General features: G+C 39.1%; 1 protein-coding gene, 1 long non-coding RNA gene and 1 pseudogene across 2 annotated transcripts; 1 reads left to right on the forward strand and 2 right to left on the reverse strand.

The window, feature by feature from the left end:
• The first annotated feature begins 17,223 nt into the window (after window positions 1-17,223).
• Window positions 17,224-98,727, forward strand: LOC142532323 (uncharacterized; annotated as a pseudogene).
• A 4,235-nt stretch (window positions 98,728-102,962) lies between these two features.
• On the reverse strand, window positions 102,963-106,519 carry LOC142533472 (uncharacterized). The gene is made up of 2 exons (XR_012816762.1): window positions 106,158-106,519; window positions 102,963-103,405 (listed from the first exon to the last, which is right to left on the reverse strand). It is a non-coding gene; the product is annotated as an uncharacterized LOC142533472 (long non-coding RNA).
• A 3,797-nt stretch (window positions 106,520-110,316) lies between these two features.
• On the reverse strand, window positions 110,317-112,493 carry LOC142532162 (uncharacterized). Its single transcript, XM_075638423.1, has 5 exons — window positions 112,377-112,493; window positions 112,203-112,310; window positions 112,058-112,121; window positions 111,868-111,966; window positions 110,317-110,576 (listed from the first exon to the last, which is right to left on the reverse strand). The coding sequence occupies exons 2-5, from the start codon at window positions 112,268-112,270 to the stop codon at window positions 110,478-110,480; spliced, it is 330 nt and encodes a 109-aa protein (XP_075494538.1). The 5' UTR covers window positions 112,271-112,310; window positions 112,377-112,493; the 3' UTR covers window positions 110,317-110,477.
• Window positions 112,494-143,582: the final 31,089 nt, after the last annotated feature.

The following is a 143,582-nucleotide window of genomic DNA, read 5'->3' on the forward strand; positions in this document are numbered from 1 at the left end:
ATCAATCTCAGTCCCTTTCTGATCAGCTTACCTCTGATCAAGAATTGGTTCCGATTTATTTTCAAATCAAACACATTACCAAATCAACTCAGATATTCAGGTAACATGTATTTAGAAGCAGTAAAACATAATATCATGCTAGCATACACAATGTAAGTCAACATTATAATAAGTCACATGCTAGCAATCAAAAGCAAGAAAAGAAAACTCAATCTACCCCGCCCATTCTCCTCTATCTCAATCTAAGGAACTTACAGTTCTAGAATCTACTGTTCTGGAACCTAATGCTCTGATATCACCTGTTGTGGGGACCCGAACGCTAATTCAATTCTTAATCATCATTAGGATCAATTTATTAAGTCAAGTAATTTGGGTCATAAAAAAAAATTTCTTTAATTGCGGAACGTATTGGAATCTAACTAATATACAGATTTGTATAAATAAAGTACAAGTCCTGTACAATCTACATTCAATAAAAACTAAGGTTTAACAACTAATTATCAAGTGTTCAACCCTATCTTTAATCCAAGTCCGTAGTCTCCACTCTAATCATGATCTCTCTCTCTTCTTGTCTTGACCCTGATCCTGTCCCACCCGTTGTCATGCACACATACAAACAAGACAACAGCCGGATAACTCCGGTGAGAATTATATTCCCAGTATAAACCATGTATACATGCATTTCATATAAACAATATAAAAGCATGAAATAAACATTCATAACATGTATCAAATTCAGAAGCATGAACCAATATAAACTCGGAATATAACATGTATCCAATCCGACACATGGATCAACACAAACTCTAAATCACACTCCGTGACTCATGGACTCGTACTCGACTCGTCCTAATCTAGGGATCCCGATCGGAATAAGAACATACACCTACCTACAAAAATCTGTGCAGAGTTTTCTTGTTCTTGTTGCTGAAAATTTCGGTTTTTGCCTTCTCAATCATGCACATGAAATGTTTCAAAATAAATATAGGACTTGATTGAAGAGCAAGGAATAACATATACATGCCTTGGAAATTGTTTAGAAGAAAACAAGAATGATACGACGACACGGCGCGGCGGAGACGGAGTGTTCTTCTTTTATTTTCTCTCTTGTTTTCTTTCTTAATTCTCCTAGGAGACTCACGATTTTCTCTCTAGTATTTGCTCTGAATTTCAAAATAATGGAGAGGTAGAGAAGGTTAGAAGAAATGAAGGGAAGTCTACAAGATAAATGGAAATTTGAATTGTAAAAATGAATCTTGCTATCCTAGTTGTTTGAGAGATAAGGGAAAAGATTTGATTTGATTTCTTTAATGAGGTGACCGAAAATTTCATTCAAAAAAAAGGGGTAGGAAAATTGCTTAATTATTAATTATTGGAGATCAAGTGTAATGGAATTATCACCCAAGAAAATGGATAAGGAAAGGAATCAAGGAAATGGGTTGTCAAACTTTTTAAATCTTCCAAAGGTGATGGCCGATTTCTACAAAAAAAATGAAGGGGAAATATTACTTAAATCATTAATTATTGTTGATTAAAAATGAAGGGATTAAATACCAAGGATGGATAAGGAAAGAATCAAAGTTTGTGAGTTGTCAACTAAATTCAAATCTTCTACAAAAGGGGTGACCGAAGATCTTTTAAATAAATGAGGTGAAATATTACTTAAATCTTGTATTTTAAATCTTTAAAGTTTTATCTACCCATTAGGTATTTTAGCGAATTAATAAAATAGTTTAGGATGGTAATTATCTTGCATGCATGGCTAAATCTTTAAATTAAATTACCAACATGTTAAATTACAATTTCTTAAATAAAATAAGCCTAGATTGACTTATCTCAATTGGTCATATATTTTAATTTAGGCTTTTAATTAAATTATTAGACATAAAAGAACTTATTTACTACTTATCTCAAGTTAATTAAATAAATCCTTAAACATTTTTTTATTTTAAAATTACTTATTATTTATCTTAAATAAATTCTAGGAATGTTTTCTTAATATTAAATTTTATCTCAATACTCCAACTCCAGTCCGGCCTCGCTTATTTAACTGAAAAGATAAAACTAAACTTATGCGATAAATAATCATGACTAACAACTTTAAAAATGTTTTAAACAATAAAGAAATCATTTTTAATTTAAATACTAGAAATTATGCATGGCTTATACGTACTCTGATTTAACGGGTTCTACATGAAGGATTGATTTAGTCCATCAAGGTGATATTAACTTTTATGGAGCTGAAGGATGCAGACAGAGTCAGATCTGCTACATTTCTATTGACAGGGGACGCCATATTGTTATAGCAGATCGCGTCTCTGTCAGTAAATTTACAGACCCTGACTTGGACTGGTTTTAAGGAGATATTCTATTCCAAATACTTCACTGAGGAAGTACGCTCTCTCTTGACCAGGGAGTTTATGACTTTGCGATAGGGACACAACAACGTAGTAGAGTTTGTAAGGATGTTTGAGATGGTGTCTAACTTTGTGCCTCTAATGGCGAATGATGCCCGGGAGAAGCTGAGGCATTTCACTGATTGATTACGGCTAGTCTTGCTCTGTGATGTTAGAGTTGCTGGTCCTACCACTTATGCTATTCCTGTTGTGGGGACCCGGACGCTAATTATCTTCTTAATCGTTATTAGGATCAATTTACTAATCAAGTAATTAGGGCCATAAAATTTTTTCTTTAAACTGCGGAACGTAATGAGATTAATCTAATATACAAAAAGTATAAAACTACGAGTTTTGTACAATATGCATTCTAGTTCCAAATTAAGGTTCAACTACTACAATCAAGTAATGTAACCTATCTACATCAAAGTCCGGAATCACCACTCTAATCTCGATCTCTCATCATCTTCTCGACCCTGATCCTGTCCCACCTGTTGTCATGCACACATACAGACAAGACAACAGCCGGATAACTCCGGTGAGAATTTAATCCCAGTATAAATCATATATACATGCATTTCATATAACAACATATATAAAAGCATGAAATAGATATCAAGACATGTATCATAATCTGAAATCATAAATTGATATCAAACAGTAATTCATACTCTGAACATGTATCACATAAGAAATATGAATCAATATAGACTCTGAATCACACTCTGTGATTCTAAGACTCTGAGTCAATCTCTCATCTAGGGATCCCGGTCTGAATAAGAACGTAACAAGTCTCCCACCTATCTCTTACGTTCGCGGTGGTTGTAATTGATACGTCCCTATTCCTGGACTTTGGTCTGATATGTATCGAATAGTCTGCAATAAGGGCTGCTCTGTCTCTTAAGCACATCGATACACCAAACGTCCAATGTCTTGGGAGATCTGCCAAAGACTTGGCATGTCTGCCAATCCTATTCTGACAATGTGCAATGGGCCAGTGATCGCTCTGTCAAAACCTAGCCCCTCTGTCAGTGACTCTCCCTCAATAGCTATCTGCTATCCACTGCTTTTATACACATCAATAAAATCAGCATACATAAACAAAGCATACAAAGGTATGAAAACAATAACATACAAGTATGTGGTTTAGGGAAACTCGAGTTAAATCTAACTCAAGTCGATCTCCCAATTCACATCGATTTATACCTTTCTTTCCGTCGGTCTGTCGAAGTCAAAGTCTTGAATCTGAATCTGTCAATGTCAATCAATCTGAAATGACAATATCGAGGAGTATATATATCAATACACAACTCAATTCAAAACTGTTCTGATCAATACTCAAATCAAACATAATCTGATCCATATCAACGATATCATGATACAATCGAATTCATTACTGAATCTGATCAATCTAAATCAACTGATGTCACGACGGCATAACAATACAGTCTCGCTAACCCCGTCAATCTCAACATCACAAATATAATACCAGAGCTCATAATCAATATCAATACAACTCGTAATTTCAACGATAATACAACAACAACAACCAAATTTGCCAAAAGAAATAATCGTTTAAAAATTATAAACACTTCATAAAAAACATAGTATTTGAAACAACATGCATAAAAGTATTCATAAAAACATGGGCGGTCCTCGGGTTTAGCCTCCCGCTCAGTCCAAGCCAGCTCACTGGTCCTCACCCCTCGTCTCCTCAAATGCATCCTCACCTGCATCGATCAAGTCTAGTGAGTCTCATGACTCAACATGTATAAACTGGGAGTAACGAGTAATATATAATAAAATCACATGAAACCTTAAAATAGAGCGTACGTACTTGAAACTTTAACTTGCATACTTAAAAGCCTGAACGTAACATACTTGAAACTTGTGCATACATACATAAACATAGACGTGCCATCATCATAAGACTTTTCTTAAACATGCTTGCATACTTGTACATACTTGAACATTCATAACTTCATCATTTTGCGTAGAGGCATGTATCAAAGCAAGTGACCAATACATAAATATGCCTGATCAGACTAAACCACAATACTGGGCTAGCAGGGAAAGTCCACCACCACATACATGAGATCCCCGTTCATGCTTTAACGGGTGGATTGGTCTCTGGTCATGCTTTACCACTTTCCAATCCTGATCTAAACCGGTCATGCTTTACCGGGGTGGAGAGGTCCTCGGCCACGTTCACCGACTTCCAAACCCGTTCATAATTTGGTTACAAGACATTTAGCATACCTCAAAAACTAAAAATATTTTCTTTGCACGTCTAACATACTTACTTGGCGTTGAGGGATTCGTTGGATCTCGCTTGGGGCCACTGCTGCACATACTAACATGAGTTCAAACACTAATCTTTTATAGCTTAGACATAGGTATTCGTGCTCACCACGGAATTAAATAAATAGCTTATGACATTCTAGATCACTCGGAACTTGACCTAGTTTAATCATCATAGTAAATCATGACTTAGAATCCCTAAACAAATCCTCTGTTTTATATTCATAACCACAAAACAAAATCCTATATTTATATTAATATTTTAAATAAAAAAAAAATTTTAAAATTTTTTTTTTTATATAAGGGGGTACACGGACCCAGTGTAGGGGTCCGGGTAGGGGTCCGGGTCCATGCGGAAATTTCGCATTTTGAAAGAAAAATGGACACGGACTCCGTGTCGTGGTCTGGGAAAGGGTCCGTGTCGCCTCTGGACATGAAAATTCACGAAAATTCACTAACTTAATGATTCAATCTTCCAACCCAAGCCTAAGGAACATGAACCAAAACCTCAAGACTCATCCTAGGATATATTACATTGATTCAAACCCGTACAAACACCCCAAACGTCCCCAAACATCGCCAATCAACTTCAATACAACAATAACCCGTAATTCTATATCGTTTCGCTTCCTATGACTTCTATTACATCCCAAACCAATCCGGACCCAAACGAACCACCAAATAAAACCTAAAAACATCCCATAATATATCTAAATGTAGTAGCACAAGCCTGGCGATGCCCAACGAAACCTACAACTCAAAAACTTCAAAACATGATAAACATCATTTTCATAATATCGTAGGTTTGAGCAGTCACACAAAAACAACCATAACTCACTCGTTTCTTGTTCGAAAATTAAGAATTTTATATCAAATCGAAGGTATCAAAAAGATCTATGTTTTATCTGTTGAAAATATTTTCAGAAAACGAACTGAAATTGCACAGGAACCAAAATGACAGCAAAAACGTCTTTTGAAATCAAAAATGTTTCAGAAATCGATTCAATGCATAATCGCTCAAATTTTGCTCATAATAATCAAACTTTCACGCATAACTTACATCAAAATATCTAATATGACGAGATCGATGCATAAAACAAAAGAATATACATGTCTTTGATCTTTAAAACTCACGATACGGTGAATATCGAAGCGACACGGTGCGGGAAATAATCCGGACGACTTGAGGCACAATTTTTGCTACTAAAATCAACAAATAATTGCTGAAGGATATTTGGAGAGAAAAGTGGTGATATGGAGGCTGCTGAAGGAGAGTTTCAATAACTCTTTTCTTTCTCCTCTCACCATACTAAATAAAGGAATATGAAATGTGTATGTGTGTGCTGGACATGTGTGTGTTTTGTTGAATATGTGTGTGTGGTGTGAGTTTGACCACAAAATGAATAAAACATGTGTGTGTGTTTTAATTAATATTTTAAAAATACTAATAATAAATTAGTATACCAAATAAAATAATATTTCCCCACTAAAAATAATATCACTAAATTTAAATTAAAAATACACATGTTTTAAACCTCAAAAGTTTTAAAAAAAAATATCTTAAAATCATTTAATAAATTAAATTAGGCTTCTAAAAAAATAAATACTAAAAACTTAATAAATCATTTAAAATGTCCCAATCCTAACTTAAAATAAAATACCACATTTTAAAATCACAAAAATTGTAATGCCCGAGAATTAATTTTTGTTAATCTGAAATGATTTGGTACTAATGGATATGATTATATTGACATGATTATTGAAGGCATGAAAGAGACCGGGAAAATCATTGCATGAGATTTGGTTTGGGATTGCATGAACTTGAAATTGTTGGCGTGGTGTGAGATCAGAAGGTCTCGCGCATATGGGCGAGGAGTAGGCGCGCATATGCGCGAGCTATGTGAAAACCAAGATGCACGGACAGAACATGGCGCGCATATGCGCGACTTGACGGCGCGCATATGCGCGAGGTGGCCAGTAACCCAAGTGCGAAGATGGAGAGTTGGGCGCACATGCGCGACGATGCGCGGGCACATGCGCGAAGGGTCCAGTAGCTAAACTTCGGAAATGAACTTGCGCGCACATGCGCGAAGGAGGACGCGCACATGCGCGTAGAGGAGCAGGGGCCAAAGTTCAGAACAGAACTTTTGGTGCATATGCACCAAGTGGTGTCGCGCATATGCGCCAGCAGTTACAAAGCATAGCGCCGAGACCAGTAGGCCTCGCGCATATGCGCCGAAGGAAGTCGCGCATATGCGCGAGACGTGTATTACAAAGAACAAGCCACGTTTTTCAAGACATGCATGGATATATATATATATATATATGTATATGTACAACGTGCAATCAGTAGGAAATCGAGAGAATCTGAGGAAGGAAGCTTCAAACTTTCTGTGTCGTGGAAATTTGGATTTACGAGAAATTCGTCTATCTGATTTTGAATCCAACTTCAGTACTGTGTTCCTATTGACACAGGCTACAACTGGACGTAAGTTTTGTTACGTTTAAATACGATTTGAAATTATGATATTGTCAGAATTGAATATGAATCATATATGGTGTTTCTGATATAGTAGGCACCGTATATTTGAAGTCAGATTGAAGAACAGACTGTGTATATAATTGTTATGATTTTCAGAACCGATATAATCGAGATTATACAGATTTGAGATTAATGTCTGTTATTGTTGAGATTATGACTTGTACCGATGTTGATTATGAATTCTGGTATTATATCTGTGATGTTGAGACTGATGGGGTTATCGAGACTGCATTGTTATACCGTCGAAACATCAATAAATTGATATTGATCCGATTCAGTAGTGATTTCGATTATATCGTGATATCGTCGATATGGATTAGATTGTATCTTGATTCGATATTGATCAGATTATGTTTGATTTGAGTATTGATCAGAATAGATTTTGAATTGAGTTGCATATTGAGATTGTGCCTACACGATATTGTATTTCAGATTGATATGGACAGATTTGACTTCGAGACTTCGACTTCGTCAGACCGCAAAGACAAAGGTATAAATTTATGTTGATGTGCGATTTCTCAACTCGAGTCCGATTGACTTGAGTTTCCCAAAATCACATACTTTACTTTATTGCATCGATATTTGCAATTGTATGAGGTTGATACATTTGATTTATTGATTTATGTACTGAATCATTAAGCGGATACGCCTAATTGTGAATGAGTAATCTTGTGACAGTAGTGCCGGATAGTGATGGAATCGTCATCGGCACATTGCACATTGTCACAGGATAGGATATTGGTGAAAATGCCAAAGTCTGTGACGGTTAGGTCAAGACACCGGACGTTTGGCTATATGGGAGTGGATAGAATTGGAGTTTCTTCTATTACTGATGTTCGATATGGAAAGAGCCAAAGTCCGTGAATAAGAACATGCCACCACCCCGATCGGGAGTGTAGGTGGGTGTATGTTCTTATTCCGATTGGGATCCCTAGATTAGGACGAGTCGAGTACGAGTCCATGAGTCACGGAGTGTGATTCAGAGTTTGTGTTGATCCATGTGTCGGATTGGATACATGTTATATTCCGAGTTTATATTGATTCATGCTTCTGAATTTGATACATGCTAACAAGAACAAGAAAATTCTGCACAGATTTTTGTTTCCCTTCATGCTTCACGTTGGTATGCTTTCTTTTGATTTCAGGGGTGGTTCATTCCAGGCACTCAAGGCTGCTTTTAGAAATGAACTAGGATGTGTTAGGGAGGTGCTAGTCCATCGGTTTGAGTCCCTTCACCACAAGCAAGAGGAAATGGACAGCAACTCCCATAGTGCAGTTTTTGTGTTTCGATTTCTTGTTTTTCTTGTCTTAGGTGTGGGTTTCGATTTTGCCTGCCCTAGGGGCTGTAGCCATGGTTATAATCCCTCCTTGTTATGTCTAAGACGTGACCAAGATGCCCTTTCATGGCTTGGTTCATGGTCCCATCGGTTTTCAAAACAAAACAAGACAAGTGTCCCTTCGATCCTTTTATTTTCTGCATGAGTGGGTTTCAAATATATGGGGTTTTGGTGGATCTTCGTTGGCTTCTAGCCTTTAGCCATGGTTCACACAATACCTCATGGTGTCTAGATCATGCCATGGTCGATCATATGGCCACTGGAATGACACATGACAGCAAGAACGAACAAGACACCTCATGCGTGTGAGATGCGTTCTCGGGTGGAGCTTGTGAGTAGTGTCGGGCGTTGCTTGGATTGTGGTTGGCCTAGGGCCCTTAGCCATGGTTCAAGTCATACTTTAGGATGCTGGTAAGAGGAACTGGTCGGTGGTTCAAGCCCCAATGGCCATTAGCCTTGCAAACGACGCAAGGAAGCGCAACAGCTTCTGCTGTAATTTTCTTGACAGCAATTTTGCCTTTGGTTCAGAGGTGTGTTTCGAGTTCTTGGTTGGATTTTAGCCTATGGTCTTGGACTGGACAGTACCTTATTGAGTTAGGAAGGTCATGTTTTTGTCCGTTTGTGATTTGGTTAAGTTTAGAGGTCGTACGAGAATTTACGGTGCAATGTGCCAAAGTGACTCTCGAAAGTGCGTTTCATGATTTTGGCCTCCATGCACTATTTTCGTATATTTCAGCCCTATGGTCATGTTTTCCAGTATTTTAAGAGTATTTTAATCATGGCTAAATGATGGTTAAATGTTGGTTCGAGTTGGTACGAAGCCATGATTGAATACTAAGTTTGTTGGGCGTAACTGTCTCGTTTTTGGGTGCGGTTTTGAGGTGTTGGTCAAGATAAGTTTATTTGCATGTTCTCATGTTAGATTTAGGTCGCAGCGAGCTTGGGAACGATCCAACCCAATTGGTAAAATAACACAGGAATTTAATTATATTACGTGCATAAAAATATACAAGTTTATTTTTGAGATATTTGCGATATTGCTAGTGGCCGCCTCACGTTCATGGGATTGCAGCTTATCATGGGATTATTACTTCATCCGGTGGTCACTGACCGGTTCATGTTCATGTATTGGTAAGGATATCCAGTCCAAGGGCTGTGATGATCTCTACCGCCCAGTATACTGTGGTTTAGTCTGATCAGACGATTCATTTCACGTTATGGGCCACTTGCGTAGAACATATTCTCAACAGAAAATTATTATATGCTATTTCATGACAGGGCTCTATCGAGCAAACATTTCACTTACGATTTTCAATTCAGTTATGCATGTATTTATAATTACTCATGACAAGTCATTTTCACGTTACACTTTATGATATGATATCTTTACATGGCATGAAATTTTATGATATATTTACTTGTTATCAACGATATATGCATGCTGAGTCTTTAGACTAACTAGACTTGATTGTTGTAGGTACTGATGAGGTCGGGACCGAGGGCGGGGACCATTGAGCTAGCTTGGGTCGGCAGTAGTAGGAATCCGAGGACCTCATTTATCAGTTTATTTATTATTTTATGAAAACTCATTTTATCACGATGAATTATTTTAAGTTGTTGCTTTGAAATAAATATTTACTTCCGCTGCTATCTCGACATTTAAAACTTTTATTCCGCTGCTACTTTAAACATTGAACCTTTTATCAGTATATTTTATGAATGAGGCAAGTTATTTACCTTTAAAAATAAAATTTCAAATTTTTCCGCAAATTTTCAAGTACGAATTTCGGGCCGTTACAGTTGGTATCAGTGCCTATGTTCTTGTAAAGGGTTGTACTACTACTGACCTCGAGAAACTCACAAAGTCACGTCTTAGGTCTGTAAGTTTTACATTTACGCATTTCTTTTAAAGCATAAAATATTTTCACAGCATATTTTCATGAAATGTTTTGTGTCAAGACTTTAATTATGCAGTACTTACTTAAATTTAAAGAAATAATGGATTGTTTATATTGATTTTTTGGCTAGTAGTACTGATGTTCTACTTTTTGGATCATAAATTAATCTTGAAGATTATAAATGCTCTTGGGACTTGTAGATTTTCTAAGAAACTACTGATGGTTCGCGGTTGCTAGTTTAGTTAGTTTTTGAGAATTCCATGTAAGGATTAATGATTCGGGACTACGACTAAATTTGGAAGTATAAAAACGTAGAATTTATTTAGGTAGCATGCTCTACCCAATTGGATTTAAGGATTGAATTGCATGAATTGAGAATTTTAAGGACCTAATTGTAATAACTAATAATTGAGGATCTAAGTGCAAAAATAAAATTCTAAGAGACTATTTTCGAGTTTATCGAATTTTGGGATTTAATTCTGAGTTTTGAGAATTTTAAGATTTAATGAGGCTAAAATTGAAAATTTAATGGGAACCAGAAATGCAAATTTTGTAGGGTTGTAGGGCCAAAATGATAATTTTTGAGAACTTTAAGGGCCAAATTGCAAATTCTAAAATTTTTGGGGATTAAATTCGAACCTTGGAGGAACAATTGGGTTAAATCAGTAATTTTCGAGGTTATGAGAATTGAATTTTTGGTTTAATAAGCTTAAGATCATTGAACTTTATATTACGGGAAACCTATAGAATGGAATTAGGAACGCCAACAGCTTATGGGTAATTGTTGGATTCTCGAGATTAAGGACTAATCGGATAATATTCGAGGAAAGTAAGAACTAATTTTGAAATTTTTAAGAAACTTGGGGACTTGGTTAGCAGTAAGTGAGAAGCGAATGGTTTAAAAGATATGAAATTTGATGATTTAGGTTTGAAGGGATATCTAGAACCTTGAAACAATTGGGTTATAAGGTTATAATGAATGGTAACCAAGGGCATTGTAGGATGAACCAACATTTGGCTTGAAAGTTTAAGCTCTAGTGAATTAATACTGTGACAAATTAAGAATTTAGAGTGATAACAATTTAAGATAAAGTTGATCAGTTAATAAAGTTATAAGAATATATATAGATCTAAAAAAAAAATTTGGGAATTTAATTTTGATGGATCATAATTTTTAATCATGATCTTAAGAGTTAAAATTATACCTTTGTTGGAATTTAATTTTTCAAAAAAAAAAAATTTGGGTACGATCGATGGTTAGATTACTTGATAGACGCATATAAGATTTGAGGTAGATACCTGGTTTTAAGAAATTTTTTTAAAAGTCATTAAGAAACTTGAGAATAAAGGAATATGTGTGTTGGGATTATGTTATCTAATACTATTTGGGTCGCGTAAGCTTGAATTTTAAGTTTATGAGATAGGTGTTCGTACGAAAATTTTGGGTGAAATAAAAACCAAAAGAAACGAGTTGTGTTCATCATAGGTTATCAGTGAACGAATATTAAGATTTTTATCGAGTAAGAAATCTGAAATCTTGATATGGGGATTCTAGAATTTATGGGTTATAAGTGAAGTTGATTTATTAGAGTTAGCCCATCATAGGAGAACTTATTAAGCTTTATACGCTAATATTAATTAAGTATTAAGGATACGTAAGAATGTGACATTCGCTTCAATAAGGAAAGTCCAAGGGTCTTAGGTCTCAACTTTATGCTAATTGAAAAGGAAATAGTTTAAGCATGTAAGTGGTGCTAGAATAATTTTATTATTTAGGTGGAAGATCAGTATCGTATATTTTGTGTTTTATGGATTAAGACTACTCGAACTTAAGATTTGCAACAACGTTATATTGAGATGTACTTCTAAATAGTCAGGTTATGTAAGTTTGGTGCGGTAAGGTAAAGATTCAATTCAAGGATCTTAGTCTAATATTATTATGGGGTTGAGATAAGGTTTAACTTTTAAGTGCTTTACTAAGATCTCCTAAGTCGAACTGCATGAATGCCAATACGTGGACTTGAAGCTTTAACATATCTTGAGGTCAATAAAGTTAAGAAGGGATGCTGTTAAGATTTCAATATTGGAATATTATAGGTCAATGAACATCTTGGGTATATTATAAGGAAAGTAAGGTGCGTTAAATTTGGACATCCATCTCTAGTATGAGGAATTGCGGGATAAGTAAAAATTCGGGGCTATAGTTGAATAGAACTAAGTCACCATAAGTTGTTTTAAGTTGCGATTCACAAACGAGGATTTTGGTAGACAAATTTATTTAGGATTGAGGAGACGGAAGAACAGCTTAATATTTATCTTATCAGAGTAGCGCATCGGAAGCGTGGTTTATTAGGATTCTAGAATTAAGAATCAAAACTTTTCGTTTATCGAGGATAAGCGAATTTCGGGGACGAAATTTCTTTTAAAGGGGGAGAGTTGTAGAACCCGTTAAATCAGACTACGTATAAGCCATGCATAATTTCTAGTATTTAAATTAAAAATGATTTCTTTATTATTTAAAGCATTTTTAAAGTTGTTAGTCATGATTATTTATCGCATAAGTTTAGTTTTATCTTTTCAGTTAAATAAGCGAGGCCGGACTGGAGTTAGAGTATTAAGATAAAATTTAATATTAAGAAAACATTCCTAGAATTTATTTAAGATAAATAATAAGTCATTTTAAAATGAAAGAATGTTTAAGGACTTATTTAATTAACTTGAGATAAGTAGTAAATAAGTTCTTTTATGTCCAATAATTTAATTAAAAGCCTAAATTAAAATATATGACCAATTGAGATAAGTTAATCTAGGCTTATTTTTTTTTAAGAAATTGTAATTTAACATGTTGGTAATTTAATTTAAAGATTTAGCCATGCATGCAAGATAATAACCATCCTAAACTAATGTATTAATTCGCTAAATTAATACCTAATGGGTAGATAAAACTTTAAAGATTTAAAATACAAGATTTAAGTAATATTTCACTACATTTATTTAAAAGATCTTCGGTCACCCCTTTTGTAGAAGATTTGAATTTAGTTGACAACTCACAAACTTTGATTCTTTCCTTATCCATCCTTGGTATTTAATCCCTTCATTTTTAATCAACAATAATTAATGATTTAAGTAATATTTCCCCTTCATTTTTTTTTGTAGAAATCGGCCATCACCTTTGGAAGATTTAAAAAGTTTGACAACCCATTTCCTTGATTCCTTTCCTTATCCATTTTCTTGGGTGATAATTCCATTACACTTGATCTCCAATAATTAATAATTAAGCAATTTTCCTACCCCTTTTTTTTGAATGAAATTTTCGGTCACCTCATTAAAGAAATCAAATCAAATCTTTTCCCTTATCTCTCAAACAACTAGGATAGCAAGATTCATTTTTACCATTCAAATTTCCATTTATCTTGTAGACTTCCCTTCATTTCTTCTAACCTTCTCCCCCTCTCCATTATTTCGAAATTCAGAGCAAATACTAGAGAGAAAATCGTGAGTCTCCTAGGAGAATTAAGAAAGAAAACAAGAGAGAAAATAAAAGAAGAACACTCCGTCTCCGCCGCGCCGTGTCGTCGTATCATTCTTGTTTTCTTCAAAACAATTTCCAAGGCATGTATATGTTATTCCTTGCTCTTCAATCAAGTCCTATATTTATTTTGAAACATTTCATGTGCATGATTAAGAAGGCAAAAACCGAAATTTTCAACAACAAGAACAAGAAAATTCTGCACAGATTTTTGTTTCCCTTCATGCTTCATGTTGGTATGCTTTCTTTTGATTTAAGGGGTGGCTCGTTCCAGGCACTCAAGGCTGCGATTAGACATGAACTAGGATGTGTTAGGGAGGTGCTGGTCCATCGGTTTGAGTACCTTCGCGACAAGCAAGACGAAATGGACAGCAACTCCCATAGTGCAGTTTTTGTGTTCCGATTTCTTGTTTTTCATGCCTAAGGTGTGTGTTCTGATTTTGGCTGCCCCAGGGGCTGTAGCCATGGTTATAATCCCTCCTTGGTATGTCTAGGACATGACCAAGATTCCCTTTCATGGCTTGGTTCATGGTCCCATCGGTTTTCAAAACAAAACAAGACAAGTGTCCCTTCGATCCTTTTATTTTTTGCATGAGTGGGTTTCGAATATATGGGGTTTGGGTGGATCTTGATTGGCTTCTAGCCCTTAACCATGGCTCACACAATACCTCATGGTGTCTAGATCATGCCATGGTCGATCATATGGCCACTGGAATGACACATGATAGCAAGAACGAACAAGACACCCCATGCATGTGAGATGCATTCTCGGGTGGAGCTTGTGTGTAGTAACGGGTGTTGCTTGGATTGTGGTTGGCCTAAGGCCCTTAGCCATGGTTCAAGTCATACTTTAGGATGCTGGTAAGAGGCTCTGGTCGGTGGTTCAAACCCCAATGGCCATTAGCCTTGCAAACGACGCAAGGAAGCGCAGCAGTTGCTGCTGTAATTTTCTTGACAGCAACTTTACTTTCGGTTCAGAGGTGTGTTTCGAGTTCTTGGTTGGTTTTTAGCCTATGGCCATGGAATAGACAGTACCTTATTGAGTTAGGAAGGTCATGTTTTTGGCCGTTTGTGATTTGGTTAAGTTTAGAGGTCGTACGAGAATTTACGGTGCAATGTGCCAAAGTGACTCTCGAAAGAGCGTTTCATGATTTTGGCCTCCATGCACTATTTTCGTATATTTCAGCCCTATGGTCATGTTTTCCAGTATTTTAAGAGTATTTTAATCATGACTAAACGATGGTTAAATGTTGGTTCGAGTTGGTACGAAGCCATGATTGAATACAAAGTTTGTTGGGCGTAACTGTCTCGTTTTTGGGTGCGATTTTGAGGTGTTGGTCAAGATAAGTTTATTTGCATGTTCTCATGTTAGATTTAGGTCGCAGCGAGCCTGGAAACGATCCAACCCAATTGGTAAAATAACACAGGAATTTAATTATATTACGTGCATAAAGATATACAAGTTTATTTTTGAGATATATGCGATATTGCTAGTGGCCGCCTCACGTTCATGGGATTGCAGCTTATCATGGGATTATTTGATGCAAACATGGTTGGTCAAGCACCAAAGAAGGCATGGGAGTCGTTGGAGTTGCCCGAAGGACCTATAACGAGGGGCCGTAGCAAGAAGTTTAAAGAAGCACTTCAAGGATTCATGGTGAACTACCAAGGAAGTTCAATAAATGGGGTGTCTAAGTTAGAGTAACTTGAGGAACATGAACACAATGATGGAAGTGTTTGGAGTGTCATTCAAGTGCTAAAAGACCATGAGGACAGCAGCACGCGCGCCCCCGAACCAGAAGCGGCGCAGCCGCGCGCGCATGCGCACATGATTCGGCGCAGCCGCGCGCGCCACAGCGCGTGTTTTGGCGCTGCCGCGTGCACGGGCAGAACAAGGCGAGCCCCCGCGCGTGTTTCAGCGCTATCGCGTGCACCCGGCTGGAATGTGCAGAACATGGCAAGCCACTGCGCGCAGTTCCGTGTAAAACTTTGTTGCCAACTCTTTTGATGACTTTTTTACATTACTTTTTATTATTTTATTGTATTTATATGCATTGTATCAACCAAAAACGTAATAATTCAGATTGATATCAAATTATTGGAGATTTCTCTCAATATTCATGGCATTTTGCTTTGATCTTCAACACAAATTAAACTTATCAAAGATTGTAACTTTGTGGCGTTTTTCGATTGTTTTTCGCACGGATTGTCAAAAGAAGTTCTTTGAAGGTTCGTTTGAAATTCGATTGTTATTATCGTTGATATTTGTTGCTAAGTTTTAATCACTTAGAGGTGAATATCACAAATCTTTGCTTGTTTCAAAAGATCGGGATAACAAAATCGATCCTTGTTCGATATTGAATTGAGGGCGCGATTCCAATAATCGTGTTTGCTTTCATTCGTACGAGGATTCGTATCATTTGGTATCAGAGCTTTTGGTTCTGTTTGATTCGATTAAGTTATCGTTGTTATTTTCAGATCTGTCTAAAATTTCGTTCCGATCTCAGATCTGTGGTATCCTTTCGTTTCTATTGTCAAATCTTTCTATATAAAAAAAATATAAGAAAAGAAAAACATAAATTTCGTTCTGTTATCAGATCTGTGTTATTCCTTCGTTTCTGTTTTCAGATCTGTGTTATCCTTTGTTATGTTTTCAAATCTGTGTTATTCTAGTGTTCTTGGCTTTGTGCAATCCAAGTGAGAAAGTTGCAAGTGTTCACAAGTTAAATCTTGTTAGTTTGATAAAAAAAATATATATATAAAGATTGACCACATCTTTGAAAGAACTATCACATTCGAGTGAAAATATTTGAGTGCGAGTGTTATTTCTTTGGAGTGATTGTGAGAATTTGGGTGAGAAACATCTTTTATTTCTACTAACATTTTCTTGCAGGTACAAAATCTGAAAGTAAAATGGAGAGGGAGGTAGGAGAGAGTTCGAATCAGGGGTTTTCTATGGTTCAAATGGAGGCGTTATTTGGGCATTTTAGTAGAATGATGAGTGCCGAGTTGGATCCTTTATATGAGAGGTTGGATAGGCTTGAGGTTAGTACGAGTGAAAATAAATCTAAGCCTAAAGGTTTGGGTAGAGTGGAAGAAGAAGAGGTTGATTATGATTTGGAAGGAGAAGAGGAGAGTCAAAACGAGAATTAGGGTAGAAGCGGAAGAGGTAGAGGATTTGGTAGGGGAAGAAGAGAAGCTGTACGGGGTAGGTACAATGATGGGAATAAGGAAGATAGTAACATACGTAGTATTAAGATGAAATTCCGTCGTTCCATGGTAAGTCAGACCCAGAGGCTTATTTAGAATGGGAAAAGCGAGTTGAATTTGTTTTTGATTGTCACCAGTATTCTGAACTAAAAAAGGTTAGGTTAGCCGTGGTTGAATTTGTTGATTATGCACTTATTTGGTGGGATCAATTAGTGACCACTAAGAGAAGATGCAATGAGAGGCCTATAGAAACTTGGGCTGAGATGAAAAGCGTAATGAGGAAGAGGTTTGTACCAAATCACTACTATAGAGAAATGTTTAAAAAGTTACAAACTTTGAGACAGGGTGTGAAGAGTGTTGAGGACTACTATAAAGAGTTGAAAGTAGTCATGATTAGAGCAAACATAGAGGAGGATAGTGAGGCTACTATGGCTCGTTTTCTTTGTGGGTTGAACAGGGAAATTCAAGACCAAGTGGAGCTTAGACACTACTTGGATCTAGATGAAATGGTACAAATGGCGATAAAAGTGGAGCAACAACTCAAGAGGAGAGGAGTTGGCCGTACCATTCAAGCTGGGAATACATCAACACCTTGGCGTTCCAATGTTGTTAAACGTGAAGAAGGCAAGGTAGTGGTCAAACCCAAAGCTGACATTAAACAGGATGCGCATAAGCAAGGAGTGCAAGGTAAACCTGAAACTACTATTAATCGTTCTAGAGATATTAAATGTTTTATGTGTCAAGGAGTTGGCCATATTGCTAGCCAATGTCCCAATAAAAGAGTGATGGTGTTGAATACTTATGGAAAGTATGAATCTCATAGTGAGGGAGATGATGGAGAGGATGAAGATGAGATGCCTGCATTAGAAGATCCTGATGAGGGATATGAGGCAGTTGTGGGTGAGGCGTTAGTGACTAGGCGTATCATGAGTGCAAAGTCAAAGAAGAGGAGACTAATCAATGGGAAAACTTGTTCCATACTAGATGTTTTGTCAGTGGCAAAGTTTGCAACATTATTATAGATGGAGGGAGTTGTACCAATGTTGCTAGTCTTGAGATGGTGGAAAAATTGAGCTTTCCTACTTTGAAGCATCCTCAACCATATAGGCTACAGTGGTTGAATGACTGTGCTGAAGTGAAAGTGAACAAACAAGTTTTGGTTGCGTTTTCGATTGGGAAGTATATTGATGAGGTGTTGTGTGATGTGGTGCCAATGCATGCTTGTCATATTTTGTTAGAGAGACCCTGGCAATATGATAGGCAAGTGACACATGATGGGTTTAGAAATAAATATTCTTTTGTACTCAAGAAAAAACCCATTGTTTTACTTCCTTGGTCCCCAAAGCAAGTGTTGGAGGACCAATTGAAAAAAAAGAAGATAGATGAGGCCGGAAAAAAGAGTGAATTAAAATGTGAGATGGCCTTTGAAAACAAAAATGAAATGGCTAAAAGAAAAAGTGAGATATCCATACAAAAGAAAAATGAGGGAAAAGAAAATGAGAGGAAAGAGGTCAAAAAGAAAACATATATGACCCAAAAGAGTGAGTTGAAACAATTGTTGCACACACATGATCCACTTGTGTTGATTCTTTACAAAATGATTCTCTTTAACACAACCGATATAGCCGGATCTCTTCCGAGCATTGTTGTTTCACTTTTGCAGGAATTTGAAGATGTATTTCCGGAGGAGCTACCTCAAGGACTACCACCATTGAGGGGGATTGAGCACCAAATTGATTTGGTACCTGGAAGTGTATTGCCAAATCGTCCAGCTTACAGAAGCAATCCGGAGGAGACTAAGGAACTTCAGCGGCAGGTAAGTGAGTCGTTAGATAGGGGTTTTGTGCGTGCGTCCATGTCACCCTGTGCTGTACCTGTTTTACTTGTTCCTAAGAAAGATGGCTCATGGCGTATGTGTGTAGATTGTAGAGCAATCAATAACATAACCATTAAGTATAGGCATCCCATACCTAGACTAGATGATATGTTAGATGAATTGCATGGTGCTTTTATCTTTCGCAAAATTGATTTGAAGAGTAGGTATCATCAAATTAGAATGAGAGAAGGTGATGAGTGGAAAACTGCTTTTAAAACCAAATACGGGTTATATGAGGGGATGGTCATGCCTTTTGGCTTAACTAACGCTCCTAGCACTTTTATGAGATTAATGAATCATGTTTTGCGTGCACACATAGGAAAGTTTGTTGTGGTTTATTTTGACGATATCCTGGTGTATAGCAAAGATTTAGAAGAGCATGTTGAGCATTTGAGACTTGTACTGACAACACTTAGGGCTGAACATTTATATGCTAATCTTAAGAAATGTGATTTTTGTACAAACAAACTCGTCTTTCTTAGTTTTGTGGTAAGTTCACAAGGGATACAAGTGGATGAGGACAAGGTAAGTGCTATTCGAGATTGGCCAACGCCTGCTTCTGTTGGTCAAGTTCGAAGCTTTCATGGTCTTGCAAGCTTCTATAGGAGGTTTGTAAAAGATTTTAGCACACTGGCTGCACCAATGACGGCGGTGATTAAGAAGAACGTTCCATTTCATTGGGGCGAGGAGCAAGAGAAGTCTTTTAATATTATTAAACAAAAATTAATTAATGCGCCTTTACTTGTTTTGCCTGATTTTTCTAATGCTTTTGAAATTGAATGTGATGCTTCAGGTGTAGATATTGGTGGTGTTTTGATGCAAGGAGGACGACCAGTGGCGTACTTTAGTGAGAAACTCAATGGAGCAGCGCTGAACTATCCAACGTATGACAAGGAGTTGTACGCGCTTATGAGGACTTTGGAGATGTGGCAACACTACTTGAGGCCTAAGGAGTTTTTGATCGATACCGATCATGAGTCTCAAAAGTACCTTCGGTGACAACAGAAACTGAATAAGCGGCATGCTAAGTTGGTGGCATTCATAGGGACATTTCCCTACATAATCAAATACAAACAAGGTAAGGATAATGTAGTGGCCGACGCACTATCACGGAGGTACGTATTAATCTCTACCTTGGAGTCGAAAATCTTGGGATTTGAGCACGTGAAAGAGTTGAATTTGTTGGATGAGGATTTTAAGGAGATATTTGAAACATGTATGCATAATGGATTTTTATTTAGAGAAGATAGATTGTGCATTTCTAAGTCATCAATTTGTGAGTTACTTGTGAGGGAGGCACATGGTGGTGGTTTGATGGGGCACTTTGGTGTGGCTAAAACTTTGAGTTGTTTGCATGAGCATTTTTATTGGTCGCATATGAAACGTGATGTTGAGCGTGTTTGTGAAAAGTGAATTACTTGTAGACAAGCTAAATCAAGAACACAACCACATGGATTGTATACACCACTTCCTGTTCCTAGTGAACCTTGGATTGATATTTCTATGGATTTTGTTTTAGGTTTGCCGAGGACTAAGAAGGGGAGGGATTCAATATTTGTTGTTGTTGATAGATTCTCTAAGATGGCACATTTTATTGCTTGTCATAAAATCGATGATGCATCAAACATTGCGGATTTGTTTTTCAAGGAAGTCGTTAGGTTGCATGGTATGCCTAGGACTATTGTATCTGATCGTGATGTTAAATTTTTGAGTTACTTTTGGAAAACTTTGTGGGCTAAACTTGGCACAAAACTGTTGTTTTCTACTACACGTCATCCTCAAACGGATGGACAAACTGAAGTTGTTAATAGAACTCTTGGAACACTTTTCCGTGCTATACTTAAAAAGAACTTGAAAAATTGAGAAGAATGTTTATCATTTGTTGAGTTTGCGTATAATCGTAGCGTGCATTCTACTACAAATTATTCGCCATTTCAGATTGTTTATGGTTTTAACCCTTTAACTCCTTTGAATTTAATGTCTTTGCCTGTGAGTGAAAGGTTAAACATGGATGGAAAGAAGAAGGCTGAATTTGTTAGGAGTTTGCATGAGAAGGTTAAGGCTAATATCGAGAAGAAGAATTTACAATACACGAATCAAGCCAACAAGGGAAGGAAAAAGATGGTTTTTGAAAAGGGAGATTGGGTGTGGTTGCACTTAAGGAAGGAAAGATTTCCAGAAAAGCGACGTTCGAAGCTCTTACCTAGGGGTGATGGACCATTTCAAGTGCTTGAAAGGATCAACGACAATGCCTACAAACTAGACTTACCAGGTGAGTATAATGTCAGTTCTACATTAAATGTTAGTGATCTTTCGTTGATTGATGTAGGAGATGATCAAGATTTGAGGACAAATCCTTTTCAAGAAGGGGAGGATGATGAAAACGTGGTTGGTCAAGCACCAAAGAAGGCATGGGAGTCGTTGAAGTTGCCCGAAGGACCTATAACGAGGGGCCGTAGCAAGAAGTTTAAAGAAGCACTTCAAGGATTCATGGTGAACTACCAAGGAAGTTCAATAAATGGGGTGTCTAAATTAGAGGAACTTGAGGAACATAGACACAATGATGGAAGTGTTTGGAATGTTATTCAAGTGCTAAAAGACCATGAGGACAGCAGCACGCGCGCCCCCACGCCAGAAGCGGCGCAGCCGCGCGCGCGCATGCGCACATGATTCGGCGCAGCCGCGCGCGACACAGCGCGTGTTTTGGTGCTACCGCGCGCACGGGCAGAACAAGGCGCGCCCCCGCGCGTGTTTCGGCGCTACCGCATGCACCCGGTTGGAATGTGCAGAACATGGCGCGCCACCGCGCGAGATAACGCACTACCGCGCGCAGATTCGTGTAAAACTTTGTTGCCAACTCTTGTGATGACTTTTTTACACTACTTTTTATTATTTTATTGTATTTATATGCATTGTATCAACCAAAAACGTAATAATTCTGATTGATATCAAATTATTGGAGATTTCTCTCAATATTCAAGGCATTTTGCTTTGATCTTCAACACAAATCAAACTTATCAAAGATTGTATCTTTGTGGCGTTTGTCGATTGTTTTTCGCACGGATTGTCAAAATAAGTTCTTTATAGGTTCGTTTGAAATTCTATTGTTATTATCGTTGATATTTGTTGCTAAGTTTTAATCACTTAGAGGTGAATATCACAAATCTTTGCTTGTTTCAAAAGATCGGGATAACACAATCGATCCTTGTTCGATATTGAATTGAGGGCACGATTCTAATAATCGTGTTTGCTTTCATTCGTACGAGGATTCGTATCATTATTACTTCATCCGGTGGTCACTGACCGGTTCATGTTCATGTATTGGTACGGATATCCAGTTCAAGGGCTGTGATGATCTCTACCGCCCAGTATACTGTGGTTTAGTCTGATCAGATGATTCATTTCACGTTATGGGTCACTTGCGTAGAACATATTCTCAACAGAAAATTATTATATGCTATTACATGACAGGGCTCTATCGAGTAAACATTTCACTTATGATTTTCAGTTCAGTTATGCACGTATTTATAATTACTCATGACAATACATTTTCACGTTATACTTTACGATATGATATCTTTATATGGCATGAAATTTTATGTTATATTTACTTGTTACCTACGATATATGCATGCTGAGTCTTTAGACTCACTAGACTTGATTGTTGTAGGTACCGATGAGGTCGGGATCGAGGGCGGGGACTAGTGAGCTAGCTTGGGTCGGTAGTAGTAGGAACCCGAGGACCTCATTTATCAGTTTATTTATTATTTTATGCAAACTCTTTTTATCGCGATGAATTATTTTATGTTGTTGATTTGAAACAAATATCAACTTCCGCTGCTATCTCGACATTTAAAACTTTTATTCCGCTGCTACTTTAAACATTGAACCTTTTATCAGTATATTTTATGAATGAGGCAAGTTATTTACCTTTAAAAAGAAAATTTCAAATTTTTTCGCAAATTTTTAAGTACGAATTTCGGGCCGTTACACTTCAGCTATCATCGGGTCAATAGTCCCCGAGAACTCCTTTGGATCCATCTGTTAGAGTAGGTGCCCGGCAAGCCAACTTATGGCTTGGGCTTTATTGACTCTAATGTAAAACAATCTTTATTTTAATAATATTTTACGATTTTACTCGATTATGGCATTATACTTTATCTGTATACCCATGCAAGCTGCATAGATAAAGTCCTTGAATATACAATAGGTACCATGAGGTCTGCGTCACAACGTAAGATCATGAAACTCATTAGGAAGTGTACCAAAAATTCTAAACAGGTTTCTAGTCGAATCAGCCGCCTAAAACAAGGATAAAGGTCGCTCGAGCTTGAGACTAGCATTTGTGGTGTAAACGCCATGTTTCATTGGCAAAGGCATGGAGATGTCCATTCACACAGATGAATGATCATATGATGATGCACTGAACAACCCTCCCTCGGACTATCCAAGTGGTTCCCACTTATCGAGTTGAATAGTCCGCAGTTATGGTTGTACACCATTAGTCCTTTGACCCGGGACAATGTAGGGGCTATACGTACTAGCATGCACTTTGATCTGTTTACCGACTCCATCGAGGGTCATCAGGTGGCGAGGTTGGGTGTAGTTTCGAAATACGTAGGAGCAAATGCATTGTAGTCGGGGATTCACTGTTCGCCTACGGGTGAAGATATCATATGTGATCTGATGAGTTAATAGTGCAAGGAGTCTCTGGCCAGAGCAAGCAATGTGCTTTAGGGAAAGGTGTTTTCCTAGTTGCACATGCCATGCCACTATTAGTACTCAAAGATAAATCACATCGTTATCGAATTCATATGCAACTCTCGATATACCAATGGTTGCAGATTCGATCGGAATATATGTGTTGAAGGGACCGTACTGTGCGCTAACCATGACTAAAGGTTCTTGCAGGCACTATCAGTGATACCTAGGGGATCATGGGGCGATGCTACTAGACGCTCTTACCATGATTCGATGGGTGCAATCAGAAATAAGTTCTGACATTCTTGATCAAGGAGTTGATGAAAAGAATGATGTTAACTAGGATAAACCCGAATAAGAATAAATGTTATTCTGAATCACATGGAGATGTAAACCCACGACTAGCTGTATCCCTGAACCATTGAGGGTCACACAAGTATCGGATTCTATGTTTCCGTTGAGATAGTCAAATTTCAAAGAGTTGGAACTTGGCGACTATAGTTTGATGGAGATCAAACAAGAAGCTTATACAGGAGTTTATGAGCTGATTCCATAGGATGGAAGAAGTGGAAGTTAGCCTGATTGCTAAATAAGGAAGGCGAGTGGAACTGCCTGTTTTGTGAAGGAGTTCACTAAAACTGACAGCTGCCAAATATAGTAACTGACATATATGGTAAGTTCTAAATTTTGTAAATGAAAATTTTGATCTTCGAAATTTTCGATTTTCATTATATGAACAAGACTTATAACTTTGATACATCGGCGCTCTCGGATCGTCGATCGGGGTTATAATGAGTTCGGAATCATTTATTTAGTGAATTTGGAATTTGATAATTAAATGTTGGTGCTAGTAATAATGACTACTAATATGCACAAATTCCCATGAATATTATAGAGGAGTATAGAATTAAATTAACTAAGAAATTAGTTTATAAATTAAATAATAGTTATTTAATTTAATATACATATACATGTATATATTTTATATGGTGATATAAAATATGTGTATATGATATTATTATACCATGTATTATTAAAGGTTAATAAATACATTATATATTAATTATATGAGAGTTTAAATATATTGAAATTGGTAGATTCCTTGTGGGAGATGGACTCCTAATTAGATTAGGAGTCTCACTCTATAAATACACCATAAGGGTCTTAGTGAAAGGTTGATGTTTTCTTGTACAAAATAAAACGAAATTCCCTTCCCAAATCAAAAGAAAACCCACGGCCACCCCTTTCAAGTTTGGAAAAAATTTTTGTAATTAGAGCAGATTAGATTTGCTTAATTATGGATTAAGAATCTATAATTTTTCTTTATGATTGATTAAGAATAAATTAGCCAAAAACCCATGATTTTGAATCATGTAACTCTCGTCCAAGACAAAGAGAAATTGGTGAGAATTTCGGCCACATTCCTTCTTCCACCGCCGTGTCGCTTCGTCTCCGGATTTTGGAAATTCGGAGAATACAATCTCAACGCACAAATCGTTTGGATTTTCTAGTGCAAACCAAACGAGGAAAACAGTTTTCGATCGTGGACCTAATTAGACGATCAAAGGAGAAGAGCCGTTCGTAGGGATTTACAAGAAGAGCTATATCCGCTTAAACATCGGAATAGTTTGGAGTCCAGCGTTAATGAAACGTCCTGCTCTTTTTATCGCTTAAGAATACTAGAATTTTTTTTTTTTTTGAAACCTCACAAGCATTCGGCCGAACCATAAAACTTCATAAAATATTTTTGACATCATTTTAAAATAAACAATCCACTAACATTTTTCTAAATCTAAAAATAACATTTGAAAAGTATAGCTCATACTATAACCTCTCAAAAACCAATCATAATCATGATAAAAGTCATAAAATCTTTTAACATAAATCATAACATATATGCGGAAACTAGCGTCGGTCCTCGGGTTATGTGCACCTTCAGTCCAGTCGGATCGACCATCAAGACCTCCATTGGCATTATCATGATAACCTGCATCCATCACACCTAGTGAGTCTAAAGACTCAACACACCATAATCTTTATAACGAGTAATACGTAATACAGTCAACATATAACGGTGAAAAATATTTGTACTTAAAATATCGTTTTCATGAAGATGCATAAACATAAACATTTTCGTAAACATTTTCATGATGCATAAACTTTAAACATAAACATTTTCATGACATGCAAACATGAATTTCCTTTTCCTCAACATGACATGACATAAAACCTTAAACATAATCATGAACATTTCCCTTCTTTTTTTTCCGTTGTTGAATTTAGATCGTTAATTGTGACTTTCCTCAACATGACATGACATGACGATGGATCCATCTACATAAAACCACAGTACTGGGCGGCGGGGACATCAGCGACACTCTCACCGGTCAACTGAGCCTTGGCCTAACATGATCGAATAGAAATACGATCGTCGGGGCTCCCTCTGGGGCATTTTCCCATAAATGGGCTCCCTCTGGGGCCTTCTCCCCTCACGACATTCTCATTCTTACCTCAAACCTCATAACCTCATATTCGCAATAATGGAAACACGAACGTCGGGCTCCCACTGGGACCATAACCCTCACGACGTCGCCATTATCAACGAATTAATCACAATCACTTCACTTCCTTCAACATTTTTCATTCACATCACTTTATAAAAATCATGCATAACATAACATTTTGTTTTCGAAACCAAGCATGCAACATGTCTTTTAAATGTCTTCCTTAAATCATAAAAATCCCTTAGACATTTAAAAATCATAATTTAATCATGAACATTTCATAAACATTTAAAATGACATTTTAACCTCAAAACATGTAAAATAACATTTTTACATATTAAATCATAACCATCTAAAATTTCTTAAACATTTAAAATATCATTTTAACATTTAAAATCTCGTGAACATTTAAAATATCCTTTTAACATAAAAATTCCACTAACATCCATAACTATAGAAAATAATCATATTAGCACATAAAACAGCATTCAGGGCACTGCCATGACGGTTACTAATTTTCTAGGTGCAAAAAGATCGTTTTACCCCTAGACGTAAAATTCCTCGACTTTGACTTTCTTTTGAATTCATTGACCCTAACATGTCCCAAATAATTATTTAAGCCTACACGAATTTTTTCATATTTTTATTTAGCTTAAATCGAGGACTTTTAAATTAATCTTTAAATAAGACGTATTAACGCGTTTTAATCCCGAATTAAACCAAACCTTAATATAAAATTCCCAAATTAAAAATTTAGACTTCTAATAATTATTTAAGTTTAAACCTAATTTTTCATGATTTTACTAAACATAAAACTAGGCGTTCCAATTAACGTGTTAATTAGCGTTTCGTGCGGCGATTAAATTCCGAATAAATCCAAAACTCAATATTTTGATCCCAAATTTTAAACATAACCTTTTTACGATTTATTCTACCCTTCCAAGTCATGAGCCACACCCGTGGACCCATGGATCAATTTTTCCTTCTTAAATTCTCGTTTTTGACCCTTCGACGAACCCACCGAGCCATCTCCCAATTTACTCGAGCCACGCCCGATCCACCTTGAGCCAAAACCTAGCCAACCCATATAGGGACCCTAATGTGCAAGCCCAGCCCAAAAACCTGGCCCTGGCCTGCTCAAAACTGCCTGGAAAGTGAACACAAAATCTATGTACTTGTGCGTGAGTCTCCTAGTATGTGTAGGTCTCCTAACTAGTCTAGGACTCTTCCAAACAAGCCACCACCGAACCCACCTGTACCTAACCATCCCTGGACCATGTCCAGCCCTACCCAGACCAGCCCAACCCCTGACCCGCGCGCACGAAGTCTCTGAACCAAGACAGCAGCCTCGCGCTATTCTTGTTGCCATCCTCACGCTTCCAACTTTCGCTCGAGCCAGCAGCGAACCACCCCACTCCAGCGCCTAGACCGACCCCTTCCCATTACCCTAGGACCCTGATGAACTTTTCCTGAGCCACCTAACCCCAGCAGCGAGCCCCCTTGGCTGCTGTCAACTTTACCGATCGCGCGAGGAGCCCCTTTTCCATGGGACTCCTCCAAGCCTGTGTGCGATGGGTCCTAGCCATGCTAGGACCCTTCCTGACCCTAGATCGAGACCATCACTGCCCCTGGACGAGACCTGAACGAGCCCCAACAGCCCATGCAAAGGAACGAGCCATTTGACTCTAGTACCCAACACACAACCTCACGGCCCTCTCGAAAAATCTTTGCCCACGGTTCCAGCTTTATTCTTTTCATATTTGCAGCGTTTTAGGGTGATTAAGGACTCAATATAACATGTAAAAACATCCCTCAACCTATCCTAATCATGGCAGCCCCTAATCAACATAATATTCATGTTTTTGGAACAACAATTCACAAGTTTACCTCATGTACATGCAATATTTCGAAAATATTCATAAAAATCTCATGCTTATAATTTAAACAATAATATGATGTGATAGACGAGAAAAGGAGATGTATGGCGTGCCTTTGCATTTTAAACGCTAGAAAAACCGTTGACGACGAAGAACGGAGAGGAACCTTGGCTAGCTTTTCCTTTAACCCCTTCGAAAAATCCTTCCACCTTGCAGTGAGTTTGTGCCGTGTGTGTTGTGCTTTTGGGAGAGAGTTTACTGAATTTAAGAGTGTGTGGCCGTGTCTTGTTTGCAAGGTGTAGGGTTTTAACTTTTAAATAATGCTTAGAATCCTAATTAAATTCTAATTGCTAGTTTAGGCTCATTAACAACTTAATTAAGCCCACTTAGCCCATTATTATTTAATTAAAATATTTAAAATAATTTTGCTTAAATAAGTTTGTGAATTTATTACCCGGGTTGCCAAAAAAATTTGTATTTTTGTTGAAAAACCAACACCGATAAAATTTACGTCCCGGCGTATAAAATCATCTCAAAACCCCTTATTTTCAAAAATAATAAAAAGAATCTACCAAATTTTAAATAATTAAAACAACTATTAAATAAAAAATCATTTTCTATTTTTCAGCCATCGGTCTCCGTTCCTCGATCGCAACTCGAATAACCTTTTAAAAATACATTTTAATGCAACAATATAGAAAAGTATATTTTAAATCTGTCAATATGCACCACATAATTAATTTATGCAATTAAAACATTTAATTAAAATACACAAGAAATTTAATAATTGCATGCATGTGGTTCGCGTGGACTTCTAAATTTTCGGGGCGTTACAATCTCCCCCCCTTAAATTGAATTTCGTCCTCGAAATTCGCTTATCCTTAATAACCCAAAGTTTAGACTTAGTTCTAGTATCCCAAAACTTCACGCTACCGCTGCGCTTACTTTGATAAAACTTAAGTTCTAGAATGTCCTTACGTCTCTTTGATCCCAATTAATTTTGTCTTCTAAATCCTTATTTGCAATTTGCAATTAAAGAAAACCCATAATAACTTAGTGCTATACTATTATAACCCCAAATTTCAACTTTTCTTAAAATTCTCAATATTCGAAATGGATGACCATACTTATCGTATGTTACTTTCCCTATATTATACCCAAAAATGTTCGTCGACTTATCATATTTAAATTATAAAATCCCAAACGCATCTGCTAACGCTTAGATTTTTCAAGCCTAATATCGATTCATCCTTAAAAACCCCTGATTAAAATTCCTTATAACACTATATCCAAGATATCCCAAGGTTCAAAATATTCTTTCTAGCCCAAATCATCAAAAATTCCTATCAATTAAACCATCAAATTACCGCTTATTGCTAAATTAGTTCCCAAATTCCTTAACAATTGCAAAAATCAATTCTTAATTTCCTCAAAAATTATCTTAATTGGTCCTTAATTTCAAAAATCATATGATTAATCCATAAGCTCTTGGCATTCTTAATTTCCTTCTACAGATTTCCCATTACATAATTTGAAAAATTTAAACTTATTTACCTAAAAATCAATTCCTATAACCAATCTTACCTTTCATCAAAACTTAAAATCCCAATTTATACATTTTCTTACTCCCAAAGTCATTGCAATCCTCGAATCATTATTTCTTATGAGTAATTCCCAAAAATTAATTCAACTAATAACCACGAATAATAAATATTTTCTTAGAAAATCTACGTGTCCCAAAGCATTCATAATATTCACGATTAACCTATAGCCCAAAAAGTAAAACGTCAATACTAAAATCCAAAAATCAACATAGTCCAATTCCACCACAAAACCAACATGCGTTGAAATCAATTAATTTCTTATTTCATGTCGTATCACGTATAAAAACTTTCAAAGCATAAAAATCATATATTATCATAAAGCTATTAAACATGTGACGTAAACATATGATTCATATAATTATGCAGGTAACATCATAAAATCATATAAAACATGTAAAAACTTACAACTTTGAGGCTTGACGACTGATCTTCCCGGTGCTGATGGTGGCACAACCCTTTACAGGACCTTTGCTCTGATACCAACTGAAACGTCCTGCCCTTTTTATAGCTTAAGAGTACTAGAAATATTTTTTTTTTTGAAACCTCACATAGCATTCGGCCGAACCATAAAACTTCATAAAATATTTTTGACATCATTTTAAAATAAACAATCTACTAAAATTTTTCTAAATCTAAAAATAACATTTGAAAAGTATAGCTCATACTATAACCTCTCAAAAACCACTCATAATCATGATAAAAGTCATAAAATCTTTTAACATAAATCATAACATATATGCGGAAACTAGCGTCGGTCCTCAGGTTATATGCACCTTCAGTCCAGTCGGATCAACCATCAAGACCTCCATTAGCATTATCATGATAACCTGCATCCATCACACCTAGTGAGTCTAAAGACTCAACACACCATAATCTTTATAACGAGTAAAACGTAATACAGTCAACATATAACGGTGAAAAATATTTGTACTTAAAATATCGTTTTCATGAAGATGCATAAACATAAACATTTTCGTAAACATTTTCATGATGCATAAAACTTTAAACATAAACATTTTCATGACATGCAAACATGAATTTCCTTTTCCTCAACATCACATGACATAAAACCTTAAACATAATCATGAACATTTCCCTTCTTTTTTTTTCCTTTGTTGAATTCAGATCGTTAATTGTGACTTTCCTCAACATGACATGATATGACGATGGATCCATCTACATAAAACCACAGTACTGGGCGGCGGGGACATCAGCGACACTCTCACTGGTCAACTGAGCCTTGGCCTAACATGATCGAATAGAAATACGATCGTCGGGGCTCCCTCTGGGGCATTTTCCCATAAATGGGCTCCCTCTGGGGCCTTCTCCCCTCACGACATTCCCATTCTTACCTCAAACCTCATAACCTCATATTCGCAATAATGGAAACACGATCGTCGGGCTCCCACTGGGACCATAACCCTCACGACGTCGCCATTATCAACGAATTAATCACAATCACTTCACTTCCTTCAACATTTTTCATTCACATCACTTTATATAAATCATGCATAACATAACATTTTGTTTTCGAAACCAAGCATGCAACATGTCTTTTAAATGTCTTCCTTAAATCATAAAAATCCCTTAGACATTTAAAAATCATAATTTAATCATGAACATTTCATAAACATTTAAAATGACATTTTAACCTCAAAACATGTAAAATAACATTTTTACATATTAAATCATAACCATCTAAAATTTCTTAAACATTTAAAATATCATTTTAACATTTAAAATCTCATGAACATTTAAAATATTCTTTTAACATAAAAATTCCACAAACATCCATAACTATAGAAAATAATCATATTAGCACATAAAACAGCATTCAGGGCACTGCCATGACGGTTACTAATTTTCTAGGTGCAAAAAGACCGTTTTACCCCTAGACGTAAAATTCCTCGACTTTGACTTTCTCTTGAATTCATTGACCCTAACATGTCCCAAATAATTATTTAAGCCTACATGAATTTTTTCATATTTTTATTTAGCTTAAATCGAGTACTTTTAAATTAATCTTTAAATAAGACGTATTAACGCGTTTTAATCCCGAATTAAACCAAACCTTAATATAAAATTCCCAAATTAAAAACATAGACTTCTAATAATTATTTAAGCTTAAACCTAATTTTTCATGATTTTATTAAGCATAAAACTAGGCGTTCCAATTAACGCGTTAATTAGCGTTTCGTGCGGCGATTAAATTCCGAATAAATCCAAAACTCAATATTTTGATCCCAAATTTTAAACATAACCTTTTTATGATTTATTCTACCCTTCCAAGTCATGAGCCACACCCGTGGACCCATGGATCAATTTTTCCTTCTTAAATTCTCGTTTTTGACCCTTCGACGAACCCACCGAGCCATCTCCCAATTTACTCGAGCCACGCCCGATCCAGCTTGAGCCAAAACCTAGCCAACCCATATAGGGACCCTACTGTGCAAGCCCAGCCCAAAAACCCGGCCCTGGCCTGCTCAAAACTGCCTGGAAAGTGAACACAAAATCTGTGTACTTGTGCGTGAGTCTCCTAGTATGTGTAGGTCTCCTAACTAGTCTAGGACTCTTCCAAACAAGCCACCACCGAACCCACCTGTACCTAACCATCCCTAGACCATGGCCAGCCCTACCCAGACCAGCCCAACCCCTGACCCGCGCGCACGAAGTCTCTGAACCAAGACAGCAGCCTCGCGCTAATTCTTGTTGCCATCCTCACGCTTCCAACTTTCGCTCGAGCCAGCAGCGAACCACCCCACTCCAGCGCCTAGCCCGACCCCTTCCCATTACCCTAGGACCCTGATGAACTTTCCCTGAGCCACCTAACCCCAGCAGCGAGCCCCCTTGGCTGCTGTCAACTTTACCGATCGCGCAAGGAGCCCCTTTTCCATGGGACTCCTCCAAGCCTGTGTACGATGGGTCCTAGCCATGCTAGGACCCTTCCTGACCCTAGACCGAGACCCTCACTGCCCCTGGACAAGACCTGAACGAGCCCCAACAGCCCATGCAAAGGAACGAGCCACTTGACTCTAGTACCCAACACACAACCTCACGGCCCTCTCGAAAAATCTTTGCCCACGGTTCCAGCTTTATTCTTCTCATATTTGCAGCGTTTTAGGGTGATTAAGGACTCAATATAACATGTAAAAACATCCCTCAACCTATCCTAATCATGGCAGCCCCTAATCAACATAATATTCATGTTTTTGGAACAACAATTCACAAGTTTACCTCGTTTACATGCAATATTTCGAAAATATTCATAAAAATCTCATGCTTATAATTTAAACAATAATATGATGTGATAGACGAGAAAAGGAGATGTATGGCGTGCCTTTGCATTTTAAACGCTAGAAAAACCGTTGACGACGAAGAACGGAGAGGAACCTTGGCTAGCTTTTCCTTTAACCCCTTCGAAAAATCCTTCCACCTTGCAGTGAGTTTGTGCCGTGTGTGTTGTGCCTTTGGGAGAGAGTTTACTGAATTTAAGAGTGTGTGGCCGTGTCTTGTTTGCAAGGTGTAGGGTTTTAACTTTTAAATAATGCTTAGAATCCTAATTAAATTCTAATTGCTAGTTTAGGCTCATTAACAACTTAATTAAGCCCACTTAGCCCATTAGTATTTAATTAAAATATTTAAAATAATTTTGCTTAAATAAGTTTGTGAATTTATTAGCCGGGTTGCCAAAAAAGTTTGTATTTTTGTTGAAAACCAACACCGATAAAATTTACGTCCCGGCATATAAAATCATCTCAAAACCCCTTATTTTCAAAAATAATAAAAAGAATCTCCCAAATTTTAAATAATTAAAACAACTATTAAATAAAAAATCATTTTCTATTTTTCAGCCATCGGTCTCCCTTCCTCGATCGCAACTTGAATAACCTTTTAAAAATACATTTTAATGCAACAATATAGAAAAGTATATTTTAAACCTGTCAATATGCACCACATAATTAATTTATGCAATTAAAATATTTAATTAAAATACACAAGGAATTTAATAATTGCATGCATGTGGGTCGCGTGGACTTTTAAATTTTCGGGGCGTTACAGTTAAGAACGCAAAGGTATAATTATAAACACCCTATGGATGTTTTGAACACAAGACGCACAAGAACAAAATTTTTAAACTTCCGCTGCTTCTTGGGTGCGAGAATACGATGTCCCAACAGTGGTATCAGAGCCAGGTTATTCTCAATCCTGTGTTTTAATTTAATTGTGTTGAGTTTAGTATTTCTAACCGCGTAAGAATTTTATGAAAAACGCCCCAAAAAATTATTTTTGAAAAATCTGTTTTTGAAAAAAAAAAAAAAATTTGGGTCTGCCTGGAACTGTTCCAGGCAGACTGACGCGCAGGCGTCGCACGGCAGGCGCGCGCGCAGGCACCGCAATGGCCCGCGCGCAGGCGCCGCACGGCGGCGGATAGCGCGCCCGCCAGCGCCCGATCGGATCAGGTAGTGGGTGGGCGGCACGGGAACGTCTCGGGCACCGTGCTGGGTCGTGGGCTTGAATTGTTCGGGCCCCGGTGTAATGCCCGAGATTGTAGGTTGATAAAATGAAATTATGAAGTGTTGCATGGAAGAGGCACCGCACCCGCGCCTAGCATTCTACCGCACCCGCGGTTGTGGCTCATGAAATGTGGAAGATCTACAATAGCTTCACCGCACCCACGGTCCCCGATGTAGCGTACTTGCGGTGAAGAGGCAGTAGGTTATGATGTTGGTACAGTAAGGTCACCGCACCTGCGGTGTAAACAAGAGCGTACCCGCGGTCGCTGTTTTTGAATTTCTGAATGCGGTGCCGTGAGCTGACCGCACCTGCGGTCCAGAGGGAGTGCACCTGCGGTCTTGCGTGCAGAACAAAGAATATGCCATGTGTCCCTTGCCATGCAATTTAATGTGTTGAGTCTTCATTTCAGCTGGTCATCACCGAGAGAAAGGAGAGGAAAAGCTTCAGAATCTTCAAGTTTGCTTCAAGCTTAGAAAATAAATTGTGCAACCTCTAGCCATTCAAACTTCAATCCAAGCATAGATTCTTGCTCCTCTCATCAAGGGCTATCTAAGGATGTAAGTATCTTTAAGTTTCAGCATATTTTGAAAGTAAGAGATTGGGGAAAATCAGATTTTGATGGTTATTATGTGTTCTTATGATTATTGTGAATGTATAAAAAACCGGATCGAAGAAATGATATCATATGCGATCGTTATGATTTTCCAGCATATATTGAGTTGAGATGGTGCAGAATTCAGTCTTGTGGATTGATATTGATAAGAATTATGAGTATTGTTACTGAGTATTGATATTTGAGTTGATCGGTATCAAAAGATTACGTCGTTATGCCGTCGAAAGTTATTGAAATTGCATATTGATCTATTTGCATATTCTACTTGGAGTTGAAGATTGATATGGTGCATTTATACATGTTATTCAGATTATGATTGACAGATTTTATATCACGACTTCGAGACTTCGATTGATTCCAATGAAAACAAAGGTATAATGCATGTGAATTCGGGAAGATACAACTCGAATTAGATTTGATTTGAGTTTCCCAAAATCACATACTAGATTGTTGTTTATATCTTGTTATGTTTATGCTTTGTTTATAGATGTATATTCAAGCATTAAGATAGGAGAGTCATTGGCAGATTTGCCAAATTTCTAGATGTTCGGTGGTATCGACTCATAGGAGCAGATTGACTCCGATTGTAAACATTCGATACAGACAGGACCGAAGTCTAGGAATAAGACGTACTGTCACCCCGATTGGGAGGGTAGGTGGCAGACTGTGACGTCTTATTCACACCGGGATCCCTAGAGGTTAGATACGAGTCGAGTCCAAGATCTGAATTGATTTCAGTTGCATGCTTATATTGATTTGGTTTCATAGATTATGGAACCTATTACTATTGATTTTATTCATAATGGTATGTTTCATGATTTATATTGTGTATATGCACGTATACCATGTTTTATACTGGGATTTGTTCTCACCGGAGTTTCCGGTTGTTGTTGTTTCTGTATGTGTGCATAACGACAGGTGGGACAGGATCTGGGTCGCGACAGAGATGAGAGATCGAGATAGCGTGGAGATTACGGGCCAAGAAGAAGGACTAGTGATGTAATACTAGACATGTATTAGATCCTAAACACTAGTAGAATACTTGTAGTTGAATATGTGAATGTTATTTGGAATTCAATAATATGACAACATTGTGTATGGTGTATGATTTATATACATTAGTTTATAATGTTTAAAAGAAATTTTTTTATGACCCACATTTTATAGTAAAGATCCAATTAATCCCAAAAAGAATTGAGTTAGAGCCCGGGTCCCCACAACAGGTGATATCTGAGCGATAGATCCTTTAGACTGAGATAGATTAGAATGAGCGGGGTAGATTGAATTTTCTTCCTTTGTTTTGTGGTGCTAGCATGATTTATTGCTTTCCCTATTACATGTTGTCTCGTTATCTGAGTTGATTTACAACATGTATTCGCAAAGACTGAATCAGAACCAATTCTGGATCAGAGGTATATGATCAGAGGAGGGCTGAGACAGATTATATAGATTGTGTACTAATCTGTTTGATAGCCAGATATGCCGCCTCGACGAGTATCACAACCAGCAGCAGGTCGAGCACCAGAACAGGGCAGTACATCCAATGATCCGATGGATGTGACCGCTACACCGATGGAGACCTTGCTGAAAAGGTTTCAGACGTTTCGACCACCGACTCTGAAGGGCACAGAAAATTCAGTTGAGTGTGAAAGTTGGCTCGATGATATAGAGATGTTATTTGAATCTCTCGACTACCCCGACGAGCGACGAGTGAAATTGGTTGGACATCAACTGCAAGAAGTTGCAAAGAACTGGGGCTTACCACGAAGAGAGCATTGGAGCATCGTGGCACGCAGATTACTTGGAAGGTGTTTAAGACTGAGTTCTATCAGCGATTCTTTCCCGTCTCCTACCGAAAGGACAAAGGTGCTGAATTTGCCAATTTGAGACAGGGACAGCTGAACATTGAGGAGTATGTTTCCAAATTCTCGTCATTACTCAGATTTGCTCCTCACGTTGCCGAGAATGAAGAGGCCATTGCGGATCAGTTTATCAATGGCCTGAATCCAGAAATCTTTACCTTGGTAAATACCGGTAGGCCCAATAATTTTGCTGAAGCATTGAACCGTGCCAAGGGGGCAGAAGCTGGATTGCTTAGGCAACGAAGCACTTCCTATGTCACTTCGACTCCGAGACCGCCACAACCCTCATTTCAACCCCCTCTCAGATTCGAGAGTGGTGGTAGCAGTAGCGGAAGGAAAGACCAGTTGAAAGCAAAGGGCAAACAGTTTAAGAGATCAGGGAGCAGTTCGTCGAGCTCCAGTGGGTCTCGACAGAGAGGTCCTGGCCAGAGTACAGAGTATACAGGGGTATATTGCAGTTCCTGTGGAGGCCGACATGCCACTGAGCAGTTTCAGGGTGTTATGGGTCGCTGCAACATCTGCAAACAGCAGGGACACTTTGCCAGAGTTTGTCCCCAGAAAGGTGTACAGCAGGCTCAGAGTGTAGGAGCATCTGGTTCAGTAGCTCATCCTGAGAGGCAAGCTTCATCTGTTCATTCCTTTCAGCCCACTCCCACACAGATACAGCCCAGAGCCAGAGGTAGCCAGACTGTGAGCCAACCTCCCAAACAGCAGGCTCGAGTATTTGCATTGACTGAAGAACAGGCCCAAGATGCACCAGATGATGTGATTGCAGATAACTGTTTTCTTTGCGGTTATCCTGCCTATGTATTGATAGACACGGATGCATCTCATACTTTCATATCTGAGCATTTTGCATTGTTGCATTCATTGCCTGTCGATTCATTATCTGCTGTAGTGTCTATTTCTTCTCCGTTGGGAAGTGGTCTTATATCTATGACTTCAGTTAGACATTGTATACTACAGTTTGAGGGTCACGAGATTGATTTAGATTGTATTGTGCTTGGGTTAGCTGATTTTGATTGTATTGTTGGGATTAATATGTTAACCAAGTACCGAGCCACTGTAGACTGTTTCCAGAAGATTGTCAGATTCAGACCAGAGATGGCTGATGAGTGGAAGTTATACGGTATGGGTTCCAGATCTCGGATTCTTTTAGTATCTGTTTTGACGATGACTTGATTATTGCAGTAAGGAGCAGAGGGGTTCCTTATATATTCAGTAGATCTACTGAAATCGAGCCCCGCATTGGCAGATCTGTCAGTGGTTTGCTAGTTTGCGGATGTATTCCCAGACGAGATTCTAGGGTTACCTCTAGCCCGAGAGGTTGATTTCAGTATTGATCTTATACCAGGTACAGTCCCTATATCTCGAGCTCCTTATAGAATGGCGCCTATTGAATTGAAAGAATTGAAAGAACAGCTCGAAGATTTATTGGCCAAGGGTTACATCAGACCGAGTGTATCTCTTTGGGGTGCTCCGGTATTATTTGTTCGAAAGAAAGACGGTTCGATGAGATTGTGTATTGATTACCGACAACTGAACAAGGCACCATTGAAGAACAAATATCCATTGCCTCGTATCGACGACTTATTTGATCAGTTGCAGGGATCCTCTGTCTATTCCAAGATCGATCTGAGATCTGGATATCACCAGATGAGAGTCCGAGATGTTGATATACCGAAGACAGAATTCCGAACCAGGTATGGACATTACGAATTTATTGTCATGCCCTTTGGTTTAACGAATGCTCCAGCGGTGTTTATGAGTTTGATGAACCGTATCTTTCAGAAGTATCTAGATGAGTTTGTTATTGTTTTTATTGATGATATTTTGGTATTTTCCAAGAGTGAGACTGATTATGCCGAGCATTTAAGAATTGTGTTGCAGACATTGAGAACAGAGAAATTGTATGCTAAACTGTCAAAGTGTGAGTTTTTGTTGAGACAGGTTGTCTTTTTGGGTCATATCATATCTGGAGACGGTATTTCTGTGGATCCGAGTAAAGTTGAAGCTGTGATTAGTTGGCCTCGACCGACTTCTGTACCAGAGATACGCAGTTTCATGGGTCTAGCAGGATACTACCGACGATTTATCAGTATCGCGAAACCGATTACCCAGTTGACACAGAAGAATGCGCCATTTGTGTGGTCTGAAGCTTGTGAGTCTAGCTTCTTGGAATTGAAGAAACGACTGACTAGTGCTCCAGTGTTGACGATACCTTCAGGTACTGGTGATTTCGTCGTATATTGTGATGCATCTCACAGGGGGCTAGGATCTGTTCTTATGAAGCGAGGACATGTGATTGCATATTCCTCGAGACAGCTGAAGCCACACGAGATTAGTTATCCAATTCATGATCTTGAATTGGCGGCCATCGTATTTGCTCTGAAGATATGGCGACACTACCTCTATGGCGAGAAATTTAAAATCTACTCTGATCACAAAAGCCTGAAGTATCTGTTTTCTCAGTCAGAGTTAAACATGAGACAGCGTAGATGGCTCGATTTGTTAAAGGAATTTGATTGCGAGATCAAATACTATCCAGGAAAGTCGAATGCAGCAGCGGATGCCTTGAGTCGAAAGGTATGTTCCCTATCCTTATCGACGATAGGTGTTTCGAATATGATTGAAGATTGCTGTTTGTCTGGATTAGCGTTTGATATAGATAGTAGACCACTACGACTTGCTACGATTCAAGTTGAGCCAGATTTGATTTTGAAAATTAAAGCAGCACAAAAAATTGATCAGAATATTCAGAAGTCGATTCAGATGGTCAGATCAGGACATCAATCAGAATATCAGGTACATGATCATATTCTGTATGTGAATAACCGTCTTGTAGTTCTAGATGTTTCAGATTTGAAACAACAGATATTGTCAGAAGCGCACTGTAGTCGGTTCAGTATTCATCCTGGTGGCAAGAAGATGTATAACGATTTGAAGACACAATTTTGGTGGAAACAGATAAAGTCAAATATTGCAGAGTTAGTGTCTAAGTGCTTGAATTGCCAACAGGTGAAGGCCGAGAGGAAGAAGCCCGGAGGTTTACTTCAGAGTTTATCTATTCCTAAATGGAATTGGGATCACATTTCCATGGATTTCGTTACGAAGTTACCACGATCATCCCGGGGCTGTGATGCGATTTAGGTCATTATTGACAGATTGACCAAATATGCATGCTTTATTCCGTACAGAATGACGTATCGACATGATCAGATGGCCGAGATATATATCAGAGAGGTGGTCAGACTGCATGGTGTGCCGAAGTCGATCGTATCAGATCGTGATCCACGATTCACTTCTTATTTCTGGCACAGTCTGCAGCAGGCTTTAGGTACGACATTGCATCTAAACACTGCTTATCATCCCCAGACAGACGGACAGTTAGAGCGGACTATCCAAACATTAGAGGATATGCTGAGATCTGTAGTGCTAGATTTTGGCACTAGTTGGCAAGATTCACTACCACTTTGTGAATTCTCGTACAACAACAGCTATCAGATGAGCATCGAGATGGCACCATTTGAGGCGTTATATGGCAAAAAGTGCAGATCTCCTCTGTATTGGGATGATGTATCTGAGGTACTAGAACTTGGACCTGATATGATTCGTGAAATGACTGAGAAGGTGAAGATCATTCAGAAGAGAATGAAGACGGCGCAGGATAGACAAGCCAAGTATGCGAACATCAGACGTAGACCATTAGTATTTGAACAGGGAGACAGAGTATTCTTGAAGATTTCTCCGTTCAGAGGCGTTGTCAGATTTGACAAACGCGGGAAGTTATCTATGAGATTCTTGAGAAGATTGGCGATCGGGCATATCGACTTGCTCTTCCTCCTTCTTTATATGGGATACATGATGTCTTTCATGTATCGATGCTGCGTAGATACATGCCTGATGCTTCTCATGTCATTCAGCCTGATGAGGCCGAGTTTGATGATACACTGAGTTATTTTGAGCAACCATTACAGATTCTGGATCAAAAAGAAAAACAGCTCAGAACGAAGACTATTCCGCTAGTGAAAGTCCAGTGGAGTCGTCATGGCACTGAAGAAGCGACTTGGGAGACAGAATCAGAGATGAGACAGAGATATCCCGAGCTATTTTCATGATGTGAGTAATTATTCAGTTTTGATGATATTGTTTCTGTTATATACTTTGTATTGATTGCCTTCGAGTTCAAGGACGAATTCATATCTAAGAGGGGGAGAAATGTAATGCCCGAGATTTTAGGTTGATAAAATGAAATTATGAAGTGTTGCATGGAAGAGGCACCGCACCCGCGCCTAGCATTCTACCGCACCCGCGGTTGTGGCTCATGAAATGTGGAAGATCTACAGTAGCTTCACCGCACCCGCGGTCCCCGATGTAGCGCACCCGCGGTGAAGAGGTAGTAGGATATGATGTTTGTACAGTAAGGTCACCGCACCTGCGGTGTAAACAAGAGTGCACCCGCGGTCGCTGTTTTTGAATTTCTGAATGCGGTGCCGTGAGCTGACCGCACCCGCGGTCCAGAGGGAGTGCACCCGCGGTCTTGCGTGCAGAACAAAGAATATGCCATGTGTCCCTTTCCATGCAATTTAATGTGTTGAGTCTTTATTTCAGCTGGTCATCACCGAGAGAAAGGAGAGGAAAAGCTTCAGAATCTTCAAGTTTGCTTCAAGCTTAGAAAATAAATTGTGCAACCTCTAGCCATTCAAAATTCAATCCAAGCATAGATTCATGCTCCTCTCATCAAGGGCTATCTAAGGATATAAGTATCTTTAAGTTTCAGCATATTTTGAAAGTAAGAGATTGGGGAAAATCAGATTTTGATGGTTATTATGTGTTCTTATGATTATTGTGAATGTATAAAAAACCGGATCGAAGAAATGATATCATATGCAATCGTTATGATTTTCCAGCATATATTGAGTTGAGATGGTGCAGAATTCAGTCTTGTGGATTGATATTGATAAGAATTATGAGTATTGTTACTGAGTATTGATATTTGAGTTGATCGGTATCAAAAGATTACGTCGTTATGCCGTCGAAAGTTATTGAAATTGCATATTGATCTATTTGCATATTCTACTTGGAGTTGAAGATTGATATGGTGCATTTATACATGTTATTCAGATTATGATTGACAGATTTTATATCACGACTTCGAGACTTCGATTGATTCCAATGAAAAGAAAGGTATAATTCATGTGAATTCGGGAAGATACAACTCGAATTAGATTTGATTTGAGTTTCCCAAAATCACATACTAGATTGTTGTTTATATCTTGTTATGTTTATGCTTTGTTTATAGATGTATATTCAAGCATTAAGATAGGAGAGTCATTGGCAGATTTGCCAAATTTCTAGATGTTCGGTGGTATCGACTCATAGGAGCAGATTGACTCCGATTGTAAACATTCGATACAGACAGGACCGAAGTCTAGGAATAAGACGTACTGTCACCCCGATTGGGAGGGTAGGTGGCAGACTGTGACGTCTTATTCACACCGGGATCCCTAGAGGTTAGATACGAGTCGAGTCCAAGATCTGAATTGATTTCAGTTGCATGCTTATATTGATTTGGTTTCATAGATTATGGAACCTATTACTATTGATTTTATTCATAATGGTATGTGTCATGATTTATATTGTGTATATGCACGTATACCATGTTTTATACTGGGATTTGTTCTCACCGGAGTTTCCGGTTGTTGTTGTTTCTGTATGTGTGCATAACGACAGGTGGGACAGGATCTGGGTCGCGACAGAGATGAGAGATCGAGATAGCGTGGAGGTTACGGACCAAGTAGAAGGACTAGTGATGTAATACTAGACATGTATTAGATCCTAAACACTAGTAGAATACTTGTAGTTGAATATGTGAATGTTATTTGGAATTCAATAATATGACAACATTGTGTATGGTGTATGATTTATATACATTAGTTTATAATGTTTAAAAGAAATTTTTGTATGACCCACATTTTCTAGTAAAGATCCAATTAATCCCAAAAAGAATTGAGTTAGAGCCCGGGTCCCCACACCGGGGGCGATTTTCTGATTTCTTTTAAAATTTTGGGTTAAATTGATATTTTATGAAAATACGGACGTTTTACCCCAACAATAATTTTTATAAAATCAATTTCTTACAAAATAAATAATTGAAATATGATTTTAATTATTTATGGTAAAAGGTGTTTTACAAGAAATTTAATTATTTGAAATTAAATAAAAGTGTTTATTTAATTTGATAATTATAGCGGTTAGTGATAATTTACGAGATACACGATTTATTGATGATATGTGATATTATCGGATTTATATAATATATGATATTATATATTAAAAGGATGATCGAGAGTCATGACCAATTTGCTAGGTATATGTTAGGTTTTACATGTTGTAATTTTTCATTATTTGATAATTATAAAGTGGGCTTGGTTTATGGCCAGTTCCCAACCCTGAAATTTGTATCCCAATGTGCCATGGATATTTAGTGTAAATATTAGAATTAGTGGGAGATCAAGATTTGAAGACGGTGGGCTCGAGATCCTCGAAAGGAGTTTTGAAGATCGAAGACATGTAAATTTTGGAAGCTTATGTAATAGTTGCATTTGCATCCCTACATTTCCCTAGGCTATGGACATGGATCCGTATGTGGCTCGTACGGATCAATTAGCTCTCGGTTATCGATCATCCTTTATTATTATTTATGATGTATGTGATATATTCTAAATAATATGTATGTGCGTTATTATTAATATAATGACAAGAGTTGCATGAATACGGCAATCATACAAACAATCATGGCACGAGTTTTTAAAATTAATGATGAGACAAATTTTTAAAATTAAAATCCCTCATTTTGGATGAGATCCAAAATTTAAATCAAGCCCATTAAAAGGATAATTAAAAGAAAGTGTAATGCCCGAGATTTTGATTCTATTAATCTGAGATTATTGATTATGAACTAATGTGATTATAGCCGGGCCATTACGAGATCAAATTGGGCCAAGCATATGAATTACACAACTTGTGGACAGAGAGTCTGGCGCCCGAGCGGTAGTTTTTGACCGCCCGAGCACCAATGTTCAACAAAATATGCTGCGGACAGAAGATGTGGCGCCCGGGCGGTAGTTTTTGATCGTCCGAGCGCCAGTGATGATTGTGGAGGAAAGAACCTCCCGCGCCCGGGCGGTAAGTTTTAACCGCCCGAGCGCCGAGCAAGCGCCCGAGCGGTAATTCTCGACCGCCCGAGCGCCGCCTCAAAGTGGTGGAAAATTATGACACGTATCATTACATGCAATTGGATATATATATATATATATATATATATATATATATATATATATATATATATATATATATATATATATACAAATCCTTCAGAATTCATGATAAAGAAAGAAAGAAAGAAGCTCGAGAAAGTTCACAGAAAATCTCTACGCCTTTATATTTCGATCCGTCCGTTAGATTTTGAATCTGACTTCGATACAGTGTTCCTATCAACGCAGGCTACAACTGGACGTAAGTTTTACTACGTTTTGACATGTCTTGAAATTATGATATTGTCAGAATTGAATGAGATTCATATATAGTGCTCTTGACATAGCAGACATCATAGAATCGAAGTCAAATTAAGAAACGGACTGATGATGGAATTGTTATGATTTTCTGATTATATTAATTTGAAATCGGACAGATTTGGATTATGAATGAATTATAGATTATATCGGATATGAGTTATGATTTGTAATTGATGTCTGGTGATTTGGTATTGACGGGATTTGGTATTGACGGGGATACTGAGATTGTGTTGTTCTGTCGTGAATTGGATTAAATACAGATTAATCAAATTCAATGTTGAATTGAGAGTAGAATATTGATATTATGATTTTTGACATATCGTTTCAGATTTACAGAGATAGTCTTGAGTTCAGAACTGAGATTGCGTCAGACCGAGACAACAAACGAAAGGTATAATTCAATGTGGCATTGGGAGATCGACTTGAGTCGGTTTAGACTTGAGTTTCCCTAAAGCACATACTTTATTTTATTGCATTGATTTGATTGATATACTTGTTCTCTTGAATTATAGATAGTAGGTGTTAGACGAGTAATCTTGTGACAGAAGTGCCTGATAGTGGTGGGATCGCCACGGGCACATTGCACGATGTCACTAGATGGTGTAGAAATCTTGGGACAGATGTGCCCGATAGTGGCGGGATCGCCACGGGCACATTGCACGATGTCACAAGATAGGATATTGGCGATAGAGCCACAGTCCATGACGGTTAGGTCAGGACACTGGATGTTTGGTTATATCGACGTGGATAGAACTGGAGTTTTTTCTATTACTGTTGGTCGATATAGGAATACCACATCTGGAAATCGGGATCCCTAGACTAGGATTGAGTCTAGTCTGAGTCGTGGAGTCACGAGCATTGTCGACAGTTTGATATTGATTATGTTTCAGCTTTTGATATATATTGCTGTTATCTATCCATGCTTTTATGTTTATCATATGATTGCATGTTTCGTTGATTTATACTGGGATTTTATTCTCACCGGAGTTATCCGGTTGTTGTCTTGTTTGTATGTGTACATGACAACAGGTGGGACAGGATCAGGGTCCAGAAGATGAGGAGAGATCGTGATAGAGTGGAGACTTCGGACTTTGATGTATATAGGGTTGTGACACTTGATATTTAGATGTTGAACCTTAGTTTTTATTGCTCTGTAGATGGTACAGGACTTGTACTTTATTTTATACTGAGTTTTATATTAGTTTGATTTCACTACATTCCGCATTAAAAAGAAAAAAAAATTTATGACCCTAATTACTTGATTAGTAAATTGATCCTGATGACGATTAAGAATTGATTAGCGTCCGGGTCCCCACAACAGGTGGTATCAGAGCGATAGATCCTTTAGAATGAGATAGAAGCTAGTGAGCGGGGTAGATTGAGTTTTCTTTCTTGCTTTTGATTGCTAGCATGATTTACTGCTTTATAATACATGTTTACCTGAAATATCTGATTTTGATATGGTATGGTGTATTATCTGGGATGGATCAGCTGTAAGATGATCCGAAAAGGATTGAAACTGATCTGTTGTACTTGGGTTACTAATCCATTTAATTATCAGATATGCTTCCGAGAAGAGTACCTGAACAGGGTAGTACTTCAAATCCTCCAATGGATGTTACAGCCACTCCAATGGAGACGTTTCTGAAAAGGTTTCAGTCATTTCATCCACCGACTTTGAAGGGTACGGAGAATTCCGTGGAGTGTGAGAGTTGGCTGGATGATATTGAGATGATGTTCGAATCCTTGGAATATACGGATGAGAGGAGAGTGAAATTGATAGGACACCAGTTACACGATGTAACGCCCGAAATTTAGAAGTCCACGCGAACCACATGCATGCAATTATTAAATTCCTTGTGTATTTTAATTAAATGTTTTAATTGCATAAATTAATTATGTGGTGCATATTGACATGTTTAAAATATACTTTTCTATATTGTTGCATTAAAATGTATTTTTAAAAGGTTATTCGAGTTGCGATCGAGGAACGGAAACCGATGGCTGAAAAATAGGAAAATGTTTTTATTAAATAATTGTTTTTAATTATTTAAAATATGGGTGATGCTTTTTCTTTTTTTTTTAAATAAGTGGTTTTGAGGTGAATTTATACGTTGGGACGTAAATTTTATCGTGTTGGATTTTCAACAAAAATACGAACGTTTTAGCAACCCGGCTAATAAATTCACAAACTTATTTAAGCAAAATTATTTTAAATATTTTAATTTAATATTAATGGGCTAGATGGGCCTAATTAAATTGTTAATGGGCCAAGTCTTTAATTAGTGATTTAATTAACTATATAATATTATAACATACCCCATAATTCACACAATTCAAAACACCTCTCACCAAAAATCACACGCCACACACTTCACAAATTCTCTCAAGGACACGGCACCACACACATCACAATTTGAAGGAAAAATTCGAGAATTTGCTAAGGGTTACAAGCCAAGGTCCCGTCGTCCCCGTTCTTCGCAATCGCCAACGGTTTTTCGTGCGTTAAAAACGCAAAGGCGCGCCTATTCTTTCTTTCAAACATCATCACACCATATTATGATTTATTGCATGTTTTGAATGAAAAATCAAGGGCCATGATATTTATTTTTGAAATTTCATGCACATGGGTTCTAAACTTGAGTTTTTTTTTTTACCAAAATCATGTTTTTGTATGGTTCAAGGGCTGCCATGATTTAGGTTAAGATTAAGAGTGGTTTTACACAGGTTATAGGATCCTAGACACGCACCACACACGCTGTAAAATTAATAAAGAAAACCAAGCAGGAACCGTGAGTTTTTGAAGGGGTTTGTGTGCATGTGTGGTTCAAGGCACTCGTTTCTTTGTATGTGGGCAGGTGGCTCGACCAGGCTTGGTGGTTGGGTCCTAGGGGTTTTGGTCTAAGGTCAGTAAGGGTCCTAGCCATGCTAGGACCCCTCGAGCGCAGCCATGGAGGAGTCCCATGGAGAAGGGACTCCTCGCGCGAACTGTTGCTAGGGACAGCAGCCAAGGGGGCTTGCCGCTGGGGCTTGGTGGCTCAGGGTAGGTCCATCAGGGTCCAAGGATCATGGGTAGGAGTCGGTCCAAGCGCTCGAGCGGCTGGGCTAGTGGTTGGCTCGAGCGAAGTATGGGTTCGTGAAGCAAATTGCGCGCAGCATGTGCTTGATTCAGGCGGCTCGTGCGCGCGTTCAGGGGCTGGGCTAGGCTTGGGTTGGGTCTGGGCGTGGTCCAGGGATGGTGAGGGTCGTGTGGGCTCGGTGGTTAATGGCTGGAAGGATCCTAGGGTCACTAGGAGTTTTATGCGTGAGTTTCATCCAAAGCGCAGGTTCTGAAGCCAGTCCAGGAAGTTTTTGAGCGGGCCAGGGCTATTATTTCGGGCTGGGCTGGCACAGTATGGTCCCTAGGTGGGTTGGCTAGGTTTTGGCTCAAGGTGGCTTGGGCGTGGCTCGAGTAAATTAGGAGATGGCTCGGTGTGTTCGATAAGGTGTTAATTTCGAATTTAATTAGACTAAAATTGAATTCATGGGTCCACGACGGTGGCTCATGACTTGGAAGGGTAGAATAAATCATAAAAAGGTTATGTTAAAAATTTGGGATCAAAATAATGAGTTTTGGATTTATTCGGGATTTAATCGCCGCACGAAACGCTAATTAAAGAATTAATTAAAAAGCCTAGTTTAAAGCTTCATAAAATTATAGAAAATTGTATTTAAGCTTAAATAATTATTATAAGTCTAAGTTTTTAATTTGGAAATTTTATATTAAGGTTTGGTTTAATTCAGGATTAAAACGCATTAATAAGTCACATTTAAAAGATTAATTTAAAAGTTCTCGATTTATGCTATATAAAAATGTGAGAAAATTCACGTAGGTTTAAATAATTATTTGGGACATGTTAGAGTCAATGGAATTAAGAAAAAAAGTCAAAAACGATAAAAGTCACGTTTAGGGGTAAAACGGTTATTTTACACATATAAATTAGTAAACGTCATGGCAGTACCCTATTTGCTGTTTTATATGCTATTATGTTTATGTAACATTTTTATGAATTTTTACATGTTGAAATATGATTTTTAAATGTCATGGATTATCAAGGATTAAATTGGACAATTAAAAGATATGTTGCATGCTTGGTTTCAAAATAAAAATGATATTATGCATGTTTTTATTAAGTGATGATAACATGTTGAAGGACGTGAAGGGATTGTGACTACTACATGTTTGAAATATCGTGAGGGTTATGGTCCCAGCGGGAGCCCGACGATCGTGTTTCCTTGGATTCAGATACGAATACGGATATGAATACGTGATACGAATACGAATATGTTAATACGTTGGCCAAGGCCCAGTTGACCGGTGAGAGTGTTGCTGGTGTACCCGCCGCCCAGTACTGTGGTTTTCTCTAGATGGATCCATCGCCCAATACGTTTAAGAATACGAGTCACAATCAACGATCTGAATTCAACAAACACGAACATGAATATGAATACGAATATGGACATGAATATGAATATGTTTAAGTGATATGTTTATGTCTTTTGAAAATGTTTTATGCATCATGAAAATGTTTACGAAAATGTTTAAGTTTAAGTTTATGCATCTTCATGAAAATGATATTTTAAGTACAAGTATTTTTCACTGTTATATGTTAACTGTATTACGTATTACTTGATATCAAGGATATGATGTGTTGAGTCTTTAGACTCACTAGGTGTGTATGATGCATGTGATTATGATAATATGTTAATGGAGGTCTTGATGATTGATTTGACTGGACTGGAGGTGCAAATAACCCGAGGACCGACGCTAGCTTTCCGCACTAGTTATGATTTATGATTTTGAGTTATGTTAAATATATTTTTACGACGTTTTATTTATGAGTGGTTTTTGAGAGGTTATATTATGGGCTATACTTTTCAAATGTTAGTTGGTTGATCTATTTTAAAATGGTTCCAAAATATTTTATGATTCGGCCGAATCTGTGTGAGGTTTTAAAAAGAAAAAAAAATTTTTAGTGCTTTTCAAGTAAACGAATAAGCAGACGTTTCAGTTGGTATCAGAGCAAAGGTCCTGTAAAGGGTTGTGCCACCATCAGCGCCAGAAAGATCAGTCGTCAAGCCTCAAAGTTATAAGTTTTTACATGCTTTATATGATTTATATGTTGTCACCTGCATGACTACATGATTATATGTTCACGTCACATGTTTAATAGTTTCATGATAATATATGATTTATATGCTTTGGAATTTTTTTATATGTGATACGATATGAAATGAAAATTTATTTGATTTTAACGCATGTTGGTTTTGTGGTGGAATTGGACTATGTTGATTTTTGGGTTTTAGTATTGACGTTTTACTTTTTGGGCTATAGGTTAATCGTGAATATTATGAATGCTTTATGTGATACATAGATTTTTTAAGAAAATATTTATGATTCAAGGTCACTAGTTGAATTAATTCTTTGGAATTACTCATAAGAAATAATGATTCGAGGATTTGAAATGACTTGAGAGTAAGAAAATGTACAAATTGGGATTTTAAGTTTTGATGAAAATTAAAATTGGTTATAGCAATTGATTTTGGGTAAATAAGTTTAAATTATCGAAATTTATGTTATGGGAAACTCGTAGAGGAAAATTAAGAATGTTAAGAACTTATGGGTTAATCGTAGGATTTTTTCGAAATTTTGGACCAATTAGGATGATTTTTGAGGAAATTAAGATTGTATTTTGCGAATATTAAGGAATTTGGGGGACTGGTTTAGCAATAAGTGAGAATTGAATGGGTTAATTGATTAGGGTTTTCAAGAATTTAGACTTTTAAGGATATTTGGAACCTTGAGATATCTTGGGTTATAAAGTTATAAGAAATGTTAATCAAGGTATTGTAGGATGAATCGATATTAAGCTTGAAAATCTAAGCATTAGCGGAAGTGTTTGGGATTTTAAGATAGAAATTTGATAAGTTGAAGAACATTTTGGGTATAAAATAAGGAAAGTAATATACGATAAGCGTGGTCATCCATATTTTTATATTGGAAATTTTAAGAAAATTTGAAATTCGAGTTTTTAATATAACAACACTAAGTCGTTATGGATCTTTTTAAGTTGCGAATTGCAAAATAAGGATTTAGAAGAAAATATAATTGGGATCAAGGAGACGTAAGGACATTCTAGATATTAAGTTTTATCAGAGTAGCGCGACGAAAGCGTGGATATTTGGGATACTAGAATTAAATCTAAACTTTGGGTTATTAAGGATAAGCGAATTTCGAGGACTAAATTCAATTTAAGGGGGGAAGATTGTAACGCCCGAAAATTTAGAAGTCAACGCGAACCACATGCATGCAATTATTAAATTCCTTGTGTATTTTAATTAAATGTTTTAATTGCATAAATTAATTATGTGGTGCATATTGACATGTTTAAAATATACTTTTCTATATTGTTGCATTAAAATGTATTTTTAAAAGGTTATTCGAGTTGCGATCGAGGAACGGAGACCGATGACTGAAAAATAGGAAAATGTTTTTATTAAATAATTGTTTTTAATTATTTAAAATATGGGTGATGCTTTTTTTTTTTTTTTGAAAATAAGGGGTTTTGAGGTGAATTTATACTCCGGGACGTAAATTTTATCGGTGTTGGATTTTCAACAAAAATACGAACGTTTTAGCAACCCGGCTAATAAATTCACAAACTTATTTAAGCAAAATTATTTTAAATATTTTAATTTAACATTAATGGGCTAGATGGGCCTAATTAAATTATTAATGGGCCAAGTCTTTAATTAGTGATTTAATTAACTATATAATATTATAACCTACCCCATAATTCACACAATTCAAAACACCTCTCACCAAAAATCACACGCCACACACTTCACAAATTCCCTCAAGGACACGGCACCACACACATCACAATTTGAAGGAAAAATTCGAGAATTTGCTAAGGGTTACAAGCCAAGGTCCCGTCGTCCCCGTTCTTCGCAATCGTCAACGGTTTTTCGTGCGTTAAAAACGCAAAGGCACGCCTATTATTTCCTTCAAATATCATCACACCATATTATGATTTATTGCATGTTTTGAATGAAAAATCAAGGGCCATGATATTTATTTTCGAAATTTCATGCACATGGGTTCTAAACTTGAGTTTTTTTGTTTACCAAAATCATGTTTTTGTATGGTTTAAGGGCTGCCATGATTTAGGTTAACATAAAGAGTGGTTTTACATAGGTTATAGGATCCTAGACACGCACCACACACGCTGTAAAATTAATAAAGAAAACCAAGCAGGAACCGTGAGTTTTTGAAGGGGTTTGTGTGCATGTGTGGTTCAAGGCACTCGTTTCTTTGCATGTGGGCAGGTGGCTCGACCAGGCTTGGTGGTTGGGTCCTAGGGGTCTCGGTCTAGGGTCAGTAAGGGTCCTAGCCATGCTAGGACCCCTCGCGCGCAGCCATGGAGGAGTCTCATGGAGAAGGGACTCCTCGCGCGAACTGTTGCTAGGGACAGCAGCCAAGGGGGCTTGCTGCTGGGGCTGGGTGGCTCAGGGTAGGTCCATCAGGGTCCAAGGATCATAGGTAGGGGTCGGTCCAAGGGCTCGAGCGGCTGGGCTAGTGGTTGGCTCGAGCGAAGTATGGGTTCGTGAAGCAAATTGCGCGCAGCATGTGCATGCTTCAGGCGGCTCGTGCGCGCGTTCAGGGGCTGGGCTAGGCTTGGGTTGGGTCTGGACGTGGTCCAGGGATGGTGAGGGTCGTGTGGGCTCGGTGGTTAAGGGCTGGAAGGATCCTAGGGTCACTAGGAGTTTTATGCGTGAGTTTCATCCAAAGCGCAGGTTCTGAAGCCAGTTTCCAGGAAGTTTTTGAGCGGGCCAGGGCTATTATTTCGGGCTGGGCTGGCACAGTATGGTCCCTAGGTGGGTTGGCTAGGTTTTGGCTCAAGGTTGCTCGGGCGTGGCTCGAGTAAATTAGGAGATGGCTGGATGTGTTCGATAAGGTGTCAATTTCGAATTTAATTAGACTAAAATTGAATTCATGGGTCCACGGCGGTGGATCATGAATTGGAAGGGTATAATAAATCATAAAAAGGTTATGTTAAAAATTTGGGATCAAAATAATGAGTTTTGGATTTATTCGGGATTTAATCGCCGCACGAAACGCTAATTAACGAATTAATTAAAAAGCCTAGTTTTAGGCTTCATAAAATTATATAAAATTGTATTTAAGCTTAAATAATTATTATAAGTCTAATTTTTTAATTTGAAAAATTTATATTAAGGTTTGGTTTAATTCAGGATTAAAACGTATTAATAAGTCACATTTAAAAGATTAATTTAAAAGTCCTCGATTTATGCTAAATAAAAATGTGAGAAAATTCACGTAGGTTTAAATAATTATTTGGGACATGTTATAGTCAATGGAATTAAGAAAAAAAGTCAAAAACGATAAAAGTCACGTTTAGGGGTAAAACGGTCATTTTACACACAGAAATTAGTAAACGTCATGGCAGTACCCTATTTGCTGTTTTATATGCTAATATGTTTATGTAACATGTTAATGAATTTTTACATGTTGAAATATGATTTTTAAATGTCATGGATTATCAAGGATTAAATTGGACAATTAAAAGATATGTTGCATGCTTGGTTTCAAAATAAAAATGATATTATGCATGTTTTTATTAAGTGATGATAACATGTTGAAGGACGTGAAGGGATTGTGACTACTACATGTTGGAAATATCGTGAGGGTTATGGTCCCAGCGGGAGCCCGACGATCGTGTTTCCTTGGATTCAGATACGAATACGGATATGAATACGTGATACGAATACGAATATGTTAATACGTTGGCCAAGGCCCAGTTGACCGGTAAGAGTGTTGCTGGTGTCCCCGCCGCCCAGTACTGTGGTTTTCTCTAGATGGATCCATCGCCCAATACGTTTAAGAATACGAGTCACAATCAACGATCTGAATTCAACAAACACGAACATGAATATGAATACGAATATGGACATGAATATGAATATGTTTAAGTGATATGTTTATGTCTTTTGAAAATGTTTACGAAAATGTTTAAGTTTAAGTTTATGCATCTTCATGAAAATGATATTTTAAGTACAAGTATTTTTCACTGTTATATGTTAACTGTATTACGTATTACTTGATATCAAGGATATGATGTGTTGAGTCTTTAGACTCACTAGGTGTGTATGATGCATGTGATTATGATAATATGTTAATGGAGGTCTTGATGGTTGATTTGACTGGACTGGAGGTGCACATAACCCGATGACCGACGCTAGTTTTCCGCACTAGTTATGATTTATGATTTTGAGTTATGTTAAATATATTTTTACGACGTTTTATTTATGAGTGATTTTTGAGAGGTTATAGTATGAGCTATAATTTTCAAATGTTAGTTGGTTGATCTATTTTAAAATGGTTCCAAAATATTTTATGATTCAGCCGAATGTTGTGTGAGGTTTTAAAAAGAAAAAAAAATTTCTAGTGCTTTTCAATTAAACGAATAAGAAGACGTTTCACACGACGTTGCTAAGAACTGGTGGATCACAATGAAGAGGGCATTGGAACACCGAGGTACGACCATTACCTGCAATGTGTTTAGAACTGAATTTTATCAAAGGTTCTTTACAGTATCTTATAGGAAGGACAAGGGAGCCGAGTTCACAAACTTGAGACAGGGCCAGCTAAACATTGAGGAATATGTGGCCAAGTTCTCTTCACTGTTGTGGTTTGCTCCACACGTGGCTGAACATGATGAGGCCGTTGCTGACCAATTTATTAACGGCCTGAATCCGGAAATATTTACATTGGTAAACACTGGGAGACCGAATAACTTTACCGACGCTTTGAACAGAGCGAAAGGAGCCAAAGCCGGTCTGATGAGACAGAGAGGAGCTTCGTTTGTGATTCCAGCACCGGGATCACAACAACCACCTCCTCGATTTGAAGGTGGAAGAAGGATTTCTTGAAGGCTAGAGGGAAGCAGTTCAAGAAATCCGGAAGCAGTTCTTCTAGCTCTGGGAGTCCTCGACAGAGCCAGAGCTATACTGGACCTATTTGCAATACTTGTGGAGGGAAGCATCCCACTGAGCAGTGCCGAGGAGTGTTTGGCAGCTGCCATATCTGCAAACAACAGGGACACTTTGCTCGAGTGTGTCCACAGAGAAGTGCCCAGGGATCCCAGGCAGCAGAGTCATCTGGATCAGTGGCTCAGACAGGGAGACGACCATCTGCTGTTCATTCTTTTCAACCAGCACCACCTACTCAGTCACAGTAGAGGCCGGGAGGAAGCCAGACAGTGAGCCAGCCTCCGAGACAGCAGGACCGAGTGTTTGCATTGACTGAGGAGCAGGCACAGGATGCACCTGACGATGTAGTAGCAGGTAACTGTTTTATTTCTGGTTATCCTGCATATGTATTGATAGATACTGGTGCATCACATACATTTATATCTGAGAGGTTTGCATTGAGTCATGCATTACCTATTGAGTCATTGTTTGCGGTAGTGTCGTCTCTTCCCCGTTAGGGACATGTTTGATATCGGTGAAGACTGTGAAATCTTGTATACTGCAGTACGATGGGCATATGATTGAGTTAGACTGTATTGTGCTTGGTTTATCTGATTTTGATTGTATTATCGGTATCGATATGTTGACCAAGTACCGAGCTACAGTTGATTGTTTCCACAAGATAGTGAGATTCAGACCTGAGATGGCTGAGGAGTGGAAATTTTACGGTGAGGGTTCTCGAGCTAGAATTCCTTTGATATCTGCGATAAATATGACTCGATTATTGCAGAATGGAGCGGATGGATTCCTGGTATATTCAGTTGATTTACTGAAGTCGAGCCCATCATTGGCGGACTTGCCAGTGGTGTGTGAGTTTGCTGATGTCTTTCCAGATGAGATTCCTGGATTGCCTCCGATTCGAGAGATAGACTTCAGCATTGAGTTGATGCCGGGAACAGTTCCGATTTCGAGGGCTCCGTACCGGATGGCACCTATCGAGTTGAAAGAATTGAAAGAACAGCTGGAGGATTTACTGGCCAAGGGATATATCAGACCGAGTGTTTCTCCTTGGGGCGCTCCAGTACTGTTCGTGAGGAAGAAGGATGGGTCGATGAGACTTTGTATCGACTACCGGCAACTGAACAAGGCAACGGTAAAGAATAAATATCCATTGCCTCGTATTGATGATTTATTTGATCAGTTGCAAGGTTCTTCGGTGTATTCTAAGATCGATCTGAGATCTGGATACCATCAACTCAGAGTTAAGGATTCTGATGTCTCAAAGACAGCATTCAGAACCAGGTATGGACACTATGAATTTATTGTCATGCCATTTGGTTTGACGAATGCACCAGCGGTATTTATTGGATTAATGCCGTGTCTTTCAGAAATATCTCGATGATTTTGTGATTATTTTCATCGATGATATTTTGATCTATTCAAAGAATGTGATAGAGCATGCTGAGCATTTAAGAACTGTGTTAAGAACTTTGAGGGCGGAGAAACTGTATGCTAAACTGTCGAAATGCGAGTTCTGGTTGAAACAGGTGGTATTTCTGGGACATATTATATCCGGAGACGGGATATCACTTGATCCCAGTAAGTTTGAGGCAGTGATTTCTTGGCCGAGACCGACATCTGTACCAGAGATTCGTAGTTTTATGGGTTTGGCAGGATATTATCGTCGATTTATCAAAGATTTTTCGAGTATTGCCAAACCGATTACACAGTTGACTCAGAAGAATGCTCCATTTGTTTGGTCTGAGGAGTGTGAGTCCAGCTTTGTAGAGCTGAAGAAGAGGTTGACCAGTGCTCCGGTGTTGACTATCCCGTCAAGGTACTGGTGATTTTGTTGTTTATTGTGATGCATCTCACCGTGGATTGGGTTGTGTTTTGATGCAGCGGGGGCATGTGATTGCTTATGCCTCGAGACAGCTGAAACCCCATGAATCTCGTTATCCAATTCATGATCTTGAATTGGCAGCCATCGTCTTTGCATTAAAGATATGGCGACATTATCTGTACGGTGAGAAATTTGAGATATATTATGATCACAAGAGCTTGAAGTATTTGTTTTCACAATCAGAGTTGAATATGAGACAGCGAAGATGGCTGGATTTATTGAAGGACTTTGATTGTGAGATTAAATACTATCCAGGAAAGTCCAATGCAGCAGCTGATGCACTAAGTCGAAAGGTATGTTCTCTATCCTTATCAACTATGGGTGTTTCAAATTTGATTGAAGACTGCTGTTTGTCTCGATTAGCTTTTGAAAGATCCTCCCGAGGTTATGATGCGATTTGGGTCGTGATTGATCGACTGACCAAATCTGCATGTTTTATTCCATACAAAATGACCTACCGATATGACCAGATGGCCGATATTTATGTGCGTGAGGTGGTCATATTACACGGAGTGCCGAAGTCGATTGTCTCAGACCGTGATCCTCGGTTTACTTCGCACTTCTGGCATAGTTTGCAGCAGGCTCTAGGTACGAAGTTACATCTGAGTACCGCATATCATCCACAGACCGACGGACAGTCAGAGCGGACTATCCAGACACTGGAAGATATGCTGAGAGCTGTAGTGCTTGACTTTAGCACTAATTGGCAGGATGCCTTGCCTCTTTTTGAGTTTTCGTACAACAATAGCTATCAGACGAGTATTGAGATGGCTCCATTCGAAGCGTTGTATGGAAAGAAATGCAGATCCCCTCTTTATTGGGATGATATCTCTGAAGTTCTTGAGATTGGACCTGACATGATCAGAGATATGGCTGAAAAAGTAAAACTAATTCAGAAGAGAATGAAGGCAGCTCAGGACCGACAGGCCAAATATGCCAACATTAGACGACGACCGTTGGTATTTGAGACAGGAGACATAGTATTTTTGAAGATTTCTCCTTTCAGGGGTGTTGTCAGATTTGGCAAGAAAGGAAAATTGTCTCCACGATACGTTGGTCCATATGAGATTCTCGAGAAGGTAGGAGATCGTGCCTATCGACTCGCATTGCCGTCTTCATTATCAGGAATACATGATGTTTTTCATGTATCTATGCTGCGGAAGTTTCTCCCCGATGATTCTCATATTATGCAGCCAGACGAGACTGAGCTGGATGAGACCTTGAGTTATGTCGAAAAACCAATTCGGATTATCGATCGTAAAGAAAAACAGCTCAGAACAAAGACGTTTCCTCTTGTGAAAGTTCAATGAACTCGTCATGGCATTGAAGAAGCGACTTGGGAGACTGAATCAGATATGAGACAGAAATTCCCAGCACTATTTCACTGATGTAAATTTTTATTCGACTTTAATTACATTCCTTCTTAATGATATGATTTGACAATCTGTGATTTCGAGGACGAAATCATATCTTAGGAGGGGAGAAATGTAATGCCCGAGATTTTGGTTCTATTAATCTGAGATTATTGATTATGAACTAATGTGATTATAGCCGGGCCATTACAAGACCAAATTGGGCCAAGCATATGAATTACACAACTTGTGGACAGAGAGTCTGGCGCCCGAGCAGTAGTTTTTGACCGCCCGAACGCCAATGTTCAACAAAATATGCTGCGGACAGAAGATGTGGCGCCCGGGCGGTAGTTTTTGACCGCCCGAGCGCCAGTGATGATTGTGGAGGAAAGAACCTCCCGCGCCCGGGCGGTAAGTTTTAACCGCCCGAGCGCCGAGCAAGCGCCCGAGCGGTAATTCTCGACCGCCCGAGCGCCGCCTCAAAGTGGTGGAAAATTATGACACGTATCATTACATGCAATTGGATATATATATATATATATATATATATATATATATATACAAATCCTTCAGAATTCATGATAAAGAAAGAAAGAAAGAAGCTCGAGAAAGTTCACAGAAAATCTCTACGCCTTTATATTTCGATCTGTCCGTTAGATTTTGAATCTGACTTCGATACAGTGTTCCTATCAACGCAGGCTACAACTGGACGTAAGTTTTACTACGTTTTGACATGTCTTGAAATTATGATATTGTCAGAATTGAATGAGATTCATATATAGTGCTCTTGACATAGCAGACATCATAGAATCGAAGTCAAATTAAGAAACGACTGATGATGGAATTGTTATGATTTTCTGATTATATTAATTTGAAATCGGACAGATTTGGATTATGAATGAATTACAGATTATATCGGATATGAGTTATGATTTGTAATTGATGTCTGGTGATTTGGTATTGACGGGATTTGGTATTGACGGGGATACTGAGATTGTGTCGTTCTGTCGTGAATTGGATTAAATACAGATTAATCAGATTCAGTGTTGAATTGAGAGTAGAATATTGATATTATGATTCTTGACATATCGTTTCAGATTTACAGAGATAGTCTTGAGTTCAGAACTGAGATTGCGTCAGACCGAGACAACAAACGAAAGGTATAATTCAATGTGGCATTGGGAGATCGACTTGAGTCGGTTTAGACTTGAGTTTCCCTAAAGCACATACTTTATTTTATTGCATTGATATTTGCATTGATTTGATTGATATACTTGTTCTCTTGAATTATAGATAGCAGGTATTAGACGAGTAATCTTGTGACAGAAGTGCCTGATAGTGGTGGGATCGCCACGAGCACATTGCACGATGTCACTAGATGGTGTAGAAATCTTGGGAAAGATGTGCCTGATAGTGGCGGGATCGCCACGTGCACATTGCACGATGTCACAAGATAGGATATTGGCGATAGAGCCACAGTCCATGACGGTTAGGTCAGGACACTGGATGTTTGGTTATATCGACGTGGATAGAACTGGAGACTTTTCTATTACTGTTGGTCGATATAGGAATACCACATCTGGAAACCGGAATCCCTAGACTAGGATTGAGTCTAGTCTGAGTCGTGGAGTCACGAGCATTGTCGACAGTTTGATATTGATTATGTTTCAGCTTTTGATATATTGCTGTTATCTATCCATGCTTTTATGTTTATCATATGATTGCATGTTTCGCTGATTTATACTGGGATTTTATTCTCACCGGAGTTATCCGGCTGTTGTCTTGTTTGTATGTGTACATGACAACAGGTGGGACAGGATCAGGGTCCAGAAGATGAGGAGAGATCGTGATTGTGAAGGGCCTAAAACTCCTTTCTTGAAAATTTGCGGAAAATTAAAAATTTTCTTTTTAAAAGAACTTAAATGGCCTCATTCATAAAATCACTGGTGAATCAAGTTAAATATTTCAAAATATTGCAGCGGAAGAAAATTAAAGTTTTGCCAACAACAACGATTTAAAAATATCCAACGACTGATAAAATTGTTTGCGGAAAAAAATAACAACTGCTGCTCTGAGGTCCTCGGGTGCCACTACTGCCGACCCAAGCTGGCTCACTGGTCCCCACCCTCGGCCCTGGCCTCATCAGTACCTACAACAATCAAGTCTAGTGAGCCTAAAGACTCAGCATGCATATATCGCAGGTAACGAGTAAAAATCTGAATTTAAAATATGCATGAGTTAACATATCCTGTCCTGAGGCATACTGAAAATAATCTGTACTAAGCAATTATAATACGTGCATAACTGAACTGGAAATCACTGTAAAAATATTTGCTCCTTGGAGCCTGTACTGAAATATCTGGTAAAATTTTCTGTTGAGATTATGTTTTACGCCTGTGGCCACTGCACTAAGCTGAACTGATCGGTAACTGGCTACCGGGGAGGCTGAAACTGAACTGAGCTGGCCGGTCACTGGCGACCGGGTGGTACCATACTGAACTGATCGGTCACTGGCGACCGTATAAAATAACACTCCCACATAGTGAATGAACCACAAGCCATATCGCATAAATCTCAAAAATAATCATTTTCTATTTAATGCACGTAAAATAATTAACTGGCATAATGAAAATGTCCCGTAATTTTACCAACTGGATTGGATTGGATCGTTCCCAGGCTCGCTGCAACCTAACTGTGCCATGAAAAATATGCAATAGCTTAAACTTGACCAACTACGCAATTTACGTTCAAAAGATGCGACTATGACGCCTAGTGACTTCGCATTTAATCATGACTCCGAGCCAACTTGAACCGACACTGAACCGACGTATAGTCATGATTAAAATACGCTGAAAAATCATAAAATAATGCTCCTAAAATGATAGGGTCGAAATCTAGGTGGAATGGAGGCCAAAACACGAAACGCTCTTTCGAGAGTCAACTTGGCACATTGCACCGTAAATTCTCGTACGACCTCAAAAATGATCCAAATGACGAAACGGTTGAAAACATGACCTTCCTAACTCAATGAGGCACTGTCCAGTCCAAGGCCATGGGCTAAAAGCCAACCAAGAACTCGAACGAGCCTCTGAACCAACACAGCAACTTGCTGTAATTTCCAGCAGCTGCGCAACTACAAGACTTGAGTTGGTTTCGAGACTATCGGCCATTAGGGGAGTGAACCACCGACCAGAGACTCTTACCAACATCCCAAGGAATGATTTGAACCATGGCTAAGGGCCCTAGGCCAGCCACAATCCGCATCACACCATAACTCAACCGAAGGGTCCAACCGAGAGCAACGTGCATGCGTGTGTAGTGTTTATGCTATGATCGATGTCTCGTGTCGTTCCAATGGCCATTTGATTGACCATGGCACGATCTAGACATCTAGGAGCATGATATGAACCGTGGCTAAGGGCCATAGGCCAACCAAGATCCATACCAAGCAACCAAAAGAAACGAACCAAAAGCTGTCCAACCGAAGTAGCCGAAGGGGTATAGGGGCTGTTGTGATGTTTTTATTAAAAATCGATGAACCATGGACCAAGCCACCAAAAGGGCAACTTAGTCACGTCTTAGACTTGCTAGGGAAGTGATCCAACCATGGCTATAGGCCCTTGGGGCAGCCAAGATCAGATCCTTCCTCCATGACAAGAATCTGAATTTTCGAACAACATTTCTGCACCTATGGGGACTTGCTGTCATTCTGAATTTCCAGCAAGCATGGGGCTGGTTTGAATGGACCAACATGGTCCTAATGCATCCTACTACATGTATATAAGCCGCCTTGGGAGCCTGGAGTCGATCCAATACCTGAAACTCACAAAACAAAAGAAACCGTGAAGCTTGCCAAGGAAATCGAAAATTCTGCATGTGTGGTTTCAAAATGTTTTGACGTGGATCTCGATTTTTACTTGAATAAACATGATCATGTACTGAAAAATAAATGATAATATGACTTGATTGAGGTTTGAAAGAAATCTAGACATGCCTGGTTTCGTTTCGAAAGAAAACGAACGAAACAACGACGACGCGGCACGGAGGAGGTGGAGCGCTTCTCTTTTCTACCTTACCTTGCTCTCGATTTTTCTCTCTTCTTTTTGGCTAGGTACCTCACGATTTTTCTACTGAAAATGAGTGTGAATTCACTCTGAATTTTCGAAAAGGAGAGGGGGGGAAAAATGGTTAGGAGGGTGAGGGAAGTGGGTGCAAGATTTAAGGAAGATCCAAGACCAAGTCTTCCCAAATTTGAATTTTGAATTATGGTTTGATATCAAATGAGTTGGTGGATGCTTCTAGGAGGTAGTGGCCGAATTCTCTCTTGATTCTAGACTAGGATATGTCCATTTATTTAATTAAATTGTGCTCCCAAAAATCCTAAAATTATCCTACTAATTACATGCAAAGAATTGGTCAAAGTTGATGAGTTGGAAAATGAATCTTCTAGCAACTAAGGGTGGCCGAAAAATGCATGATAAAATAAAGGAAATGTTGATTATCTAGTCAACTAATAATCCTTGAAAGCCTTACTAATCCTTTAAATAATTTAGTGAGCTAACCCCTTAATTAAATAACTTAAATGAGTTCATTTCTTAATCACCTCAAATAATTAAATTAAATCCTCAAACCTCCCTTTCTAACTTAAATGAACTTGGTTGCTAGCTAAATTAACTTCTGGAAATATTTCTCGAATCTTAAATTCTATCTCAAAACTCCAACTCCGGTCCGGCCTCACTGAAATAACTGAAATGCTAAAAATCAAACTACTGAACTGAAATAATAAAATAATTAACTTCAAACAAATGCATTTAAAATAATCATGCAATGAAGTCAATTAAATTTAAAAATCTAGAATTATGCACGGCTTATACGTCTACTGACTTACGGGTTCTACAATCCTTCCCCCCTTAAATAATTTCGTCCTCGAAATTAGAACTCACCGAATAACTCAGGGTATCGACTTCTCATCTCCGGCTCAGACTCCCACGTAGCTTCCTCCTCTGAATGGTTGAGCCATTTGACTTTGACTCGCTTAACCAACTTGTTCCGAAGTTTCTTCTCCTGTCTGTCTAGGATCTGCACGGGTCTCTCCTCATAAGATAAGTTCGGAGTAAGCTGCAACGGCTCGAAATTCAGCACATGCGAAGGATTTGCCATATACTTCCTCAGCATGGAGACGTGGAAGACATTGTGTACTCCGGCCAGATTCGGCGGAAGAGCCACACGATACGCTAGCGTCCCAACTCTGTCGAGGATCTCAAACGGTCCAATGAATCTCGGACTGAGCTTCCCTTTCTTGCCAAATCTCATGACACCCTTCATAGGTGCCACTTTCACGAAGACATGATCGCCCACTGCAAACTCTAACTCTCTCCTCCGCTGATCGGCATAACTCTTCTGTCGGCTCTGAGCAGTCCTCATTCTATCACGGATCTTGACTACTACATCTGCTGCCTGCTGAACAATCTCTGGACCCAACTCTGCTCTCTCTTTTTAATGAACCGGAGATCTACACTTGCGGCCATACAGCGCCTCATACGGAGCCATACCTATGGACGACTGGAAACTGTTGTTATAGGTGAACTCTACCAATGGTAAGTTCGACTCCCAACTCCCTAGAGAAATCAATGACGCAAGCACGGAGAAGATCCTCTAAGATCTGAATAACTCGCTCCGACTGTCCATCTGTCTGCGGATGGAAAGCTGTGCTAAACAGCAACTTCGTACCCAAAGTCGAATGCAAACTCTTCCAAAACGAGGAAGTGAATCTGGGATCTCTGTCGGATACGATAGAAACTGGAATACCGTGGAGTCGGACTATCTCTCGGATATACAGCTCTGCATACTGAACCATGGTGAAAGTCGTCTTAATAGGCAAGAAGTGCGCTGATTTGGTAAGACGATCTACAATCACCCAGATAGCATTCGATCCTCTGGCTGACCTCGGCAATCCGGTCACAAAGTCCATGGTAATGTTCTCCCACTTCCACTCGGGAATAGGAAGAGGCTTGAGCAAACCTGCTGGTCTCTGATGCTCGGCCTTCACTAACTGGCAAGTCAGGCACTCGGATACAAAACGCCTGATGTCCTTCTTCATTCCTGGCCACCAATACAATAGCTGCAGATCTTTGTACATCTTCGTACTCCCAGGGTGAATGGAGTACGGGGACGTATGGGCCTCTGATAAGATGTCTGCTCGGATAGAATCACTGCTAGGAACCCATATCCTATCTCGGTATCTCACAATACCGTCGCTGACTGAATACAAAACACTGCCCTTGGCTTCATCTCTCTTCTTCCACTGTGCCAACTGCTCATCTGCTGCCTGACCGCTGCGAATACGGTCAATAAGAGAGGACTGGATAGTCAAGGTAGATAAACGAGGAACTCTACCTCAAGGATAAGTCTCAAGATCAAACCTCTGCATCTCAATCTGAAGAGGTTTCTGCATCGTCAAATGAGCCATCACTGCGACTTTCCTGCTCAAAGCATCCGCAACTACATTAGCTTTACCCGGGTGGTAGCTAATGTCACAATCGTAGTCTTTCACAAGCTCCAACCAACGCCTCTGACGCATGTTCAGCTCCTTCTGCGTAAAGAAATACTTGAGGCTCTTATGGTCGGTAAAGATCTGACACTTCTCTCCATACAGATAGTGCCTCCAAATCTTCAAAGCAAAAACTACGGCCCCTAACTCCAGATCATGGGTAGGGTAATTCTTCTCGTGGATTTTCAGCTGTCGAGAAGCATACGCTATCACTCTCCCATGCTGCATCAAAACTGCACCTAAACCAAGCTTCGAAGCATCGGTATAAAGGACAAACTCGCCGGGCCCTGATGGCATGGCCAAAACTGGTGCTGAAATAAGAGCTTGCTTCAAAGTATCGAAGCTCTTCTGACACTCCTCGCTCCACACAAACTTCACATTTTTCTTTGTCAGTGCTGTGAGTGGAACGGCGATAGAGGAAAATCCTTGGATGAATTTTCTGTAATATCCTGCTAGCCCAAGGAAACTGCGGATCTCAGATGCATTCTGAGGCACAACCCAATCTCTGACTGCTACAACTTTTGCGGGGTCTACCTCAATACCACTGCTAGAAACAATGTGGCCCAAGAACGCCACCTTCTCTAACCAGAATTCGCACTTACTGAACTTTGCGAATAATTTGTGCTTCTGCAATGTCTGCAACACTGTGGTCAGATGCCTGCTGTGCTCCTCCCGATTCTTGGAGTAGACGAGAATGTCATCTATGAACACTATCACAAACTGGTCGAGGTACGGCTGAAATACGCGATTCATGAGATCCATGAAGATCGCTGGCGCATTCGTCAGACCGAACGGCATCACAAGGAACTCGTAGTGACCATAACGAGTCCTGAAAGCTGTCTTCGAAACATCAGCACCTCTCACCCTCAACTGGTGATAACCAGAACGCAGATCTATCTTGGAGAAAATCGAAGCTCCCTGCAACTGGTCAAACAGATCCTCAATCCTCGGCAGTGGGTATTTATTCTTCACTGTAACCCTGTTCAACTCCCGGTAGTCAATGCAAAGCCTCATCGTGCCATCCTTCTTTTTCACGAATAAGACTGGCGCGCCCCATGGAGAAAAGCTCGGGCGAATGAACTCCTTGTCGAGAAGTTCCTGGATCTGCTTCTTAAGCTCTGCCATCTCTGTCGGTGCTAGTCGGTATGGCGCTTTGGATATCGGAGCCGTACCTGGCATAAGCTCAATGGAAAACTCCACCTCTCTCTCGGGTGGCATACCAGAGACGTCTTCGGGAAAAACGTCTAAGAAATCTCTGACAATCGGAACATCTGAAGCTGACTGGCTGGGTTCCTCGGGGACAGATAAAAAGGTTGCTAGAAATGCCCGACACCCTCTATGCATGAGCTTCCTAGCCTGAACATAAGGAATAATGCGCGGTAAAGAAAAGTACCTGTCCGGCTCAAATAAGAACTGCTCCATTCCAGGCGGTCGGACAAGAACGGATCTCCGCTGGAAGTCTATCAACACTCTGTTCCTCAATAGCCAGTCCATCCCTAGGATGATGTCAAATTCCGGCATCGGTAGCACAATCAGATCAGCATAAACAAGATTACCGTGCAGCTCAAGGTCTATATCTCGGATAACATTGGTAGCTGCCATCTCCTCGCCTGACGGCAACACTACTGAAAAGGCTGTATCTAGCCCAATGGTCTGGATCTTGAGAAAGTTTGCAAAGATCTCCGAAATAAACGAGTGAGTGGCCCCTGAATCTATCAAGGCCTTGGTAGCGGAACCAGATATAAAAATTCTCCCTGAAAGAGCGGAGCTCTAAGTTGAATCCCACTACAAGATCTAAACTTATAGACATGCAAAGGTCTAGGTTCCTCTAGCTTAATTTCCCCGAAATAAATCTGAGTAGAGCATGCAATCCTATAACAGTTCTAAGTTCAAAATCTAAATCCCGATTCCCAAAACGCGGAAATTCAAATAATAACTTAAAGTTTAAAGGTACCTGTCAACAACATAGTCTCCGGGTTGGTTTCCGCGGCATGGAGAGCAAAAACTCTGCCTTGGGTAGGCAGATTCCTCTGAGGACACTGCAGCAACATGTGGTCTGGACTGCCACACTTAAAACACTTTCCTGAGCCAGCCATACATGCTCCAGGATGGCGACGTGAGCACCTGGGACAGACTGGGTGCTCCTGAGTCCTCGGGGCTGGGCGTCCCCGCTGCTTCTGCTGCTGGCTTCGGTTCCTGGGCGGTCCATGAAAAGGCCTCTTATTCTGCTGCTGATGCTGATGAGGAGGAGGGCGGTGCGGTGCCTGGACTGGGCGCTTGCCCTGGCGATCCCTCTCGATATCCCGCAGATCTTGCTCCGCAGCTAAGGCCTTGGAGACGGCAATCTCATAAGTAGCAGGGTCAGATACCCTAACATCCCGGCGCAAGATCGGCCGTAAACCCACCAGGAAGTGCATCAGCTTGGCTCTGGCATCATTCGCTATCAGGGGCACAAAGTGACAGCCCCTCTCGAACTTACGGATAAACTCCGTAACCGACATATCCCCCTGTCTCAGACTCATGAACTCGGTGGTCAGCCTGGTGCGAACCTCCTCAGCAAAATACTTGGAGTAGAAAACCTCCGTAAAGCGGGTCCAAGAAAGTGTAGCCAATGTCAGGGCTACCGAAGCTCCTTCCCACCATAAGCGGGCGTCTCCAGTGAACAGGTAGGTGGCACATCGGACTCGGTCTGCGTCCTCCAGCTCCATAAAATCGAAGATAACCTCGAGGGATTTGATCCATCCCTCGGCAACCATGGGGTCAGATGCCCCAGAGAATTCCTTCGGGCGCATCTTCATGAATCGCTCATACACAGCCTCGGGCCCTGTCGGCCTGGCTGCGGCTGCGGCTACGGCTGCGGCATTGCCCCCCGCAAACTGTGCGAAGAACTGTGCCATCCCAGCTAACATCTGGGCACTCATGTCCGGTGGGGGCGGTGGAGGAGGTGGTAGGTCTCCCTCTGGTCTACGCTCCTCCCTGTCTTCTCGGCGAGGCTCCTCCTCTCTGTTGCGCTCTAAAATGCGTCTAGGGGGCATACTGTTCCAACATAACCCATACGTAACTAACATGCATAATTCCATAATTTATTTTAAATGAACTCTGAAATACTGAAAATCTGGAAGCATGCTGACAAACTAATTCATGCTTTAACTAAAATGCTGAACAAAATGCTGAACTGAAAAACTTACAGACCAAAGGCGTGGCTTCGTGAGCTTCTCGCGGTCAGTAGTAGTGAAACCCTATACAGAACCACCGCTCTGATACCAACTGTGAAGGGCCTAAAACTCCTTTCTTGAAAATTTGCGGAAAATTAAAAATTTTCTTTTTAAAAGAACTTAAATGGCCTCATTCATAAAATCACTGGTGAATCAAGTTCAATATTTCAAAATATTGCAGCGGAAGAAAATTAAAGTTTTGCCAACAACAACGATTTAAAAATATCCAACGACTGATAAAATTGTTTGCGGAAAAAAAATAACAACTGCTGCTCTGAGGTCCTCGGGTGCCACTACTGCCGACCCAAGCTGGCTCACTGGTCCCCACCCTCGGCCCTGGCCTCATCAGTACCTACAACAATCAAGTCTAGTGAGCCTAAAGACTCAGCATGCATATATCGCAGGTAACGAGTAAAAATCTGAATTTAAAATATGCATGAGTTAACATATCCTGTCCTGAGGCATACTGAAAATAATCTGTACTAAGCAATTATAATACGTGCATAACTGAACTGGAAATCACTGTAAAAATATTTGCTCCTTGGAGCCTGTACTGAAATATCTGGTAAAATTTTCTGTTGAGATTATGTTTTACGCCTGTGGCCACTGCACTAAGCTGAACTGATCGGTAACTGGCTACCGGGGAGGCTGAAACTGAACTGAGCTGGCCGGTCACTGGCGACCGGGTGGTACCATACTGAACTGATCGGTCACTGGCGACCGTATAAAATAACACTCCCACATAGTGAATGAATCACAAGCCATATCGCATAAATCTCAAAAATAATCATTTTCTATTTAATGCACGTAAAATAATTAACTGGCATAATGAAAATGTCCCGTAATTTTACCAACTGGATTGGATTGGATCGTTCCCAGGCTCGCTGCAACCTAACTGTGCCATGAAAAATATGCAATAGCTTAAACTTGACCAACTACGCAATTTACGTTCAAAAGATGCGACTATGACGCCTAGTGACTTCGCATTTAATCATGACTCCGAGCCAACTTGAACCGACACTGAACCGACGTATAGTCATGATTAAAATACGCTGAAAAATCATAAAATAATGCTCCTAAAATGATAGGGTCGAAATCTAGGTGGAATGGAGGCCAAAACACGAAACGCTCTTTCGAGAGTCAACTTGGCACATTGCACCGTAAATTCTCGTACGACCTCAAAAATGATCCAAATGACAAACGGTTGAAAACATGACCTTCCTAACTCAATGAGGCACTGTTCAGTCCAAGGCCATGGGCTAAAAGCCAACCAAGAACTCGAACGAGCCTCTGAACCAACACAGCAACTTGCTGTAATTTCCAGCAGCTGCGCAACTACAAGACTTGAGTTGGTTTCGAGACTATCGGCCATTAGGGGAGTGAAGCACCAACCAGAGACTCTTACCAACATCCAAAGGAATGATTTGAACCATGGCTAAGGGCCCTAGGCCAGCCACAATCCGCATCACACCATAACTCAACCGAAGGGTCCAACCGAGAGCAACGTGCATGCGTGTGTAGTGTTTATGCTATGATCAATGTCTCGTGTCGTTCCAATGGCCATTTGATTGACCATGGCACGATCTAGACATCTAGGAGCATGATATGAACCATGGCTAAGGGCCATAGGCCAACCAAGATCCATACCAAGCAACCAAAAGAAACGAACCAAAAGCTATCCAACCGAAGTAGCCGAAGGGGTATAGGGGCTGTTGTGATGTTTTTATTAAAAATCGATGAACCATGGACCAAGCCACCAAAAGGGCAACTTAGTCACGTCTTAGACTTGCTAGGGAAGTGATCCAACCATGGCTATAGGCCCTTGGGGCAGCCAAGATCAGATCCTTCCTCCATGACAAGAAACTGAATTTTCGAACAACATTTTCTGCACCTATGGGGACTTGCTGTCATTCTGAATTTCCAGCAAGCATGGGGCTGGTTTGAATGGACCAACATGGTCCTAATGCATCCTACTACATGTATATAAGCTGCCTTGGGAGCCTGGAGTCGATCCAATACCTGAAACTCACAAAACAAAAGAAACCGTGAAGCTTGCCAAGGAAATCGAAAATTCTGCATGTGTGGTTTCAAAATGTTTTGACGTGGATCTCGATTTTTACTTGAATAAACATGATCATGTATTGAAAAATAAATGATAATATGACTTGATTGAGGTTTGAAAGAAATCTAGACATGCCTGGTTTCGTTTCGAAAGAAAACGAACGAAACAACGACGACGCGGCACGGAGGAGGTGGAGCGCTTCTCTTTTCTACCTTACCTTGCTCTCGATTTTTCTCTCTTCTTTTTGGCTAGGTACCTCACGATTTTTCTACTGAAAATGAGTGTGAATTCACTCTGAATTTTCGAAAAGGAGAGGGGGGGAAAAATGGTTAGGAGGGTGAGGGAAGTGGGTGCAAGATTTAAGGAAGATCCAAGACCAAGTCTTCCCAAATTTGAATTTTGAATTATGGTTTGATATCAAATGAGTTGGTGGATGCTTCTAGGAGGTAGTGGCCGAATTCTCTCTTGATTCTAGACTAGGATATGTCCATTTATTTAATTAAATTGTGCTCCCAAAAATCCTAAAATTATCCTACTAATTACATGCAAAGAATTGGTCAAAGTTGATGAGTTGGAAAATGAATCTTCTAGCAACTAAGGGTGGCCGAAAAATGCATGATAAAATAAAGAGAAATGTTGATTATCTAGTCAACTAATAATCCTTGAAAGCCTTACTAATCCTTTAAATAATTTAGTGAGCTAACCCCTTAATTAAATAACTTAAATGAGTTCATTTCTTAATCACCTCAAATAATTAAATTAAATCCTCAAACCTCCCTTTCTAACTTAAATGAACTTGGTTGCTAGCTAAATTAACTTCTGGAAATATTTCTCGAATCTTAAATTCTATCTCAAAACTCCAACTCCGGTCCGGCCTCACTGAAATAACTGAAATGCTAAAAATCAAACTACTGAACTGAAATAATAAAATAATTAACTTCAAACAAATGCATTTAAAATAATCATGCAATGAAGTCAATTAAATTTAAAAATCTAGAATTATGCACGGCTTATACGTCTACTGACTTACGGGTTCTACAGTGATAGAGTGGAGACTTCGGACTTTGATGTATATAGGGTTGTGACACTTGATATTTAGATGTTGAACCTTAGTTTTTACAGCTGTGTAGATGGTACAAGACTTGTACTTTATTTTATACTGAGTTGTATATTAGTTTGATTTCACTACATTCCGCATTAAAAAGAAAAAAAAATTTATGACCCTAATTACTTGATTAGTAAATTGATCCTGATGACGATTAAGAATTGATTAGCGTCCGGGTCCCCACAGAAAGTTTAATAATTCCTTGCCTTCCATCAACGGTGGTTGCATGATGAACGCTATCCGCGGTCAGTGTCTGGCTCATATTATTGGGGATGCCTGGACGCCGGAAAGCTGTGACTTCCACTGACATATTTGATGTGAACTACGTGGAACTCTCATGACTTCGGCTCATATTATTGGGGGATCTCATGGCGACCGTCCATTAAGGTTCAAAATTAATGGGACGGGCTCGACACGTGAAGAGAAAGGGGATCATATTATTGGACCCTCCACAAACGTGAGGCAAAATTACGTAAGGCTTGCAAGGAATTGCAATTGGGCTCTACCTTTTGGAAGTTATGATTGGCTGATATTATTCGGAATCATAAATTCACAATTGGGCCTTGCGTACTCACTAAGAAAATTGGATTTCCCGTTTGTCATCAGAGGGTGGTAAAAATGTCAAAATAGTGGGAGGCAATTCGTAAAAACAAAAGACCATATTTTACGTCTTACAAAATATTTTAAAATAGTCAGTAACTTTTATTCTTTTTCTATATCAGTATATTTACGATTTCGTCACGTAATCCATTTCTATCATTAAAACAAGCTAACCGAACACTAATTTTCAAGATTGGCTGAGAAAAATTGTTCTAAATTCGGAGAGAATAGCATACACACTAAATGTCAGTCTTGCTGAACTGACAAAGCATGCAAGATGGTAGGACCATAGGGTGCAAGCTAAAGTGTAATATGCTTGCTTCTATATCAAATGAACTGTAGAGACAGTTTGAGAAAATTTTGAATGCTGTTGACATTCAAATACACATGCAAGAGTTGCATAATGCATGAACTCGCATAATGATGCACACCACTTTCAAGGAACACATGACTACACGCATGCAAGATGGGGCTCTTTCCCATGAGCATGGTGTAAGTATAATTGGGCCTAATGAGAAGGTGGTGGGCCTGAAATTTGACAAAGCCCGATAATTTAGAACATGTATGTTTCACTGCTAAAAGCCTGGACATAAGAAATTATCTGGGCCAGAAATGTTTTGGCAATGATAAGTGAATGTCAAAGTAAACACGATTTCAACGACTACCAAAAGAAAACAAGATAGTCTAAACCAAGCACATTTGTGACACGTTAGGCTAGGATATATTTCCCAAAGAAGGATGCACAAGCTAGTGGGAGAGGGCATGTTTGACTCCTCAGACATAAACTCTCTAGAGACGTGTGAGTCTTGTCTGAAAGGAAAAATGACCAAGGCCCCTTTCCTAGGGAAAGTGGAACGTGCACATGATCTGTTGGATTTGATCCATACAGATGTGTATGGCCCGCTAAGTGTTAGCACGAGATTTGCCCATTTCTACTTCATTACTTTACCGATGACCATTCAAGGTTTGGGTATGTGTATTTAATGAAATACAAGTCTGAAGCATTTGAAAAGTTCAAAGAATTCAGAGTAGAATTAGAGAAACAATTAAGAAAGAGTATTAAAACACTACGATTAGATCGAGGTGGAGAATACTTGAGTACTGAGTTTCAAGACTACCTTATAGAGAATGAGATTCTCTCACAGTGGACTCCGCCTGCTAGACCCTAGTTGAGGTGTGTCAAAATGTCGTAATCGGAAACTGATGGACATTGTACGATTTATGATAGGATACACTGAGTTGCCGCCATCCCTATGAGGATATGCCCTTGAAACAACGGCAAGGTTGTTGAATCAAGTCCATTCAAAGGCAGTTGATAAAACTCCATATGAGAAATGGATGGGAAAGCTGCCCAAATATTCTTACCTAAGAATATGGGGATGCCCTGCTTACGTGAAGCAGACAGTGAGAGACAAATTGGATAGTAGAGCCAATTTGTGCTACTTTGTAGGATATCCAAAGAACTCTATTGGATATTACTTCTATTATCCCAGTGAAACATAGGTGTTTGTTTCAAGGAATGCCACCTTCTTAGAGAAGAAGTTTCTATTAGATAGAAAAGGCAGGATGATAGAACTCGATGAGAGTCGAGAACCACCCACTACACAAGTAGTAGAATCCAAACCCCAACAGCCAATCAAAGAAACACAAGCTCTTAGAAGATCCGAAAGGATCTCGAGGCCGCCTAATAGGTTGAGCCTGCTTCTTCTAGAGGGCCAAGGTGAGCCCATTCCTGGATGTGATCCAAGAAATTTCAAGGAAGCATTGTCTGATGCCGATTCATCTAAATGGCTTGAAGCCATGCAGTCCGAAATGGAATCCATGTATTCGAACCAAGTATGGTCCTTAGTAGATCCACCTGAGGGAATTGTTCTTATAGGATGCAAATGGATTTACAAAAAGAAAGCTAGATTGGTAGCAAAAAGATATACTCAAAGGCAAGGTGTTGACTATGAGAAAACCTTTTCTCCAGTCGCAATGTTCAAGTCCATTAGGATACTGCTAGCCATAGCAGCATGGTATGACTATGAAATATGGCAAATGGATGTGAAGACAGCGTTCCTTAATGGGGAGATTAAGGAAGAGATTTACATGTCTCAACCTGAAGGATTCACATCAGTAGGAAGTGAGCATAAAGTATGCAAACTTCAGAGATCCATTTATGGACTCAAACAGGCATCAAAGAGCTGGAACCTCAGATTTGACAACACTATCAAAGAGTTTGATTTTGTCAAAAATCCCGAGGAACCTTGTGTATACCAGAAAGTTAGTGGGAGTGTAGTGACATTCCTAGTGCTTTATGTTGATGACATACTACTCATTGGTAACGATGTAGGAATGTTGCAGTCAACTAAAGTATGGTTAGTTGGTAAGTTCTCCATGAAGGATATGGGTGAAGCATCATATGTATTAGGAATACAGATCTATAGGGATAGATCAAAGAGAATGCTAGGGCTCACCCAATCCACATATATCGATACCATACTGAGGAGATTCTCTTTGGAGGAGTCCATGAGAGGATATCTCCCAATGACTCATGGTGTGAATCTATCGAAGTCTATGTGCCCCAAGACTAATGAAGAGATAGAAACCATGAGCCGCATTCCATATGCGTCTGTCATAGGCAGTATTATGTATGGTATGATATCTATTCGACCTGATGTGACATATGCACTGAGTATTGCAAGCCGATATCAGTCGAATCCCGGTCCACTGCATTGGAAAGCAGTGAAGGACATTCTTAAGTACTTGAGAAGAACTAAGAATTTGTTCTTGGTATACGGGAGTGGAGAACTAAAATTGGAAGGCTACACTGATTCTAGCTTCCAATCAGATGTGGATAATTCGAAATCGACCCATGGATGTGTATTCATGCTCAATGGTGGTTCTGTCTCTTGGAAGAGTTCCAAGCAAGACACCACAGCGGATTCAACCACTAAGGCTAAATACATAGCTGCATCGGCTGCAGTAAAGGAGGATGTTTGGATGAGGAATTTGATCCAAAGAGTTGGGTGTCATTCTCAAAATAGTTGATCCATTCCCGGTCTACTGTGACAACACCGGTGCCGTAGCGCAAGCGAAGGAACCGAGGTCTCATCAGCGATCCAAACATATACTGAGGAAGTTCCACATAATCCCGGACATTGTGGGAAGAGGAGACATATCAGTAGAGAGTCGACTCTGCAGATAACGTTGCTGATCCACTGACGAAGCCCATGCCAGGACCATTGTTTGAGAAGCATCGCGAAGCAATGGGTCTAAGATCTATGGGTAGTTGGCTATAGGGCAAGTAGAAGAATGTTAAAGTAGGTGCCCGGCAAGCCAACTTATGGCTTGGGCTTTATTGACTCTAATGTAAAACAATCTTTATTTTAATAATATTTTACGATTTTACTCGATTATGGCATTATACTTTATTTGTATACCCATGCTGATGCGATCATGGTAGCGTTGCAGGGACTTATGATCAATCAAGGAGGGCTCACGGGCAAGGAGCAAAGTGCCGAAAAGTTCGTGATGCATGGGAGTGAGTTCGGAAGCCAAAGGATTATCATTCAAGCATTGTTAGAGACGGTCGAGACTACACGGACGTGTACACGGACCTGCACACGGGGTCCGTGTCCTTTACAGCCGAGGATGAAGAATTCCAGAGTCTACACGGACCCGAGCACTGACCTGTACACGGGGTCCGTGTCTTTTGTTTGCTGGAGAATATTTTGGCCGAGTGTACATGGACCCTCATCCAGAGGCATACACGGGGTCCGTGCCCTTTAGTTTTAGGCGAGAATATTTGTTCCTAAATTAGAGTTTTAATTATTTTGGTAACTAGATTTGATATCTTTGAGATTTGTGAACAATATATACTCGAAAATCTATCATTGTAAACACTTTTGAGTCATTAATTGAGTTTTATATAAAACTTTTCTTTGAGAATTCTCTAAAAAACAAGCTTAAGTTTCATTATAACTTTTGCGTTGTATCAAATCAAACTTATCAAAAGATTCATTTTTTGTGGCGTTTGTCAATCGAATATCACGAGGGTTGCCAAGGACGGGTTCTTTGGAGGTTCTCTTGAACGAGATTGTTTCTATCGTTGATGAATTGTTGCTAGACCGCGTGATCTAGAGGCGATTATCACACATATCAATTACTTGTTTCAAAGATCGGACAAATCAAAGATCTCGTGGGCGGGATCGCATCACATGCAAGCTGCATAGATAAAGTCCTTGAATATACAATAGGTACCATGAGGTCTGCGTCACAACGTAAGATCATGGAACTCATTAGGAAGTGTACCGTATATTCTAAACAGGTTCCTAGTCGAATCAGCCGCCTAAAACAAGGATAAAGGTCGCTCGAGCTTGAGAATAGCATTTGTGGTGTAAACGCCATGTTTCATTGGCAAGGACATGGAGATGTCCATTCACACAGATGAGTGATCATATGATGATGCACTTAACAACCCTCCCTCGGACTATCCAAGTGGTTCCCACTTATCGAGTGGAATAGTCCGCAGTTATGGTTGTACACCATTAGTCCTTTGACCCGGGACAATGTAGGGGCTATACGTACTAGCATGCACTTTGATCCGTTTACCGACTCCATCGAGGGTCATCAGGTGGCGAGGTTGGGTGTAGTTTCGAAATACGTAGGAGCAAATGCATTGTAGTCATGGATTCACCGTTCGCCTACGGGTGAAGATATCCTATGTGATCTGATGAGTTAATAGTGCAAGGAGTCTCTGGCCAGAGCAAGCAATGTGCTTTAGGGAAAGGTGTTTTCCTAGTTGCACATGTCATGCCACTATTAGTACTCAAAGATAAATCACATCGTGATCGAATTCATATGCAACTCTCGATATACCAATGATTGCAGATTCGATCGGGATATATGTGTTGAAGGGACCGTACTGTACACTAACCATGACTAAAGGTTCTTGCAGGCACTATCAGTGATACCTAGGGGATTATGGGGCGATGCTACTAGATGCTTTTACCATGATTCGATGGGTGCAATCAGAAATAAGTTCTGACATTCTTGATGAAGGAGTTGATGAAAAGAATAGGGTTAACTAGGGTAAACCCGAATAAGAATAAATGTTATTCTGAATCACATGGAGATTTGAACCCACGGCTAGCTGTATCCCTGAACCATTGAGGGTCACACAAGTATCGGATTCTGTGTTCCCGTTGAGATAGACAAATTTCAAAGAGTTGGAACTTGGCGACTATAGTTTGATGGAGATCAAACAAGAAGCTTATACAGGAGTTTATGAGGTGATTCCATAGGATGGAAGCAGTGGAAGTTAGCATGATTGCTAAATAAGGAAGGAGAGTGGAACTGCCTGTTTTGTGAAGGAGTTCACTAAAACTGGCAGCTGCCAAATATAGTAACTGACATATATGGTAAGTTCTAAATTTGGTAAATGAAAATTTTGATCTTCGAAATTTTCGATTTTCATTATATGAACAAGACTTATAACTTTGATACATCGGCGCTCTCGGATCGTCGATCGGGGTTATAATGAGTTCGGAATCATTTATTTAGTGAATTTGGAATTTGCTAATTAAATGGTGGTACTAGTAGTAGTGATTACTAATATGCACAAATTCCCATGAATATTCTAGAGGAGTCTATAATTAAATTAACTAAGAAATTAGTTTATAAATTAAATAATAGTTATTTAATTTAATATACATATACATGTATATATTTTATATGGTGATATAAAATATGTGTATATGATATTATTATATCATGTATTATTAAAGGTTAATAAATACATTATATATTAATTATATGGGAGTTTAAATATAATGAAATTGGTAGAGTCCTTGTAGGAGATGGACTCCTAATTAGATTAGGAGTCTCACTTTATAAATACACCATAAGGGTCTTAGTGAAAGGTTGATGTTTTATTGTACAAAATAAAACAAAATTCCCTTCCCAAATCAAAAGAAAACCCACGGCCACCCCTTTCAAGTTTGGAAGAAATTTTGGTAATTAAAGCAAATTAGATTTGCTTAATTATGGATTAAGAATCTATAATTTTTCTTAATGATTGATTAAGAATAAATTAGCAAAAAACCCATGATTTTGAATCATGTAACTCTCGTCCATGAAAAAGAGAAATTGGTGAGAATTTCGGCCACATTCCTTCTTCCACCGCCGTGCCGCTTCGTCTCCGGATTTTGGAAATTCGGAGAATACAATCTCAACGCACAAATCGTTTGGATTTTCTAGTGCAAACCAAACGAGGAAAACAGTTTTCGATCGTGGACCTAATTAGGCGATCAAAGGAGAAGAGCCGTTTGTAGGGATTTACAAGAAGGGCTATATCCGCTTAAACATCGGAATAGTTTGGAATCCAGCGTTAAGAACGCAAATGTATAATTCTAAACACCCTATGGATGTTTTGAACACACGACGCCCAAGAACAAAATTTTTAAACTTCCGCTGCGTCTTGGTTGCGAGAATACAATGTCCCAACACCATATACCTGAATCTCTCATACACAGCTTATGGTCTGGGCCTCGCTCCCGTAACTACCCCCACATTGTTCCCCGCAAACTGTGGAAAGAATTGTGTCATCCCTGCAAGAATTTGTGCCTGCATATCTGGCGGTGTACGAGGAGGAGTGGTCATCTCCCCATCTCGAGCCTCTCTATCTTCTTCACCTGCTCCACGTGCGATCATACGTCTAGGAGGCACACTGTTCCAAAATTTACCCAACACATTAACCAACATGCAATAACATAATATCCATATCATAAGATGAACGTAAATAAAACTTAAACATAATATTTGACAAATTAAGCACCGAAGTGTGTTGAACTAGTCAGCTCAACTGATGTTAAACCCTTCTTCTATGCTTGATGTGATTAATGATCATTACTCTCATAATTAAAATAGAGTTTGATAAATATACCTATCATGGAACAATCTAACCTATGGACAACAATTTCACGGTTTATAAAATTTTTTACATTATGTCTCTATATTTCGGATGATCCAATTATCCCATCAAAAGTTAAATTCGCATAACATATATTCCACAAATTATTTTTATAAACATAAACACATTTATATCAACATGATCACAAGATAGATGTTTCGTCCAGGGTTTTCTCAATTCAACTATAATATATACATGTGGAAGCCATGACGATAGCATGTCTAGGTTCTTGTCGGGGTAAGACACTTCAAAAGCATCCATTGGTGAACCGGCATCCTATTCACCTTTATTACCTGATCTTGTAATACAGCTACGTGAGTTTATAAAACTCAATAAGTTGGCACTTATAAGTAACAATTTGCGTAGAAGGAACATACATATCAAATCGTGATCAACAATGAATTCTTAAACCACTTCATATAATAAATTCATGCATAACATCTAAACAGGTTCCTTTTGTGCTTGAGCCCTATTTGTTGACCTTTACTACTGTGCTTGATTTATTAAATAGCTACTATTGTGATGACCGTCAGAGTGCCCTGTGACAACCCCACGATCCACGAACATATATTGGCCAATAGGTTGGTGGGATTAAAATCACCCATGATGTCAACGAGTTCGTATATGATATAATAACTTGTTTCCTTCGTTTCGAATCATTTTAATGTCATGACATAGCATCTCTCTTAAACATTCATGATCTTTCATATCTAATACATAACAATGATATATGGTGCTATATTTTCATCAATAAACATATTAACAAAGTACATATAACAATAATCAATAGAAAACATTTGAAACTCATAATATTACTCATGTATTACTTCAAGAACATGACTACTTACTTTCCAAGCGTATGAACACGGTAATATAAAGTTCCTTGGTCCTATGCTGTAAAATACATCAATAATTCAATCACTACCTTCATACTTAACCGTATGGTTTAAAATTATTCTATATGGTCCTCTACATATAAAAACAAACATTTTATAGGTGAATACATACAACCCTATGATGCTCTTGTGGTGGAGAGTTCAATTCTATCTTCAGTTTGAGGAAGAAGAAAAGATGGAGGATAACTTGAGGGAAAAACTTGGCTAACCCTTCTTTTCTCCCTTGTTTTCTCCTTGAGATTTGATGGTGGAATGGTGAAAAATGACTGAAGACTTGATACTTATCCATTTCCATCACAAAATCATGTTGCTAACTCACAATTTTGTCAAGGTGATGCTTGAGCGGTAACATTTTACCGCTCAGCCGTGGACCATTATGTTGAAACACCAAACTTTCAATACATGGGTGCTAGGAAGGTAGAATTTGACCACTAAGGGGCGCTCTGCATGTAGCCTCGTCAGTGTTTGCTAAAAACAAACATCTTCCTTTCATAATTTGGAAAATTGGTCAACATGAAAGTTGTAACTCTATGTCTTGGCAAGATGATAAAAACGTATACAGAGTTATGCTCATTCTACCAAAATGTGTCAGTGCAGGAACGGTGATACACACGACACACTTCGGGGCGCCTTTGGCTGGTCTTCCACAATGATTTGGACAAAACCCAAAACATGAAAGTTGTAGCCATATATCTTAGCTTTGTAATGGTTGTAGCCTCACACAATGTTGATCAATATCCTAATCATTATGCTAAAAAACTTATGAACTGCCATATTTCCATCTCATTTCCTGCATTTCCATACCAACTTATGTTACACTACTTTACCTACACATCTTACTATCACTATTTAGAAACATATTCATTGTCAATACACCATGGACGATATAGAAAATATACTCAATCTCAATATCAGTATCAATATATCAATCGATGTCAATAGTTCCATATGTATAATTCAAGGATCAATAGCGACATCATTCATGTAAGTAATAATGAATCGATACGCACATAAGAAACAACAAAAACACATTAATCATTTGTACGTGTAACCAGGAATTACAATTCTCCCTGCTTTCAATGAATTTCGTCCTCGAAATTTGACGTACCGTATAATTCAGGATATTTCTGTTGGATTTTGTCTTCTCGTTCCTAAGTTGCTTTTTCAACTTCATGATTGTTCCATAATATTTTACCAATTGTGTTTCCTTGTCTCGCAATATCTTTGATTTCCTATCGAGTATTTGGACCGGCTATTCTTCATAAGAGAGATTTTATGCTAGTTTCAATGGTTCATAATGAAGAATGTGAGACGGGTTGTTCAAATACTTTCGTAGCAATATTGAAATATGAAAGACATTATGGACACTTGAAAGATTCGGTGGTAATGCAACTCCGTGCGTTCATTCTCCAATTTTGACCAAGATTTTAAATGGACCAATATATCTTGGACTTAATTTTCCCTTCTTACCGAAACGCAAAATACCCTTCAACGGTGATATTTTTAAAAATATCTGATCACCGACCTAAAATTCTAATTGACGACGTCGCACATCAGCATAACTTTTCTTTCGAATCTGGGCAGTGTGCATTCTCTCCCTAATCGGTTACCAATTTGATTGTCTGTTAGACCAATTCAGGGCCTAATAACTTTCTTTCTACTATTTCATCCCAATGTACTGGAAATCGATAATTTCTATCATATAATGCAGTATACGGTGCCATTCCAATAGTTGACTGATAACTATTGTTATATTTAAATTTAGCCAATGGTAGTTTACTATCCCAAATGCCTGGAAAGTCAATGGTACATGCCCTCAACATATCTTACAATATATGATTTTTAATGATCATGGGCCAATAGGTTGAACCAACATGGGCCTTGGCCCATATCCATGCACCACTAATGATCATGGATCGTTAGGATGGTCCATCATGAGCATCGTCCAATGTCCATGCACCGCCACTCATAGAATATCCAACTCCTGGAAAGTGGTTTCTTTTACCTCCCCCAACACTTGAACTCAGGACCTCCAGGCATAAGTACCTAGATGGTTATGTGTTGGTACCAGTTTGGAAAGTAAAGTGTTGGTACCAGTTGAGCTACTAGCCCAATTGGTACCAACACTTTAAGAATCTAGGTACTTATGCTTGGAGGTCCTGGGTTAATGTATTGGGGGATGGGAAATAAACCACTTTCCAGGAGTGGGACATTCTATGAGTGGCGGTGGATGGACATGGGCCTCGGCTGAACCAACATGGACCATTAGGCTGAACCAACATGGGCCTCGGCACATAACCATGCACCACTACTTGTCATGGGTGTGGGGACCCGGACGCTAATTCAATTCTTAATCATCCTTAGGATCAATTTATTAATTCAAGTAATTTGGGTAATAAAAAAAATTCTTTAAATGCGGCACGTAATGGAATCTAACTAATATACAGATTCGTATAAAATAAAGTACAAGTCCTGTACAATCTACATTCAATAAGACTAAGGTTTAACAACTAATTATCAAGTGTTCAAACCCTATCTTTAATCCAAGTCCGTAGTCTCCACTCTAATCATGATCTCTCTCTCTTCTTGTCTTGACCCTGATCCTGTCCCACCTGTTGTCATGCACACATACAAACAAGACAACAGCCGGATAACTTCGGTGATAATTATATTCCCAGTATAAACCATGTATACATGCATTTCATATAAACAATATAAAAGCATGAAATAAACATTCATAACATGTATCAAATTCAAAAGCATGAATCAATATAAACTCGGAATATAACATGTATCCAATCCGACACATGGATCAACACAAACTCTGAATCACACTCCGTGACTCATGGACTCGTACTCGACTCATCCTAATCTAGGGATCCCGATCGGAATAAGAACATACACCCACCTACACTCCCGATCGGGGTGGTGGCATGTTCTTATTCACGGACTTTGGCTCTTTCCATATCGAACATCAGTAATAGAAGAAACTACAATTCTATCCACTCCGATATAGCCAAACGTCCGGTGTCTTGACCTAACCGTCACAGACTTCGGCATTTTCACCAACATCCTATCATGTGACAATGTGCAATGTGCCAGTGACGATTCCATCACTATCCGGCGCTACTATCACAAGATTATTCATTTACAATTAAGGGTATCCGCTTATGACTCAATACATAAATCAATAAATCAAAGGTATCAATCTCATACAATTACAAATATCGATGCAATAAAGTAAAGTATGTGATATTGGGAAACTCAAGTCAATCGGACTCGAGTTGTGCAATCCCACATCAACATAAATTTATACCTTTGTCTTCGCGGTCTGACGAAGTCGAAGTCTCGAAGTCAAATCTGTCCATATCAATCTGAAATAAAATATCGCATAGGCACAATCTCAATATGCAACTCAATTCAAAATCTAGTCTGATCAATACTCAAATCAAACATAATCTGATCCATATCGAATCAAGACACAATCTAATCCATATCGCAAAAACAACATATAGGAATTCTACCCGATTCTGGCAATACCATAATTTCAAATCGTATCTAAACGTAACAAAACTTACGTCCTGTTGTAGCTGTCGTCGCTAGGAACTTGGTGTCGTACTCGGATTAAAAATCAGACGGGCGGATTTAACACGATTAAAATTTGAAGCACACGAAACTAAAATCTTTCCTGGAGACTTTCGTTCATTTCCTCAGAGGAATGAAAGGTGATTCACATATATATATACATATATACGTTGCATGTAAGGCAAGTGGAGCATTGTGCGTACTGCACGTCTCGCGCATATGCGCGACCTGTCTCGGCGCATATGCGCGAGACCGTAGGTTTCGGCGCGTCGTTCACACGGTAGCTCGCGCATATGAGCGCCCCATCGTCGCGCATATGCGCGAGACCTATTGTCTCGTGCAATGCAACTCGCGCATATGCGCGCCTCCATCCGGCGCATATAGGCCAACTTCTCTGGACATTTCGCGCATGTGCGCGTCTTTAGTTCGCGCATGTGCGCCCAGCCTTCTGGACTCAGCACTCACCTGGTGTACATCTCGCGCATATGCGCGCACATATCTCGCGCATATGCGCGAGGTCTTCTGCCACCCACGCGCATATGCGCGGCTCTTTGTCGCGCATATGCGCGTGGTGCTCTGTCCTCGCGCATATTCCGTGTTTTTTTTCGTCTTTTCGGTCTAATCCTTTCCGTCTATAATCATATCAATTATCGGCAAATCATTTCAGATTATGGTAATCCAAATTCTCGGGGCTTACATTTCTCCCCCCCTAAGATACGATTTCGTCCTCGAAATCACAGGCAATCAAGTCAAGTATCCAATCAGGTACCAAAGGAGGTATACACAGAAGCTAAAAGAAAACTCACCTCAAGGAAACGATGCTAGAATCTTTATTTCATCTCAGACTCTGTCTCCCAAATAGCTTCCTTGATGCCTTAACCATTCCTTTGAACTTCCAACCACGGAATAGTTTTATCCTGAATCATCTTTCTTCTGCTGATTCTGATTTCAATCTGGAATAATGCTTCAAGAAGTATAACCTCATAATACCACTCGAATAACTGATGATAGAATCAATCTCACAATACTGGCTATACCACATCCGTATATACCAATTAACAGCTCATAACTAATTAATACTATCATCTCCTATCAATTTGATTATTTCAATCAGGGTTATATTCAATCTTCAACCTTAAATATCAACAGTCATCATCCGACGTTGACATATTCAGTCTATTTATTCTGAGCTGTCTTTATTTTCTTATGAATCAGTTTCATTTTCTCTATCAGATTCCAGGTCCTATAAGATCCAATCTCAGGTATCACCGCGATATCTTCCTCATACAAAGGAAATTGACCGATATCATTGTATAATGTCTCGAATAATACTATTTCAATACGCATTTGATAACTATTGTCTTATGAAAATTACAAATGACCACAAATTGCGTCAACTAGTGCTAAAATCCAGCACTAGAGTTCCTGGATATTCTCCAGTATCAAGATAGTTCACTCCGACTATCCGTAAATTTATATAAGATCGGTGAAAGAGTTTATTGTATATTCTGCCAAAAATACAAAATCAATCCAAATCATGGTATGATATAATCAATTTTGGCATTCAATACAATCTGACCCCTTTTTCTGACATAAATCTCAGTCGTCTGGTCGTATCTGTACGTCATCCTGTACAACATCATATAAGCAGATTCAAGCAATCTGTCAATCATAATTACATCATAGCACAATCTTATCCAGATTTCAGTAGTGTCGTCACACAATCCATAGAAATGTACTCCCATTTCTATTCAAGAATCGTTAATCAATATAACCAACCTCCTGGTTTCTATTTTTCTGTCTTCATCTGTCGACGATGCATACATTTAAGTACAAACTCTGCTACAACAGATCTCCTCTGTTTATATCAAAACTGTCTTTTTGAATAATCATACAATTTCTGTCACCAGAATAAATATTGAATCGACTACCGTGCGCTTCTGACTATATCTGTCATTTCAGATTCGAAATATTCGGCACAAACAAGTCGATTATTCACATATAATACAGTATTACCTACCTGATATTCTGATTGACACCCTGTTCTAACTATCGAATCAAGTTCTGAATAGTCCAATCAAACATCTAAACTGCTGTAATTTTCAAAATCAGCTCTGATTCGGCTTGAACTGTATATACTCTCAACGGTTCCCAATAATCTGTATCACATCTTCGACGTTGTTTAAATCAACTGCTATATCATTTTTGAATGTAATGTCCCACAAACAATACTGTCTTTAATACTGTTTTAGAACAATAACAATTCTCAAGCAATTTCACAACAACAGTCACATATCATAATTTGCTAACCGCAGACAAATATGAATTTCTAACTTTTCTGCCATCAGTGTCGTCCTCAGTCACTGATCACGGCCTCAACTGTGTCAAGATCAATTGGTATGCCATAATCGGATATTACATCCCACAAATACAATCTGTTTCAGTCAAAACTCATATCTGAACAATTTCTGTATACACCAATTTCAGTTCTCAGATCATTCAGTACAAGGTATTCAATTCAGTCAGTCATATGCCACGAGTATATCAAAATATCATAGATAAACGGCATAAAATCATCAGAATACCTCTGAACACAGGATTCATCCTCCCATAATTGAACTGATAAACAGAACTGAAGTATTTTACAGAGACACGCACAATCAGAGGTAACTCTAATTCTCAGGCAATAAATCTTCTGACTGATATTTCAATTCTTCCGATACAATCAACATCATTCTGTATGGAATTCTAACAATAGGAACAGTACCTGATATCAAATCAAGGCTGAAATCACTCTCCCTGATATAAAGCAAACCCAGAATCTTCTCTAGGAAGACTTTAGCAATTCTCCTGCTACTGACAAATCCTTCCATGATACGCTCAGTTTCAGTAATCCACTGAATACATAAGGAATTACTCCATTCCTTTCGATAATCATCGAGTCATAAATAATACAGATATCAAAGGAATTTTAAATCGAAAATCCTTACCGTATATTATTCATTCTTTGGCCATTTCAGGTCCGAATCTTACCATCTCCTGGCAAGAATCTATAATAGTTCTGTACTTTTCAATACATCAATATCAATAATGCAGTCAAAATCAAACCACACAAGTACAACACAGTATAACTCAATCTCATTCTCACTTTACTGCAGTATACGATATTTACAGAATTCACTGGTATAAATCTTTTCCCCAAAAGATAAAGAAATCAATACTACAGTATATACAGACCCAACCGAATAAATCATATGTCAATGCAATTCATACAGAATCATGTATAAGATGTACGAGAATCTCCCAATACATATGGAACAAAATCATAAAAGAACAGATACCTGTCACTACATCATCAAGTGCATCCTGGATCTGTTCCTCGGTCACTACCACCAGATGCCTCTGCTCCCTGGAATCTTCGGGAACCTCTCTGTGGACAAACTCTAGCAAAATGTCCCTGCTGTTTACAGACATGCCGTGGGATGTCTTCCTCCACAGGCTCTACAATACACTCCTGTATAAATTGGGCTAGAACTACTGGAGCTAGATAAACCGCTCCCTAACTTCTTGAACTGCTTCTTTCGAGCTTTCAACTGCTCCTTCTTTTCACTACTGCTGCTACCAATCTCGATTCTGAGAGGTAGTTGTTGTGGTCTCGGTGTTGAAAGAACATGCGAAGCTTCCTTTTGTCTCATCAGAACTGTTTCTGCTCTTCTAGCTCTGTTCAGAGTGTCAGCAAAATTATTCGGTTGCTTCACATTCACCAATGTACGTATCTCTGGATTCAATCCCTGGATGAACTGATCAAATATAGCTGCATCATTTATAGCCACGTGAGGGGCAAAATGTATCAAGGTAAAGAACTGGGCCAAATACTCATCAATAATCAACTGACCCTGTCTCAGATTTGCAAACTCTGCACTTTTATCCTGTCTATATGATACGGGGAAAAATCTTTGATAGAATTCAACTTTAAAAACTTTCCACGTAATCACTGGACCACGCTGTTCTAAGGCTTCTTTGGTTACCAGCCACCAACTCCTTGCGATTTCCCATAACTGGTGCCCAATCAGTTTAACTCTACAATCATCTGTGAAACTCAGAAATTAAAATATCATTTCTATATCCTCTAACAAATTCTCACAATCGACTGGTGTCTCAGTCCTCTTCAGAATCGGCGGTTGAAACGACTGAAACCTCGTCATCATTGTTTCCATCGGAGTTTCTGACACCTCTATCTTATTACTCGAAGTACTACCCGATTCTCGAATTCTTCTCGGAGGTATATCTGATAATCACAAGAGTTAGCAATCACATGAGACAAATCCGTCTCAATCCCTTTCCAATCAGCTTACCTCTGATCAAGAATTGGTTCTGACTCATTTCCAAATAATACATATTACCAAATCAACTCAGATATTCAGGTAACATGTAGTTTCAAAAGCAATAAAACATAATATCATGTTAGCATACACAATGTAATTCAACATTATAATAAATTACATGCTAGCAATCACATGCAAGGAAAGAAAACTCAATCTACCCCACTCACTAGCTTCTATCTCAATCTCAAGAACGTACCGTTCTGGACCTATTGCTCTGATACCACCTGTTGTGGGAACCCGGATGCTAATTCAATTCTTAATCATCCTTAGGATCAATTTATTAATTCAAGTAATTTGGGTCATAAAAAAAAAATTCTTTAAATGCTGCACGTAATGGAATCTAACTAATATACAGATTCGTATAAAATAAAGTACAAGTCTACATTCAATAAAACTAAGGTTTAACAACTAATTATCAAGTGTTCAAACCCTATCTTTAATCCAAGTCCGTAGTCTCCACTCTAATCATGATCTCTCTCTCTTCTTGTCTTGACCCTGATCCTATCCCCACCTGTTGTCATGCACACATACAAACAAGACAACAGCCGGATAACTCCGGTGAGAATTATATTCCCAGTATAAACCATGTATACATGCATTTCATATAAACAATATAAAAGTATGAAATAAACATTCATAACATGTATCAAATTTAGAAGCATGATTCAATATAAACTCGGAATATAACATGTATCCAATCCGACACATGGATCAACACAAACTCTGAATCACACTCCGTGACTCATAGACTCGTACTCGACTCGTCCTAATCTAGGGATCCCGATCGGAATAAGAACATACACCCACCTACACTCCCGATCGGGGTGGTGTCATGTTCTTATTCACGGACTTTGGCTCTTTCCATATCGAACATCAGTAATAGAAGAAACTACAATTCTATCCACTCCGATATAGCCAAACGTCCGATGTCTTGACCTAACCGTCACAGACTTCGGCATTTTCACCAACATCCTATCATGTGACAATGTGCAATGTGCCAGTGACGATTCCATCACTATCCGGCGCTACTGTCACAAGATTATTCATTTACAATTAAGCATATCCGCTTATGACTCAATACATAAATCAACAAATCAAAGGTATCAATCTCATACAATTGCAAATATCGATGCAATAAAGTAAAGTATGTGATTTTGGGAAACTCAAGTCAATCGGACTCGAGTTGTGCAATCCCACATCAACATAAATTTATACCTTTGTCTTCGCGGTCTGACGAAGTCGAAGTCTCGAAGTCAAATCTGTCCATATCAATCTGAAATACAATATCGCATAGGCACAATCTCAATATGCAACTCAATTCAAAATCTAGTCTGATCAATACTCAAATCAAACATAATCTGATCCATATCGAATCAAGACACAATCTAATCCATATCGCAAAAACAACATATAGGAATTCTACCCGATTCTGGCAATACCATAATTTCAAATCGTATCTAAACGTAACAAAACTTACGTCCTGTTGTAGCTGTCGTCGCTAGGAACTTGGTGTCGTACTCGGATTCAAAATCAGACGGGCGGATTTAACACGATTAAAATTTGAAGCACACGAAATAAAATCTTTCCTTGAGACTTTCGTTCATTTCCTCAGAGGAATGAAAGGTGATTCATATATATATATATATACATATATACGTTGCATGTAAGGCAAGTGGAGCATTGTGCGTACTGAACGTCTCGCGCATATGCGCGAGACCATAGGTCTCGGCGCGTCGTTCACACGGTAGCTCGCGCATATGCGCGCCCCATCATCGCGCATATGCGCGAGACCTACAGTCTGGTTCAATGCAACTCGTGCATATGCGCCCCTCCATCCGGCGCATATGCGCCAACTTCTCTGGACATTGTCTTTAGGTCGCGCATGTGCGCCCAGCCTTCTGGACTCAGCACTCACTTGGTGCACATCTCGCGCATATGCGCGCACATATCTCGCGCATATGCGCGAGGTCTTCTGCCACCCACGCGCATATGCGCGGCTCCTTGTCGCGCATATGCGCGAGGTGCTCTGTCCTTGCACATATTCCGTGTTTTCTTCCGTCTTCTCGGTCTAATCCTTTCCATCTATAATCATATCAATTATCGCCAAATCTTTTCAGATTATGGTAATCCCAATTCTCGGGCCTTACAATGGGTCGTTAGGATGATCCAACATGAGCCTCGTCCCATGTCCATGACCGCTACACATAGAATATCCCACACTTTGAAAGTGTTTTGTTTCTCCTCCCTCAACACTTGAACCAAGGACCTCAAGGAATAAGTACCTAGATTCGTAAATTGTTGGTACCAGTTGGGCTACAAAAAATATAAAAATCTAGGTACTTATGCCTTGAGATCCTGGGTTCATGTGTTGGGGGAGATGAAAAAAATCACTTTCCAGGAGTGGGATATTCTATGAGTGGCAGTGCATGGACATAGGTCGAGGCCCATGCTAGACCATCCTAACGACCCATGATCAGTAGTTGTGCATGGGTATGGGCGAGGCCCATACCCATGCACCACTACTGATCATGGGTCGTTTAGATGGTCCAACATGAGACCTAGTGTAATGCCCTAGATAGTCATATTTAAAAAAATGCAAAGATGAAATGTTGCTTGAAGGGAGACCGCCCCCGCGCCTAGAGAAGCACCACACCCGCGGTGCATGGACAGAAAGATGACCATTTTACCGTAGGGTCACTGCACCCGCGGTCCAGAGAGAGTGCACCCGCGGTTGATGTCCAGTAGGGTAGGAAATTTTATTCGAAGCAAGACCGCACCTGCGGTCAAGGAGGGACCGCACCCGCGGTCGTCGAATTTCAGAAATGAAAGGCATGCCCTGGCAGCGCACCCGCGGTGAAGAGTGACCGCACCCGCGGTGCTGCATGCGTGAAATCCACCTTTGTTCCTTGTTGTGACACATGGCATATATATATAGATATTTGACTGATTTAGTCTTTCTCATTACAGAATTCAGAACCGAGAGCATCTTCAACAATTCCTCAAGTTCTCCCAAAGTTATAATTGTGATTGTGTGAGATTTATACATTAAAACTTGAATCTAAATATAGATTTGGATTCCTCTCTTTGAAGGCTACAGGGGAATGTACGTATTGTTTCCTTTAAGCATGTTTTGAAGTTGAGTTGTATGAGAAAATCAGATATGAGTTATATTATATGTTCTTATGATTATGGTGAGTATGGAAATACAATCGGATCGATTTTCGGATACCGATTGAGATGGTGTCGATTTTCCAGCATGTATATTGAGTTAAGATAGTGAAGAGTTCAGTATGATACATTATATTTTAATGAGGAGTATGAGTTGATTGTGATTGATTATGATGTTATTGAGTGATCGGTATCGCAGGATTATGCCGTTGTACCGTCGATTTGTATTGAGATTGATTATCAATTCATATATGTGTTGAATTTAGTAGAAGTTTGATAGAATACACATTGATTATGCCATTTCAGATTTGTATTGGTAAATTTGGGAACAAGACTTCGACTACGACGACGATTATACTACGACGAAAGGTATAATGCATGTTTTGTTTGGGGAAGACACAACTCAAATAAGATTCAATTTGAGTTTCCCAACAAAATCACATACTATATTAGTTGCTTGTCTTTTGATATGATTATGATTTGTTTATAGATTATATTCAAATCTTTTGATATGATTATGCATTTATAGATTTATATTAATTCATTTGAGATAGGAGAGTCATTGGCAGATTTGCCAAACTTCTAGACGTTCGGTGTATCGACGCATAGGAGCAGATATCCTCCGATTGTAGACATTCGATACAGACATGACCGAAGTCTAGGAATAAGACGTACAGTTACTCCGATTGGGAGGGTAGGTGACAGCTAGTGACGTCTTATTCACACCGGGATCCCTAGAGTTAGAGTTGAGTCGAGTCAAGACATGATTTGATTTGAATTGTATGCTTATATAGATTGGTTTCATAGACTATGGAACCTATTGTTATTGTTTCATTCATGATTTATGATTATGTATCAGCATGCATACATGTTTTATACTGGGATTTGTTCTCACCGGAGTTTCCGGCTATTGTTATGTCTGTATGTGTGCATAACAACATGTGGGGCAGGATCAGGGTCGCGACAAAGATGAAAGATGGACATAGCGTGGTGATCACGGGCGTAGCAGAGGAACTAGTAGTTGTACTTTTGACATGTACTGTACTTAAGTACTGGTTTGTAGAATATGAATAAAACGAGGCATGTATATTATGTTTGTTGTAATGAAATGAACATAGAATTATATTGTGCTTGAGTTGTAAATATTTGATTTAATGTTAAAAGCAAAATTTTGACCCGTAATTTTGAACAAGGATCCGATTAATCCCAAAAAGAATTGAGTTAGAGCCCGGGTCCCCACAACAGGTGGTATCAGAGCCGTAGGTCCTGTAGACTGAGATAGAATAGAATGGGCGGGGTAGATCGAGTCTCCTTCCTTGCTTTTGAGGTGCTAGCATGATTTATTGCTTTCTCTATTACATGTTGTATTGTTATCTGAATTGATTTACAGCATGTACTTGTAAAGATTGAATCAGAACCGATTCTGGATCGGAGGTATATGATCAGAGGAGGGCTGAGACAGATTGTATAGATTGTATACTAATCTGTTTGATAACCAGGTTATGCCGCCTAGAAGGATACCACAACCAGCTGCAGGGCAGGTGCCAGAACAGGGTAGTACGTCAGGTACTCAGATGGATGTTACAGCTACACCTATGGAAACCTTGTTGAAGAGATTTCAATCATTCCATCCACCTACCTTGAAGGGCACAGAAAATGCAGTAGATTGTGAGAGCTGGTTAGACGATATAGAGATGTTGTTTGAATCTCTGGCTTATACAAACGAACGAAGAGTGAAACTAATCGGGCATCAGTTGCAAGAAGTTGCGAAAAGCTGGTGGTTGACCACAAAAAGAGCCTTAGAACATCGAGGTATCGATATTACTTGGAAAGTATTTAAAGATGAATTTTATCAACGTTTCTTTCCAGTGTCGTATCGAAAAGACAAAGGGGCCGAATTTGCCAACTTGAGACAGGGGCAGTGGAACATAGAAGAGTATGTTGCCAAGTTTTCTTCTTTGCTCCGATTTGCGCCACACATGGCAGGAAATGACAAAGCGGTCGCGGACCAGTTCATCAACGACTTAAACCCTGACATCTTTACTTTGGTGAACACGGGACGACCTAACAATTGATCTACAGAAATCGAGCCCGGCATTGGCAGATTTTTCCAGTAGTACGGGAGTTTGCAGATGTATTTCCTGACGAGATTCCAGGATTACCTCCAGTTCGAGAGGTAGATTTTAGCATTGATCTCATTCCGGGTACCGTTCCTATTTCGAGATCTCCGTATAGGATGGCGCCGATAGAATTGAAAGAATTGAAAGCACAGTTAGAAGATCTTCTAGCCAAGGGATATATCAGACCCAGTGTATCTCCTTGGGGCGCTCCAGTACTTTTTGTACGAAAGAAAGACAGTTCAATGAGATTGTGTATCGACTACCGGTAACTGAACAAGGCGACGGTAAAGAACAAATATCCATTGCCTCGTATCGATGATTTATTTGATCAGTTGCAGGGATCCTCTGTTTATTCCAAGATCGATCTGAGATCTGGATATCACCAGCTAAGAGTTAGAGATGTTGATATATCGAAGACAGCATTCCGAACCAGGTATGGACATTATGAGTTTGTTGTCATGCCTTTTGGTTTAACGAATTCTCCAGCGGTGTTTATGGGGTTGATGAACCGTGTCTTTCAGAGGTATTTAGATGAGTTTGTGATTTTTTTTATTGATGATATTTTAGTGTATTCCAAGAGTATGACTGAGCATGCCGATCATTTGAGAATTGTGTTGCAAACGTTAAGAAATGAAAGATTATTTGCTAAACTGTCGAAGTGTGAGTTTTGGCTGAGACAGGTTGTCTTCTTGGGTCATATCATATCTGGAGACGGTATTTCTGTAGATCCGAGTAAATTTGAAGCTGTGATCGGTTGGCCAAGACCGACTTCTGTGCCAGAGATACGCAGTTTCAGGGTCTGGCAGGGTACTATCGACGATTCATTAAAGATTTCTCCAGTATTGCGAAGCCGATTACCCAGTTGACACAGAAGAATGCGCCATTTGTGTGGTCTGCGGATTGTGAGTCTAGCTTTCTAGAGTTGAAGAAGGGACTGACCAGTGCACCTGTCTTGATGATTCCTTCAGGTACTGGCGATTTCGTTGTATATTGTGATGCATCTCACAGAGGGCTGGGATGTATTCTTATGCAACGAGGTCATGTGATCGCATACGCCTCGAGACAGCTGAAGCAACATGAGATTCGATACCCCATTCATGATCTTGAATTGGCGGCGATAGTATTTGCATTGAAGATTTGGCGTCATTATCTTTATGGCGAGAAATTTGAGATCTACTCTGATCACAAGAGCCTGAAGTATCTGTTTTCTCAATCAGAATTGAATATGAGACAGCGTAGATGGCTCGATTTATTAAAAGATTTTGATTGCGAGATCAAGTACTATCCAGGGAAGTCAAATGCCGCAGCAGATGCCTTGAGTCGAAAGGTATGTGCCCTATCCTTATCGACGATAGGTGTTTCAAATTTAGTTGAGGATTGATGTTTGTCTGGTTTAGCATTTGACACAGATAGTAGACCGCTGAGACTTGCTTCGATTCAAGTTGAGCCAGATTTGATTATGAGGATTAAAGAGGCTCAAAGAACTTATCAGAATGTGCAGAAGTCGATTCAGATGGTCAGATCAGGACATCAGTCTGAATATCAGGTACATGATTTTGTTCTGTATGTGAATAACCGTCTTGTAGTGCCAGATGTTTCAGACTTGAAACAACAGATTATGTCAGAAGCGCACTGTAGTCGGTTCAGTATTCATCCTGGTGGTAGGAAGATGTACAATGATCTAAAGACACAGTTCTGGTGGAAACAGATGAAGTCAGACATTGCCGAATTTGTGTCTAAGTGTTTAAATTGCAAACAGGTGAAAGCTGAAAGAAAGAAGCCCGGAGGTTTACTTCAGAGTTTGTCTATTCCAGAGTGGAAATGGGATCACATTTCCATGGATTTCGTGACAAAGTTACCTCGATCATCCCGGGGCTGTGACGCGATTTGGGTCATTATTGATAGATTGACCAAATAGGCTTGTTTTATTCCATACAGAATGACATACAGACACGATAAGATGGCCGAGACCTATATCAGAGAAGTAGTCAGATTGCATGGTGTGCAGAAGTCCATCGTATCAGATCGTGATCCACGATTCACTTCACACTTTTGGCGTAGTTTGCAGCAGGCCTTAGGTACGACATTACACCTGAGTACTGCTTATCATCCTCAAACGGACGGACAGTCAGAGCGAACTATCCAGACTTTAGAGGACATGTTGAGAGCTGTAGTGCTAGATTTCGGCACTAGTTGGCAAGATTCACTACCGTTGTGTGAATTCTCGTACAACAACAGCTATCAAACGAGCATAGAGATGGCACCGTTTGAAGCATTGTATGGCAAGAAGTGCAGATCTCCGTTGTACTGGGATGATATATCTGAGGTACCAGAACTTGGGCCTGATATGATTCGTGAAATGACTGAGAAAGTGAAGATAATCCAGAAGAGAATGAAAACAGCACAGGATAGACAAGCCAAATATGCCAATATCTGACGTAGACCGCTTGTATTTGATAAAGGGGACAGAGTATTGTTGAAGATTTCTCCCTTCAGAGGCATTGTCAGATTTGGCAAGCGTGGGAAATTGTCTACTAGATACATCGGTCCATACGAGATTCTTGAGAAGATTGGCGATCGAGCATATCGACTAGCTCTTCCTCCTTCTCTATCCGGGATACATGATGTTTTTCATGTATCGATGCTGCGTAGATACATTCCAGATTATTCTCATGTCATTCGGCCTGACGAAGCTGAGCTAGATCAGGCGTTGAGTTATCTTGAACAACCGATACAGATACTTGATCGGAAAGAGAAATAGCTCAGAACGAAGACTATTCCACTAGTAAAAGTCCAGTGGAGTCGTCATGGCACCGAGGAAGCGACTTGGGAGACAGAAGCAGATATGAGACAGAGATATCCCGAGTTATTCTCATGATGTGAGTATTTATTCAGCTTTTGATTTTACTGCTGTTTTTACATACTTTGATTAATTGATTTCACGTTCGAGGACGAACTAATATCTAAGAGGGGGAGAAATGTAATGCCCTAGATGGTCATATTTAAAAAACTGCAAAGATTAAATGTTGCTTGAAGGAAGACCGCCCCCGCGCCTAGAGAAGCACCGCACCCGCGGTGCATGGACAGAAAGATGGCCATTTTACAGTAGGGTCACCACACCCGCGGTCCAGAGAGAGTGCACCCGCGGTTGATGTCCAGTAGGGTAGGAAATTTTATTCGAAGCAAGACCGCACCCGCGGTCAAGGAGGGACCGCACCCGCGGTCGTCGAATTTCAGAAATGAAAGGCATGCCCTGGGCACAGCGCACCCGCGGTGAAGAGTGACCGCACCCGCGGTGCTGCATGCGAGAAATCCACCTTTGTTCCTTGTTGTGACACATGGCATATATATATAGATATTGGACTGATTTAGTCTTTCTCATTACAGAATTCAGAACCGAGAGCATCTTCAACAATTCCTCAAGTTCTCCCAAAGTTATAATTGTGATTGTGTGAGATTTATACATTAAAACTTGAATCTAAATATAGATTTGGATTCCTCTCTTTGAAGGCTACAAGGGAATGTACGTATTGTTTCCTTTAAGCATGTTTTGAAGTTGAGTTGTATGAGAAAATCAGATATGAGTTATATTATATGTTCTTATGATTATGGTGAGTATGGAAATACAATCGGATCAATTTTTGGATACCGATTGAGATGGTGTCGATTTTCCAGCATGTATATTGAGTTAAGATAGTGAAGAGTTCAGTATGATACATTATATTTTAATGAGGAGTATGAGTTGATTGTGATTGATTATGATGTTATTGAGTGATCGGTATCGCAGGATTATTCCGTTGTACCGTCGATTTGTATTGAGATTGATTATCAATTCATATATGTGTTGAATTTAGTAGAAGTTTGATAGAATACACATTGATTATGCCATTTCAGATTTGTATTGGTAAATTTGGGAACAAGAATTCGACTACGACGACGATTATACTACGACGAAAGGTATAATGCATGTTTTGTTTGGGGAAGACACAACTCAAATAAGATTCAATTTGAGTTTCCCAACAAAATCACATACTATATTAGTTGCTTGTCTTTTGATATGATTATGATTTTTTTATAGATTATATTCAAATCTTTTGATATGATTATGCATTTATAGATTTATATTCATTCATTTGAGATAGGAGAGTCATTGGCAGATTTGCCAAACTTCTAGACGTTCGGTGTATCGACGCAGAGGAGCAGATATCCGCCGATTGTAGACATTCGATACAGACATGACCGAAGTCTAGGAATAAGACGTACAGTTACTCCGATTGGGAGGGTAGGTGACAGACAGTGACGTCTTATTCACACCGGGATCCCTAGAGTTAGAGTTGAGTCGAGTCAATACATGATTTGATTTGAATTGTATGCTTATATAGATTGGTTTCATAGACTATGGAACCTATTGTTATTGTTTCATTCATGATTTATGATTATGTATCAGCATGCATACATGTTTTATACTGGGATTTGTTCTCACCGGAGTTTCCGGCTATTGTTATGTCTGTATGTGTGCATAACAACATGTGGGGCAGGATCAGGGTCGCGACAAAGATGAAAGATGGACATAGCGTGGTGATCACGGGCGTAGCAGAGGAACTAGTAGTTGTACTTTTGACATGTACTGTACTTAAGTACTGGTTTGTAGAATATGAATAAAACGAGGCATGTATATTATGTTTGTTGTAATGAAATGAACATAGAATTATATTGTGCTTGAGTTGTAAATATTTGATTTAATGTTAAAAGCAAAATTTTGACCCGTAATTTTGAACAAGGATCCGATTAATCCCGAAAAGAATTGAGTTAGAGCCCGGGTCCCCACACCTAGCCCATGCCCATGCACCGTCACTCATAGAATATCCCACCCCTGGAAAGTTGTTTCTTTTGCCTCCCCCAACACTTGAACCAGGGACCTCCATGTTTAAGTACCTAGATTCTTAAAGTGTTGGTACCAGTTAGGCTAGTAAATTATTGGTACCAGTTGATCTACTAGCCCAACTTGTACCAACATATTAAGAATCTAGGTACTTAAGCCTGGAGGTCCTGGGTTCAAGTGTTGGAGGAGGCAAAAGAAGCCACTTTCCAGGGGTGTGATATTCTATGAGTGACGGTGCATGGGCATGGGCTAGGGCTCATGCTGGACCATCTTAATGACCCATGATCAGTAGTGGTGCATGGTTATGGGCCGAGGCCGATGTTGGTTCAAGCTAATGTCCCATGATCGTTACATGATTCACTCGTCATGATTGTCCATCAGTTTGAGGATGGAACACCGTGCTAAATGACAATTGAGTTCCCATGGCATGATGTAAACTTTTCCAAAATATACATGAGAACTTGGGATCTCTTTCAGATACAATGGACATTAGGATACCATGGAGCCTCACTATCTCCTTGATGTATTCTTCAGCATATTGACTCATCGTGTATGTGATTTTAACTGGAAGAAAGTGAGATGATTTTGTGAGTCGATTAACAATAACCCATATGGCATTAAATCCTCTTTGTGTTCTTTGCTAACCAAGAATGAAATTCATCACAATGTGTTCCCATTTCCATTCAGGAATAGGAAAAGGTTTAAAGAGTCCTGCTGGTCTTTGATGTTCTGTTTTGACTTGTTGACAAGTTAGGCATTGTGCAACAAATTGAGCAATATCTTTTTTCATACATGGCCACCAAAAATATTGTTTGAAGTCCTTGTGCATTTTTGTGCTTCCTGGATGTATTGAGTAGGGTGTAGTCAGAGCATGAATAAGAATGTCGGTTCTAGTAGTTCCCTCTTTTGGCACACATGGTCTACCTCAATAAATCCATATCCATTCACTTCAAAGTTCAAATTCAATTTTTCCACATCTCGCTATCTCAATTGTTGTAACTCTATATCTACACTTTGTTCGACCTTGATTATGTCTGCAATTGTTTGGAGAACCATGAGATATGATAGCTGAATTACGGCTCCATTTGTAGTAACTTCAATCTGCAAATTTTGTAAATCCCGTAAGATTTGTTCTTATACTCTCAATGTGGCAATAGAACTGGACTTTCGACTTAACGCATCTACAACATCATTGCCTTAACCTGAATGATAATTGATATCACAGTCATAATCTTCACTAATTCCAACCATCGTCGTCATCGCATATTCAATTCTTTTTATATGAAAAAATATTTCAAACTCTTGTGATTAGTGTAAATGTCACACCACTCACCATACAAGTAATGTCGCAACATTTTTAATGCAAATACAACTGCTGTCAATTCCAAATCAAGCGCATGATAGTTCTTTTCATATTATTTTTATTATCTTGATGAAAAACCAATCACTTTCTCGTGTTGCATTAAGACTGCTCCTAAGCCATGTTTTGATGCATCACTATACACTACGAATCCTCTTGGTCCTTCTAGAATCGCAAGAATAGGTGCTGATGTTAACTTAGTTTTCAATTCCTGAAAGCTTCGATCACATGATTCACTCCATACAAATTTCACATCTTTTCTTGACAAAGCAGTTAAGGGAAATTATATTTTCGAGAATCCTGCTATAAAATGATGGTAATAACTAGCTAACCCAAGAAAACTACGTCCTTCGGCAACAGTAGTTGGTCATAGCCAGTTATTGACAGCTTCAATCTTACTTGGATCAACTGAAACACCTTCTTTAGAAATGATATGACCCAAAAATGCTACTTTTTCCAGCCAAAATTTGCATTTATTCCATTTTTCATACAAATGTTTATCTTTCAAAGTTTGTAGTACTAATTTCAGATGTTCTCGGTGTTATTCTAAATTCGTGAGTAGATGAGGATATCATCTATAAAAACAATGAAGAACTTGTGTAGAAATGGTTTGACAATTATGTTCATCAAATCCATAAAAGAAGCTGGAGCATGCATTAGTCCAAATGGCATTACAAGGAATTCATAATGCCCATACCTTTTTCGAGAGGAGATTTTTGATATATATATCATCTAGTTTTATTTTTAATTGGTGATAGCCCGATCATTAATCAATCTTTGAAAAGATAGCTGCCTCTTTTAATTGATCAAATAGATAGCCAATTCTAGGAAGTGGATATTTATTTTTGATTTTCACTTTGTTCAACTCCCTATAATCAATACATAAACAAAGGGTGCCATATTTTTTTTTCACAAACAAAACTGGTGCGCCTCAGGGTGAGAAGCTTGGTCGAATAAACCATTTAGCAAGTAACTCTTGTAACTGTTCCTTCAATTCTTTCATCTTTGTAGGAGAAAATCGATAAGGAGCTTTAGAGATTGGATGGGTTCCTGCCACAAAATCAATCACAAATTATATTTCACTATCTGGAGGTAGGGCTTGTTATATCTTCGGGGAATACCTCTTGAAATTCACAAACAAAATATGTATCTTTTAACTCAATAATAGGCATAATTAGTAATTAAAACATATGATAAATATCCTTGACGCCCCTTCTGTAGTAATTTACATGCTTTCATAACAGAGATTATCGGAAGGGGTAAGGATACACCTGAACTTGCTACTATGACTGGTTCAGTTCCTATTGGTTCAAACTTGAAAATTTTCATGCCGAAGTCGATAGTAGCTTGATACTTAGAGAACCAATCCATTCCCAGTATTGCATCAAAATCTGTCATTTTCAGGACTATCAAATCAGCATACATCTCATGGCCTAGGACATATATTGGACATGCTCAAATAATCTGATTTGTATGTAATTCTTACCCAGAAGGTAAAGCTATGGCGAATTGCGTCTCTGTTGTAATTGGTGTAATGCCCAATTTCCATACAAACGATTCTGAAATAAAATAATTTGTTGCTCCTGAATCTAGTATAACAATAGAAGTGATACATAAATCAAGAACACACCAGTGATCATTGATCTATCCGCATCCACTTCCACTTTGGTCACTGAGAAAAGGCATCCTTGTACTTTATTTGAACCTCCTAGATAGTCTTTGGCAATATGCTCTGGCCTTCTGCAACGATAACAAACATTTGTGCATTGCATGCAATCATTGGAATGATGTTTACCAGACTTAGGACAAAGTGGTCTGTTCTGATCCTTGCTCAGAGTGGGACCTTTGACACGTGACTCCTCAAGTCAAAGACCTTTAATATCTGTATTTTTGCCTTGTCCTACTCTTTGGCTCTTTTGAAAATATTGTTGCCTTCGCAGCTGCCTATCTTGTTCGATTTCACGTTCATCATGCTCTGTCATAAGTGCTTTATCCACTATCTCCCCATAATTGGCAGCTTTAGACATCCTTACATCTCTTTTGATTTCAGAACGAAGCCCTCACATGAAATGTTCGCCCTTAACTGTGTCATCTTGAGCAACATATGGTACAAATTGAAGTCCTACATCAGACTGTTGTATATACTCAATCATCGATATTGTCCCTTGCTTCAAATTCAGGAAATCACTGGCCTTCTTTGCCCGTACATCTTTTCTAAAATATTTGTTGTAAAACGTGCACTTAAATTTATCTAATGTCAATGGTATCATAGGTAATGCCACTTTTACAATTTCTCACCATATTCTCGCATGTTTTGTCAACATAAAGTTAGCACAAGGAACCTTGGCAGCTTCTTCCATGTGTATGTGGGAGAAGATGGATTCCAAGGACTTAATGCACTCATCTGCTACGCTGGATCAGTTCTCCCTGTAAATTCCGGAGGATTCAAGCATCTAAAACGGTCATAGACATCCGTCTAAAGAGGAATATGTCTGGGTACTATGGCTTGTGCTTGTGCCTGCTCATGAGTAGTCCGTTGCATCTCCAATGGCTACTGTATCTGCTCACCATGGACTTTTGCTTTTTGTTGGAGTAGTTGAGCACAGTCATCTACGGACCTTCTGTCACCAGTGCCTTGCCCTTAAACGACTCTCCCTCGTGCACTTTACATTTAGGTGGAATTGTCACTTAGCCTACAAGTAGGTCACGTAAAGGCAACTTATTTAACAAAAACTACGGGGTACAAAGATACTTACTCGTCGAGTTCCCCATGTATGGATGAAGTACAATGTCTTCCCTGTCGAAGAACCGTGGGCTCTTATACCATATAAATTGTAACACCCTTCTTCTATGCTTGACGTGATTATTGATCATTACGCTCATAATTAAAATACAGTTTGATAGATATACTCATATCATGGAACAATCTAACCAATGGACACTAATTTGATGGTTTATAAAAATTTTGACATGATGTCTCTATATTTTGGTCGATCCAATAATCCCAGCAATAGTTAAATTCGTATAACATATATTCCACAACTTACTTATATAAACACTAGCCACCGAGGCACACGCATCGCGTGTGTCATGAATAAGTGAGCATAATATATTAAACATTCATGACATTACAACACCATGACACCGAAATATTTTGTATCATGAATATATTCATGAAAGACAATGAATTCAAAATCTTAAATAAATCTGTCAAATTAACATATCCCAACTGTAACAACGAAACAATAAATTTTCAGTGAACATATAGAGTAGATAGAAGGAAGAAATCATAATGAAACAACCAAAAGCAAGCCATAATTAAATCTAAAATGGTAGCCAATACAGAATCAATTTCTGCAATTCTTTCACCATCGGAGTCCAATTGGAACACAAAATCATCACGAGAAGCCTCAAATTTTTGGCATAACATGGCATAACAGTAACATGATAGATCTCCTCAGACCTGCCCAGATATACAGTCAACATTAGATCAATCCTTTTCCAACCTCCAGCTTTCAATATAGGCCATAGCCATTTTAGCGACTGCTCCTAACACAACATGATGATGGTTAATTTAGTCAATGCATACATAAAGGTACTAAACATATATGCAAATAAGAAAAAGTTCAAACATGTTTTATAAAATGAGAAATACCTCAGAACTCCCATATGCATGAATACCAGTTATTGGCTGTGGCTTTCCACGAACATCATAGAATACAACATGGCCAGTGCTTGTACCGGCCGCCAAGGTTAAGCCATGGGCTGTGAATACCATGGAAGAAAAAGTTGATTCGTAAGGGATGCAAGAAGGAGAAGACATTGAAGCTAAATAGTATTTAAATATGTGACAACATATGAGGATAAACCCTTTGGTCAAGCGTAATAAGAAAATATTAATTTTATCGAATCATACCATAGTACAACATAAACATACAAATTAAATAGAACAATCTATTAAAGCATGCTTAAAAAATCGATATGACAGAGCAAAATGTAAACTACTGCAAGGATCTCGCGAAATACATGACAAATAAAGTAGAAATTGGAAAACTCCTTTTATATTCCAAAAAAACCGAACTATTGTCAGTAGATGAATTGACAAAGAGGAAGAATACAAATTGTAGCAATAATGGCATAATGTAAAGTTTTGACAAACAATTATAAAATTAACTTTGTTACAATTAAATCATGGTCCGAATACACATAATATGTTTTGCTTAAGTTTAAATAGAAATAAACAAATTAAGTAGATAGAACAATGAAAATAATAAATTTGTAAATACATGCTAAGGTAGAGTTTATTACTGTAATACAAAGAATGTTAAAAACCTGTGGCTTTGGCTATTGATGGACATTATTTGTTGGATTAATGCCTCCATCATATGCATTCTTCATGGATGAATCTTCATATTTAAATATATATGCAGCAATATTCAAATATGTCAGATAAGTAAATATGCTCATCTGGCATATAAAAGTTCAGATTTTGACATCAGGACTCTGCTAGATCTTGAAACATTTGAGTTTAATATTTATCAACCAAAATGTAAATTTTGTCTGTAATGATTATAATAAAACTATGTCTAAGAAGCCCTAATATAATGATTTATTAAATCTGTTGAGAATATGTGAGATTTTAGATCATAAGATCTTGAAGCTCGTAATAAATATATTATCTCACCTGCAAGATCAAAACGAACAGACGAATATGATATGACCATTAATATAATGCAACATAAGACCATAAATATAATGCAACATAATAAATGATAGGTCATAAACTAATTCACCGTTAAAAACAAACAAGATGAAGATGGGGGCGAGTAGATCTGATCCATTGATGAGTATGTCATTTATACAAATACTTTACTTGCAACCAGTATCCTTCAGCTTTTGAGGAAAACAAAACAAAAAGGCAATTCATAATCAGCAAAGAAATTCAACTTAAGCCAACAATCAAATAATCATAAATAATATGTTTATCCATTAGGCACTACCCAAGTACTGTTTAAATTTGATTCAATAAATATAAAAAGTATAGTAGCAATGCCAAAAATGGTTATTCGTGTTGCGTGATAAGATAGATGATAAGAAATAGATAATCATGGGCATAGATAAAAACATGTACATAATAAATGGTGTCACATATAGATGAATGTGGTTGAACATAGATAATTGAATTTATTAGCATCCCCCAAATTCTAATGTTGAAACATGTAACGTAATGCCCGAGATTTTATTTACTGTAATCTGAGATTAATTTGAAATGATTTAGTGATTAATTGATGTGATTATAGACGGAATGAATCAGACCGAGAAAGACGAGAAAAGACGCGAAATATGTGCGAGGGAGATGCCATCCGCGCACATGCGCGATCTGGTGCGCACACATGCGCGGGTTTGACAGAAGACCCCCCGCATATGCGCGGCTTGAGGGCGCGCATATGCGCGAGGTGTCCAGTAGCCAAGGGGCTGGAACAGAACATTGCGCGCACATGCGCGACGTGAGCCGCGCACATGCGCGAGGTAGCCAGAGAGTTGCGAGCACATGCGCGACGTGAGCCGCGCACATGCACGAAATGTCCAGTGAAGTTGGCGCATATGCGCCGGATGGAGGCGCGCATATGCGCGAGTTGCATTGCACGAGAGAGTAGGTCTCGCGCATATGCGCGACGATGGGGCGCGCATATGCGCGAGCTGCCGTGAGTCAAACGCGCCGAGACATATTGTCTCGCGCATATGCGCCGAGTGATGTCGCGCATATGCGCGAGTCGTGCAGGTTGAAGGATTAGCCTCTTGCCTTACATGCACGAGATGTATATATATATATATACATGCAAATCTTCATTCAGCAGCCGAGATCTTACGAGGAAAAATGCTTCAAGTTGCTTCGGCGTGGGAAATTGAGATTTACGAGAAATCCGTCCGTCAGATTTTGAATCCGACTTCAATACTGAGTTCCTATCAACGCAGGCTATAACTGGACGTAAGTTTTGTTACGTTTAGATATGATTTGAAATTATGGTATTGTCAGAATTGAATAGGAATCATATATGGTGTTTCTGATATAATAGACATTGTATAATTGAAGTCAGATTGAAGAACAGACTGTGTATGTATTTGTTATGATTTTTGGAGTTGATTTGATTGAGATTCGATATCAGAGTTGTATTGTTATTCAGATTTTGAGTTGTACTGATACGGATGATGAGTTCTGGTATTATATCTGTGATGTTGAGATTGACGGGGATATCGAGACTGTATTGTTATACCGTCGAAACATCAGTAAATTGATATTGATCAGATTCAATAGTGATTTCAATTATATCGTGATATCGTCGATATGGATTAGATTGTATCTTGATTTGATATTGATCAAATTATGTTTGATTTGAGTATTGATCAGAATAGATTTTGAATTGAGTTGCATATTGAGATTGTGCCTATGCGATATTGTATTTCAGATTGATATGGACAGATTTGACTTCGAGACTTCGACTTCGTCAGACCGCGAAGACAAAGGTATAAATTTATGTTGATGTGGGATTGCACAACTCGAGTCCGATTGACTTGAGTTTCCCAAAATCACATACTTTACTTTATTGCATCGATGTTTGCAATTGTATGAGGTTGATACCTTTGATTTATTGATTTATGTACTGAGTCATTAAGCGGATACGCCTAACTGTGAATGAGTAATCTTGTGACAGTAGTGCCGGATAGTGATGGAATCGTCACCGGCACATTGCACATTGTCACAGGATAGGATATTGGTGAAAATGCCAAAGTCTGTGACGGTTAGGTCAAGACACCGGACGTTTGGCTATATCGGAGTGGATAGAATTGGAGTTTCTTCTATTACTGGTGTTCGATATGGAAAGAGCCAAAGTCCGTGAATAAGAACATGCCACCACCCCGATCGGGAGTGTAGGTGGGTGTATGTTCTTATTCCGATCGGGATCCCTAGATTAGGACTGAGTCGAGTCTGAGTCTAAGAATCACGGAGAGTGATTCATTGCTTGATATGGAATTATGTTCCTGATGATGATATATGTTTAGAATATAATTTATTCTTGATATTGATTCATGTTTAGGATTATAATACATGTGATGAATATTTGATTCATGTTCTGATTTTGATACATGTTATGAATGTTTAATTCATGCTTTTATATTGCTTATATGAAAGACATGTATACATGATTTATAATGGGAATATAATTATCACCGGAGTTATCCGGCTGTTGTCTTGTTTGTATGTGTGCATGACAACAGGTGGGACAGGATCAGGGTAAAGAAGAGAACGAGGCTGGACTAGATAGCGTGGAGATCCGGGCTCAGAAGTAAATTAGGAGTCAGTACTGATATGTAGTTGAATCTAGTGAATTATTGTAGACAATACAGGATTTGTATGTTTGTATTTAATATGTAATTCAGATTGATTTACATAACGTTTCCGCTTTGTATTTAAAAAAAAAATTTAGACCCTGTTTATTATCATTGATTAAATTGTCCTAATGAGGATTAAGAACATTATTAGCGTCCGGGTCCCCACATGTAACATGTAATTAACGATTATTGTAATTATTTGTACATAATGTTTTTTTTAAAAAAATAGAATAAAGAGAGTTGACTTACTCACAATTAATTATTCTCTATTAGGTAGCAATACGTCTTTGAAAACCACGTTTCTTGTGAATACTCCAGCTTGACGCTCTAAATTCCCATCTTTTACCAGAATTTTTGTAGAATTTTGTGAGATTCCTCTTGAAAGTGCCACATATAGCAGACCAAGGCTGAACACATGGTTACGCAAAAATATGCCTATATTTGGGATTGTTTGACCTTGTGCTTTGTTTATTGTCAGAGCAAAACTAAGCCTTATGGGAAACCGTCAACGTGTCAACTCAAATGGTAATCCAGAATTATCTTCACTTTTCAAGGGCATTCTATGTAGAAAGAATCTGGTACCCTTGTGAGGACCTGTTATGAACTCAGCATCTATAAAATTTCACTAGAAGAAAAATCGATTTTTACTTCGCGTATTCAATGAAGTAATAAGGTAGTTAATTGCCGAAGTATATGTGTAGAACCCGTAAATCAGTTTACGTATAAGCCATGCATAATTCTAGATTTTTAAATTTAATTGATTACATTGCATAATTATTTTAAATGCATTTGTTTGAAGTTAATTATTTATTATTTCAGTTCAGTAGTTTGATTTTTTTAGCATTTCAGTTATTTCAGTGAGGCCGGACCGGAGTTGGAGTTTTGAGATAGAATTTAAGATTGGAGAAATACTTCCAGAAGTTAATTTAGCTAGGAAGTAAGTTCATTTAAGTTAAAAAGGGAGGTTTGAGGATTTAATTTAATTATTTGAGGTGATTAAGAAATGAACTCATTTAAGTTATTTAATTAAGGGGTTAGCTCACTAAATTATTTAAAGGATTAGTAAGGCTTTCAAGGATTATTAGTTGACTAGATAACCAACACTTCCCACTCATTTTATTAGCATAATTTCGGCCCCATAGTTGCTAGGCAACTCAATTGCCAACTCATCAACCTTTTGACCATTTCTTTGCATGTAAGTTGTAGGATAATTCTAGGATTTTTGGGAGCAAAATTTAATTAATTAATGGACATATCCTAGACTAGAAAACAAGCTAATAATCGGCCACTATACTCTAGAATCACCCAAGAATTTGATAGCAATTCAAAATTCAAAATTCAAATGCATGAAGACTTGGTCTTGATATGATCCTTATATCTTGCACCATCCTCCTCACCCCTCATAACCACTCCATCACAATCCCTCCCCATCGAAATCAGACCCCTTTTCAGTAGAAAAAACGTGAATAATAGCTAGGGAGAAAGGGAGAAAAATCGAGAACTAGAAAGAACAAGAGAAGCGCTCCACCTCCTCCGTGCCGCGTCGTCGTCGTTTCGTTCGTTTTCTTTCGAAACGATAACCAGGCATGTCTAGATTTCTTTCAAACCTCAATCAAGTCATATTATCATTTATTTTTCAGTACATGATCATGTTTATTCAAGCAAAAATCGAGATCCATGTCAAAACTTTTGAAAACAACACATGCAGAATTTTTGATATTTCTTGGCAAGCTTCACGTTTTTCTTGGTTTGTGAGTTTCAGGTGATTGGTTCGACTCCAGGCTCCCAAGGCGACTTATATACATGTAATAGGATGCATTAGGACCACATTTGTCCATCGGTTTCAGCCCATGCTCGCTGGAAAGCAAGAAATGACAGCAACACCATTTGTGTTCGAAAATTTCAGTTTTTATGTCAAGGGGTTGGATCTGATCTTGGCTGCCCTAAGGGCTCTTAGCCATGGTTGGATCACTCCCCTAGCATGTCTAAGACGTGACTAAGTCGCCCTTTTGGTGGCTTGGTCCATGGTGCATCGGTTTTAGTCAAATCAACAAGAACAGCCCCTTTCCCCATTCGGCCCCTTCCATTTTTCAGCATATGGTTTCGTTTCTTTTGTTGCTTGGTATGGATCTTGTTTGGCCTATGGCCCTTAGCCACAGTTCATATCATTCTCCTAGATGTCTAGATCGTGCCATGGTAAATCAAATGGCCACTGGAACGACGCAAGATATCGATCTAAGCAAAACACTAAACACGCATGCACGTTGGCTCTCGGTTGGACGCTTCGGTTGAGTTATGGTGTGATACGGATTGTGGCTGGCCTAGGGCCCTTAGCCATGGTTCAAATCATTCCTTGGGATGTTGGTAAGAGTTTCTGGTCGGTGGTTCATGCCCCAATGGCCGGTAGTCTCGAAAACAACACAAGTTACACGATTGTACAGTTGCTGGAAAATTACTGCAAGTTGCTGTGTCGGTTCGGTGGCTTGTTCAAGTTCTTGGTTGGCTTTTAGCCCATGGCCTTGGACTGGACAGTGCCTCATTGAGTTGGGAAGGTCATGTTTTCAACCGTTTGTCATTTGGATCATTTTTGAGGTCGTACGAGAATTTACGGTGCGATGTGCCAAATTGACTCTCGAAAGAGCGTTTCGTGTTTTGGCCTCCATTCCACCTAGATTTCGACCCTATCATTTTAGGGGCATTATTTTATGAATTTTCAGCGTATTTTATCATGACTATACGTCGGTTCGGTGTCGGTTCAGGTTGGCTCGGAGTCATGATTAAATGCGAAGTCATTAGGCGTCATAGTCGCATCTTTTGAACTAAATTGCATAGTTGGTCAAGTTTAAGCTATTGCATATTTTTCATAGCACAGTTAGGTTGCAGCGAACCTGGGGATGATCCAATCCAATCCAGTTGGTAAAATTACAGGATTTTCCATTACGTCAGTTAATTATATTACGTGCATGAAAACAGAAAATGATTATTTTTTAGATTTATGCGATATGGCTTGTGGTTCATTCACTATGTGGGAGTGTTATTTTATATGGTCTCCAGTGACCGATCAGTTCAGTATGGTACTATCCGGTCGCCAGTGACCGGCCAGCTCAGTTCAGTTTCAGCCTCCCCGGTAGCCAGTTACCGATCAGTTCAGTTTAGTGCAGGGGCCACAGCCGTAAAACATAATCCCAACAGAAAATTTTATCAGTTATTTCAGTACAGGCTCCAAGGAGCAAACATTTTTTTTACAGTGATTTTCAGTTCAGTTATGCACGTATTATAATTGCTCAGCGCAGATTATTTTCAGCATGCCTCAGGACAGGATATGTTATCACATGCATATTTTAAATTAGATTTTTCTCGTTACCTGCGATATATGCATGCTAAGTCTTTAGGCTCACCAGACTTGATTGTTGTAGGTACTGATGAGGCCAGGGCCGAGGGCGGGGACCAGTGAGCCAGCTTGGGTCGGCAGTAGTGGCACCCGAGGACCTCAGAGCAGCAGTTGTTATTTTATTCCGCAAACATTTTATCAGTCGTTGGATATTTTTTAAATTGTGATTTTTGGCAAACTTTATTTTCTTCCGCTGCAATATTTTGAAATATTGAACTTGATTCACCAGTGATTTTATGAATGAGGCCATTTAAGTTCTTTTAAAAAGAAAATTTTTAATTTTCCGCAAATTTTCAAGCAAGAAGGAGTTTTAGGCCTTTTACAATATGGACGTGAAGTAATAGATGTACCTTTTACTTCGCATGATAACCGAAGTTGTATGATTGAAATTACTGAAGTCTTTGGCCGCTTTTCGAAGGAAAACCGGTCCAGAATTGGACCGGTGCCGAAGTAAGAAATGTGTTTTACTTCATCGATTTTTGTAAATAGTGAAGTAATAGAATATATATAACTTCGTCTTAGTTATTATTTAGCGAAGTAGTTTATAATATTTTACTTCACAATTTACATTGAGTGACGAAGTAATTCATCTGAAAAACTTCGTAGTTATGTATTTTGGTGAAGTAATAGACGCAAACAACTTCCAAATTTATTCTATTTGTTGAAGTAAATATAATCTATAACTTCAGTATTTATCCTATTTGTTGAAATACTTTATATTATGTTACTTCACAATTTACATTTAGTGACGAAGTAAGTGGTTCGAAAGACTTCAATAATTTGTATTTTGGTGAAGTAATTGCGCAAAACAACTTTGTTTTTTTACAGAACAATGGTGAAGTAAATTAATTCTATCACTTCGTCTGATTTCTTATTGACGAAGTATTTAATATTATGTTACTTAACAATTTGCAAATAACAACGAAGTAATTTATCTGTTACACTTCATTATTTTTTATTTTAATGAAGTAATTGTTAAAAAAAGACTTCGCAATATATGACTTAATACACTAATATAATTAAATTCATAAATTATCCATCTAAAAATGATGAATATCCACGAATCCACAATTACATATTCATCAATCCACAAATAACCCAAAAATATATCCACAAAACCAAAAGTATATCCAAAAATCCACAATGACAAACAAAATATTTATCCCAACATACACCATACATTTAAGCACCTACATAGTAGTAGACAGATTCACTCCATTCACTTCTGACCTCATCATATTGAGATTGGTTGTAAAATTGGTTCTTGATGCATCCTGCAAACTGAAATTGAAAAAAGAAAATACATTAGATTCTTCTATTTTAAATAAAAATTGACAGATATATATTTAAAAAGTATTTAAATTGATGGAATCTGAACATATTACATATATGTTGGCATTTAAATAAAAAAACAATGGAGATATAATGACAAAAAATTACAGATATGCTAACAGCCGTGTGTGAGAACTTCACAAAACTGAGAAACCAATTAATGAAGCATATAAACCAAGAATCGACTCAAAGGAAAATCTGATTGTACCAGTTCTCGACTGAAAACACAGATGCTTGGACAGAAAAGTCCAAAAATCACATAACCAAAAAATGTCTAGAATTTCTGTTTTGAGTTGTTTTTGGTTAATGTGAATGTACCATTTCTCGGCAGAAAAGTCCAAAAATCACAAAATATGCATTTCTAGTTCTCGGTTACAAGTTAACGAAGGCAGTGACGACATGAAGATGACAACTTGGATATAAAGCTATGCAAGAAGGAAAACCGTTTTTACAGAATTGGTAGAGATAGAAGATGCAAAGGGTTAGCCTTGCAAGAATACCAAAGACACTGCGTTTTGATCCATCAACTTCGTTTACGAGTGGACTTTTCATTGCTAAGTTCACCAAGTTAACAATTCCATAACAGTTTTGTATCTCAATTTGTATTACTGGAACTACAAACTAAAAGAACGGGGAACTTAATTAAAGCATTTAAGAACTCTCTGTAGATACAACAAAGGAAAATGAACGAAGAAGATAGGTAAAAGCAATATTATGCAATGGTACAGATTTGAAGAATCATGGGGATCTGTATAGTTTTCAAGAGTTACCAATTCATGAAACTTTTCAATTACTAGACCCAATTCACTAATATCAGTGGTTATTCAAGATGATATGGTTTTTGAATCGGCTACCAATTCATGAAACTTTTCATTGAAGAGCCTATGGTTTCTGACTCGGCTAACATCAGTGGTTATTCACTATTATCAGTGGTTATTCACACTGCAGAATCCAACATACAAAATCTGAATTTTAGCAGCTACGGTACTGCCAAAATCTGATACAAAATCCATATTTCACTAATATAAAATCTGCAGAATCCAAAGGCAAACAAGTTACTGTGTTCAGCTAAAATATCACTAATATAAAATATATCACAATGACAACAATTCATCTCAAGCAATTATATCAACAATAAAATATATCCCAATGGCAACACATTATCTCAACAATAAAATATATCTTAATGGCAACAATTCATCTCAATCAATCAACAAATTTATCCCAAGAAGAAACTCACCATCTTCTCCAACTGTGGATCATCGCAATCGACTATCTCTTTCATGTACCTCATCACACAATATCCACATTCAACATAACCACTTTGTTTTAGATTACCCTATAATGGAATTGAAATGTTAATGCAACAATCACAATCTAATTAATAACCACTATCAATTCATGTATTCATAAATAAGTACGATACATACCATCAATATTTTAAAACCTGGCCCTTTAGAAATACCCTTCGAGGCATTGTACATCTTCACCCCACTACATTTTAAAAAGTAAGAAGTTATTTTTTTGCATATTTATATGTTAATGTATTCAAAATCAACATAAGCTACTACCTACTTTTTCACAATAGTTTTCCATGTATCATCTCGGTTCCTGTTAGACGTAGAATCCAATAAATATATCATATTCTTATCTTCGTTGACGATAGTCAAGATCCAATGGTACCTGAAAAAATGAAATTACATCATTGACTATCATAAAGTAGAAATCTATAAATAACTAAAATCTTACCCAGTGTTGTATGGGATGAGGCAGATGCTATCTCTACACACTGCTTCCAACTGGTCATCAATATGTTGTTATAAGTCACGGCCATCTGTGCCAATCAGGCATGTAGGTATATTACCGGGATCCACAAACAAAAAATAAACAGCCTTGTCTTTTTCCTTCAAATATTTGTAGAGGTGACTACAAGATATAGATGCAAAAATATATCGTTTAGAAAATTTTCAAAATATGAACAAGTACCACAAAAAAAATTATATAAATGAACAAATATTGTAAGTTAGACATTATATATGTCCCCTGTAAACTAAAATTTGTCTGACACCTATCTCTCTCATCTCCATAAAGCGTAAGATATCTTCTCTTAGCAACCGTATGCTTTTAGGATGTCCAAACATAGCGTCCTCAAACTCAATGTATATGGTATCCGATTCATTCAACAATCTAACAACATGAGAGTAGATATACTTGCACGACATGAGTAATGTTTTTTCAATTTCTTTGAACTTGTCGCGCTGACCAGGAACATCCGCAAGCGCAAATGATTGAGGTTTCCCCTTCCTCTACAATTTAAAATATTATTTATACAAGTATTTTAAAATAAAACATTGTTCGAGCAACATATCTGACAATTGCAAACACAAAGTCAAATGAAAACCTAAAGTACCTTTGTCGTTGGAAAAATAACCAACTCTTTAGGCGAACCAACAATGACTCTAACAGCATCATTGATAATTGTTGGTCCAAACTTAATTGGGATCGGAAGCTGTGCTTTTTCATCTAAGACAACATCAATAGATACCTTGAAGTTCTCTTCCCCAAGTGGAACATGGTGAATCATAACATTTGGACCTCCTTCTGATATTATTGTGCCATAAGCCACCACGTTTTTGCGTTCTTTTACAGCCAGGTGACATTTTTTCCCCTTTCAAGAACAAAAGGACATGATATATTTTTATATGGAGGTGAATAGAATTTAATTTACATTAAATTCAGAGACATACAACTTTCGTATTTGAAGTGCCGCAATCATAAACTTCTTCCACATCATCTGACAATTTTGAGTCTTTCACTCCTGAGAACTTCTTTGATGCTACAGTCTCAGAAGATCGAACATTGATTAATGGAATCACAGCAGCAAGTTGAGACCTCAGCTTTTCCAATTCAGCTTTCAAACTTTTAGTCTCCTCCGATTGTGCTTTTACATTTTCAATCACAGCTTTTGAGACTGTTTCTCTCTTCTTTCTTGGAGTTTTAAAGTATACTTGTGGTTTTACGAAACCTCGCACATCTCGAACCCTTCCATAGTGTTTTTGGCTTCCTAAGGCAGCGGTTAACACGTCATTCATTCCAGAAGATTTGAACTCTCCTTTGCCTTTCTTTTCCAACAATTCATCCTACAATTGGAGACATGACAAATCAATTCACAAACTACAGTGTTATTTATCTAGGCAATATGGCGATTGAATAAAACTAAACATTTACAATTTTTTCAGCTACTTCTGATGTCTCCGAACATGTTATGTTGCCAGATTTGTCTTCTCGAGCTTTACGCCAAAGCACAGATCTATCAACTTCCTCATCTTCAGCAACCATGTTTTTGTTCCGCTACGATTTCAAAATTCATATGTTTAATAACATGAAGAACATGCTAAAAATTACAAATATATTGCTCTGTTTCTTACCAGTTCAGCCTCCAAGCCGACGTAACCCTTGCGAGACATTCTGTGGTGATATTTACAATGCATGGTCCGTTGTTTTTGTTTTTCATGAGTAACCTACATCATTATGTTGGCTCAGTTAAATATTGAATTTAATAAATTCGTGAGGAAACATATCAATTATTAAAGTACCTCCCATGATGGATCTAGTCTCGCATCCACAAATGCTTTCCAATATGCTATTGGGAGTTGATACTGACTTGGTGGAGAAATCAAATTTTCAGGATTATCTTTGTTCGGCCAAATAAATCTACTAGTCAATTTGTTTTTTAAATCTCGCCACTTCTGAGATGTTGAATTCGTCACAGCATACTCACTTTGTGGCGCTAGTTCAAAGACATTCTGCAATAAAAACAGATTAGTTAGAGGTGCAAGTATGACTGTAAATTCAAATTGAAGCTTGTACTTACCGAGATCTCTTCAAACAGTTTTTGTTTTATGTTTTCTGGAACTTCATGCCATGAATTTATACTGATTGGCACCATGGTTCTAGCAATAGAACCAATGTATGATTGTAAAGCCCTTCCATTTGCATTGTATGCTGGCCGCCCCATGTCATCATAATCAATCTTTGCTTTTTTCCCCCATCTGGCAGTAGCAATTAGTTTACTCATCAACGTAGGGCCTCTCTTGTTCCTCTGCACATCTACAAGATGTTCTTCTCCATCAGCAAGTACAGGGTGCTCTGCATTAGTAACTTCATTTAGCTTATCATCATGTACTACTTGTATCATCTCAACTGTAGCATTTGATTCCTTTTTTTTTACGACCCATTGTGTAATGCCCGAGATTCTTGTTGATACGTTTGAATTGATATATATTATGAATAAGGAATGCAAGAACAGACGGGAAAAAACGACGTTGCAAAACTTGAATATATTGATAAAGAGAGATCGCACCCGCGCCTAGTATTCTACCGCACCCACGGTTGTGGCTCATGAAATGTGGAAGATTCATAGTAGGGTGAACGCACCCGCGGTGAAAACAGGACCGCACCCGCGGTCAAGAAGGAGTGCACCCGCTGTGCTCTGTGCGAGAAATCCACCTTTGATTCTTATGTTGACACATGGCATGATATATATATACTTAGTGCATGATTCATTCCTTCCTCATTCAGCAGAACAGCAACGAAAGAATCTCCTTCATGCTTCAAGCTTTTCCTCTTCCTCTTCAACACTTGGTTGTGACAAATCCGTTTAACCAAATTGCGATCCGAGACTAGATTTGTGCTCCTCTCACCCAAGGCTACAAGAGGATGTAAGTTTGGTTACGTTTCAGCATGATTTAGATTCCATGTGTTGAAAGAATTATGATATGATGGTTAGTATGTGTTCTTGATATGTTGAACATAGGGTAATTGAAACCGGAACGAAGAAATGAGACCGTATGCGATTCGTGTGAAATTTCAGCATATAATTGATTGAGCATATACAGATTTCAGAGCTTAGAATGTGTTATGATAAGAATGGTGAGTTGTTGATATTGATTATGTTGTGTTGATATGACCGGTATCGAGAATCCGCCGTTATGACGTCGAAATGACTTGAAATGAAATATTGATTTCTACGTGTAGTGTTGTGTACTAGAGATTGATAGAATGCACATTGACTATGCCATTTCAGATTTGTATTGGCAACTTTGACATCGAGACTTCGACATCGACAAAGATTGAACGACAAGAGAGGTATAATTCATGTGAATTCGGGAAGATACAACTCGAATTAGATTTGATTTGAGTTTTCCAAAATCACATACTAGATTGTTGTTTATATCTTGTTATGTTTATGCTTTGTTTATAGATGTATATTCAAGCATTAAGATAGGATAGTCATTGGCAGATTTGCCAAATTTCTAGATGTTCGGTGGTATCGACGCATAGGAGCAGATTGACTCCGATTGTAGACATTCGATACAGACAGGACCGAAGTCTAGGAATAAGACGTACCGTCACCCCGATTGGGAGGGTAGGTGGCAGACTGTGACATCTTATTCACACCGGGATCCCTAGATTTAGATACGAGTCGAGTTAAAGAGTAAGAGTCGAATTGTTTTATCTGTATTCACTAATGTGTCATAATTACTGAAACATGTGTTATGATTTATTATGAAATTGCATGACATGCATGTATACATGTTTTATATTGGGATTTGTTCTCACCGGAGTTTCCGGCTGTTGTTGTGTCTGTATGTGTGCATAACGACAGGTGGGACATGATCTGGGTTGCGACAGAGATGAGAGATCGAGATAGCGTGGAGATTACGGGCCAAGAAGAAGGACTAGTGATGTAATACTAGACATGTATTAGATCCTAAACACTAGTAGAATATTTGTAGTTGAATATGTGAATGTTATTTGGAGTTCAATAATATGACAACATTGTGTATGGTGTATGATTTATATACATTAGTTTATAATTTTAAAAGAAATTTTTTTTTATGACCCACATTTTCTAGTAAAGATCCAATTAATCCCAAAAAGAATTGAGTTAGAGTTCGGGTCCCCACAACAGGTGGTATCAGAGCGATAGATCCTTTAGACTGAGATAGAGTAGAATGAGCGGGGTAGAATGAATTTTCTTCCTTGCTTTTGTGGTGCTAGCTTGATTTATTGCTTTCTCTATTACATGTTGTCTCGTTATCTGAATTGATTTACAGCATGTATTCGCAAAGACTGAATTAGAACCGATTCTGGATCAGAGGTATATGATCAGAGGAGGGCTGAGACAGATTATATAGATTGTGTACTAATCTGTTTGATAATCAGATATGCCGCCTCGATGAGTACCGCAACCAGCAGCAGGTCGAGCACTAGAACAGGGCAGCACATTCAATGATCCGATGGATGTGACCGCTACACCGATGGAGACCTTGCTGAAAAGGTTTCAGTCGTTTTGACCACCGACACTGAAGGGCAGAGAAAATTCAGTTGAGTGTGAAAGTTGGCTCGATGATATAGAGATGTTATTTGAATCTCTTGACTACCCCGACGAGCGATGAGTGAAATTGGTTGGACATCAACTGCAAGAAGTAGCAAAGAACTGGTGGTTGACTACGAAAAGAGAATTGGAGCACCGTGGCACGCAGATTACTTGGAAGGTGTTCAAGCTTGAGTTTTATCAGCGATTTTTCCCCGTGTCCTACCGAAAAGACAAAGGTGCTGAATTTGCCAATTTGAGACAGGGACAGCTGAACATTGAGGAGTATGTTTCTAAGTTCTCTGCATTGCTCCGATTTGCTCTTCATGTCGCAGAAAATGAGGAAGTCGTTGCTGATCATTTTATCAATGGCCTGAATACAGAAATCTTTACTTTGGTGAATACCGGTAGGCCCAATAATTTTGCTGAAGCATTGAATCGAGCCAAGGGGGCAGAAGCTGGATTACTTAGGCAACGAAGCACTTCTTCTTATGTTGCTCCGACTCCAAGACTGCCACAACCCTCTTTTCAACCACCTCTCAGATTTGAGAGCGGTGGTAGCAGCAGCGGAAGGAAAGACTAGTTGAAAGCAAAGGGCAAACAGTTTAAGAGATCAGGGAGCAGTTCGTCGAGCTCCAGTGGATCTCGACAGAGAGGTCCTGGCCAGAGTACAGAGTATACAGGGGTATATTGCAATTCCTGTGGAGGTCGACATGCCACCGAGCAGTGTCAGGGTGTTATGGGTCGCTGCAACATCTGCAAGTAGCAGGGACACTTTGCCAGAGTTTGTCCCCAGAGAGGTGTACAGCAGGCTCAGAGTGTAGGAGCATCTGGTTCAGTAGCTCAGCCTGAGAGGCAAGCTTCATCTATTCATTCCTTTCAGCCCACTCCTACACAGACACAGCCCAGAGCCAGAGGTAGCCAGACTGTGAGACAACCTCCCAGGCAGCAGGCTCGAGTATTTGCACTGACTGAAGAACAAGCCCAAGATGCACCAGATGATGTGATTGCAGGTAACTGTTTTCTTTGCGGTTATCCTGCCTATGTATTGATAGACACGGGTGCATCTCATACTTTCATATCTGAGCGTTTCGCATTGTTGCATTCATTGCCTGTCGAGTCATTATCTGTTGTAGTGTCTATTTCTTCTCCGTTGGGAAGTGGTCTTATATCCGTGACTTCAGTTAGACATTGTATACTACAGTTTGAGGTTCATGTAAGGCTCGAGATTTATTAGTCTTCATTGATGTGATATTCGGAAGATATGAGTATGCATGACATGTAATGAGAAGCACTAAATGAGATTATGAAGTGTTGCATAAAGTCTAGATCGCACCCGCGCTACGAACAAGACCGCACCCACGGTTGATGGACAGAGAGTTAGAGATTAATTACGGAAGTGACACCGCACCCGCGGTGCTAGACAGACCGCACCCGTGGTGTTGTACCAGTAGGGTCAGCGCACCCGCGTTAAAAGACAGAGCGCACCCGCGGTCCAAGCTTCGGGGAAAGTTGATGCATATCAATACATGGAGCGCACCCGCGGTGCGACGTGCAACATGAAAAATAAGCCACGTTTCCTGGTGTTGCATGTAGTATATATATATAAGAATTGCACGATTCTTCTTATCAAAGTTCAGAAAAAGGGTCAAAGCTTTTGAGAGAAAAACCTTACAGCTTTTGTGAGAAATCCGTCCGTCTGTTTTTGAATCCGACTTCAGTACTGTGTTCCTATCGACGCAGGCTACAACTGGACGTAAGTTTCGTTACGTTTAGACATGATTTGAAGTTATGATATTGTCAGAATTGAATATGAATCAGATATGATGTTTCTGCTACAGTAGACATTGTGTAACTGAAGTCAGATTAAAGAAAAGACTGTTTATGAAATTGTTATGAATTTCAGAGTTGATTTAGTTGAGATTCTATATCAGAGTTGTGTTATTATTCAGATTTTGAGTTGTACTGATATTGGTTATGAATTCTGGTATTATATCTGTGATGTTGAGATAGACGGGATTATCGTGACTGTATTATTATGCCGTCGAAACATCAGTAGATTGATATTGATCAGATTCAGTAATGATTTCGATTGTATCGTGATATCATTGATATGAATTAGATTGTACCTTGTTCGGATATGGATCAGATTATATACTTATTTGAGTATTGATCAGAACAGGTCTTGAATTGAGTTAGATACTGATATGGTATTTATATGATCGTCATTATAAGATTTGGATATGGACAGATTGGAATACAAGACTTCGTCTTCATCAGACCGAGAAGAGAAAGGTATAAATGGATGTTAATTGGGAGATCGACTTGAGTTAGATTTAACTCGAGTTTCCCTAAATCACATACTTGTATGGTATTGTTTTTATACCTTTGTGTTTTAATGAGTATGTTTATTCTATTGAATTAGAAGTAGAAAGCAGAGAGCTATTAAGTAAGAGTCACTGATAGAGGGGTTAGATTTTGACAGACTTGTCACTGACCCATTGCACATTGTCAGAATAGGCTTAGTCTTGGTAGATACGCCAAGGCACTGGACGTTTGGTATATCGTTATGCTTCAGATACAGATAGCATTCTATTCGATATAGATTATACCAAAGTCCAGAAATAAAAACGTACCGCCACTGCGACTGGTAGTAGTAGGTGGGAGACTTGTTACGTTCTTATTCACCGGGATCCCTAGATTAGAATGAGAGATGAGTCGAGTTTTAGATATTGAGACTAGAATTCGATTTACAGATCCGTATTGATTTATGTTTCGTAGATGAAGATTCATGTTTTATTTACAGACTGGTATGGATACATGTTGTTTGATTATGCTACATGTGATAAGATATAATTCATGCTTTTATGTTAATTCAGTTAACTGCATGTATACATTATTTATACTGGGATTTATTCTCACCGGAGTATCCGGCTGTTGTCTTGTTTGTATGTGTGCATGACTACAGGTGGGGCAGGATCAGGGTCAAGAGGATGATGAGAGATCGAGATTAGAGTGGTGATTCCGGACTTGGACGTAGACTTGGTTTAATACTGGAAATTAGTAGTTGAACCTTAGACTAGTTTGAATAATTGTTGTACATTATTGTACTTTTATACTGAGATGTATATTAGTTAAATTCCATTACGTTCCGCACTTATATTTTAAAAAGAAAAATTTTTAGACCCTGTTTATCTTACTTGATAATTAAATCTCAAAGATGATTAAGAAGATGATTAGCGTCCGGGTCCCCACAACAGGTGGTATCAGAGCAATAGATCCTTTAGACTGAGATAGAAGAGAATGAGCGGGGTAGAGTGAGTTTTCTTTCCTTGCATGTGATTGCTAGCATGAGATTTATGTTAATGTTGATTTACATTATGTATGCTAGCATGAAACTATGATTTACTGCTTTGAAATACATGTTATCTAATTATCAGATTTGAACTGGTAATATGTATTACTGAGTATGAATCAGATCTGATTCATGATCAGCAGTAAGATGATCAGAGAAAGATTGGAACAGATTTGTAGTATTTGAGTACTAGTGTTTTGATAAGCAGATATACCTCCACGGAGAATTCAGAAAGGGGTAGTACTTCGACTGAACAGATAGATGTATCAGAAACTCAGATGGAAATATAGTTGGAAGAATTTCAGTTATTTCAGCCGCCGATTCTGAGTGATGTCGAGACGTCTGAAGATTGTGAGAACTGGTTTGATGACATAGAAATACTGTTTGATTTACTTGATTATTCAGATGAACAGAGAATTAAACTGATATTCCACCAGTTACGAGAGACTGCCAGAAGTTGGTGGATTACAAGTAAAAGAATGCTAGAACAGATAGGTACAGTGATTTCGTGGGAAATATTCAGAACTGAATTTTATCGAAGATTTTTCTCAGTTTCGTACCGAGAGGACAAGAAAGCAGAGTTTGAGAATTTGAGACAAGGTCAACTGAATATTGAAGAATATGTTGCTAAATTCTCTACTCTACTGCGTTTTGCTCCGAATGTAATTGGGAATGATGAAGCTGTAGCGGATCAGTTCATCAGAGGATTGAACTCGGAGATAGTTGCATTGATGAATATGCAGCGACCTTATCATTTTGCTGATGCCTTGAGTAAAGCGAAGAGAGCGGAGGCGAGTCTTATTAGACAACTAAAAAGGGTGTGTGCGATGCAACCCAGACACAGCAATCCCCTCTTAGATTTGATAAAGGCAGTACGAGTGGAAAGCAAGATTTGCCGAAAGCTCGAAAGAAATAGTCTAAGAAGTTAGGGAGCGGACTAAGTGGTTCTTCTAGCTCCAGTAGTTCCAGCCCGAGTCATACTGGAGTATATTGCAGAACTTGCGGAGGGAAACATTCCACAGAGCAATGCTAGGGAGTGACTGGTAGTTGTCATATTTGTAGACAGCCGGGACACCTTGCTAGAGTTTGTCCTCAGAGAAGTTCCCGAAGATTTTAGGGAGCAGAAGACCGAGGAACAGACACCGGACACACCTGATGATAGAGTGGCAGGTACTGTTCTTTTATGATTATATTGCATAGGTATTGATATATACTAATGCATTCCCTACGATTATCTTTGACTGAGTTGCATTGAGATACGCTGTATCTGTTGAGTCTGATGGTACTGTAGTATTGATTCCCTTACTTGTTGGAAAAGAAAGATTGATATCAGAGATTTCTGTGAAATATTGTATACTACAGTAAGATGAGAATGAGGTCGAGTTAGATTATGATGTACTTGTATTTCTGAGTTGACCGCATTATTGATATTAATATGCTGAACAAGTACAGAACTATTATAGATTCCTTTCAGGAGAGTATAAAATTCAGACCAGATATGGCTGATGAGTAAAGATTTCCTCGGTAAGGATTCTAGATTTAGAATTCCTTTGATATCTGTATTGATTATGACTCGATTGATACATGAAGGAGCAGATGGTATCCTTATGTATTCAGTAGATGTACTGAAATCGAGCCTAGCATTGGCAGATTGCCAGTGATGTACGAGTTGGCTGATAATTGCCCGATAAGATTTCAGATTTGCTTTATATAAGAAAGATAGATTTCAGAATTGAATTGATACCAGGTACAGGTTGTGTTTTAGAGTTCAGTACAGAATGATATTGAATGTGCAGAATGTCACTGAATGGAGTGAAAGAATTGAAAGATCAGTAGAAGAGTACCGACCAGGAGTTACATTTGATTTAGTGTTTCTCGGTGGCATATTTCAGTATGTTCATAGATATTATGATGATTTCATGCTCGTTGTATCTATGATGTTTTAATATACTTACAGCATCTGATTGACTGAATCGAATATCTGAAGATTGTATTGAATACTCGGAGAACTGTGAATATTATATACAGAAATTATTTAGATAAGAATCTTGCTTCAAAACAGATTGTAGTCAGAATAAGCGATATCTGAAGTCAATATACCGATTGATTTTTACATAGTTGAGCTTGTGATCAGTGACTGAGAACGATACCGATGTCAAAAAGATCAGAAAATTCAGAATGTCAGAAATTTATTTTGGTCTTCGTTGGCAGATTATCTTATACGATTGTTGTTTTGTAACTTCTTGAGTATTGTTATTGTTCTAACACAATATTTGAGACAGCTTATATTGTTTGAGGGCATATTATATTTGCAGATGATATATAGCAGTTGATCAGAACGACATGAAGACGTGATTGATTAGTCAGAATTGACAATATTGCCAGGAACTGCCGTTTTATGAGTTTACTAAACTCACTAGATCAGTATAGATTATTGATATTATGAATCTGATTTGATAGTACTGTTATTCTGTGTCAGTGTTTGATATAGATTATTCAAACCGAATCAGAGTTGAATTCGAGAACTTCAGTAGATCAGAAATATAATCAGAATGTTCAGAGCTTAATTTCGATAATCAGAGCAGAACATCGATCAGAGTGGCAGATATGTGATTTTGTTACGGTATGAGAATGATTATCTGGTGATGCCAAATGTTTCAGAATTGTACAACAAAATTTGATATCGATAGTCAAAATCGAATATACCAGGTAGGTATTTTTCCTTAATTTATATCATTAACTGATTGTTTATACCAAATAGTTCGAATTGGAAATGACAGATAGGGTCAGAAGCGCACAGAAATAGATTCAGTAGTCATTCCGGTAACAGAAAGTATATGATAATTCGAATAGATAGTTTTGATATAGACAGATTAAATCAGTTATGGCAGAATTTATGCTGAAATGTCTGAACCGCCAATAAATGAAGATAGAATGATAGAGATCAGAAGATTTATTACAGAATTTGTATATTCTTGACTAGACATGAGGAGTATATTTCGATGAATTTCGTAATAAGACCACTGCAATACTTTCCAGATTGTGATATGATATGATTGTGATTGACATATTGTTCAATCTATATCTATTAGTTTGTACAAGATGACGTACAAACATGACTAGATGACAAAGATCGATGTCAAAGAAATAGTCAGATTGATCAGAATGTAGAACTAGACTATATCAGATTGTGATTTTGATTGAGTTTGTAATTGTGGCAGAATACACCATGAACTCATTCATATATTATCCACAGACTGACAGATAGCCAGAGTGTACTATCTAGATATTGAAGGATAATTATGAAGTTGTAGTGCTGGATGATAGCACTAGTTAATATGACACATTTTCATCCTATGAATTATAGTATGATAATAGCCATCAGAAAAGTAATAAGATAGTTACAGATGATATAGTGTACAGTGAGTACTACAGATTTCTTTGGTATAAGAATAATATTTCGGAGATACCTGAGATAAGATTTGATACGGTCAGAGATATGACAAAGAAAATGTAGCTAATTCAGAAGAGAATGAAGATAGCTCCGACCAGACAGACTTAATACGCCAACGTCGGATGATGACGATTGGTATTTGGGGCCGAAAATTTAATATATCCTTGACTGGGATAAACAGATTTGATATCAGCAAATGATATTGATTTGGTATGAGCCGTTGATTGGTATATACGGATGTTGTATAGCCAATATTTTGCGATTGATTCGATTAAAATGATTTCGAGTAGTATTATGATTTTATACTTCTTGAATGACTACTTCGGTCTGGAATCAGAGATTCGTGAAAGGAAGAAAATTTAGAACGAAGAGTATTCTACGGTTGCATACACAGTAAAGTCGTCGGGGCATTAGAAATATTCCTTGAAAGACAGAATATGATATGAGATTAAGATTTCAGAATGGATTCATTGAGATAAGTTTTTGATTTAAACTCTGTATACATTCCTTCTTATATGCCTGAATGGATTACTTGCGATTTCGAGGACGAAATCATTTCTTAGAGGGGGATAAATGTAAGGCTCGAGATTTATTAGTCTTCATTAATGTGATATTCGGAAGATATGAGTATGCATGACATGTAATGAGAAGCACTAAATGAGATTATGAAGTGTTGCATAAAGTCTAGACCGCACCCGCGCTACGAACAAGACCGCACCCGCGGTTGATGGACAGAGAGTTGGAGATTAATTACGAAAGTGACACCGCACCCGCGGTGCTAGACAGACCGCACCCGCAGTGTTGTACCAGTAGGGTCAGCGCACCCGCGTTAAAAGACAGAGCGCACCCGCGGTCCAAGCTTCGGGGAAAGTTGATGCATATCAATACATGGAGCGCACCCACGGTGCGACGTGCAACATGAAAAATAAGCCACGTTTCCTGGTGTTGCATGTAGTATATATATATAAGAATTGCACGATTCTTCTTATCAAAGTTCAGAAAAAGGGTCAAAGCTTTTGAGAGAAAAACCTTACGCCTTTTGTGAGAAATCCGTCCGTCTGTTTTTGAATCCGACTTCAGTACTGTGTTACTATCGACGCAAGCTACAACTGGACGTAAATTTCGTTACATTTAGACATGATTTGAAGTTATGATATTGTCAGAATTGAATATGAATCAGATATGATGTTTCTGCTACAGTAGACATTGTATAACTGAAGTCAGATTAAAGAATAGACTGTTTATGAAATTGTTATGACTTTCAGAGTTGATTTAGTTGAGATTCTATATCAGAGTTGTGTTATTATTCAGATTTTGAGTTGTACTGATATTAGTTATGAATTCTGGTATTATATCTGTGATGTTGAGATAGACGGGATTATCGTGACTGTATTATTATGCCGTCGAAACATCAGTAGATTGATATTGATCAGATTCAATAATGATTTCGATTGTATCGTGATATCATTGATATGAATTAGATTGTACCTTGTTCAGATATGGATCAGATTATATACTGATTTGAGTATTGATCAGAACAGGTCTTGAATTGAGTTAGATACTGATATGGTATTTATATGATCGTCATTATCAGATTTGGATATGGACAGATTGGAATACAAGACTTCGTCTTCATCAGACCGAGAAGAGAAAGGTATAAATGGATGTTAATTGGGAGATCGACTTGAGTTAGATTTAACTCGAGTTTCCCTAAATCACATACTTGTATGATATTGTTTTTATACCTTTGTGTTTTAATGAGTATGTTTATTCTATTGAATTAGAAGTAGAAAGCAGAGAGCTATTAAGTAAGAGTCACTGATAGAGGGGTTAGATTTTGACAGACTTGTCACTGACCCATTGCACATTGTCAGAATAAGCTTAGTCTTGGTAGATACGCCAAGGCACTGGATGTTTGATATATCGTTATGCTTCAGATACAGATAACATTCTATTCGATATAGATTAGACCAAAGTCCTGAAATAAGAACGTACCGCCACTGCGACTGGTAGTAGTAGGTGGGAGACTTGTTGCGTTCTTATTCACCGGGATCCCTAGCTTAGAATGAGAGATGAGTCGAGTTTTATATATTGAGACTAGAATTCGATTTACAGATCCGTATTGATTTATGTTTCGTAGATGACGATTCATGTTTTATTTACAGACTGGTATGGATACATGTTGTTTGATTATGCTACATGTGATAAGATATAATTCATGCTTTTATGTTAATTCAGTTAACTGCATGTATACATTATTTATACTGGGATTTATTCTCACCGGAGTATCCGGCTGTTGTCTTGTTTGTATGTGTGCATGACTACAGGTGGGGCAGGATCAGGGTCAAGAGGATGATGAGAGATCGAGATTAGAGTGGTGATTCCGGACTTGGATGTAGACTTGGTTTAATACTGGAAATTAGTAGTTGAACCTTAGACTAGTTTGAATAATTGTTGTACATTATTGTACTTTTATACTGAGATGTATATTAGTTAAATTCCATTACGTTCCGCACTTATATTTTAAAAAGAAAAATTTTTAGACCCTGTTTATCTTACTTGATAATTAAATCCCAAAGATTATTAAGAAGATAATTAGCGTCCGGGTCCCCACAGGTCACGAGATTTATTTAGATTGTATTGAGCTTGGGTTAGCTGATTTTGATTGTATTGTTGGGATTGATATGTTAACCAAGTACCGAGCCACTGTAGACTGTTTCCAGAAGATTGTCAGGTTCAGACCAGAGATGGCTGATGAGTGGAAGTTCTACGGTAAGGGTTCCAGATCTCGGATTCCCTTAGTATCTGTTTTGACGATGACTAGATTATTGCAGAAAGGAGCAGAGGGATTCCTTATATATTCAGTAAATCTACTGAAACCGAGTTCGTCATTGGCAGATCTGCCAGTGGTAAGTGAGTTTGCGGATGTATTCCCAGACGAGATTCAAGGGTTACCTCCAGCCCGAGAGGTTGATTTCAGTATTGATCTTATACCAGGTACAGTCCCTATATCTCGAGCTCCCTATAGAATGGCGTCTATTGAATTGAAAGAATTAAAAGAACAGCTCGAAGATTTATTGGCCAAGGGTTACATCAGACCGAGTATATCTCCTTGGGGTGCTCCGGTATTATTTGTTCGAAAGAAAGACGGTTCGATGAGATTGTGTATTGATTACCGACAACTGAACAAGGCAACAGTGAAGAACAAATATCCATTGGCTCGTATCGACGACTTATTTGATCAGCTCTGTCTATTCCAAGATCGATCTGAGATCTGGATATCACCAGCTGAGAGTCCGAGATGTTGATATACCAAAGACAGCGTTCCGAACAAGGTATGGACATTACGAATTTATTGTCATGCCTTTTGGTTTAATGAATGCTCCAGCGGTGTTTATGAGTTTGATGAACCGTATATTTCAGAAGTATCTAGATGAGTTTGTTATTTTTTTTATTGATGATATTTTGGTATATTCCAAGAGTGAGGCTGATCATGCCGAGCATTTAAGAATTGTGTTGCAGACATTGAGAACAGAGAAATTGTATGCTAAACTGTTAAAGTGTGAATTTTGGTTGAGACAGGTTGTCTTTTTGGGTCATATCATATCTGGAGACGGTATTTCTGTGGATCCGAGTAAAGTTGAAGCTGTGATCAGTTGGCCTAGACCGACTTCTGTACCAGAGATACGCAGTTTCATGGGTCTAGCAGGATACTACTGATGATTTATCAGAGATTTCTCTAGTATTGCGAAACCGATTACCCAGTTGACACAGAAGAATGCGCCATTTGTGTGGTCTGAAGCTTGTGAGTCTAGCTTCTTGGAGTTGAAGAAACGATTGACTAGTGCTCTAGTGTTGACGATACCTTCAGGTACTGGTGATTTCGTCGTATATTGTGATGCATCTCACAAGGGGCTAGGATGTGTTCTTATGCAGCGAGGACATGTGATTGCATATGCCTCGAGACAGCTAAAGCCACACGAGATTCGTTATCCAATTCATGATCTTGAATTGGCGGCCATTGTATTTGCTCTGAAGATATGGCGACACTACCTCTACGGCGAGAAGTTTGAAATCTACTCTGATCACAAAAGCCTGAAATATCTGTTTTCTCAGTCAGAGTTAAACATGAGACAGCGTAGATGACTCGATTTGTTAAAGGACTTTGATTGCGAGATCAAATACTATCCAGGAAAGTCGAATGCAGCAGCGGATGCTTTGAGTCGAAAAGTATGTTCCCTATCCTTATTGACGATAGGTGTTTCGAATATGATTGAAGATTGCTGTTTGTCTGGATTAGCATTTGATACAAATAGTAGACCATTACGACTTGCTACGATTCAAGTTGATCCAGATTTGATTTTAAGAATTAAAGAAGCACAAAGAACCGATCAGAATATTCAGAAGTCAGTTGAGATGGTCAGATCAGGGCACAATTCAGAGTATCATGTACATGATCATGTTTTGTATGTGAATAACCGTCTTGTAGTGCCAGATGTTTCAGATTTGAAACAACAGATATTGTCAGAAGCGCACTGTAGTCGGTTCAGTATTCATCCTGGTGGCAGGAAGATGTACAACGATTTGAAGACACAATTCTGGTGGAAACAGATGAAGTCAGATATTGCAGAGTTTGTGTCTAAGTGCTTGAATTGCCAACAGGTGAAGGCCGAGTGAAAGAAGCCCGGAGGTCTACTTCGGAGTTTATCTATTCCTGAATGGAAATGAGATCACATTTCCATGGATTTCGTTACGAAGTTACCACGATTATCCCGGGGCTGTGATGCGATTTGGGTCATTATTGACAGATTGACCAAATCAGCTTGTTTTATTCCGTACAGAATGACGTATCGACATGATCAGATGGCCGAGATATATATATCCGAGAGGTAGTCGGACTGCATGGTTTGGAAGTCGATCGTATCAGATCGTGATCCACGATTCACTTCTCATTTCTGGCACAGTCTGCAGCAGGCTTTAGGTACGACATTGCATCTAAGCACTGCTTATCATCCCCAGACAGACGGACAGTCATAGCGGACTAACCAAACATTAGAGGATATGTTGAGAGCTGTAGTGCTAGATTTTGGCACTAGTTGGCAAGATTCACTACCACTTTGTGAATTCTCGTACAACAACTGCTATCAAACGATCATCGAGATGGCACCGTTTGAGGCGTTATATGGCAAGAAGAAGCACAGATCTCCTCTGTATTGGGATGATGTATCTGAGGTACCAGAACTTGGACCTGATATGATTCGTGAAATGACTGAGAAGGTGAAGATCATTCAGAAGAGAATGAAGACGGCGCAGGACAGACAAGCGAAGTATGCGAACATCAGACGTAGACCGTTAATATTTGAACAGGGAGACAGAGTATTCTTGAAGATTTCTCCGTTCAGCGGCGTTGTCAGATTTGGCAAACGCGGGAAGTTATCTCCTAGATACATCGATCCGTACGAGATTATTGAGAAGATTGGCGATCGAGCATATCGACTTGCTGTTCCTCATTCTTTATATGGGATACATGACGTTTTTCATGTATCGATGCTGCGTAGATACATGCCTGATGCTTCTCATGTCATTCAGCCTGATGAGCCGAGCTTGACGATAAACTGAGTTATTTTGAGCAACCATTACAGATTTTGGATCGAAAAGAAAAGCAACTCAGAACGAAGACTATTCCGCTAGTGAAAGTCCAGTGGAGTCGTCATGGCATTGAAGAAACGACTTGGGAGACAGAATCAGAGATGAGAAAGAGATATCCCGAGCTATTTTCATGATGTGAGTATTTATTCAGCTTTTGAATATAATGCTGCTTTTACACGCTTTGATTGATTGATTTCAAGTTCGAGGACGAACTTATATCTAAGAGGGGGAGAAATGTAATGCCCGAGATTCTTGTTGATACGTGAATTGATATATAGTATGAATAAGGAATGCAAGAACAGACGGGGAGAAACGACGTTGCAAAATTTGAATATATTGATAAAGAGAGATCGCACCTGCGCCTAGTATTCTACCGCACTCGCGGTTGTGGCTCATGAAATGTAGAAGATTTACAGTAGGGTGAACGCACCCGCGGTGAAAACAGGACCGCACCCGCGGTCGTCGATTTTGAAAATTTAGAAGGGGATGCAGTGAGCTGACCGCACCCGCAGTCAAGAAGGAGTGCACCCGCGGTGCTCTGTGCAAGAAATCCACCTTTGATTCTTATGTTGACACATGGCATGATATATATATACTTAGTGCATGATTCATTCCTTCTTCATTCAGCAGATCAGCAACGAAAGAATCTCCTTCAAGCTTCAAGCTTTTCCTCTTCCTCTTCAACACTTGGTTGTGACAAATCCGTTTAACCAAATTGCGATCCGAGACTAGATTTGTGCTCCTCTCACCCAAGACTACAAGAGGATGTAAGTTTGGTTACGTTTCAACATGATTTAGATTCCATGTGTTCAAAGAATTATGATATGATGATTAGTATGTGTTCTTGATATGTTGAACATAGGGTAATTGAAACCGGAACGAAGAAATTAGACCGTATGCGATTCGTGTTAAATTTCAGCATATAATTGATTGAGCATATACAGATTTCAGAGCTTAGAATGTGTTAGGATGAGAATGGTGAGTTGTTGATATTGATTATGTTGTGTTGATATGACCGGTATCGAGAATACGCCGTTATGCCGTCGAAATGACTTGAAATGAAATATTGATTTCTATATGTAGTGTTGTGTACTAGAGATTGATATAATGCACATTGACTATGCCATTTCAGATTTGTATTGGCAACTTTGACATCGAGACTTCGACATCGACTGTGGGGACCTGGCTCTAACTCAATTCTTTTCAGGATTAATCGGATCTTTATTCAAAAATGCGGGTCAAAATTTTGTTTTCTAACATTAATTCAAATGTATATAAATAAGAACAAAGTCTGTATTTATTTAATTGCAACCATTATAATATACATGTCTTGTTTCATCCATATTCTACCAACCAGTAACTAAATACATTACATATCAAATGTACAAACTACTAGTGATCTTCTGTGGCCGTAGTCACCACGCTATCTCGATCTCATCTCTGTCGCGATCCAGATCCTGCCCCACCTGTTGTTACGCACACATACAGACATAACAACAGCTGGAAACTCCGGTGAGAATAAATCCCAGTATAAAACATGTATGCATGCTAATACATAATTATAAATCATGCATGAAAGCAATAACAATGGGTTTCATAGTATATGAAACCAATCTATATGAGCATGCAATTCAAATCAAATCATGTCTTGACTCGACTCGACTCTACTCTATGGATCCCGGTATGAATAAGACGTCACTGTCTGTTACCTACCCTCCCAATCGGGGTAACTGTACGTCTTATTCCTAGACTTCGGCCTTGTCTGTATCGAATGTCTACAATCGGAGTGACTCTGATCCGAAGCGTCGATACCACGGAACGTCTAGTTTGGCAAGTCTGCCAATGACTCTCCTATCTCAAATGCTTGTATATAAATCTATAAACAAGGCATCATCATATCAAGAGATTTGACTATAAGTCTATAAATAAATCAAAATCATATCAAAAGATAAACAACAATTCTAGTATGTGATTTTGTTGGGAAACTCAAATTGAATCTCATTTAAGTTGTATCTTCCCCAAACAAAACATGAATTATACCTTTCGTCGCACAATGTCTGTCGATGTCGAAGTCTCGATGACGACTCTGTCAATATCAAATCTGAAATGGAAATGTTGATACATATTCTATCAATCTCTAATATCAATCAACACATATCCAATTCAATACTTGACCTCGGTACCATTTGACGGCATAACGACGTAATTTCTCGATACCGGTCAATTTCATAACAATAACAATTACAAGAATCATGTCTCCACGTCATAATCAATATCATAACCATTTCAAATTCTGAAAATCTGCATAAGTTCCACCCAATACATTCTGGAATGTCATATAAATCGCATACAATATCTGATAATAAATCTGTTCACGGTATTTCGGTTCCTAGCTACTCAAGAACACATATCTCAAATAAAATCACAATTTCTTCAACATGTAGATTTCGAAACATGCTATAATTGAACCATACTTACATCCTCTTGTAGCCTATGATGCAAGGAGCAAGAATCTATACTTAGAATGAAGTTTGGAAGTGTAATTCTTTCAAAATCATAACCTTAAAGCATAAGGAATTGAAACTTCTCCCCACTCTCTCTCGTTTCTCAGCTGATGGAAGTGGAGAGAAATGAATCAGCACATTTCTATATATATACCATGCAGCACCGCGGGTACGCTCCCTCTAGACCGCATGTGCGCTCAAGCTTCGGCAGTCCATTCATTTTCCAAAATCGACGACCGCGGGTGCGCTATATATAAGACCGCCGGTGCGGTGACATCAACGCGGGTGCGGTTACGTTTGAACCGCGGGTGCAGTGTCATTTCTGTAAATAATTTCCAACTCTTTGTCCATCAACCGCAGGCGCACTCTTTCTTGGATCGCGAGTGCGGTCTGCCCTTCATTCAAAATTCTAATTTTTCATGTCTCTCCTTCCCCCATCTCATTTATTGCTTCTCATTACATGTCATGCATTCTCATATCTTTGAATATCGCATCAATGAAGACTAATAAATCTCAGGCCTTACATCGACAAAGATTGAATGACAAGAGAGGTATAATTCATGTGAATTCGGGAAGATACAACTCGAATTAGATTTGATTTGAGTTTCCCAAAATCACATACTAGATTGTTTTTTATATCTTGTTATGTTTATGCTTTGTTTATAGATGTATATTCAAGCATTAAGATAGGAGAGTCATTGGCAGATTTGCCAAATTTCTAGATGTTCGGTGGTATCGACGCATAGGAGCTGATTGACTCCGATTGTAGACATTCGATACAGACAGGACCAAAGTCTAGGAATAAGACGTACCGTCACCCCGATTGGGAGGGTAGGTGGGAGACTGTGACGTCTTATTCACACCGTGATCCCTAGATTTAGATACGAGTTGAGTTAAAGAGTAAGAGTCGAATTGTTTTATTTGTATTCACTAATGTGTCATAATTACTGAAACATGTGTTATGATTTATTATGAAATCGCATGACATGCATGTATACATGTTTTATATTGGGATTTGTTCTCACCGGAGTTTCCGACTGTTGTTGTGTTTGTATGTGTGCATAACGACAGGTGGGACAGGATCTGGGTCGCGACAGAGATGAGAGATCGAGATAGCGTGGAGATTACGGGCCAAGAAGAAGGACTAATGATGTAATACTAGACATGTATTAGATCCTAAACACTAGTAGAATACTTGTAGAACCCGTAAGTCAGTAGACGTATAAGCCATGCATAATTCTAGATTTTTAAATTTAATTGACTTCATTGCATGATTATTTTAAATGCATTTGTTTGAAGTTAATTATTTTATTATTTCAGTTCAGTAGTTTGATTTTTAGCATTTCAGTTATTTCAGTGAGGCCGGACCGGAGTCGGAGTTTTGAGGTAGAATTTAAGATTCGAGAAATATTTCCAGAAGTTAATTTAGCTAGCAACCAAGTTCATTTAAGTTAGAAAGGGAGGTTTGAGGATTTAATTTAATTATTTGAGGTGATTAAGAAATGAACTCATTTAAGTTATTTAATTAAGGGGTTAGCTCACTAAAATTATTTAAAGGATTAGTAAGGCTTTCAAGGATTATTAGTTGACTAGATAATCAACATTTCCCTTTATTTTATCATGCATTTTTCGGCCACCCTTAGTGCTAGAAGATTCATTTTCCAACTCATCAACTTTGACCAATTCTTTGCATGTAATTAGTAGGATAATTCTAGGATTTTTGGGAGCACAATTTATTTAAATAAATGGACATATCCTAGTCTAGAACAAGATAAATATCGGCCACTACCTCTAGAAACATCCACCAACTCATTTGATATCAAACCATAATTCAAAATTCAAATTTGGGAAGACTTGGTCTTGATATGATCCTATTATTGTGCACCCTTCTCCTCACCTTCATAACCATCACTCCCCCTCCACCTCCACCGAAAATAAGACCCCTTTTTCAGTAGAAAAAACGTGAATAATAGCTAGGGAGAAAGGGAGAGAAATCGAGAGCAAGAAAGGTAGAGAAGCAAGCCACTCCGTCTCCTCCGCGCCGTCTCGTCTCTTCTTTTCGTTTTCTTTCGAAACGAAACCAGGCATGTCTAGATTTCTTTCAAACCTCAATCAAGTCATATTATCATTTATTTTTCAGTACATGATCATGTTTATTCAAGTAAAAATCGAGATCCATGTCAAAACATTTTGAAACCACACATGCAGAATTTTCGAATTCCTTGGCAAGCTTCACGGTTTCGTTTGGTTTGTGAGTTTCAGGTATTGGATCGACTCCAGGCTCCCAAGGCGGCTTATATACATGTAGTAGGATGCATTAGGACCATGTTGGTCCATTCAAACCATCCCCATGCTTGCTGGAAATTCAGAATGACAGCAAGTCCCCATAGGTGCAGAAATGTTGTTCGAAAATTCAGTTTCTTGTCATGGAGGAAGGATCTGATCTTGGCTGCCCCAAAGGCCTATAGCCATGGTTGGATCACTTCCCTAGCAAGTCTAAGACGTGACTAAGTTGCCCTTTTGGTGGCTTGGTCCATGGCCCCTCGGTTTTTAATAAAAACATCACAACAGCCCCTATACCCCTTCGGCTACTTCGGTTGGACAGCTTGTGGTTTCGGTTTGGTTGCTTGGTATGGATCTTGGTTGGCCTATGGCCCTTAGCCACGGTTCATATCATGCTCCTAGATGTCTAGATCGTGCCATGGTCAATCAAATGGCCATTGGAACGACACGAGACATCGATCATAGCATAAACACTACACACGCATGCACGTTGCTCTCGGTTGGACCCTTCGGTTGAGTTATGGTGTGATGCGGATTGTGGCTGGCCTAGGGCCCTTAGCCATGGTTCAAATCATTCCTTGGGATTTTGGTAAGAGTCTCTGGTCGGTGGTTCACTCCCCTAATGGCCGATAGTCTCGAAACCAACGCAAGTCTTGTAGTTGCGCAGCTGCTGGAAATTACAGCAAGTTGCTGTGTCGGTTCAGAGGCTTGTTCGAGTTCTTGGTTGGCTTTTAGCCCATGGCCTTGGACTGGACAGTGCCTCATTGAGTTGGGAAGGTCATGTTTTTGACCGTTTGTCATTTGGATCATTTTGAGGTCGTACGAGAATTTACGGTGCAATGTGCCAAATTGACTCTCGAAAGAGCGTTTCGTGTTTTGGCCTCCATTCCACCTAGATTTCGACCCTATCATTTTAGGAACATTATTTTATGATTTTTCAGCGTATTTTAATCATGACTATACGTCGGTTCAGTGTCGGTTTAAGTTGGCTCGGAGTCATGATTAAATGCGAAGTCATTAGGCGTCATAGTCGCATCTTTTGAACGTAAATTGCGTAGTTGGTCAAGTTTAAGCTATTGCATATTTTTCATGGCACAGTTAGGTTGCAGCGAGCCTGGGAACGATCCAATCCAATCCAGTTGGTAAAATTACAGGAATTTTCATTACGCCAGTTAATTATTTTACGTGCATTAAATAGAAAATGATTATTTTTGAGATTTATGCGATATGGCTTGTGGTTCATTCACTATGTGGGAGTGTTATTTTATACGGTCGCCAGTGACCGATCAGTTCAGTATGGTACCACCCGGTCGCCAGTGACCGGCCAGCTCAGTTCAGTTTCAGCCTCCCCGGTAGCCAGTTACCGATCAGTTCAGCTTAGTGCAGTGGCCACAGGCGTAAAACATAATCTCAACAGAAAATTTTACCAGATATTTCAGTACAGGCTCCAAGGAGCAAATATTTTTACAGTGATTTCCAGTTCAGTTATGCACGTATTATAATTGCTCAGTACAGATTATTTTCAGTATGCCTCAGAACAGGATATGTTAACTCATGCATATTTTAAATTCAGATTTTTACTCGTTACCTGCGATATATGCATGCTGAGTCTTTAGGCTCACTAGACTTGATTGTTGTAGGTACTGTTGAGGCCAGGGCCGAGGGCGGGGACCAGTGAGCCAGCTTAGGTCGGCAGTAGTGGCACCCGAGGACCTCAGAGCAGCAGTTGTTATTTTTTTCCGCAAACAATTTTATCAGTCGTTGGATATTTTTAAATCGTTGTTGTTGGCAAAACTTTAATTTTCTTCCGCTGCAATATTTTGAAATATTGAACTTGATTCACCAGTGATTTTATGAATGAGGCCATTTAAGTTCTTTTAAAAAGAAAAATTTTAATTTTTCCGCAAATTTTCAAGAAAGGAGTTTTAGGCCCTTCACAGTTGGTATCAGAGCGGTGGTTCTGTATAGGGTTTCACTACTACTGACCGCGAGAAGCTCACGAATCCACGTCTTCGGTCTGTAAGTTTTTCAGTTCAGCATTTTGTTCAGCATTTCAGTTAAAGCATGAATTATTTTGTCAGCATGCTTCCAGATTTTCAGTATTTCAGAGTTCATTTAAAATAAATTATGGAATTATGCATGTTAGTTACGTATGGGTTATGTTGGAACAGTATGCCCCCTAGACGCATTTTAGAGCGCAACAGAGAGGAGGAGCCTCGCCGAGAAGACAGGGAGGAGCGTAGACCGGAGGGAGACCTACCACCTCCTCCACCGCCCCCACTGGACATGAGTGCCCAGATGTTAGCTGGGATGGCACAGTTCTTCGCACAGTTTGCGGGGGGCAATGCCGCAGCCGTAGCCGCAGCCACAGCCAGGCCGACAGGGCCCGAGGCTGTGTATGAGCGATTCATGAAGATGCGCCCGAAGGAATTCTCTGGGGCATCTGACCCCATGGTTGCCGAGGGATGGATCAAATCCCTCGAGGTTATCTTCGATTTTATGGAGCTGGGGGACGCAGACCGAGTCCGATGTGCCACCTACCTGTTCACTGGAGACGCCCGCTTATGGTGGGAAGGAGCTTCGGTAGCCCTGACATTGGCTACACTTTCTTGGACCCGCTTTACGGAGGTTTTCTACTCCAAGTATTTTGCTGAGGAGGTTCGCACCAGGCTGACCACCGAGTTCATGAGTCTGAGACAGGGGGATATGTCGGTTACGGAGTTTATCCGTAAGTTCGAGAGGGGCTGTCACTTTGTGCCCCTGATAGCGAATGATGCCAGAGCCAAGCTGATGCACTTCCTGGTGGGTTTACGGCCGATCTTGCGCCGGGATGTTAGGTTATCTGACCCTGCTACTTATGAGGTTGCCGTCTCCAAGGCCTTAGCCGCAGAGCAGGATCTGCGGGATATCGAGAGGGATCGCCAGGGCAAGCGCCCAGTCCAGGCACCGCACCGCCCTCCTCCTCATCAGCATCAGCAGCAGAATAAGAGGCCTTTTCATGGACCGCCCAGGAATCGAGGCCAGCAGCAGCAGCAGCAGCAGCGGGGACGCCCAGCCCCGAGGACTCAGGAGCACCCAGTCTGTCCCAGGTGCTCACGTCGCCATCCTGGAGCATGTATGGCTGGCTCAGGAAAGTGTTTTAAGTGTGGCAGTCCAGACCACATGTTGCTGCAGTGTCCTCAGAGGAATCTGCCTACCCAAGGCAGAGTTTTTGCTCTCCATGCCGCGGAATACAACCTGGAGACGATGTTGTTGACAGGTACCTTTAAACTTTAAGCTATTATTTGAATTTCCGTGTTTTGGGAATCGGGATTTAGATTTTGAACTTAGAACTGTTATAGGATTGCATGCTCTACTCAGATTTATTTCGGGGAAATTAAGCTAGAGGAACCTTGACCTTTGCATGTCTATAAGTTTAGATCTTGTAGTGGGATTCAACTTAGAGCTCCGCTCTTTCAGGGAGAATTTTTATATCTGGTTCCGCTACCAAGGCCTTGATAGATTCAGGGGCCACTCACTCATTTATTTCGGAGGTCTTTGCAAACTTTCTCAAGATCCAGACCATTGGGCTAGATACAGCCTTTTCAGTATTGTTGCCGTCAGGCGAGGAGATGGCAGCCACCAATGTTATCCGAGATATAGACCTTGAGCTGCACGGTAATCTTGTTTATGCGGATCTGATTGTGCTACCGATGCCGGAATTTGACATCATCCTAGGGATGGACTGGCTATTGAGGAACAGAGTGTTGATAGACTTCCAGCGGAGATCCGTTCTTGTCCGACCGCCTGGAATGGAGCAGTTCGTATTTGAGCCGGACAGGTACTTTCCTTTACCGCGCATTATTCCTTATGTTCAAGCTAGGAAACTCATGCATAGAGGGTGTCGGGCATTTCTAGCGACTTTTTTATCTGTCCCCGAGGAACCCAGCCATTCAGCCTCAGATGTTCCGATTGTCAGAGATTTCTTAGACGTTTTTCCCGAAGACGTCTCTGGTATGACACCCGAGAGAGAGGTGGAGTTTTCCATTGAGCTTATGCCAGGTACGGCTCCGATATCCAAAGCGCCGTACCGACTAGCACCGACAGAGATGGCAGAGCTTAAGAAGCAGATCCAAGAACTTCTCGACAAGGAGTTCATTCGCCCGAGCTTTTCTCCATGGGGCGCGCCAGTCTTATTCGTGAAAAAGAAGGATGGCACGATGAGGCTTTGCATTGACTACCGGGAATTGAACAGGGTTACAGTGAAGAATAAATACCCACTGCCGAGGATTGAGGATCTGTTTGACCAGTTGCAGGGAGCTTCGATTTTCTCCAAGATAGATCTGCGTTCCGGTTATCACCAGTTGAGGGTGAGAGGTGCTGATGTTTCGAAGACAGCTTTCAGGACTCGTTATGGTCACTACGAGTTCCTGGTGATGCCGTTCGGTCTGACGAATGCGCCAGCGATCTTCATGGATCTCATGAATCGCGTATTTCAGCCGTACCTCGACCAGTTTGTGATAGTGTTCATAGATGACATTCTCGTCTACTCCAAGAATCGGGAGGAGCACAGCAGGCATCTGACAACAGTGTTGCAGACATTGCAGAAGCATAAACTATTCGCAAAGTTCAGTAAGTGCGAATTCTGGTTAGAGAAGGTGGCGTTCTTGGGCCACATTGTTTCTAGCAGTGGCATTGAGGTAGACCCGGCGAAAGTTGCAGCAGTCAGAGATTGGGTTGTGCCTCAGAATGCATCAGAGATCCGCAGTTTTCTTGGGCTAGCAGGATATTACAGGAAATTCATCAGGGATTCTCCTCTATCGCCGTTCCACTCACAGCACTGACAAAGAAAATGTGAAGTTTGTGTGGAGCAAGGAGTGTCAGAAGAGCTTCGATACTTTGAAGCAAGCTCTTATTTCAGCACCAGTTTTGGCCATGCCATCAGGGCCCGGCGAGTTTGTCCAGTATACCGATGCTTCGAAGCTTGGTTTAGGTGCAGTTTTGATGCAGCATGGGAGAGTGATAGCGTATGCTTCTCGACAGCTGAAAATCCATGAGAAGAATTACCCTACCCACGATCTGGAGTTAGCCGGCCGTAGTTTTTGCTTTGAAGATTTGGAGGGCACTATCTGTATGGAGAGAAGTGTCAGATCTTTACCGACCATAAGAGCTTCAAGTATTTCTTTATGCAGAAGGAGCTGAACATGCGTCAGAGGCGTTGGTTGGAGCTTGTGAAAGACTACGATTGTGACATTAGCTACCACCAGGGTAAAGCTAATGTAGTTGCGGATGCTTTGAGCAGGAAAGTCGCAGTGATGGCTCATTTGACGATTCAGAAAACCTCTTCAGATCGAGATGCAGAGGTTTGATCTTGAGACTTACCCTCGAGGTAGAGTTCCTCGTATATCTACCTTGACCATTCAGTCTTCCCTTTGGACCGTATTCGCAGTGGTCAGGCCGCAGATGAGCAGTTGGCACAGTGAAAGAAGAGAGATGAAGCCAATGTCAGTGGTTTTGTATTCAGTCAGCGACGGTATTGTGAGATACCGAGATAGGATATGGGTTCCTAGCAGTGATTCTATCCTAGCAGATATCTTATCAGAGGCCCATACGTCCCCGTACTCCATTCACCCTGGGAGTACGAAGATGTACAAAGATCTGCAGCTATTGTATTGGTGGCCAGGGATGAAGAAGGACATCAGGCGATTTGTGTCCGAGTGTCTGACTTGCCAGTTAGTGAAGGCCGAGCATCAGAGACCAGCAGGTTGCTCAAGCCTCTCCCTATTCCCGAGTGGAAGTGGGAGAATGTTACCATGGACTTTGTGACCGGATTGCCGAGGTCAGCCAGAGGATCGAATGCCATCTGGTGATTGTAGATCGTCTTACCAAATCAGCGCACTTCTTGCCTATTAAGACGACTTTCACCATGGTTCAGTATGCAGAGCTGTATATCCGAGAGATAGTCCGACTCCATGGTATTCCAGTTTCTATCGTATCCGACAGAGATCCCAGATTCACTTCCTCGTTTTGGAAGAGCTGCATTCGACTTTGGGTACGAAGTTTGCTGTTTAGCACAGCTTTCCATCCGCAGACGGATGGGCAGTCCGAGCGAGTTATTCAGATTTTGGAGGATCTTCTTCGCGCTTGCGTCATTGATTTCTCTGGGAGTTGGGAGTCGAACTTACCATTGGTAGAGTTCACCTATAACAACAGTTTCCAGTCGTCTATAGGTATGGCTCCGTATGAAGCGCTGTATGGCCGCAAGTGTAGATCTCCTGTTCATTGGGATGAAGTAGGAGAGAGAGCAGAGTTGGGTCCAGAGATTGTTCAGCAGGCAGCAGATGTAGTAGTCAAGATCCGTGACAGGATAAGGACTGCTCAGAGCCGACAGAAGAGTTATGCCGATCAGCGGAGGAGAGACTTAGAGTTTGCAGTGGGCGATCATGTCTTCGTGAAAGTGGCACCTATGAAGGGTGTCATGAGATTTGGCAAGAAAGGGAAGCTCAGTCCGAGATTCATTGGACCGTTTGAGATCCTCGACAGAGTTGGGACGCTAGCGTATCGTGTGGCTCTTCCGCCAAATCTGGCCGGAGTACACAATGTCTTTCACGTCTCCATGCTGAGGAAGTATATGGCAAATCCTTCGCATGTGCTGAATTTCGAGCCGTTGCAGCTTACTCCGAACTTATCTTATGAGGAGAGACCCGTGCAGATCCTAGACAGACCAGGAGAAGAAACTTCGGAACAAGTTGGTTAAGCGAGTCAAAGTCAAATGGCTCAACCATTCAGAGGAGGAAGCTACGTGGGAGTCTGAGCCGGAGATGAGAAGTCGATACCCTGAGTTATTCGGTGAGTTCTAATTTCGAGGACGAAATTTATTTAAAGGGGGAAGGATTGTAGAACCCGTAAGTCAGTAGACGTATAAGCCATGCATAATTCTAGATTTTTAAATTTAATTGACTTCATTGCATGATTATTTTAAATGCATTTGTTTGAAGTTAATTATTTTATTATTTCAGTTCAGTAGTTTGATTTTTAGCATTTCAGTTATTTCAGTGAGGCCGGACCGGAGTCGGAGTTTTGAGGTAGAATTTAAGATTCGAGAAATATTTCCAGAAGTTAATTTAGCTAGCAACCAAGTTCATTTAAGTTAGAAAGGGAGGTTTGAGGATTAATTTAATTATTGAGGTGATTAAAGAAATGAACTCATTTAAGTTATTTAATTAAGGGGTTAGCTCACTAAAATTATTTAAAGGATTAGTAAGGCTTTCAAGGATTATTAGTTGACTAGATAATCAACATTTCATTTTATTTTATCATGCATTTTTCGGCCACCCTTAGTGCTAGAAGATTCATTTTCCAACTCATCAACTTTGACCAATTCTTTGCATGTAATTAGTAGGATAATTCTAGGATTTTTGGAGCACAATTTAATTAAATAAATGGACATATCCTAGTCTAGAACAAGATAAATATCGGCCACTACCTCTAGAAACATCCACCAACTCATTTGATATCAAACCATAATTCAAAATTCAAATTTGGGAAGACTTGGTCTTGATATGATCCTATTATTGTGCACCCTTCTCCTCACCTTCATAACCATCACTCCCCCTCCACCTCCACCAAAAATAAGACCCCTTTTTCAGTAGAAAAAACGTGAATAATAGCTAGGGAGAAAGGGAGAGAAATCGAGAGCAAGAAAGGTAGAGAAGCAAGCCACTCCGTCTCCTCCGCGCCGTCTCGTCTCTTCTTTTCGTTTTCTTTCGAAACGAAACCAGGCATGTCTAGATTTCTTTCAAACCTCAATCAAGTCATATTATCATTTATTTTTCAGTACATGATCATGTTTATTCAAGTAAAAATCGAGATCCATGTAAAAACATTTTGAAACCACACATGCAGAATTTCGAATTCCTTGGCAAGCTTCACGGTTTTGTTGGTTTGTGAGTTTCAGGTATTGGATCGACTCCAGGCTCCCAAGGCGGCTTATATACATGTAGTAGGATGCTTAGGACCATGTTGGTCCATTCAAACCATCCCCATGCTTGCTGGAAATTCAGAATGACAGCAAGTCCCCATAGGTGCAGAAATGTTGTTCGAAAATTCAGTTTCTTGTCATGGAGGAAGGATCTGATCATGGCTGCCCCAAAGGCCTATAGCCATGGTTGGATCACTTCCCTAGCAATTCTAAGACGTGACTAAGTTGCCCTTTTGGTGGCTTGGTCCATGGCCCCTCGGTTTTTAATAAAAACATCACAACAGCCCCTATACCCCTTCGGCTACTTCGGTTGGACAGCTTGTGGTTTCGGTTTGGTTGCTTGGTATGGATCTTGGTTGGCCTATGGCCCTTAGCCACGGTTCATATCATGCTCCTAGATGTCTAGATCATGCCATGGTCAATCAAATGGCCATGGGAACGACACGAGACATCGATCATAGCATAAACACTACACACGCATGCACGTTGCTCTCGGTTGGACCCTTCGGTTGAGTTATGGTGTGATGCGGATTGTGGCTGGCCTAGGGCCCTTAGCCATGGTTCAAATCATTCCTTGGGATTTTGGTAAGAGTCTCTGGTCGGTGGTTCACTCCCCTAATGGCCGATAGTCTCGAAACCAACGCAAGTCTTGTAGTTGCGCAGCTGCTGGAAATTACAGCAAGTTGCTGTGTCGGTTCAGAGGCTCGTTCGAGTTCTTGGTTGGCTTTTAGCCCATGGCCTTGGACTGGACAGTGCCTCATTGAGTTGGGAAGGTCATGTTTTTGACCGTTGTCATTTGGATCATTTTTGAGGTCGTACGAGAATTTACGGTGCAATGTGCCAAATTGACTCTCGAAAGAGCGTTTCGTGTTTTGGCCTCCATTCCACCTAGATTTCGACCCTATCATTTTAGGAGCATTATTTTATGATTTTTCAGCGTATTTTAATCATGACTATACGTCGGTTTAGTGTCGGTTCAAGTTGGCTCGGAGTCATGATTTAAATGCGATGTCATTAGGCGTCATAGTCGCATCTTTTGAACGTAAATTGCGTAGTTGGTCAAGTTTAAGCTATTGCATATTTTTCATGGCACAGTTAGGTTGCAGCGAGCCTGGGAACGATCCAATCCAATCCAGTTGGTAAAATTACAGGAATTTTCATTACGCCAGTTAATTATTTTACGTGCATTAAATAGAAAATGATTATTTTTGAGATTTATGCGATATGGCTTGTGGTTCATTCACTATGTGGGAATGTTATTTTATATACGGTCGCCAGTGACCGATCAGTTCAGTATGGTACCACCCGGCGCCAGTGACCGGCCAGCTCAGTTCAGTTTCAGCCTCCCCGTAGCCAGTTACCGATCATTCA

This window comes from Primulina tabacum, chromosome 18, assembly GCF_025594145.1.
Source record: "Primulina tabacum isolate GXHZ01 chromosome 18, ASM2559414v2, whole genome shotgun sequence".
Lineage (NCBI taxonomy): Eukaryota > Viridiplantae > Streptophyta > Magnoliopsida > Lamiales > Gesneriaceae > Primulina > Primulina tabacum.

What these genes read in the sequence shown, in the direction of transcription:
- LOC142532162 (XM_075638423.1), bottom strand. Translation starts at nt 112,270, where the DNA reads ATGATATATTTATTGGATTCTACGTCTAACAGGAACCGAGATGATACA. An exon ending in CAGGTTTTAAAATATTGATG is followed by an intron (nt 111,967 to 112,057) that starts GTATGTATCGTA and finishes ATTCCATTATAG; the next exon opens with GGTAATCTAAAACAAAGTGG. An exon ending in ATCCACAGTTGGAGAAGATG is followed by an intron (nt 110,577 to 111,867) that starts GTGAGTTTCTTC and finishes TTTCAATTTCAG; the next exon opens with TTTGCAGGATGCATCAAGAA.